The sequence below is a fragment of the Sarcophilus harrisii genome, chromosome 2 (genome assembly GCF_902635505.1).
Source record: "Sarcophilus harrisii chromosome 2, mSarHar1.11, whole genome shotgun sequence".
Classification (NCBI taxonomy): Eukaryota; Metazoa; Chordata; class Mammalia; order Dasyuromorphia; family Dasyuridae; genus Sarcophilus; species Sarcophilus harrisii.
In genome coordinates, this window is record NC_045427.1 from 303,346,413 (window position 1) to 303,490,591 (window position 144,179).

General features: G+C 38.0%; 1 protein-coding gene across 1 annotated transcript; it reads right to left on the reverse strand.

Annotated features, from left to right (window-relative positions):
* Positions 1–20,838: 20,838 nt before the first annotated feature.
* Positions 20,839–85,436, reverse strand: ESRRB (estrogen related receptor beta). Its single transcript, XM_012547859.2, has 6 exons — positions 85,031–85,436; positions 68,692–68,808; positions 51,173–51,283; positions 49,568–49,729; positions 31,077–31,346; positions 20,839–21,279 (listed from the first exon to the last, which is right to left on the reverse strand). Exons 1-6 carry the CDS (start codon positions 85,422–85,424, stop codon positions 21,035–21,037), a joined length of 1,299 nt encoding a protein of 432 aa, XP_012403313.1. The 5' UTR covers positions 85,425–85,436; the 3' UTR covers positions 20,839–21,034.
* Positions 85,437–144,179: the final 58,743 nt, after the last annotated feature.

A 144,179-nucleotide genomic window follows, 5' to 3' on the forward strand; every position in this document is an offset into this window, starting at 1 on the left:
CTCTGACAGCATGAAGGATGCCTCGTTTTGTTCCTTGTGCTGTTATCATTTATCATCCTCTTGTTAAGCTGGAACCCTCCACCTGCTCCCCTTCCCCCACCCTCTGTGCCCCTCTGGCCACTGAGTTACCTTGTTCTTGCCTCTCTTCTTCTCTGAGGAAAAGAACTCTTTAGGTTCATCTCTGAAACTGACTTTGGGACTTCCAGCTAGAATGGGAAAATGAAAGGTCATAGTGCAGCTCAAAAGTCCTACCAAAAATTCAGCAAATATCTAAAACCAGCTTCAAAAGGACCAGTGAAAAAGAACCACTCCCATTCTCCAAAGAGAAATATATACCCCCATCCAAGCCAAAGATGCACAAAAATCCTGGTGGTAGGGAGCAGAAGCCTGTAGAGGGTCAAGTTAGGGAGTCAATGGCACAGTTAAGTGCATTAGTGATATAAGAAAGGATACTTTTGGAAGAGAGGACCTCTAGGAGATCTGACAACCTGGATGGAAGGAGAAAAGCAGAGAGAAGAAGGAATATAGGGCCTGCAAATGGAAATGAAACTTGCTCCCTCCAGACAAGGACACTTGAAGCTGGATCCATGTCCTGGCATAGTACTTCAAAAGAGAGAGACAGAGATCTCTGTGCAAGCAGACAGAGAAAGATCTTGTAATCCTCAGTGAACCGGGGTGTTGTGTCAGGGTATAAAGCCAATTCAGCATCCAAGTGCCAAAATCAGGCAGATAGAAAGAGACCTGCCCAGTATGATCTCCCACATTCCATTGGGGCCTATAGCTGTAAACCAACCTCAAAATCTCCCCTCATCCCAAAGAAAAAGAAACCTATACCCCATATCTAGGCTAGAACTGCACAAAAATGCAAGATGTAAAGAGTAGGAGATGGTAGAGGGACTCTACTGGGAAGGGATGGAATCAACTCCAAATTAAGAATTTTGAAAAGAAGGAAAAAGAGACCAACTGAGAGCTGAACATGATGTAGACAGTCAAGAGTTTGAGGCAGAAAGTAGGGACTGAGCAGAATATAGGGCCTAACACGAGCCAGCCTTCCTGGATCATCAGTAGCATCTAGATTACAGAAGGGAGAGATTCAGATAAAGCCTACCGTATTGACCCAGAAGGTCTGGCGAGAACACAGAATCCCACTCCAAGAGCTAAGACTAAAAATAGGAGTAAATAGGAGAAAATACCAAAAACAATGATGAAATATTACTGACAAAGGAAGCCCAAGAGATAAACTTAAAGAAGACAACCTCACAACTGCAAGCAGAATCTCAGAAAGGGGAAAAAACCTTGGCCAAAAGATCTAGAACAGTGATTGAAAGAAAGGAAGCAAGAGGAAAAAATGAGATGAGAGTCTGAGAGAAAAAAAAATGAAAGGAGATTAAATAGTTTAGAACAGAAAGTAAAAAATTTGCCCAAGTATTGGATTTTGAAATAAAGAAGGGAGCAAGCACAATTCAAGGACTCTAAAAAAGAAAAAGAAATAATGAAACAGAGTCAAAAGTCTGCAAAATAGAATAAAATATTAATAACAACTGATCTGGAAAATGGATCAATGAGAGATATTTTTAAAATAAAAGTTTTATTATTTTAAAACTTTTTTATCTATGTCTTCTGTAACTTTCAGCACCAGTTTATCCCAGTCATCTCAAATAATCCCTTGTCCCTTCCAAAAACCTATTCTATGTAATAAATAGCATTTTTAGGAAGAACAATCAGCTAAACTGACTGATACATTGAAAAAGCTTCCACCTTCACAAATCGGTAGATTGAGGATATTCTCAATGAGAGATAAAGAATAGTATAGTATAGTATAGTATAGTATAGTATAGTATAGTATAGTATGAACATAACTTTTAATGCATTGGGAAAACAAAAATCATGTGACTTGCTTTATTGTGGTATTCCCTTTATTGCAATTATCTGGAACTGAAGCTTCAATGTCTCCAAAGTATTCTAATAGAAAGAAAAACATTCTATGAGCTACCAGAAAGAAAGATTTCAAATATCAAGGAGTCATATCCAGATTGCACAAAATTTGGTAATAACTATTACAAAGGAGAGAAAATCTTGGAATATAATATTCCAAAAGGCAAAAGATAAAGTCTTACAATAAAGAATAATTTATGTTATAAACCTAAGTATGTTTTTAAAAGGAGGTAGTTTATTTTAATTAGAATATAGGACTTTTAAGCATTCTTGATTTTAAAAAGCAAAAGTGAGTAGAAATATTGAAATATAAACACAGTAGTCAAAAGAAATCTGGAAAGTTAAATACATTTGAGCAATTGTAAGAGATAAAATGGGGCAGCTGGATGACACAAGGAATCTGGACCTAAAAAGACTCATTTCCCATAGTTCAAATTCAGCTTCAGATATTTATGAGCTGTGTGACCCTAGACAAGTCACTTAACCCAATTTGCCTCAGTTTTTTATCTGTAAAATGAAAGGGAGAGGGAAATTGCAAGCAATCCAGTATCTTTGTAAAACAAAACAAGACAAAACAAAAAAAAAAAAAACAAATGGGATTATTCAGAGTTAGACATGATTGAAGACAACTAAAAAGAGGCTAAATAATAATGAACCCTTTATATATCAGACTAGATTAAATTTAAAACTGTTATGCAGGGCTGGTTCAATATTATGAAAATTAGCACTACCATAGAACTGAAGAAAAATTATTTTAATCTCTTTAATTGACCTAAAACTGAGGAAAACTGGGGAATTTTAAAAAACCAAGGTTGAAAAATTGAGGAAACTACTTGAGGTATTATAGTCAGAGAAGAACTATATCATAACAAATAATGAGAATTTATACTTAGATAACCTGAGTTTAAATTCCACCTCTATCACTTACTGCCTGTGTGACTTTGAGTGAGCTACCTAAGCTCTCTGGATCTCAGTTTCCTCATCTGTAAAATTGTGAGGTTGCATTGATGGTCTCTAAGGCCCTTTCAGTTCTAAATCTATTATTCAGAAAAATAGAGAAAGCATCTGGTCCTATAAGACATATTCTAGAAATCTGAATACCAACTTTCTAGGGCTATTGTAGGGATGGGAGGGCATCTAGTACAATAGCTATTGAAATAGTGCTTCAAAGTTGTCTCAGTGGAGTTGGTCTCATGTAGTATTGATGCTGGGCAGCTAGGTGGTGCAGTGGATAGAGCACTGGTCTTGGAGTCAGGAAGACTCATCTTTTTGAGTTTAAATCTGACCTCAGATAATTATTAGCTGTGTAACTTTGGGCAAATCATTTAACTCTATTTGCCTCAGTTTCCTCATATGTAAAATGAGCTTGAGAAGGAAATGACAAACCATTCCAATACCTTTGCCAAGAAAACTCCAAATGACTGAAGAGTTAGACTTAAATGAACAACAAAGTATTGAGCTTGCTATATAACAATTCCTACATTATAACATGAATGAACAAGTTACTTAAGGTATTTTAAAGTTATAGTGCGCCATCTCATTGTCCCATTGAAGTCATTCCCATCAATCATTTCCCCTCAAAAAAAGTTAAATTAAATTCACAAAACATTTATTAAGCACCTTCAATATACAGGGACTATATTAGGTTCTATGGATACAAAGATAGGAACAAAATAGCTCCTGCCCTTTAAAAGCTTACATTCTAATAATCTAAATAGGGCAGGCCTTGTGTATAAGGTTTATCTGAGCTAAGTTTTGAGAGAAACTAAAGATTCTAAGATGTAGAGTGTGAGGATTCAGTATCTTGCAAAATTAGCAGTCATTGGAGATGCTGTACCATATGAGAGGAACAAAGAGAAGGCTAGTTTGGCTGGAAAGCAGGAGGAGGAAAGAGAAGTAATATATAACAATGCTAGAAGGATAAATTTAGGACAGTTTATTAATAGCTTTAAAAGTCAAGGAGTTTATAATTTATACTAAAGATAATAGAGAGTCCCTGGAGTTTATTAAATAAAGGAGTGATATGGTAAAATTATACGTAAGAACAACCATTTTGGCAGCTTTTGTGGAGGATAGATTGGCGTGGGAGAGAAACAAGTCAGGGAGACCGATTAGACTACTGGTAAGAAATGATAGGAGCTCAACTAAGCTGGTGACTATATAAGGAGTGAAAAGAGCAGTATGAGAGATGTAAAACTAGAAAAGGCAAGATTTGACAACTTATTGGATATATATATGTAATGGAGAGAGACAAACGAGAGATGCAAAAAGAGAGAAAGAGACAGAGACAGAGAGATGGGCGAGAGAGATTCAGATACAAAGAGAGAAAACAAGAGAGATAGAGACAGAGACAGAGAGATACACAGAGAAAGACAGAAGCAGAGAAGGACAGAGATAGAGGGGAGAAGGGAGGGAAGAAGAAGAAAGAGAGGCAGACAGACAGAGACAGAGATACAGAAATAAAGACAAAGACAGAGACAATAAGTTCATAATTCCAAAGTTATAAATCATGAACACTAGAAGAATGATGCTACCCTCAACAGAAATAATAAAGTTCAGTAGAGGAAAGATTTTGAGAGGAAAAACAATGAGTTTTGTTTTGGACTTTTTGAGTTTGAGATATCTATGAGAACATCAAGTTTGAAATGTCCAATTGGCTGAAAACTAGAAAGTTGTTTTTTCCCTTTGTCTTCTAGCCTAATTATGAAGAAGGTAAGTTTTAAAGCTTTTTCTCATTTTTCTTTTACCATAAGGAAGAAACTGATTTGCATCCCAAGATTCAATATAAGTATAAAGTCTGTGACAAACCACAGTTGGCACTGCCAGTTAATGCCAATGGTGCCAGAATCCAACCTGACAATGATGTCTGAATGATTCCTATGTATTGTGCTCATTGATATATTGCTTGACTTGTAACACAAAGTTTATTTTTGTATATCTCTGGAAAGGTTGATTATGGTTTGTTTAGTGAGGTAGACGGAATTGTAACTAGAGTGAAGCAAAAAACCAGAGCTCCAGAAACCTAGAGGATATGTATACTACTTTCTCATAACAATTGTCAACCTTGCAGGAATTGTTAACTTTTGTGCCCCTCCCTTACTACCCCATAGAACAATCACTCTCAGGGAAGGGAGGAATATCTCCTCTTGATGATCCTAAATAACTATGATCCCCTCCCCAATTCAATTTCCTTTGCCATAGTGCCTCTCTATTATTTTTCCCCATGAATGTTTTTAGGTTCCTTGAAATCTAGCTCATGAACAGTAGGTCCTTTAGTTTAGAGTCAACTCACTCATAATGCAGAAAGAAATGTTACAAAGTTGCCTCTGGAGAAGACTTTGTTAAAAAGAAAATGAAAAGATCATAGATCTGAGACTGGATCTTGCTCAACTATTCCATTTTACAGTTGAGTAAATTGAGTCTCTGAAAAGGGAAACGATTTGGCTATGGTCACACTGCACATTAGTGCCAGATCTGAATCTCCACCCTACATCTTCTGACTCCCAGGTAAGTGAGCTTTTCATCACATCACACTGCTTCCTTTTGGGGAATTTCTGATCTAGTTGGGAAGACAAGAAACAGTGAGAAGATGATATAAGAACATAGAGCACCAAGGCTGAATTTGTGGAATTGTAAGTGCCACAATTCTCACCACTCTGTGGAATTGTGATTTACTGTCCCAGGATTGGGCAACACCATACGATTTTGAACTCAAGTCAAATACTGATTCAAATCCTGAAATTTTAGATTTTGAAGGGTCCTTCTTCATTTTATAGAGGAAATAAAGCCCTACATAGATTTAGTGAGTAGCCTAAGATGGTAGGAATCAGAGGGGAAGGCTTCAAGCCTGTCTTCTCTGCCCCCCAAATGAGGTCCTTCCATCATCATGATGCCATATGTCTCCAGAAGCAAGAAGCATAGAACATCCTTAAGGGAGTTCACTCCTGGGCTGGATCTCTGAGATCTATGTAAATACTCTAAGTGGAGCTGACCTTACTTGTTGGGCATGTGTATAAACCTGCCCTTTGCCTGGGACTCTGGGTTTCCTCCAACCCTTTTATCAATCTTCTTTTCAAAAAGCTCTCCTATCACCCAGCCTGTCCTTGTTCTGGCTGCCCTGGGTGACTGGCACACATCTGAGAAGTGACTTACAGGGGGCCTTTTCTTCCTGGGCCTGCATTTGCATCCAGTGATTGATGCTGATATGTCATCTAAACACCTCTGCATTTTGCATTTTAAACAAAGCAATTGCAAGAAAAAGGCAGGCTACAGGGAAATTGGAAAGTTTCCTATAGGCTTAGAGGAACCATCACTCTCATCCCCTTGTCTTATGCCCAACCCCTCTCCTCTCTCTGCATAGGTCAGAGTATCAACTCCATAGGATTTTAGAGTTAGAGATCACCTGGCTCAATTCCCTCATTTTCTAGCTGAAGAAACTGAAGGGTAAAAAAAGGAAGTGATTTGCTCAAAATCTACTTATACCTGAACATGAGATGGGTCACATTGGGTCTGGCCCAGTTGTCCAGCTCTGTCTGGAACAGGGACACTGAGGCATGTGTCTGATGCTCGAGCAAAGACACTGCCTGTGTGATGGTAGCTCATATTGATACAACTAACAAAATAATTTCCTTTTAACAGCCCCATGAGGAAGATAGTCTATCCCCTTTCTCAAATGAGGAAATCACATTTTGGAGAAAGGAGATGATCTGAACACAGTTCAATAGTGTCAGAGGCAGGACACTGGGCCAAATCTCACTCCGTTTTCTTTTTTTTAAATGTATTTTATTTGGAAAAAAAACAGAGTAAGAAAAACAGAAAAGGAATACAAAACAAAATAAAGTGTAGAGAGCCATAGACAGTGGGGGAACTCTCAGTAATGTATAAGACCCTTCAGCAGAGGGAACCTGCTGACAATGTCTGGTACTGCTCCCCATCTCCCCTTCGGGGCATCTCACCCTTACTGAGAAGTCAGTATCAGGGTGACCACCTGTGTTCTACTTGAAGCAAAGATACTTGCAGTAAAGAGGTATTTACATGTCAACAGCAGGATGCTTATAGTTAGCACTTGCTCAGTGTGGTGATGTAATGGTTTTATAGTTGGCACATGCTCAGTGGTATAATTGTACTAAGGTATTTAGGGGCTGAGAGGACTTGAAATAAACGGACTCCATCTTTGACCATTCTCGTGAGTCCCTGTCTCATCACTCCTCCACTAAGACCAAGGATTCAGGCTGATCCCGAGGTCCTCCAGAGAGCTAGTCCCAGTGGTATATTTTGGCATCCCAGTGTGGGGGCTCTAGAAAGTATAGTACTTTTTGATACCCCCAAAACGCTTTTGAGGGGTCTAGAAAGCATAGTATATTTTGATATCCCCAAAATGCTTTTGAGGGGTCTAGAAAGCATAGTACATTTTGATACCCCCAAAATGCTTTTGAGGGGTCTAGAAAGCCTAGTACATTTTGATACTCCCAAAATGCTTTTGAGGGGTCTAGAAAGCATGGTATATTTTGGTACCCCCAAAATGATTTGGGAGGACCTAGAAAGCACACTACAATAAAGCAAAACAAAAGAGAACATTGTCATATGCCCAGCTCAGAGCTCACTCAATTTTCAGTGTTCTTTTCACCATATCACATGGAACAAAGTGCTTGACAAACTAAACTGCTATATAAAGAGAATTGCTAGGAAAAAAAAAAGAATACCAAAAATGATAAAAATATTTTCATGAGCAAATATAAAGTCCCCTTTGAAAGCCTTCCACAACTTGAACCTTTTCTACCGTTCTAATTTTGTAGTCTACTCCCCTCCATCTACTCTGTGGTCCAGAGGACACTGGAGTCCTTGCCATTCCTCCTACAAGATATTCTATCTTCTGGCTCTCTAGTTTTTCACTGGTTGCCATGACTAAGATGCTCTCCTTCATCACCTTTGTCTCCTAGTTTCCCTGGCTTCTTTCAAGTCTCAGCTAAAATTCTCACTTTTTGCAAGAACTCTTTCCAGATTAAACCTTTCCTGATTGACAAGAAAATTTTCCCCCTCAATGCTAGTGCCTTTCTTCAAGTATTATCTATAGTTTATAATGTATGTACGTATACATGCAATTATGCATATGTATATAGGTATGCAATGTATGCATGCTATATACAGACAGGTAATACATACATATACAATGAGTTCACCCACATATGTGTACAATGCATATATGTGTGCACAATGAAATAAGAATCCTATCTACTATATTATATGCATGTATAACATAATTATATATACATACATTAGAGAAGGTGATGGCAAATCATTCCACTATCTTTGCCAAGAAAAACCCATGGGTAATACTGGCATGCTATGTTCCATAGGGTCATGGAGAGTATGAACAAACTGAATGAAGAAAAGTTTTTTTTTTAATCTGTGTGTGTGTATACACAATTATTTGTATGTTATTTCCCCATTAGACTATAAGCTAAGAGCAAAGATTGATTTCACCTATAAAGAAAGGTTTCACCTTTCTTTATATTACCAGGCTTTAATATAGTATTCAGGACATAGCATATACTTAATAAATGCTAGTTTATTTCACCTGATGACTTAATAAAAATAATTTTCACTTCTGAATCACATAGAACATGAGTTTGATTTGAATGAGGAGGCAGTAGGAATATCTTGGATTCCAGGTGGCTCTAGTTTTAGGAAATTATATATATATATATATATATATATATATATATATATATATATATATATATATATATGTTTAATTTCAGTGTTTAGCCAGAGTCAGGTCAAAAAGGAAATTTGTTAAAATTGTATTTGTGGGGTTGGCTTGTTTTCAAAGTCTTTGATTTCTTTGCCTTTTATGTGTGTAAAACAATTCAGTTTATTAAGAAATAACTAAGGATCAGCTTTGTGAAAGATGAAAAGATTTTTTAAAAGTATACAAGTTCTGCCCTCAAGGAGTTTATAAGGGATAGGATGGTCAGTGATGTTGAAAGGTACAAAGATATCAAATAGAATGAGGGTTGAAAAAAATATCATTGGATAAAGCAGTTAAACCTACAATAAAAACTTTATGAAGAATTTTAGCAGAGTGTAGTCTGAAACCAGGCTGCAAAGGATTGACAAGTAAATGGGTGGTGAAAAAGAGGAAACAGGGACTGCATAGTTCTTTATAAAAGTTTAGCAGTGGATGCGTAGTGAGATTTTAGCCTATCGAGGCTGCAGGATCAAGGGAAGATTTTTATTTTGGGAGTTTTTATGGATGAGGAAGACTTGTACAAGTTTGTAAGATGAAGAGAAGGAGTGTATAGTTATGGACAAACTAGAAGATAGATAACGAATGATCACTGGGGCAAAATCCAGAAGGAGATGGAAAGGAACGCAATTAAAAGCATAAGTAGGGGAATTAGTCTTGATAAAGAGAAATCCATTTCATCTTTGATAATGACACAAAGGAGAAAAGGTTGAGTGAGATATATACTAGAGAGACTTTGGAGTATGGATAAAATTTGGCAAGATAGTATAGTAGTGTTTCAGTCTTCTTAGTAATAAAAGAGAGGAGGTGATCAGCTGAAGGAGTAGAATTGGGGGCAGGTGAAGTTAGAAGTTTGAGGAAAAAAAAGTGTTTTGATTTGGAAGAGCCAGAGTAGGGAGTGTGATAGGTCTAGATATGCAACTAGTAATTTTGGTGGCTAGGGAAGACAACAGGAAAATAAATTTTATAATCCATGACATAAAAATTGTATAAAAAATAAGACATAAGTATTTTGGGGAGAGAAAATTGTTTATTCTAGTGATTTCTATACTGTTGAAGTAGTACATGTGTTAAATTTTTGTAACTGCTAAACTTTGGTGCCCAGAAATAAAGCCCTGGAAATCCCATCTAGCTAATGCTCTGGATAAGTACTCAGATAGAAATGAATAAAAGGATTTCTCTTCCATGGTGATTGAGCAACAGAACTCAGATAATGTTAATTTGCAGTGAACCTTGAGCTTCAGCAGTTCAGGAATAGAAAAATGGCTGGTGGGAATGACCCAGGAAAGTAGAATGCAGAAAATTGCTCCCATCTATGACAAGAATTGTCTGTGACTGTAGTCACTTATACTTTCTACAGAAAAATGGGGAAGAGAATTGAGATGGGTGGGTAAGATGCTGTTGAACAGTTTATAGAAGGGAAATGATATGAATAAAAGTTAAGTGATTTGTCCAAGGTGGCAGAGCTGACAAGTATCTAAGATAGGATATAAATTCAAGTCTTGCTGTCTCTAAGTCCAGGACTATACCCTTATGCCAGCTAGCAGATAATAGCCAAATGAGTCAAATACTATTTAGTTGGAATTGAAATAGTATAAATGAGACAATACTGAACATTATGGTGCTACAGGCTAGAACCAAAAGTAGAGCCAGGGGCTCCTAGAGTTGCTAGCCAATACTAACCAATTCTAAAAAACAGTTGAACTGTAATGAATTGAAATAAATGATTTCAATTCTAGAGACATTACTAAGGAAACCCACTTGTATGTACTGTCAAATGTGGTTGTTAGGTCATTTGACTTAATATTGTTGTTGTTGTTGTTGTAAGCTATGATCAATATAGGGGATAGAAGTAGTGATTATGGGGAAACACATAAAATACAGGGATACTTTTGGTGCAAAATATTAAAGATTACAAGATATCTTTCTACAGCACTGGATGAGGAGTCAAGAGACCTCTGTTTTAGTTTCAACCTTCCCATTAATGAGCTGAGGGATTTTGAGCAAATGGGTTTTATTTTCTTCATCTACAAAAAGAGATGCTTGGATAGGAAGGTCTTGAATGTCTCTTCTAGCTCTAAATTTTATGACAAATACAGAAATCATTTGCCCTCCATAGGCATCAATAAAATGAAATCATTGGAGTAAATGTTTCAAAGGTCTGGAGGATAGTATTATTTCAAGATTCTAATCTCCTGAATTTCAGAATCTTCTTCCTATTTTTCTGGCATCTTAACAAGAAGCTTTCTTCTGTAAATGATGGGTTACTTCTCTATTCCAATAAGACCAGAAGAGATAGTGAAGGACTTACAATTCTTCTCACAAAAAACTAGACAAGCATAAAACACTGCTGTCCCTTCCTGTAAGTGACTCACTAGTGAAAGAGGGAGAGAGGTATCTGGTGGGTACTGATTTTCTTTTGCTGACTAATGGGGCATGTCCAGGTAGGGTGAGAGGGGTTGTAAAAGTTGTCACGCTAAAAGAAATTTAAGGTCACTTTAATTCTGAATACATACAGCTTTGAGTATGTTGAAGGGAGTGTGATTAAAATGTCCTCCATTTTCTGAAGATAGGTTAGGACAAGGAAAAAAAAGAGACTTAACCCAAAATAGCAGAGGACTAAGGAAACACCCATAAGGTGAGATTAATGGGTTATTAAGAAAGACTTTGCTCCCAGTTCCATAACTTACTACAGGATCAAGTTTCTGTCCCCCTCTCTGTACTATGACAGTTCCCTGATCTATCAGGGAACTATGCAAGGATAGTTACATGAATAATGGTGAGAATCTTTTAACTTGATTAAATGAGCAAAAATCTATTAGTGTTTAGTTTATAACAGTGAAATTTACAACAGTAGCCCACAACCTCAAATAGAAGAATATCCTAATTTCATATTTATCTTTAGAATGCACTTTACTATGCCCAAAGAACTATAAAACTGCAAATAGTCTCTTATTCAGCAGTGTCACTACTGGATCTGTATCCCAGAAAGATCATAAAAAGGGGGAAGCACACCCACATGGACAAAAATGTTTTTAGCAGCTTTTTTTTGTAGTGGCAAGGAATGTTCACATTGAATGGATGCCCATTGGTTGGGGAATGGCTGAATAAGTTATTGTATATAAAGATATTGACAAATTATTGTTCTATAAGAAAAGATGAACAGGCTGATTTCAGAAAAGCTTGGAAAGATTTATATGAACCGATTCTGAGTGAAGTGAGAACACTGTACACAGTAACAACAAGATTATGTATGATCAATTACAATAGATTAACTCTGTTCAAGCAATACAGTAATCCAAGGTAACTCTCATAGACTTGGGATAGAAAATGCTTTCTGCATATAGATAGAGAACTGTGGAGCCTGAATGCAGATTGAAGCATTCTATTTTCACCTTTTTATTTATTTCCTTTTTCTTTCTCATGATTTTTTTTCCTTTTGTTCTGATTGCATGTATATAAACTATATCAGGTGGTTTGCTCTCTTGGGAAGGAGGGAATTAAGAGAGGGAGGGAGAAAAAAATTTGGAACTCAAAATCTTACAAAAATGAATGTTGAAAACTATCTTTACATATAATTAGAAAAATAAAAAAATTTTATGGAAATTTTAAAAAAGAATGCATTATAATTTTGAAACATAGTTACTTTCCCAATTCTATTTTATTTAAATTATTACTTTTTATCCCTAAGTAGAGATCAGGACAAAAGCCATAGGCAGGTAAAGAGAAGTAAGGGCTGGATGATTTAGGTACAGTGACAAGTATGTTAGTATTTGGGATAGTAGTACAGAGGATGATGGATATTGTAAGAAAATAAAGTGTCAATAATTTCAACTCAACAAATATTTATTCACACCATATTATATATCATACCAGGTACCATAGATTTGAAGTTGGAAGATGTGAGTTCAAATCCTACTCCTTTCCCTTCCTTGAATAAATCACTTAAACTCTCTGGGTCTCAGTTTTCTCATCTATAAATTGAGAAGTTTGGACTAGAAAATCTCTAAAATACCTTCTACCTTCAAACTGAGACAACTAAATGGTGTTAAGACCTAAGATTAAATTTAGCCTTAGACACATACTAGCTGTGTGACTCCAGGCAAGCCACTTCACCTCTGTCCATGGAGATAATAATAGTACCTCTATTGCGAAGATAAGTTGATATTTATAAAGTACTTTGCAAACCTTAAAGTACAATAAAAATATTTTTTATTATGTTTGGTCATTTTTCAGTCATGTCTGACTCTTCATGACCTCCTTTGGGGTTTTCTTGGCAAAGATACTGGATTGGTTTGCAATCTTTTCTCCAGTTTATTTTTCAGATGAGAAAATTGAGGCAAACGATTAAATGACTTACTCAGGGTCACACAACTATCCTCTGAGATCAGATTTGAACTCAAGTCCTCTTGACTCCAGGTCCATTGCTTTATCCTTTGTGTACCTAGTATATAAATGCTAACCAGTCTGATGGTGATGATGATGAAATCTGTGATCCTATGAGGGACAGCTAGAAGATTGGACCTCAAGTCAGCAAGATCTAAATTAAAATTCAGCTTCAGGTATTAGTTAGCTGTATAACCCTGTGCAAGTCACTTAACCCTGTTTGCCTCAGTTTCCTCAACTGTAAAATGACTTGGCAAAAAAATTGGCAAAGTACTCCCATATTTCTGCCAAAAAAAAAAAAAAACCCTAAATGAGAGCACAAAGAATCAGAGTGAAATGACTGAACAAAATATATGATCCTATGAAACTAGGTGATATGACATGGTCAAAAGAAGCATGTGGCAGGGATATGGAAAGACTTTAGAGATTATATAGTACAGTTTTCTCACTGTATAGGTGAGGAAACTGAGATCAAGCTGTTTTGCCCTAGGTCACATAGGCAATAAGTAGCAAAATCAGGATTTATAAGTGGCCCACTAACTCCAAATTCAATGCTTTCCCTACCACAACACACTTTCTTGTCCTCAAGGAACTTTTCTTAATTTTCAAGAATTAATTAGCTGGCAATATCCGAAAGGTCTAACTTTGCCTCCTCAAATATCGTCCTCTGCCCTCGCTCCCAGATATATACAATATAGGCTGAAAATTCTGGAGGGAGCATCTGTGTATGTGAGGGGGAGAGGAAGAGTGGAGAAGGGAAGAGGGAGAGAGAATGGGGGAAAAGAATATATCTGTCATTGTCTATTCCAAAGCCCAAAAGGCTTTGTCTTTTTAGATCATCTGTTATCTGTGACCATTAGTTATGTCAATACTTCAAGGGTCTGTGATTTCATCAATGTCACTATCTGGTCCCTTTGTCATTAACAACTTAATAGACAATTTCAAAAGTTTCTGTGATCAAAAAAAAATCATTACCTGATATCCAATCTTCTGCTGATGAGCCTCTGTAATTTTGTAGGCTGGTCCTCAGACAACAGACAAATGTCACCAAGCCAAACTCAAACATTTCATAAGATTTAGAGCTAGAAGGGACATGAAGATAATCTAGCCTAAACTCCTATATTTGTAGATAGGGAAACTGAGGCCTGGAAGGGGACCTGCTCGAGATTATGCAGTTATAAAAGCAACATTTTTATTATGATTAGGCTGATTTCAAGACAAGCGTTCTTTTCACTAAACTACACTGTCAACTCCATAGAAAGAGTCATACCTTGCACTCCTCACTGGCGTGCTCTTTAGTCAATTGGTTGCTGTTTTTCTATCATTTCATTTGTGTCTGAATCTTCATGACCCATTTTGGGGTTTTCTTGACAAAGATGTTAGAGTGGTTTGCAATTTCCTTATGTAGCTCATTTTACAGATGAGGAAACTGAGGCAAACAGGGTTAAGTGACTTGCCCAGGGTCACACAGCTAATGTGTCTGAGACCAGATTTGAACTTAAAAAGATGAGTCTTCTTCATTCCAAGCTCAATGCTCTATTTACTGGGCCACCTAACTGCCCAATCAATCCATTAGTAAGCATTTGTTAAGCTTCTACTAGGTGTTAGACTCTATACTCAGCAATGGGGATACAAAAAAAGGCAAAAAATAGTCCCTGCCCTTAAGGAGCTTACATTCTAGTCATGGAGTCAAGAGAGTCTTCTCCACAGCCCAATCAGGAATCAGAAGAGAGTTTCAGCAGAGGGAAGCCTTTCCTCACCATTCTCCAAATAATGTCACAAAATGTTGCTTCTCAGATAGTCTCCTCACACCCACATTTTGAGAACATTGTTCCCAACTTATACTCCTTTAGCCTTTACTGTTCAATAAAACACTGACAAGAATTCTCGTTGAAATTTGGAGATTTTAACACACCTTGGAGCTGGGTCTTCTTTATGTCATGGACTGTCTTGGCAATTTGATAAACCTATAGATGGATCCCTTCTCAGACTAATGGTTAAATGCATAAAATAAAATTAATAGAATCACAGAGGGAATTATGCTGAAATAATTATCAAATCAATTTTTTTTAAGTTCAAGAACCAAGTTAAGAACCCTTAACTCTTTGAATCTTTATGAGGATCTTCTCAATAATAGCATGGCAAACATGACAATTCAGTCTGCCTGAAATGGCACTAGAAAGATAAGCAAGGTGGGTGTGAGGGATGGGAAAGAACTTTCCATATACCTTTTATGATTTGTTGAATGTAGGGCTGAGCAGTCTTGTGACATTTTATGTATAAGGAGTTATTCAGGAAAACATAAACAGACAGTTGAGAGAAATGAGGGATGCTACAACATTGGGATGGTGTCTTTAAGTCTGAGAAACCCATTAAGCCAAAAAAAAAGTGATTTTTTTTCAGTGTTTGTTTGATTGGTTCTTTTGATCCCCACCATTCCCTTCCATGAAGATGGGTTCTTAGATTTTCTGAGCTTCCCTATTTTTAAGGGTCAATGCTGCAGGTTGCCTCCTTGCTTCTCCCAAACTTCCATTGAAAGCTAAATGAGACTCCCTGTACAAGAGTCTATTTCCCTAGGGACAGCAGCTCAGATGAAAATGTTAGAGTCTAGCAGGAAAGGAAGGGGACCTTCAACAGGGAGGAAAGTTTGGGAAGTCCAACTTCATTTGCCCTAGGGAACTACTGAGAGAATTACCTGTCCAATTTAAAATCACCAGCATGGCCTGTGACACCTTGGTCTGGGAGTGAGTGCTCTGCTGTACTCCACGGGATGATCCTTACATCTTGTTCTTATATCTCCCTCTCCCTGATGTGGTGTTTGGCTACAAAGGGCAGTGTGTAGAAAGCAGGGGAGCCTCTTAGGGCCAGGAAAGTGAACACAAATAATAATAAAACTCTACATCCCTAAGGTTCCTCTGGGAAGAGAGAGGATTCAAGAAAGCCCAGCAAATACTATTTTCTCCAGAGTTGGATTTTTACATTTTATTTCTTGGTTTGTTCAAAATGACCTGTACCACAAGAATACAATTGATTAGAGTGTGTATTTCTTCTTTACAGATTTTTTTTTTAGGAGCAGCTATTTTTGTATAACCTTTAGGCTAAGTCTTTTCTGGGGGGTATGTCAGTGCCCCTGAGTCTATCTTCCCGTCTTTCCATCTCTTGTCCCTTGGGTATCCAATATCCCATCCCAAACCCCTGATCCCCATCCCCAACATTTTAACCAGCCTCAGATATCAGCCAAAGGCTATAGAAAGTGGAACCACTCCTACTTCTTCCATTAGAGATGGATCAGCTAACCATTTACCAAAAGTTTTTCCATTGTCAGTTATAACTTTTGGTTTCTGGACAAGTTCTGGATATATCTAAGAGGGAAAATCTCTTGATCCTTATCTCTCTCCAATAGTAATGAAAAGGGGGGATAGCACAGAAGCACAGGTTCTACAATAATCTTGTTTGGGACAATGATCCCATAATTCTGAGATGCAATGTCCTTCCTGCATCCGAGAGTGGGACAAAGTTCAGTTTGGTCTAAAAGGTCCATCCCCTAAGATATTTTTTAACCTGAATTGAGTTGACTCCCATTGACTTGGCTCTGGCAGCCAAGGATGTCTCTTCCCATATTCGATCATCAGCAGATAGCAGGAATTGTTTCTGAATCTCTGGGGGAAGAGATGGTTTTTATACTAGATTGGCCAATGGGTGCTTTGTGGGCATGCTGGAAGTGTCACCATGAAGAAGACCCATAGCCTAATTTTCACTTCTGATGAAATGGGGACCATATCCCCAACGTCATCTACTTTTCCCCTAAAAGTTTTGTCAGAAATCACAAATTCCCATAAAACCAATTCCAATTTGTCCTTTGTGAAGTTCCTTTAGTTCAAACTCTACAGGACATTGGGAACTCTAAGGATATATTTTGTGGGATATTTTTACACTAGGTTTGGTTTCTTAGTTATATTACCCAGATCCCAGTTTTGTGCCTTAATATTCATTATTTAGGGATGAAACATTTTATAACATATAAGTATATATAAAGATTATATGTTTTACATATATATATATTAAGAAAGAGTTATTCAGAAGCAATACGTGCCTAATTTAGGTTTTTCCCTAAATTTTATATAGATAGGTATCTATATCTATGGAGAGAGATAAAGAAGAGAGAGAGAGAGAGAGAGAGAGAGAGAGAGAGAGAGAGAGAGAGAGAGAGAGAGAGAGTGTATGTTATTGCTTTGGATGCTTATGACTATATAGATTAAGATTAATGGGTGAGTAATTGTTGCTGAGAGTGAAGAGCAATGTATGGGTTTGGGACCCAATGTTTCTACTGATTTGCCATATGACTCTAGAGTCTCCCCAAACCTCAGTTTCCCTGCAGATATACTATAGGGCCAAATTGCTTTCTGTAGAAATTACCTTGTGATTTTGGATGAAATAGTCTATATGAACACAAAGTACCAATAGTCACTATGTTGCTGCTGCCGACTCACCTATCAAGGAACTCTGGTTTTCTATAGGAGCTTGGGCCTCAAAGAATGTCAGAAGCCCTATTAGGGGTGTGATGGTATTGGAATCTGTTGAGGTGAAGAGACAGAGTGGGTACTGAAGGGGAGAGAAATTCCTGTAACTGCTTCCTATTGAAAAATTATTCAGGACCAGGGTAGAAGGAATGTGTGGTTTCTAGTGGTGGGACCAGGAGGATTCTTGAATTCTTGTCCACTTCTACCCTTGCCTTGTGGTTTGTCAAATGAGAAAAGGATGCAGGGTTTGCAGAATGATAGGGGATTGGGTAGTAAGGGTGGAAGTGTGAGGATGACTGGTATTGGTTCCTATACAGGTGTATGGAATAGTATTTCTTTCTTTGTTCCCTTAGCAAAAAGTGCCCTGCCTTATAAGATACAGTTTGTATTGTTACAAATGTCTCCTCTAGTCCCTCATTCCTTTGGTGAACACATGCAGGACTTCTGTAGGATCATAAGAGTCCTTTTTTTTCCCAGAAATGACTAGGCAGGACTCGTGAACAGCTGAATTACTTATCAGTTGGCCCCTTAGCTAGCTGCAGAGATATGTGAGTTTGGTTGTGACTCCTAACGTTTAGGGGTGATATGTACTGGAGGGCTTAGAGGACTTCCTCAAATCCCCACTCCCACTTCTAGGACTACTTAATTCTTTCATGTTACCCAGTCAGAGAGACTCAAGAGAGTCAGTGGATTTACAAGTACAACCTCAGCTCACACCCCCCCATGCCCAAAGGAGTCTTTAGGGGACCTCAGAGCATCCTTTATTTCCCCTTTTTTTTTTTTGTCTTGAGAAGAGAGCTGCTATGAATGTTTTTTTGTACATATAGGTCATTTTCCTTTTTTTTCCCCGTTTTTTTTTTCCTGAATCTTTTTTGTTATTCAGGCCTAGTAATGGTGTTGTTAGGTCAAAAGAGATGCATGAATTTGCAGCCCTGTAGGCACAGATCTTTTGATAATTTTTCAATTGGGGCATGGCTCTTTATATATATATATATATATATATATATATATATATATATATAGTTGATATGACCCAAACAAGTTGAGTGGTCTGGACCCAAGTATTGTTCCTTCTAGGACTGAGCCAGAGGGCAAAGAAAATTATAATACAGCTTCAAGAGGAGTGGTTGGGGAAGCCCAACAGTTTCTGATTCCTCCATCAGGTGATGCTACATGGACTCCCCAGCTAGAGACACAAACCAGAGAGCACTGACACATCTGGGGGGTTTTAAAACCCAGGATGGAAAGTGACAGATTCTCTGAGGTTGAAAGTGCATTTCTTCTGTTGGATTAGTATGGATGCTGAAAGTGGGGTGAAGGGATGGACAGGGCCGTGTAGCTTAGAATAAGGAAAACAACCTTGAGCTTTGCTTTCTGACAATGTTTCAGACGTTTTCTCACTCCCCGTGGGCAGTTGAGTCTGTTGGTATGAATTAAATACATAAATGACCTATGATTTCATCTAACTGGAAATTCTCAATGTGAGATCTGGCTAAAACCTAGTAGGTAAACCCTATGGATCTGCCTGATGCCCATAAAGGGTAAATAACTTGTTCAGAGTCAAGGAAACTAGTAAGCATGAGAGTTAACATTCAACCCAGATCTTCAGAACTCTGACCCTTTTACCATGCTGACTCTATTGAATTAAATGCCCCTTTGTAAAATCTTTATAATGAATTTCTTTGGGAAATGAGTGGGATAGGGTCACAGTTAACTATCATTCTGAGCTACTGTGTGGATAAGTGAAATCCAGAGACTATTAGCCTCCATCAGCCACTTTCACTCTTTTGCTCCCAGCTACCAACGTCTGTGACCAGACCAGCTGGCCAGGACCCAGACAAGCTAGCTTCAGTGTTCTTTCCCTCTCTCTTATGCTATGGATGTGGCTGATGAATGTGATGGAGGGAGAAGAGAAAGGGAGGGCACCAAGGAGGCTGACCCCAAGAGGCACCAGGGAGGCTGACCTCAAGAGGCAGGAGGTAGACTGTCTAAATACCAGGCTTCTCTTCTAGCTAGATTATTAGCCCCTTAGTCATTAGTAATTGAGTGAGCATTCGGAATGATCTCCCCTTTATCAGATCTTTTTTTTGTCCCTAATAGCTGAGGAGCAAAAGAAAGGATGAAAGATTCTGGTGTGATCTGAAATGCATAAATCTCTCCAAGGGGAAGAGACTCAACCTTGCATTTCAGAGGGTCTACGGATTAGACCCAGAACTCAGAATCCCTCCAGAATAGAGCAAATTCCTCTTCCTTTTCACTCAGATTCACCATAATTCTGATCCCTAAAACTAACCCGGAGCAAGTTCTACAGGTGCTGTGCAGTAGTTATATGCTGGAAACACTTTCTGGATTTTGCATTTCTGCAAAATTTTCTCTTCAGATACCCTGCTTCCCTTCTCCATATACCAGTTTGTTTTTCATATTTAAATGTTCCCTTTGGTTTCTATGATGGTCACATAACCTTAGCTGGATAACCACCCCAGCCAAATAAGTTGAAGTAAGGTTGTATGTAGCCAAGGAGAAATTCTGAAGAAAGTGAGAAGGAAATTTTAAGTTGGAAAAGAACGTGATGAAGGTATCTGGTTCCTGTGGAGGGAATCACCTGGAAGGATACAGATAGGCTAGAGAGCATATTAGCATTGGCTGTGGCTCCTTTATCAATGGGGGCTCTGGTATTGAACTCTGGGGGAGCTTGACCGGGAATGTGGGCAGGTGACTCTCACCTTCCATGCCAGCAGAGAATTGCTGCTAGGTGGGCGAGAAGAGATGACAGCCTGGGACAGAGGTGAAAAAAGGACTCAAAGCCCAGAGAAATTAGAAGACCGGTTTGTTATGAGCCTCTCTGGTGGAGGTCTGACCCTCCTGGCACTGCCCCTGCTGACAATACAGAGATCCCTGATTGGACCAAACTTCTCCTCTCTTTTAAATCCCTCTGGTTCCTCCTTCCCCTGCCTCAATCCTATTGGATAAAATCCTTGTCTTCTTCCCTACCTCATCTCATAACTGGCACATCCATGGGCAATGGAAGGACAAGGCAAGTGAGGTAGGAACTGGGCAATATATGATTGGGGATGCTAGTTGCAATGCTTCCTCTGGGGATCTCCTGTCTCCTCCCAGGAATAGGCCTTAGGGCTGCCCACCAAGAAGGAAGAAGCACAACCAAAAAGAAAAAAACAAAACAGAACAGATCACCAATGAGCCGAAGAGCCCCTCTTCCACCCCAGCCCGCCCCCTCCCACCCCCCATATCCCCACTCCCCATTGTACATGTGATTCTGCATACAGACAGATGGACAGATGGTAAATGACTTCTTCCGGTTTTGCTCTTAGCCATAATAAATGATTGGAAGGTAAAAGCCAGTGGCCACGGGATTGATTTTTCCCTCCCTCCCCACGGCTGTCTGTGGGCTGGAGTCTCTGTTTGCTAGGAGTGGGCGCCAGGGCCGTCAGACCTTTGCCTCCAGCATTTCTAGGAAGAGTTTGTGCATGGGCACCTTGCCCTGCAGTTTGATGCTGTAGAAGTGCTGGACGGCCTTGGCGGCTGTTTGCCGCAGCAGGGGCAAGGTCAGCAGCAGCTTGCCCGCCCTTCGAGGCTCCTCATGGCGCTGGCTCAGCTCGTAGTCCTGAAGGGCCTCGTGAAGCAGGTCCTGGAGCTTCTGCACGGCTTCCATGTCTTCTATGTGCATGGAGTCTGGGGAGAAAGAAAATGCCAGCCAGCAACATGGGGGTGAGGTCAAATTCCGTTACCTTCCCATTATAGCACCTGTCCCTTTCAGTGAGCTCTACCATCCTGTGAGCATGGGGCTATGGAATTTCTATGGCTAACATACGGTGCGACCACAACATCTCAACTCTCTCCCTTGGGGCTTTGATTTGGGGGAGTAAGAAATTAAATGGGAATTTGGGGCAAGTTTTGCAGAAGCCACAGATGACAGAGAAAAAGTCATCTCAGAAACTCAGAAATGCATAGTATGTGTATATATATATATGTATATGTATATGTATATATAATATTGTATAATAGCAACATATTTTATCTTTTAATACCAGAATAATTCCAACTTCTTCTTAGAAGGGACAAAACTTTTTACTCAGATTTTCTAGATTGTGGGAGTGCCCAGTTCCTGCAATGCAAAGGGATAATTGTACCTACATTCCCTTTATTCTCCACCCCTAGAGTTACTCACATAATCACTCATTAAGGCACAGGTAGAACTGACATTTGGCACCTCTGTATCCTCTTCACAGAATGTAGGTAAGCTCTTAGGGCTTAGGGACTTTTTGGAGGTTTGTCTTTGTGTCTCTAGTCTTAGCAGAGTTCTTTGTACACAGTAGAAAATGAATAAATGCCTGTTCATTTGAGTTGTCCCTGATTTCTCTCCTGCTTTGTAAATATTTTGTGAATGACTGCTTTTCTGTACCTCTAACCATCATATGGCTTATGCCTCTTGAAGCAGCTAGGTGGTGCAGTGGATAGAACTTTGGATCTGGAGTGAGGAACAGTCTCAGATTCCAGTGGAATAAATCTTGGCAAGTCACTTGACCTCTATCTGCCTCAGTTTCCTCATCTGTAAGATGGGGATAATAGCCACCTCCCAAAGTGTTACAATAAAATGGTTGTTAAAATGCTTTGGTACTATATTAATGCTAGCTATTATATTTTTATTATTATTATATTATATATTATATATATAATACTATATAATATTATTTTAATTTATTGAAATGCTAACAAAACTCCCATGTGTTCTGAGCATGTGTTATTATAGATTATGTTATTACAGATATTTATAATACATGTTATATTTATATAATTGCAATAATTATGTAATTACAATAATCTTTTAGAACACATGTGCAGAAGCTCATTAGCACTTAGCTAACATTTATTAAGGGCCTTCTGTATATAAAGTACAGCACTAGGGTCTATGAATATGAAGACAAAAATGAAATAATGAAATGTAAGCTCCCCCAAAGTCTTTACAATCTATGAGAGGAAATATCATGTAGATATGTAAAATGCACAAATATATTTGCAGATACATACACAGAAAAACACATACACATCACAAGTGGTATGGAAGGCAAGAAGGTCATATAAGATATTCAGAGCCATCTCCTGTCATCCTGATCTATACCTGGCTATTGCATCCAGATGGCTCTAGAGGGAAAAATGAGGCTGGTGACGTTATACAGTCCTCTCTAACTTATATTTAATTCACTTGTCATGGTATCACCTCCCTGATGTCATTCATGTTCCTCTTCGAGAATGAAGGATAAACAACAATATAGATAGTGAATGAAACTAGAATCAAATTGATTCTTCGTGATGTTCCTTTGGTACTTCACAAGGAGTATAACATTCTGGCAAGACAAAACAAGGCAGGCAAAGTCTGTTGCCAAAATATCTCATCAAACATTAGTCAAAGCCAACTGTAGCTGGTGTTGGGATTATTGGGTGTTTTGAATTATCTAATTGTGGAAGGAAAGAAGGAAACAAGCATTTGTTAAGCATTTACTTTGTGCTGAGCACTGTGCAAAGTGCTTTACAAATATTATTGTGGCAGAGAAACCTGTATGTAGGGAATAACCTGACCTATAGGCTGAGCCAAACTTTGGAGAAAGGGATCAGGGAACTGTGGGGAAGGAAACAGCTCATCAGCATATTATTTCTCCTTCTTTGACCCTGTAGAACCTTCAATTTGCCTTACATCATGCCTGTACTAGTATTCTTCAGAGACTCTCTTAGTGAGGTAAGAGCAAAGAAATTGTTTTTAGTCAAGGGGGCAGAAAAAGATATGCAGGAGTGTTTGAGTTTTTCTTTTTGAAGTATAGAAATTTCCTTTTTAAAAAAATTCACAGCTTGTCAGATCTTATGTTGTGTATGAAAATTTGTGTTGTCAATGTGTATTTTTAAAATATTTACTTTAGTTTCTGAGGAAATGAAATAATCTTGTAAAACTAATGTCCTAGGCTTATGCCTTTCAAAAACCCACTAGATGGTAAGTTTCTTAAGAGAGAAACTGTGTCTTATTCATCTTTAGTCTCCACAGCATTGAGTACAACACTTTCCAGGTAGTGGGTACCTAATTAATACTTGTTGAATGAATGAATGAATATCCCAACATCTTCAACTTTTTATCCCCATCCAGTACAAATGTACTAGAGAACATGACACTGAAACTTCCTGAAGTTGAATTACTGGAGCACACTAAGAGAAGGGAAAGGAAAATCAGAATACCTCACACCCTCACTTAGAGAACTCTGAAAAAGAAAAAATAAGGAACAATTTCTAGGTAGATTCAAATAAAAATATAACCAAAGAATTCAATAAAGTGGATATGTTCAAAGCAAAGCAGACAGGACAGTATACAGTGTCTTTGAGTATATGACAGTTGAAAGAACTGGGAATTTTTTCACCTAGAAAAGAAAAAATTGAAGTGGGACATGATCCCTATTTTCAAGTATTTGAAGGGCAATTTGTGGGGAAGAAGGATCTTCTTGATCTGACCTTTTTGGCTATAGAAGGAGAAATTAAGAACAATGGATAGTAATTGTAGGGAAGAAGATTTAGGCTTGGTGGAAGCAAAGATCTTTTAGAAATGGGAAGTGTGAAAAGTAGAATAAGCTACTCAGGAAACACAGTCTCCCCTTCTCTACTCTCTACCATTTGAAACTTTTATTTTTATTATTTTTTTTATTTTTTCCTGAGGGGCCAAGTTACTTGCCCAAGGTCACACAGCTAGGAAGTATTAAGTGTCTGAGGCCAGATTTGAATTCAGGTCCTCCTGACTTCAGGGCTGGTGCTCTATCCACTGCACCACCTGGCTGCCCCCGTACCATTTGAAACTTTTAAGCAGAAGCTGGATGACCATTGATCAGATATGTTATAGAGAGAAACAATCAATTTTTTTCAGGTATGAATTAAAACAGCTGGTCTCTGGGAGTCCCTTCCTACTCTGAGGTTCTATGGGATTCTGCATGATTTACCAAGCCTTCTCTCTGACCCAGAAGTTTATTATTAACCTAAACTTCTGCCTCTAAATTTTTTTTTTGCAAGGGGAGGGAGTTAGCTAGTGAATCCCATGATAGCTTTGTATTCTTAGACTCTTGTCTTGTGTCTTATTTTCCCAAAGGATGGCAGAATCCATGATGCATCTGGCCTGGTAACAATGCCACATTCTAGGGTGAGTGTTACTGGCACCATTGCCCTTGCTAGAAAAGAGCAGCTCAGGTGTAATGATGTTCAGCAACCAGTGAGGGCTCAGACTCTGTCCTGTGTTAGATCAAGTACATCCTTTCTTTCTTGCTCGGTTGGCAGGTTATAAAGAAATCTCCCCTGCACCTGACCACAGTCTATTTGGAACAGAGCCAGCAAGTGGTCATGCAGAACCATGTCTCATCCCCCAGATTCCCAACTGCTGTCTGCTGTTCTTTTTCCCATCCTTACTCTCCCTACCCCCCATAAAGGAGAATGAAATTGGCAGCTGTCTTAAAAAAAAACTTTGCAGGATTAATTTCTTTGCAATCCATCAGCAAGTCTGTATTGATGGCATTGATAAACTGTTAATTACAAAATCAATGACTATGAATTTTTACTGCTGTCAGGGAACTTTGGGACTGCAGTGGTACAGGGCGAATAGAGGCCAGTGGAGTTCCCAGGGGATCCTTGGCCACAATAGCCATCATGGAACCCGGTGCTCTCTTGTACCGGCATCTCAGCTCCTAAAGAAACAAGCCCCAAATACCTGATTTGTTCTTCCCTGTTACTTCTAATTCCATATTTCCCTCATTGTTTTCTACTGCTACTACCACTAGTAGTGCAGGCCCTTATTATCTCTTTAGCAGTTTGTCCTGATCTTTCATTCTGCCTTGAGGCCCTTTGTACCCCAAATATACTGTGGAGAAATGTATCTTCCTAAAGTAAAGTTCTAATAATATCACTCCTTTTCTGAAGTCTTTAATGACTCCCCTTGCAAAAATCCAAACTTAAGACTTTATAATTTAGCACCAATCTGTCTTTTCAACTCTCATCACTTCTCTCCACATATACCCTAAATTCCAACCAAACTGGCTATTTATTGTTTTAATTCTTTTTTTTTTCTGAGGCAATTGGGGTTAAGTGACTTGTCCAGGGTCATCACACAGCTAGGAAGTGTTAAAGCATCTGAGATCAGATTTGAACTCAGGTCCTTCTGATTTCAGGGCTGGTGCCCTCTCTATTGCACCACCTTGCTGCCTCCTAATTCTTCCTTTCTTTTATTTTTCATGTGTTTTTATTTTGAACTTAACAAACACAAAATAAAATGGGCATTTCCATATACACAGTAGAATGGAAAAAGGATTGCACAATTGAGTACTCATCACCCCTTGAACATACTTATTCTCTGTCATGCCTCTATAGGTCTTTACTTTTTCTAATTCTTCATCTTGAATGCCCTCCTGATCCACCAGTATATTTTGAAATCCTAACAATCCAGCCCAGCTCTAACATTACTACAGCTATGAAGCCTTTTCTAGTTTTCCTTCCGATCCCCCCATGCACTGTAAACTAAAAATTGTGCTCTCATCTCCCATCAGCCCTCTTAATTCAATCAATCAAATATTTATTAAAAACTGACCGTGTGCAAGGTGCTATGTTAGGTGTTGCAGATACAAAGATTAAAAAAAAAGTGGGGAACTACACTCAAGGAGATTATACACAAGTAGGGAGAGATGGAATGTGTGTGTGTGTGTGTGTGTGTGTGTGTATGTGTATGTGTAGGGGGAAATGAAGAAAACAACAATAACAAAAAGAAGAACAAGAAGGAGAAGGAGGAGAAGAAAAGAAGAAGAAGAAAGAGGAAGAGGAGGATGAGGAGGAAGGGAGAGGAGGAGAGGAAGAGGAAGGCAGGGAGGGGAGAAAAGAAAAAAGGAAGGAAGGAGAGGAGAAAAGAGAAAGGGAAGGAGCGAGTGAGAGCAGGAAAGAGGGGAGAGAAAGATATCTATGGAAACATAAGGTAATGGGAGGAGGAAAAGAGAAATAAGAAAAGGGGGTGCAATATATCCATAGATAAGGGAATACAAGGTAATTTGAGAGGAAAAGAGAAGTAACATCTAAAAGGGGGGAAGGAAGAGACACCTGAGATAAGTCCTGAAGATAAGGTCTCATTGTGGTTGAGATGGGAAGGGAATGCATTCCAGGAATGGGGGGACAGCTTTCATAACTGCTCAGAGTCAGAGATGAAATGACAAGTTCAGAGAACAGCTATTTGTCTTGTGTGACTGGTGGGTAGAGTTCATGCAGAACAGTAATATGAGATCAAGCTGGAAAGTTAAATTGGAGCTATACCACAGTGTGCCTTAGACATCAGACACAGTGTCTAGCACTTGACATTTTGCCCAACACACAGCAGGTAGTTAATAAATGTTTGTTTAGTGCAACATGAATATTTGTTGAATCCCTAAAGACAATAGGGAATCACTGAAGGATTTTGAGCAAGTGGTTGGTAGATCTATGTTTTATAAAGATTACTTTGGCAGAAGCCAAAGTAGCATTGTAAAGGGGAGAGATTGGAGGGAGGTAGATGAGTTAGGAAGCTATTAAAATAATCTAGTCAAGAGATGACGAGGACTGAAGATCTGAACTAGGGCGAGGACCATGGGAGAGAAAAAAAATGTATAGATGCTAAAAATCTTATAGAAATAGAGTTAACAGAACTTGGCTACTCTTTGGCTGAGGTAGTGAGGAAGAGCAAAGAATAGAAGATGACTCAAAGGAAACAGGGAATAGGAAAGGAGAAGAGAGAAAAGGAAAAGAAAGGAAATAAGCATTTATTAAGCACCTGCTTTGTACTAGGCACTATGCTAAGCATTTCAGAAATATTATTTTATTTGGTCCTGGGTGACTGAGAAGGTGGTTGTAACATCAAGTTGATAGATTATTTGGCAACATGTTTGAGATGTATATTCAAATGGATAAATCCTGCAGGCAATTGGCAATACTGGGCTTGAATACAAAAGAAAAAAATTAGAGCTGTTTTTATAAATTTGAAAGTCATTTGTGTAGAGATGGTAACTAAACTCATTGAAACTGATGAGATCACTAAGTGAAAATATAGAGCGAGAATAGAGCCCTGAAAGAAGCTTAAAGCCAGTCAGGCTTAAGAGAAAAAGAAAATGCTAAGTCAGGAGACTAAAAGGAGAGTTTAGATAGTCAAGCAAAGCAGAAGGGAGCAGTATCATAGAAGTCAAGAGGATCTAGTTTATCAAGGAGTAGAGTTGGGTCAGCAGTATCAAAAGTTGCAGGGGTCAGGAATGATGAGTGCTGAAAAAAAGAGTCTTTGGCCCTGGCAATTAAAAGATACTGATGACCTTGGAGAAAACAGTTTCAGAGCAGAGCCCTTATTATAAAGGGTAAAAAATGAGTGAAGAGTGAATTAGTTGGTAAGAGCAGACATCTCTTTCTAGGAATGTGACTATGAAAGGGATGGCAAAATTGAACAAGGATGGGAGAAGAGCTGAGGATATTTGTAGGGAGTGAGGAAAGTACAAAAGAAAAGCTAAAGATGATACAGACTGGGATGAGATGGTTCCTGAAAAAGAAACCAGAAGAAAGGAAGAGGAGAGGATGAAAGTCACAATAACCTTGAGAAGAAGAATCCCCTTTTTCTCAGAGAATAAAATGGGAAAGGGAAGGAAACAAGCATTTATTAAGTGACAACTGTATATTTGGCACTATGCTATAAATAATTTCTCATCTGAGCCTTATCACAATTCTAGGAGGCAAATACTATTATTATTCCCATTTTTACAGTAATGGAAACTGAGGCAGACAAAAAATAAGTGCTCAGGACCACACAGGTAAGTGTCTACTTCCAGATTTGAACTAGATTCCTTTTGACTCCAGATCCCTCAATCTAATTATTAAGCTATAGGAATCCAAGATAGATGGCCTTGATTTTTTACTAAAGTGGTTGATAAGAACATCTGATGAAAGAGAGAGGCCTGGGAGAGATCCAGGTAGCTTGAAGAAAGATGTTTGTAAAATATTTTTTAGGAATTGTAATAGAAGAAGCCAACCTTGGATCAACAAAATAATTACAATGCAACAATGTGAGCCAGTTGAGATTACATAACATGAATAACTTTAAACCTCTTCCATTGCATTTTTCATTCATTCATTCAACAAACATTATTAAGCATATAACTATGCACAGAGCTCTACACTGGATCTTGGGGAAGATACAAATTTTAAAGCAGACATAATCTCTGTTCTCAGGGAAATTAATTGAGTAGTCTCCCATTCTACTTTGTATCATGGCTATTTGTTCACATATCACAAAGTAGGGGATAGAAAAAAAATACATCTGAATTCAGTGCTGGTTTAGAATAAAATTTGAAGCCATTTCTGTTAGAAAAGTGGCTTTTAGTGGTGCAGTGGATAGAGAATCAGCCCTGAAATCAGGAAGACCCGAGTTCAAACGTGGTCTCAGACACTTAACACCTCCTGGCTATGTGACCCTGGCCAAGTTACTTAACTACAATTGCCTCAGAAAAAAAAAAAAAAAAAAAAAGAAAAGAAAAGAAAGAAAGAAAAAAGAAAGTGGATTTTCCACCTCATTTGTTTCTTTCCACTTAAGTCAGGCTCTTAACATGACTATGTTTGCATCAGATACTTGTGAAATAGAAGCTAAGATTATATTCCAAAGAAATACTAAAGAAGGGAAAGGGCCCTGTATGTGCCAGAATGTTTGTGGTAGCCCTGTTTGTAAGGGCTAGAAACTGGAAAATGAATGGATGCCCATCAATTGGAGAATGGTTGGGTAAATTGTGGTATATGAATGTTACGGAATATTCTTGTTCTGTGAGAAATGACCAGCAGGATGACTACAGAGAGGCTTGGAGAGAATTACATGAACTGATGCTGAGTGAAATGAGCAGAACCAGGGGATCATTATATACCTCAACAACGATACTGTATGAGGATGTATTCTGATGGAAGTGAATATCTTCAACAAAGAGAAGATCTAATTCTAGTTCCAATTGATCAATGATGGACAGAAGCAGCTACACCCAGAGAAGGAACACTGGGAAATGAATGTAGTATTTGCATTTTTGTTTTTCTTCCCAGGTTATTTCTACCTTCTGAATCCAATTCTTCCTGTGCAACAAGAGAACTGTTCGGTTCTGCACACATATGTTGTATCTAGGATATAGTATAATATATTTAACATGTATAAGACTGCCTGCCATCTAGGGGAGGGGGTGGAGGGGGGGAAGGGAAAAATCGGAACAGAAGCAAGGGATAATGTTGTAAAAAAAATTACCCATGCATATGTACTGTTAATAAAAAATTATAATTATTAAAAAAAAAACAAAGAGCTTGAAGTTAACATTTAGAACAATAAAAATATAATTAGCTTTTAAAAAAAAAAGAAAAAAAATAGAACCTAAGAATGACAATTGTCCAAAACCAAGTCGGGTCATCTCTGGAATAGCTCTTTATAATTTGGGGCCCTCAAGGAAAGGTATGGGATGACATGATGAAATAGAATCTCTTGTTGGAAATAAACTGATGATAAATGAAGAGATTAAGAGACCAAAAAGATGTTTAGATAGGTAAGCAAAGCAGAAAGAGGCAGTATTATAGAAGTCAGGAGGATAGTTAATCAAGGAGTAAGGTTTGGTCAATGGTACTAAAAGTTTGATAGAGATAAGGAAGGATATTTTAGAAGGGCTCCTTGCTCAGGGATGAGTTAGAGGAGATGTTCTCTGAGACTTCCTTTCAACTCAGATAATGTGATCTGTGTCTTTTAACTGCAAGTTGACTTGCCCACAATGCCCACTACCCTCCTGGCAGCAATATCATTCCTCTTTCCACTTTCCTTTGTCTAGCTTTCTGCTTCAATATTCTCAGGAAATGAAATGTAAAGTTGTTTTAATGCTACACTAAGCAAAATAATTAGGATGGTAAATCTACTCCCTATCAAAAAGTCCCATGCAATCTAGTACATAGTGTAATATGGATAGCTATTTCTAAACTGGGTGCCAGAAGGTCTGGGTTCTAGTCTGGGCTCTGCCACTTACTAGCTATGTGGGAAAAATCAGTTCGTTTTCCTAAGTCTCCTTTTTCATATATAAAATAAGAATGCTAATAATGATGTTTATTATATCTATCTCACAGGATTGCTGGAAGAAAGGTACCCTGCAAATTATCAAGTGCTAGATCAAGGAGCTATATCCCTCCTCCTTAGTTGAAATCATAGGAACTTGACTATATGCTACCATTGTGCCTCCATAGCCTTTGCTAGTTAGTTCCACTCCTTCTCTTCTCTTGGCTTCAGTCATTGTTAATAGCCTAGACTGTCTAGTTCTCTCAGAAACTCAAGATTCCAGGATCCATGAGCTCTGTTCTGAACTCTAAGTTGATGCTATTGCTCATCACCTCCACTTTCCCCTGCCCAAGGGTCTCCCTGGTACAAATGCAAATGCAGCCTAGACCATTACCTGAGTTGGCAAGGGCGAGGGCCTTGAGGGTCACAAATTCTTCTTTCTCTACCTTGAGTTTCTTGTACCTGCGCACCAACTGCAGGATGGCCAAGTAGAGTTCTAGCAGTCCTGTGAGGCGGGAGTGCTCCTCGTCCATGATGTAGTCCTCAGCATATACCAATTTGTCATCATAAGGTAAGGAGCGGTATACAATGCCCAGGATGAGGATCTCCATCCAGGCACTCTGCAGCAGGCTCATCTGGTCTCCCAGGGAGAGGTTTGAGAACCCTGGTTTAGAAGAACAAGAAAGCCAAAACACAAAATCCTCGTCAAATTAAGGTAAGGGAGAGAAGCATCTGCCCAGTGGTCTCTAAGGTAGCTAATGCTTTTCCAGGAAGGTAAGGGGGAGGGTGGCACCAGCCAACCACCAAACAGCTGACTATGGTGTAAAAAGTAGTAGTAATGGATACGGTGCAAAATCAGAAGCAATGAATAGGCAGAAATGGCAAAGACAAATTAGACTTGATTAGGGGGGAAATGTTCTAACAATTAGAGCTATCCAAAAGTGGAATGGGCTGACTTGGGAGAAAGGTCTTTTTTCATTGATTATGTTGTAGAAAAGATTTTTGTTCAGGTACAGGATGGGCTAGAGGGTCATTGAAGCCCAGTTCTACCTCCAAAATTCTGTATGAATCTGTATGAGTAAGGAAACCTGAGTTTAAATGTCAGCTCTGCCAACTAGTGGCTGTTGGTCATTTTGCCTCTTCAGTTTCTCTATCTGTAAAATAGGGATGATAAGGAATAAGAGGCAGCATGATATAGTAACAAATACACTGAATTTGTAGTGAGAGAGCCTAGGGGTTTGAATTCTTTCTTTGCACATATTAATCCCAGGGAAATTATAACCTTGTTAGACCTCCACTTTTTATATGATAAATGAAGAGGTTCGACTACATGATTAAGCTCTTCTAGCTCAAAACCTTTAAGTCTAAGACCCATCTCTACCTTACTCTGGATTTGAACTTAGAAAGATAAATCTTCCCCACTCCAAACCTAATATTTTATCTACTATACCACCCAGCTGCTCTGTACTTAGAATATCCCCTCTTATAGGTCTCTTTGAATCCCTAGCTTAGGCTCCTTTGAATATTAGCCTTGACAAGATAAAATTAGGAAGAGAAAGTATGGAGCCAAAACATTTCATAAAACATCGGCCAAAACCAAATATGATGGATATTGGTATTCTTTGATAATCTATGGATTGTCTTGCATAATCCACACTGGTGCTTTCTCCTGTTAACTCCTCTCTCTCCCCTACCCCATAATTTAATAATAATAGTAGCCAGCATTTTTATCGTGCTTTACAAATATTTTATATCACTTTACAAATGCTATATTTTTTGATCCTCACAAAAACCCTGAGAGATAGATGCTATTTTGATCTTCATTTTACAGATATAGAAACTGGACGGGTTGAACTGCTTGTCCAGAGTCATATAAGTATCTCAGATCTTGTCCACCCAAGGTCAGTGGTCCATCTATTGTACCACTCAAGAGCCCCAAAGTACTGTCCACAGCAAATGCCAATTAGATACAAACAGACCTCATGTGTCCTTTAGTTGCTCCTACAGAAGTTAAATTTTGGACTTCACAGGGGTATTTGCAGACCTTTTCTTTTCAAGTATCTCTGGCTCTTCCCCTTATCTATTTTTATCCTATACCTTCCCATGCCCTCTACCCTAGCCTGCCAATAGCCCTCTTCTATAAATGGATTTTTTTCTATAAATGTACTTTTCTTTTTCCACTTTCCTTCTCAAAAGGGAGAATGATAGTGCTTGAAAGGATCTTAGAAGCCATTTAGTCCAACCACTTTTACTTGAAAGATGAAGAAACTGAGGCCCTTAGAAATTAACCAACTTGACAAAGCAATCATTTTGGATCATACAGGAATCAATCCTAGTTCTTTCAACTTTGCCATAGCTCTTTCCACCATACCACTCTGCTTCCTAACATTCCTTTGCTCAACTTTATTCAGAGCTCCTTGTAGCAGAGACCCATACTCAGGAAATGAATTATATAGACTCCCCACCATCCTCCTTGTGTGAGCATTTTTGTGCCCACAGCTGGGTCTGCAGAGTCGACATCTTCAATGATCATTTGATGTTCCTTGTTATCAAGTCAACAATTAACAAAAGAGCTGGTGATTGCTATATTGACTGGCCATGCATTGAGTTTTGATATATGTGTTATCTCAGCCAAAGATGCAGTAGCAAAGAGAGGGGCAGGTGATGATGTATTTTATCACAATGCTGTTAGTGTGAGAGGATGTGTGCGTGCTATAGTTGCCAGGGGAGGTGGGAGACGATAATGGAGAATCCAGGGATGGACATCCAATTTTCCTTATCAGGCCACTGAAGAGGAGAAAGGCCTCAGGCTACATTAATTAACAGATACCAATCAGCAGGCACATGAGTGTGTGTATTGGAATATGTTGGATTGGGGATAGGGGTGGGGGGGGCAGGGTTAGAAGGCAGACAGGCGGAAGGAAGAGAAAAAAGGAGAAGGAGGCACAAGGGAGAGGAATCAATAGACCATTGAGTTGAGGAAGTGGTAAAAGGAGGGAGAAAGAATATGGTCAGAGTAAAATAGGGGCCAACACCTTTGGAAGTAGAAGAAAATGCCAAGCAAAGTCTTATTGGTGTAATCAGGAAAATAAACCAGAAAGATTTTAGATAGCATGAATTCTGTCTAATGGCCATTGACTTCCCAGTTGAGAGGGCATTCCTGTGGAACTTGACCCCATATTAAGGACAGGACCTTGGAAATAATACAGTTCAAAATAAACTTAAACAAGTACATGGACTAAGTTTTAAGGTCACTGGCTTCTGCAAACTGTGCAGTGTGTGTGTGTGTGTGTGTGTGTGTGTGTGTGTGTAGTGTGAAGTAAGGGTTGTCCTGCTTTTAGGGAAATAGGTAATTCTATAGAAATTTATATTGCATTGCAATTATGTGCCTACCAGGTATAGTAAAAAGTATGAAGAGAATCAAATTAGCCTGAGTATTACTATTATTAATAGGTGGATTAGGTATCTGATTTCTCTTTCTCCCAGGTTATTTTTGAAAGTGGCCAACCTCTTTCCACATCCTTCCAAACCAAATTCTATGCCCATATGCATATCCATTGAAGTGGCTTTTGGATGCAATGGTGACCTCCCCTCTCCTCTCTGTGCTCCTTGAAAGAAATGATCCACGCAAAAAGGGAGAGCCAGTGAAAAAGGATAATATGAAGTGGAAGAGAGAAATCTTCACCAATGTCAAAAGTGAGAACAGGACATAGAAATGCAGGAGAAAAAGAAGAAATTATCTGAATCATTGGAATGATTGATAAGATCCCTAAGTGGGGTGGAGCTCAGCATAAAAAAGTAGATTTGTATCTTTTGAATAAGAAAAGGCATTTTATGCACCATAGAATTATAACAGGAATTTATAGGTGTCAGCAAGCACAAGAAAATCAGATAGTGGTGCGAGGAAGAAAATATGTGCCATGTTGGCTAGGGAATATTAGACCTCTTGGTCTTCTAGACCCTCTAGAGAGAGGGTCCTCTCATGTAACCCATACTGGACCTGGAATCCTTTTTACAACATCTCAAAAAATGGTTGTCTAGTCGGCTCTAAAGCAGCTAGTGGTGCCATGGACAGAGTGCTAGGTCTGGAGTCCAGAAGACTCATCTTCCTGCATTCAAATCCAGCTTCAGACAATTACTAGCTGAGTGACTCTGAGCAAGTCACTTAATTCTGTTTGCCTCAGTTTCCTCATGTCTAAAATGAGCTAAAAAAGTAAATGGCCAACTATTACAGTAATTTGCCAAGAAAACCTCAACTGCAATCACAAAGAATCATATGACTGAAAAAAGAACTGAACAAGAAGCCTCCTCTTTTCAAGGTACCTTATTATACTTTTTGGACAATTCAAATCATTAGTAAATTTTTCTTTGCATCAGTGTAAATATGCCTTGATATAATATCCACCCATTGCTCCTAGTTTTAACCTACAGGACTAAGTAATTCTACTTAGTGTCTCAGAGAAAGATGTGGTCCTTCTCCTTGCTAAAGCCAACATTTCTACTTGTGCTTGATCCTAGCTATTTCTATCATCTCTGGAAGATTAACCCTTCAAATGGGTGTCAAAGAGAGGTGTCCCTTCTCTTTCTTCACTACTTTAAATTAAAAACAAAGATTTTAGAATAGAAAAGAGAATTTGGGAACATACTACTAAAGAGTAGTATGGCTCTGCAGATCAGATCAGGTCAAGATAGTTTTGCTGATCTCTTGGTCAGTTGTTGACAACTATGGAGAATACTTTTTACTGGAGATTTGCGAAAATGGGCAAAAGAGGGGAATTCAGAAAAATTTCCAGATATAATTGCTAAGTTATACATTACAATCAACATCTCTTATAGCATGAACAGCAGTAGAATTGACCATTAAAGGAAAAAAAACAACTGGGAAGATTAACAAAGATATTCTAATGTTGAGAGCTTGGATAATGACGTGTACTTTAGTAGCAGCTCTTTGCTATTGAAACAACTAGCAACAAAAGTGATAGAAATATTATTGTACTTTTTAAAATGATGATGAAATAGATGATTTCAAAAACACATGGATGTATTTAATTGAACTGATGTTGAATGAAGTGAGCAGAGCCAGAGTGATTTATAGTATAAAAGCAATATCAGGAAAATGAACAATTTTGAGTACTTTTATAAACTGATGAAGATTGAAATGAGCAGAACCAGGAAAATAAGTTATAAGATAATAATAGTGTTAAAACACACTGTAAAATGAAAGCTGTAAGAACTAAGAACTAAGAACAAGACAATAACCATTCACGATTCCAAATGATCAATGATAAAACTATCTATTATAGAAAGGCAATGGATTTTGAGTGCAGAATGATACAAGTGTTTGTATATACATATTTAATATGCACACAAATATATTTTATTTGTATATGACTATTCAAATAAATATTATATACACATATATAAAACACACACATATGCAGATACCATTGTTGCTATTGTTGTTTTTCAGTCATATCAGACTCTTCATGATCCTATGAATCATCGTGCCCCAATGCCCTTCATGTGATTTTCTTGGCAAATGATATGGGAATGGTTTTCCACTTCCTTCTCCAATAGAGTAAGGCAAACAGAGGCTAAGTGATTTGTCCAGAGTCATATAGTTAGCAAATATCTGAAGCCAGATTTTAGCTCATCTTCTTGACTCCAGACCCAATGCTCTGTCTTTGAGTCCCCTGGCTGCTTCCATTATAAATGCATACATATAAATACAGCAATTGAGGGAATTTGTTTTGCTTGAATATTCATATTTGTTACAATTTTTTTCTTTCTTTTTTTAATTGGGGTAGAAAGTGGGAAAGAGAGGAAATAAATTTCTGTTAATATTTTTTTTAAAGCGAGAAGGGCAGTACTATAGACATAAAATTTGCTTATATTTTCATTTGGGATCACTGAAATATTATTTTATCTGCTTTATTTTGTTAAAAAAAAAAAAAGGGACTTCTAAAAAAGAGAGTAATCTGTAAATGTCTGTAACATCAAAATAAAACATCAATAAAACTTAAAAAAAAAAAAATCCTCTAGCCAGCAGTTGTAATTGCTGAGTTACTCTTTTTGATGTTTAAGGAATCAAAACAAATAAGGTGTCACTGGGATGGAGATGGGGAAATGAGACCTTTACTTTTTAAGAGGAAAAAGATAGAATCCAGAGATTATATCTAGAGAGCTAGACATAAACCTCCTGCAAAATTCTCAGAAAAATGAACAGGGGCAAGATTTGTCAGACCTTCAAAAAGGAAGCAATGGTCACCATGAACATGGAGGGGTTCACTAGGAACAAGTCAAATCATACAAAATTCATTTCCACTTTTGACAGGTTTTCTAGATCAAGGAAATATTGTTCATCCTTCATTTCTGAAAAGGACCAACCAAATCATGAGTTTTGACTTGTAATGAATTAAAGTGAGACAGAACTGTGCAAAGTCATCAGCCTCACTGTCAACTCCAGAGTCACCAGAGTCCAATGGCAAGACAAGAGTCAAGACCAAATCAGGGATGTACCATAGACTTGGTGTATCTGAATTTGAGCAATGCATTTGATGACTTCTCATAAAATTCTGGTGGACTTGAGTGGCTTTAGAGCTGATCAACCCAAGAGAGATCTGATTTCCAACAACATTGGCCATGTTCTATTGAATATTTTATCAATGACTTAGATAAAGCCCTGGATACTTATTAAATTTGCAGATGACACATAGATTGGAGGGCCAGCTGACATCCTGGATGACACATTCAGAATTCAGAAAAGATCATGATTCACTAGAATTATGGCTATGCCTGGTAAGGTGAAATTTAATAGGGAAAAATGTAAAGTTATACATTGGCTTTTTAATATCAACAACACAATTGCAAGATGAGAGAGATATGATTAGATAGTAGTGCATGTGGGGAAAAAAAGAATTGGGGATTTAATGGACAATAAAACTCAAAGCCTTCACTTAGGTTGCTTGGAATAAAGAACCATGGTAGAAAGAGAGAGGGAAATTCTCCTTGATTAAGTTCATTTCTAGCCACTAAATTTTAGGAGGGATATACTTGAAGGATTCTTTAGTTTCTCAACCTCAATAAGTTGGGCCTTTACCTTTGCTTTCCTTCCAAATCTATTCTACTTCTTGGCGTAGTGGATGGATTGAATTCAAGAATATCTGGAGTTGAATTCTGCCTTAGATCACTGGATGACCCTGGGTAAGTCACTTAACCTCTTAAATTAGCTTCTTCCTTTTCACAGGATTGTTGTAAGTTAAGTGTTTTGTGAACTTCAAAGCTCTATATAAATTCTAGTTATGATTACTTCACTATTCTAGTTTTAGTTATGATTCTAGTTATGATTATTTCACTATTCTCACTGATGGCATTGCTATTTACTAAGGTAACCATATTCAAATGGTTTGTTATCTTTAGCTCTTCCTTTTCTTTACTTATGTCAAATTTTAACATATCTCATCAATTCTGGCACAGCTAGGTGGCACAAATAGCTATTTGTCTATAGCTATTATAAAAGCCCAAGAGGCAATGGAGTGAAGGAGGATGACATGGATATTTTGTTGTTCAGTTGCATCCAACTCTTTGTGATCCTTTTTGGAGGTTTTCTTGGCAAAAATACTAGAAAGGTGTACCCTTTCCTTCTCCATTTCATTTAACAATTGAAGAAACTGGAGCAAACAGGTGTAGTGACTTGCCAAGGGTCACATAGCTTAAAAGTGTCTGGATTTGAACTCGGGAAGATGACTATATAAATTATTACAGAACAAATCTCAGGCCATCAGCAGTCGATTTGACCTGTCTTGTCACTGTATTCTGATGACTGGAAGAGAGAGTAAAGCTACTTTCTTTGCACAAGTTTTATCTCAGTTAAGTCCAATTCACTTATAAACCAAGACATAACCCTCCTGATGTTGCCAGTAATCTTCAAGAACGAAGAATAAACAACAATAACAAGTCTCACTGTGTCTTATTTTCCATCTAATTTATCCATCGACCACTGCTAGAGCAATTTATACTCACCTTACTCCTTTGCTTAAAATCCCTCAATAGTTTCTTATTGCATATTGAGTAATGCTCAGATTCATTTGTTTGGAGGCTGATTCCACAAAGTGCCATAATTTTGCCTTTCTAACTTGTTTCTCTCCCCTTACTCCATGTTTCAATTAAGCTGGATGACCTACTACCTGCCATATATGCCTATTATTTTCCTTTTTATATACTTTCACTCATGCTATTCTTTATTTCAAAAATGTCCTTTCATGTCTTCTCATTGCTAAATCCATCCCTCAGGGCCAAACTTTTCTTGGAATGCCCTTTCTCTCTTGAGATTTATGCAACTCTGAAGTCCTTACAATAAAACAACATTATCAGTGTTTATGTATTATATACCATAAGAGTAGGATCTAAATCTAGTATCCTACCCAATACCTAGCTCAGTGTTTGTCACACACATACTATTCCATGTTTACTGAATTGAAGTCACTAGCTGGAATGTATGCATAAAAGGATGACCAGGATGATGAGGTTATTCAAAGCCATGTTCTGTGAGCAAGATGAGCTGGAGGAATCAAAGATGTGTCGGAGGAAAGAAAACTTTGAAGAGGATACATTTGAAAAGATTATTGTCTTCAAATATTTGAAAGGTCCACATGGGAGTTATAGAGATATTACTTGTGCTAATTACAAATTAGATACCTGTGATAGCTAAATACTTTATAATTCTTAAATGCTGTATGTAAGATTATTGTTATTACTATCATCAGGAGGTACATAGTGAGCTCACCTATTACTGGAGATATTCAAAGGTTAGATGATTTTGGTTTAGAGATTCTGTTTAATGGATTCATGCTTCAGGTAGAAGTTCAACAAGTGATTTTTTTAAGGTTCCTTTGAGCTCTGAGATTAAACAAATCTACTAAGTTCTCAATAATAATAATAATGGGGCAGCTAGGTGGTGCAGAGGATAGGGCATCAGCCCTGAAGTCAGGAGGACCCGAGTTCAAATATGACTTCAGATGCTTAATATTTCCTAGCTGTGTTATCCTAAGCAAGTTACTTAAGCCCAATTGTCTCAGCAAAATAATAATTCCTTAATAATAAAAATGGTAATTATGACTTTTATTTGTATAATGTTTTATGTGATAATAATACTAGACATTAATAAAAGTCAATAAGAATTATTAAGTGCCTACTATGTGCCAGGCAATCAGCAAGTATTTATTAAGTACCTACTATACGTCAGGCAATGTGTCAAGCATGGAGGATACAATAAAAAAACAAAAGTGTCTTAAGATATTCATATTTTAAAAATTAATAATATTTTAAAAATTCATTTAATGTTTCAGAGGATAATAGCAATCAACATTAATTAATCAATAAGCATTTATTAAGTACCTACTTTGTGCCTAAGTACTTACCATAGTTTTGGTGACACAAATTTCAATATAGAACTTAGATTTCCAAAGTGCCTTGCATATTCAGGTGGGTGCTATTATTATCTCCATTTTACAGATTGGAGTCATCAGTATTAAAAGGACTTTTTTAGGTTAACTCAGCTTAGTGTTTATAAATTGCTTTCACATGCATTATTTCATTGATGTTTAAAGCAAAACTGAGATAGGTAGGCAGGTAGTATTATTCACATTATGACTTTTATCTAGGCTTAAATTCTATGTAGTTAGTAGTATAGGAGGTAGAGATCTGGACTGGGAGATAGAATGAACCTAAATTCAAATTCTACCTCAGATATTTCCTACCTGTGTTGTGCCACAGCTCTCCTGACCCAGTTTCCCTAATTGTCCTATTTAGTTAACTCTGCCTCAGGCTATAACCATTCCCTCTTAATGTTTGATAGGATAAAGGTCTTACATCTTAGACCTTAGGCTATGCTCATTCCCTCTTAATGTTTGATGGGATAAAGGTCTTTATCCATTTTAGACAACATTAAAATATCAGGAGCCTCTCTGGTACCTCCTTCCATTATGTCATCCTCATCCTAGGTTCCTTCCTTCATTAGATCAGTGCCATCCAGGTACCTCCCCCATTATGTCATTGTTCTTGTCACAGAGGTCCTCAAACTTTTAAAATAGGGGGACAGTTCACTGTCCCTCAGAGGGCCGGACTATAGTAAAAACAAAAATTTTGTTTTGTGGACCTTTAAATAAAGAAACTTCATAGCTCTGGGTGAGGGTGATAATCGTCCTCAGCTGCCACATCTGGCCCACGGGCCGTAATTTGAGGATCCCTGTATCCGATATTCGCGGCTGGTTTCTTTGAGACGATAGTCTCATTCAGTCTTGGGACCAAAACATGGATCCATTTGGTCCTAGTAAATCTCTCCATTTAATAAACTATTCAATTGTTCTCTAATCTCTATCTTGCTCAGTTTCTCCAGTATTATACCTGTGTGATCTTGGGAAAGTCAATCTCTCAGCTTCAGTTTCCTTATCTGTAAAAATAGGCTAGATGATAATAATAGCACTTATTTCTAATATGGGCACTATAATAATATTCTGCATGCAGACCAAATCAGGTTTAAATATAACTGGGAAGTATTTAACAAAATAAATAAAAATACACTACAACACAGATAATGTTAACTTGTAGTTTTCTAAGTTAATATTGAACCGCCTGGGATCCTTTTTAATTGATTTTGACACTACTGCTTTATGTAAAGCTTATAATGCTACGTAAATATAAATTAGTATTATTTAATTTCCTTCCCTATAAAATTAGGATCCTTCAACTCAAGGTCCTACGGGAACATTTAGGTCATTTTTGGTTCTAAAATTTTTGATCATACTTTTTCCTTTTTTTTCTTGGGGAAAATCAGGCTTAAGTGACTTGCTCAGGTTCACACAGCTAGTATTTGAGGTAGAATTTGAGTTCAGATGTTCCTGATTCAAGGCTGGGATTAAGTGATTTGGCCCAGGGTCCCTTGCTAATAGGTCTCTGAAGCCACATTTGAATATTTATTGAATTCAGTCAGACCTGCTGACTCCAAGTTAGGTGCTCTATCCACTGTACCTCTTAGCTGCCCTTTTGGTCTTACTTCCAACCACAATAAGGTTTCTCCCAATAAAAGCTTGATGAATTTAAAGGTCTGAATTACACTCATGGCTGGTCACTTTCCCTAATAGAGTTTCAGAATTCCTCTAGTTGGAGAGCAGACCCCCCCCCCCACCCCCCCTCCAATGAAGTATATCTACTTTCTCCTAGGACAGGAGTTCATCACTTTTGCCAGTCTTTCCCCCTTTGGGATGGAATGGGCTCTTGAATCCCAGGCCCACTCAGGGAGTCCTCTAGTCTAGGAGATAGGTAGAAAGCTTCCCTCACTGCTCTTCCTTTTCAGATCCATACAGGTCTCCGGAAAGTTGCTTTATCGGCACTGTCTAAAGAAGTGACATTCAAGCTCTTTTTCTCCCTCTCCAAGTGCTTTGGCGGTATGAGCTCCCAGAATTTAAAAAAAAAAAAAAAAACATAATTTGTGGCAAGTAGAGTTCATAATCTGTTAATTTATTATCGTTTCTGTCGTCCTGGAGGGCCATTAGCAGAGGTAATAAAGGGAGATGTAATTATAGGATCTGAGGCCACTCCAGACACAGCTGCTGTCACTCGGCTCCCCATATTTCATCATCTGCTGGTGCTCTTGTCTTCCTGGGGAGAAAGAGACAGTGGCTACCCTGGGAGGAGAACCATCTCCCAGAGCCTCCCTTGTCAGGAAGGAGGCCCTCCAGGTGGTCCCTCCCAAACCGCATGCAAATAGCAGGAGTGATAGATGCAGGGGTGGTAGGGAGGTGGGGCGGCACAGAGAGTGACGAGAGAGAAGGAGAGACCTCCCTGCAAAGGGAAGGCCTCCAAGCTACTTGGGGAGGATATTGAGCTAATAATGTTTGTTGAATGCAATTAATCAAGTAATTCCCATTCTTGGTAGTAAGTGTGGGATCTCCATTTAATCTTCCCGCCCCACCTGAAAAGAAAGTCCTTTAAAGATTCAGATTTTTTTGCCTGGGAGGGTGGGAAGTAAAATACAATGCAAAATCACATGTTTAGGGGCAGACCTGGCCCTTAATTAAGTGGTAATGATACTGTTAATTCATGGAGGGCCTGTCTCTAAGGGGCTATCCCTTTTGCACAGGCAGGATTTCGTTCAGTACTAATGTCTGGTTTATTTCTTGGTGTCAGACTTTGCAATTTATACTTGTGAATGGGGTCCTGTGTCCTTAGAAATTGGGGAGCAGGAGGGGAATGATAACTGAGAATTTGTTCCCCCTTTCACTTCAGACATGGTGTCTTCATTGTCCCTTGAACCCACCTTTGTTCACTGTGTTTTCTACTTGGACCCTTTTCCCCTCTCTCCTTTGTTGGTCAATATTTTATCTATCAGTGAAAATTGAGTTTCTCTCCTTACTCTTTCCATGAAATCCTCATGATTTAACCTAGCTCATAGAGCCCTTTCACTCTCTGCACCTCTCTAATATTTCTTGTCTGCATATCACTCAATTGGCAATAAATCACATCTTGCCTCATTAGCTATCTTTTCATGTGTGTATATGTGTGGGTATGTGTGTGTGTTGGGGAGGAGGTGGTTGTTTCCAAACTAGACCCTCAAGAGCTGCTTGGGTGCCATGTATGACTTTCTTCCCCTTCCCTCGACTGCAACTAACACAGAACCTTGCACATGTTCAGAGTTTAATGAATATTTATTGATGGATTAGGTAATGGGTCCCAGGCCCCTCCTGCCTGGTCTGTCCCTAAACAACCTAAGGAATTCTGTTCTCTATCTCTCTAGGAAAAAAATCTTTCAACCTGAGGAATCCCAGCATGTACTACAGGGGTATAAGAAGCTTGCTAAGTTGGGAGTGTGAATATTTGTTAAACAATTATATTATTCTATTGAAATGTATTATTTTATTTTTATATGTTTTTTTTACAATATATTTTTATGTAGTTTTATGAAATCAAGATTTTGCAATTTATCTTTTCTGAACTTTACAGACTGAGTGGAGACTCAATAGTCATATACATGCATCACATTTCTCAACAAAAATACAGCCCTAATGTGTTTGTGTGGCAAACTCAAATTAATTTGCTTTTAAAGTCAATAAATGGGTATGAGAAGGTTACTGAAAATCTCAAAGAGTAGATTGAAAAAGGTTGGTAATTCATGGTCAGAGAAGGAGGACAAATAAAACAAGGCTGTCTGTGGGCCCACCCCTACACAGAGCACTCTGTCTTGCTTCTCCTCAGAGATTGATGGACAGTCATATTCAGCTGGGTTTTGTCATTGATTCCAACTGTGTTAAGTCAGTTCATTCAGAAACATTTGGTGTAAGCTTGTCTTCAGAGGGAATTGAAGAAAAGTACCACTCTCTTATCTTTTCAAAGATGGAACATCATAGATGTGGAGAGTCACCTACTGAGTTAAAGCTTAAAATTTCATTGAGATTTTTTGGGACACTGAATACTCTCTGATATGGTTGATGCATTGATTGGTTTTGCTGAATTGCTTTTTTTTCTCTTCTTTCTTTTAAAAAACTCAGTTAAAGGAATGATTGCCCAGGTAGGGAAGGGTAGGACATATTCATAAAGGAATAAATGAAATTAAAATGAATGAAATTAAAAGATGAAATAATGAAGTAATAAATAAAATGATAAAAGCACTTATTAGGTGTTTATTCTGTGCCAAGCACTGTGCTAAGAGCTGGATATACAAATAGAAAAACAAAAACAAAAAGCCAACCACAATTCTTCCCTCGAGTTAGGAGAGATAAAACAAATAAGAAAGTTCAATCATATGTGGAAGAAAAGTGAAGATAACCATTGAAATACAAACAAATGAACTTTTGGACTGAATCTGTGATTAACATTAAAACTTTCTGGTGAGAACTTTCTGCTCTCAAAGAGTTATCTGGCAACTGACAGGTTAAATAATTTACTCAGGATTAAACAGCCAATATGTGTGTCAGAGATGGGACTTGTTCCAGGTCTACCTGGGTTGGAGTCTGGTTCTCTAACCATTATGCTATAATCCTCTCAAAAATAAAAGATGAAAAAATTAAGCACATTGGACAGTGGTACTTACTATTAAGATAGGGTTTACCTATAGTAGTCTGAACTTAAGCTAATTAATTGTATCTATACCCTTTTAAATAATAACAGACATAAAAATACTTTAAAGTTTGCTAAGTATTTTATCTACATTATCTTATTTGGGGATTTAAACCTAATACTAGGTCCAATATCCTCTATGTCCATCTCAGACACTTACTAGTTTTGTGAACTTGGGCCTGTCTCAATTTTTTTGATTGGAAAATGGAGATAATAATAGTGTGTACTTCACAGGTTGTTATGTGGATCAAATGAAGTTATATTTGTAAAAGTGTTTAGGATAGTCCCTGGCATACAGTTAGTACTATATAAATGCTTATTCTCTTCCCTTTCTCATTTGCCCTTAAATTAAAACCCTGAGAACTCAGCACACAAACATATTTAGAACAGAAGCAAGTTAATATTGGGGGAAAATTTTTTTCTAATAGTTAGAATAACAACAATAATAATCAATTAATGGCAATAGTAACAGCTCACATTTATATAGCTCTTTAAGATTTATAATATATCTATTGTACCACTTAGTTTTCTCAAGTACAATATGATTCAGAGAAGGGGGAGAGGTCAGTCTTTCAATAGGACAGCAAAAAGAGCAGCTGGGTTCTGTTTTGTTTTACGTACTATCAGGAGGCAAAGTAATAGTGTATAGAGAGAGCTCTGGGTCTGAAGCCAGGTATCTGAATTTAAATCTGACCTCAGATACTTCCTGGCTATGTGGACAAGTCACTTAACTACCATTTGTCTCAGTTTCTTCATCTACAAAATGGAGATGATAATAGAACTTCCCAGAGCTGTTGCAGTGATCAAATGATTCAATAATTCTAAAGTACTTATAGGTACCTGGCATACAGAGTAACATTACATAAATACTAGCTATTATTATTGTTATCATTATTAATTTACTCCTCTGTAGCTTAGTCCTAGAAAACATGTGTTGAGTATTGAGAGTAACTTACCCTTACTTCACTATGAATAATTATTATAATAGCCCACCTTTGATATCATTTATAAGAGACAATGTGGTACAGTGATTAAAGAGCCAGATGTCAATTTAGGACAATCTGGATTCAAGTCCTGCCTCTGGATAGTTTCTGACTGTGTGACCCTGGGCAAGATATTTGATTTAATTCTCTAGGAAAGTTTTTAAGTCTGTCAGTTGCAGAAGCATGCAGTTGTGCATTGCACAGAAGGAGTTTCTTTACCTGGGAATTCCTATGGCATCACAGGTTCAGTCCCTAAACCATGGTTTCCAATGTGTTTTATGCCTAGATTATCACCTAATTTGATCCTCACATCAATCCAGTGAAAAGTTATGTGCAAATATTATGGTTTCCATTTCAGAAAAGTGACATGTAATAGGGCAGGACAGATCAAGACATTTCCCCAGAAGGCTCTTCAGCCATAGGCTATACAGGTTACTCTAAGAGATTCAGGTATTAGAGGAAAGCTCCTATTTTGAGTCAAAACAGTTTAAAACCATGTATCTCAGCCCCAGTTCAGTGATCCCAACCCAAAACCACATAGATGCTAAGTAGCCGAGAAAGGATTCAAACTTAAGTCCATAGCAGTAAATTAGTTTCAAGGAATCCACAGAAGGACAAGAAGAATCTGGGAAGACCATCCTTCTGAAGGAGACCACAGCAGCAGGAGGGTGGGCTGCAATGCAAAGAAGCTCAAGAAGAGAGAGAAAGGCGGTGACAGTCGTGACACCACGGGGCACTCAGCAGTTGTCAATACACAGTCCTTTCACCCTTCCCCCATGCTGACCACCCATGAGCTTCAGATTTAATATGCAAACTGGGAAGATTGTATTGGATCTTTAGCTGGGTTAGTGGAGCAATCCAGGCTGAGGTATCTTTAGCAGCAGCCTAACCCCACCATTGGTGCTGAACCAGCAACAGGCAGCTTCGAAATACACTGAGTATATAATCCTCGCTGGACTGACCTCCTTAGGAGAGGGTATACCCGCATTAACTGCCTGCAAACACATGCATGCTGCAGTGGAATAAACATGCATGGCTTTCTATACTAAAAGGCTTGGGGAAAGGAGGAAAGGAGAAGTGAGTCTGTAAGGTTTAGAAAGCTTTTCTGAAGTTGGCCATGTCAGCTCCCCAAATCCAAAGAATCGAGGAGATTCGCAATATGAAATCCCAAACAATCAGTCTACTGGGCTAAATAATAATCATTTCTACTTTTATCTTTTTTTATCCTTTCTAAATGCCAAAGTTTGGGTCTCACCTTCTCCCCACTAACTAGCTCCCATGGTTCAAGCATGACAGAAGGAAGATATTGTAATAAGAGTGTTAGATCTTCCTACAAACTATGTGACGTTTTTAAAATTAACAATTTAGGTTATTGGTCTAATTTGTAAGATTTTTGTGACAAGAGGTGAATTTTTTTTTCTTGCAGATGATAAGGCCTATCATGCAGATTCTAGAAAGATAAAGCATAGCCTAGTAGATTAAGCTTGAATGTGGAATCAGGAAGGTCTGTGTTTGAATGCAACCCAGGTTATATACTAACTGTGTAAGTCACTTAACCTCTTTGAAACTCAGTTTCCTCGTCTGTGAAATGGGAATTAAAATAATACCTACCTCAAGGAGACTGTTATGAGGATAAGAAAGGATAATAAATAAGAAGTGTTTCACAAAATTTAGCATAGCATAGAAACATCAGCTAATAATAGGTCAGAGTTTATCTGACACTCCCCCCCCCCTTTTATTTAATTCTCACCAAGTCTGAGGTATGCAAGTGGGTATACAGTGATCTCCAATTTTGATAAACATGCTTTTAAAATAAAAGCCTTTGACATCATGTTTTTATCAGGGCCATGACTAAAGTTACTGAAGTTTTTAAACACAGAGGCTGTATGAAGGTCAGCATGGAGGAATATGCATATGGCTAGAGATATATCAAATCAAGTCACACTGGCTGCTTCTGGCAGAGATGACTGAAGGGGGCTGGGCTCTTTGCATATAGGCTACATGGTTTCCCTGCAATGTTAAAACCAGAAACTCCCAGAAAGTCACAGAGCCCCAGTAAAGTAAGAAGACCAACCCCTGCCCAATCCTGGTTGATTCAAGGCAGAAAATACTCAAGTTCAGAATGGGAATCCCACCCCAACACCACACCCTCCCTGCCCTCAGCCTATGTCCCTCACAATCCTATTCTTTTTGTTTGCTCTCCCCTTCAACCAAAACTTAGATAACAATAAATGGCCCACTTGAGGCAGGAGGGGATCCTGCCCCACCCCCCAGCACCTAATCCACCAACAAAATCAGAGAGCTCTGACTGTGACTTTTGAAGATAGGGTATACAGATCTCTAGAAATTAGGACAGTCAGAATAAGAAAACATACCTCTGCCCTTTCTTTCTTGACAGCAGAATGGCAAGGGAGCCTGTGACTCGCTAAATCTGTAGTTTTCCACTGCTCCCAGCTGGGAGAGAGTGGTTAGGAAATCCTATACTTTTGGCTCTCTGGGGTTAAGGGACCTGTTCTCTGAATGCTTTCTGCTGAATATAAGGTAATTAAAAACACCACCTAAGGTGGTGGTGATATCATTTCTCTGTGTATATCAACTGCTTCCGAGACTCATAGCACTTCTACTGCCTCTGCCACTAACTCTCACCTTGGGCAGGGAGGTCACCTCACCTTGATGAACCTCAGTTTCTTTCTTTGTACAATAGGAGTTTAATATTTCTATTACCTATGTCAGAGTTGTTGTAAAAAAAGTATTTTCTAAACTCTTCTATAAATATGAATTACCATTGTTAATATTTTGTTTTGTTTTGCACTGGATCTATGTTTTCATCTTTATAAGAGAACTCCTAATGTCCCAGTGTGGAAACTATTTCTAGAGATCTAGATTGACAACTCCTTGTGATTTCTACTCTTAGAAAATGTCTGGCTTCACTAAGAGTTTAAATGACTTACCTAATGTCATATAACTATTTTATGTCAGAGAAAGAACTTGAAACTGGGTCGCTCTGACTTTAAGATTGTTCCTCTTTATACCATTCAAGGGCCTCAGCTTTCTCATTTGTAAAATGAAGCTATTGGTTCTGATGGTCAACTAGATGGTATAGTGGTAGAGGTGCTAGGCTTGGAGTCAGAAATTTTCATCTTTCTGAGTTCAAATCTGGCCTCAGACTTATAATAACTGTGTGACCCTAAGCAAGTCACTGAACCATGTTTGCCTCAATTTCCTCATCTGTAAAATGAGCTGGAGAAGGAAATGGCAAGACACTCTAGTATATTTGCCAAGAAAACCCCAAATGGGGTCACAAAATGGGGAAATCTAACTGAAAATAACTGAACAACAAAGTTTCCCAAAGATCTAAACTAATGCTCCTATATTTCTGACTGTAACACTTTTATTATTGTTATTCATAAAAATTATTGTTATTGTTCATAAATATTGATCTATGATCAAAAAATATTTACTACTCACCTACTATGTAACATGTAGCAGGAATAAAAGAACAAACAATGAAACAATCTTTGCTTAGACGATATTTATGTTTAAATTTCTTTCGGCCAGCAAAATAAGAGGAAAAGACAAGGAAAAAGTCTTGTTTAAGATTGTCTTGCCCAAAGTTGCCCCCAGGCTATCTGTTTTAAACTTAAAAAGGCCTGAATTTGGATTTTCTCCTACACTCTCCCATGAATAGGAACAGGAGTACCAACCTTGATATCTGAGGTTTTTTATCAGCATTTCCTATATCTGGCCCAAGGAATTCTCTATCCACATTTATTCCATGGAAATGACTTACCTGGAATGTGCTTGGCCCAACCAATGATGACCACGAGCTCCCTGTCTGCCAGGTCACAGAGGGTGGTCAGGGCTTTGATGTCACTCTCGGGCATGGTAGGGTCAGGCATGGCATAGATCTTCTCCGGCTCAGCCACCAAGAGATGGGAGACTATCTTAGTCACTGCAAGGGCCAAAGAGGGAAATGTGAGCACCTGGGAAGAAAGACAAAGAGTGCCTGGGGCATGCAGGAAGCAGACAGAGTAGGAGGAGCCAGAGGGCTTCAGCCTGGACATTAGCAACACCTCAGCATCCACAGGAGTGCCATTTGTATGGACTCTGTGCTTTGGATTTCAGCATCTCTTGTGGGTGCCCTGATGGAGGGTTCTGATAGGGTTTAAGAGCCGGCATCAACTACTATTCACGGTAGATTCCTTTCTCTAAGACTCAATATAGACAGCATTAAATGTCAAGTGATGTTTTTAGTTGCATTGGTTAGAGAGACCTTTGTTCAGTCATTATTCAGTTATGTTAGACTCTTCATGACCCCATTTGAGGTTTTGTAGGCAAATATACTGCAATAATTTACCATTTTCTTTTCAAGTTCTTTTTACAGATGAGGAAACTGAGGCAAACATGGTAAAGTGACTTACCCAGGTTCACAAACTGATAAGTATCTGAAGCCCAAGTTAACTCAGGTCTTCTGACTCCAGGCTGGGTCCTCTCTCTAGCCAGACCCCTTATACTAGAAAGACCTTTGCTACTCGTTCTAGGGATAAAAAGTAGATGTAACATTCTAAGAAAGAGACCTGGGGCAAGACCTTCATGACTATAGACCATGACTTTGGTAGAGATGGTACATATAATCCTTTGCCTCTTCTCTAAATTCAATATTGTTGTTTATCCTTCATTGTTGAAGAGGATCCTGACTTCAGGAAGGAAATGTCTGGTCTTGCAAGTAAATTAGATTTAAGTGAGACAAAGCTATGTGAAGTCACCAGGTTTGCTTTCTCCTCCAGAACCATCTAGATCCAGTAATAGGATACAGATTAGGATGACTGGAAATGGCCCTAGAAGCAGTAGCCTTTTAAAGTTAAGGTCTTTCCCAAGTCTATTTATTTGAAGCAATATCCATTCAGTGATTAAGATTAGGCAAAAAATGAGGCAAGTATGAATTCATGAAGACTAACTTATAGAATAAGGGAGTATCTTATGGGTGCTAGGATCCAATGGTTGTGCTGCTACAGTCATGAATAAGTATATTAAATAAAATAAATTAAATTAAAATGCCTTAATATTATAAAGTTCTATATAAAAGTAAGGTTGCATTTCCTTGTTTGGCTTCTATCTCAATTCTCAAATGAAGTAAATTGAAGTAGCTGATCTTTAAATCCCATTCCAGTTCTAAAATAATTACAAATTTTCTTAAAATGAAGCATCCTTTGTAACTCTTCAAGCACTCTATAAGTGGGAGTCATCAATATTCAATCACTCCCCCACCCCCCCACCCCCATCCCAGGCAGTGTCTTGGAAAAGAACATCAGTTTCAGAGGAAGCCACAGGGTACAGGTCAGGGAAGCAGAATGGATGCTGGGACAGGGGGACACCACGTGTGGCTAGTACTTACAGGGTTTTTTAGCTGGAGGAGGAATCTGTAAGCTCAGGTAAGTGCTGCTTTCTGAGTCCAGCCTTCGCTTGTATTTCTGGCGACCTCCTCGAACTCTGTCAAGGCGAACCCCTGTCCAGGAAACAAGGGAAGTGGAGAGAAAAATCCTAGATGTTTACTGGCCACTAATCTCTGAACTGGGCTTCTGAATTTCAACGTCAAGCAATTCCTTTATGAGATCTATTTCAAGAGAAGTTGGGAGTGAGGTAGCAGTGGTAGGAGTCTAAAAAGTACTGGGAACAGATATTTATAGTGAACCTCTACTGGGTCTGTTCTCCATTCAAACACTAATTCAATATCAGTATCCCAAGAGTAAAATATCAGTATTCCAACACTTTAATCAACACCTTTCTGAGATCAATCTATAGCAGACATTAACCCTGTGGCTCCCTATTAGCTTCACAATTAATCAAATAATAAACATTTATGAACGAGCTACTGTGCCAGGCTCTATGCTAAGAGATGGAAATACAAAAAGAGGCAAAAAACAATTCTTGTCACCAAACAAGAGACAAGATACAAACATATATAAGCAAAGAAAACTGTACAGGATAAATAGGAAATAATTAACAGAGGGAAGGCACTAGAATTTAGAATGGTTAGGGCAGGCTTCCTGTAGAAGGGAAGACTTTAGTTGGGACTTAAAAGGAAGTCAGGAGGTCAGTAGTTAGGAGCAGAGAAGGGAGTGAATTCTGGGAATGGGAGAGAGCCAGAAAAAAAAAAAAAAAGTCGGGAATTGAGAGATGGAGAGCCAAATTCAGATAAAAAACTCCTATTTGGCATTTAAAGCTGTTCTTATGAAGAGGTAGGGGGTCCTGGCTCCACCCTATCTTTCCAATGGTCTTGCATTTTGTTCCACTCCATGAACTCTGTATTCCAGCCACATTGACCTACCTGCTTCTACTCACACACAGCACTCACTTTATTTCCCTATTCTGGCTGTGCTCCAGCTGGAATATTCTGCCTCCTTCCCTTTGCCGCTTCATTTTAAGATTCAGCTCACAGTCCACCTTCAAAAGTTCTTGTTTGGTGTTTCCAACCATTTAGTGCCTTCCCTTTGGAGAACTTTTCTTTGCATATGTGTTGTATGTACCCAGTTGTTTATTTCCTCTCTCTCCCATTAGAATCTCACCTCTTTGTGATAAAAAATAATTTTTACCTTTCTTTATATGATCCTTGGTTATGTAGTGCCTGATCCATAGAATGTGCTAAATAAATGCCTGCTAAGTATGATAGCTAGTACTTACACAGTAAATTAAGATTTGCCAACAGAGACAGAGACAGAGACAGACAGAGGCAGAGACAGAGAGAAGAGACAGAGACACCAAGACCGACACAGACAGAAACAGAGAAAAGAAACAGAGACAGACATAGACACAGAGACACACTGAAACTAATTTAATCCTCACAGCAACCCTATACAGTAGATGCTATTAATATTTTCATTTTAGTGATGAAGAAATTTCAATTAAAAGAACTGTGACTTGTCCAAGGTGATTTAAGTGACTTGAAGTTGGATTCAAATCCAGATCTTTCTGACTCCAAGTCTGGCTGTTATCCACAACATAAACAAGTTCTCTTCAGAGGGACTCTAAGCACTGAATGCAATTCCCCAGGGCAAAGGGAGAAATATAAAGTAAAAGGATGGTTTCACTTAGGTGTGCATAGATAATCTTCGCTAATGGTCCCCTCTAATTTAGAATGTTAAATTCCTTAGTGGGGAATGCCCCCTTCCCCTCTTCTTCCCCCGACCCCCTCCCCGCCCCACCTCCGTGGGAGAGGAAGAGAGCTGTTCCATTTCAATAGCTCCTTCTACAGGTAATAGGGTAAATTGTCGAAACTCTAGAGCTAACCGGGTCATTCCACATGCAAGGAAATCTAGATTTGGACACGGGGCAAATCCCTATTTCACAAAGGTCTCATCTAAAAGAACCTTTCTTGGCTTACAGGTGAACTAACAGCTTGGCGCCCAGCTTATGTGCCTTGGAAGGTGATGACTGCTGCTGACGTTGAAAGGAGCTGAACCAGGACTTTCCATAAGCTTAAGAGTTAGAGACCTAGTATTTAGACTGTGTAATCTCTACCTGTTAGCACACTGAAGGATTAAAGGACTATGAAAATCCTAACCAATTCTCTCCCTTCCCAGGGTAGGACCAACACCCATGTGCAGTGTGATACTCCAGGATCAAATTCCCACGGTTTATGTCCCAGAAGGTGGGCAGAAAAGAAACACACTAAAGCACAATGTGTCTAGGATAGTACCATCAACTTCATGTTTGTGAATAGTAACAAGTGTAGCCATAACTGTAACCTCAATTTGTTCAACCTGCTAAGATTCATGGGAGTGCTGCAAATAGAACCAATCACTTACTACCAGTAAGAGAGTTCCTGTCCCTCTTCTCAATGTTTTTCTATGACTGCTTCCCTCATTCATTAACAAATTCTTTTTTTTAGAAGGTAATTTTCCCAAATAGATGAAAAGATAGTTTTCAACATTCATCTTTGCAAAACAAATTCTTTTAAACCAGAAAGTCTGTATAAGAATTTTTTCTCTAATAAAGTCAATTTACAGGAAGAGGGATCTTTGATGCCCAGAAAACAAGTCGTAAATGAGAATAACTAATAACAATAAAATGTTTACAATTAGCATTTATTAAGCACTTTCAGCTTTACAAAGCACTTTACATGTTATCTCATTTGAACTTCACAACAACACTGAGAGGTAGATGCTGCTATCGATCCTATTTTACAGAGGTGCACAGAGACTGAAAGAGATTAGATGCCTTGTCTAGAGTCACATAGCTAGTAAGTGTTTGAAGTAGAATTTGAATTTAGTTCTTTCTGATTTCTGGTCTAGCACTCCATCTGCCTTATCACTTCACATATGGCACTTCTAAAAGAGTTAGCAGCTAGGTGCTCCAGAATATAGAATGCCAGACCTAAAGTCAGGAACACCTGAGTTCAAATTTGGCTTCAGACAATGGGAAAATTGCTTAATTTGTTTGCCTCAGTTTCTCCATCTGTAAAATAATAGCAACCCGTACTTCTCAAGGTTGTTGTGAAGATTGGAGGAAATCATAATTACAAAGCTCTCGGCATTGACCTGGCACATAGTAAAAACTATATAAACTAGTTGCTGCTGCTGTTGTTGTTGCTGTTGTTATACGACTGCCTTCTCTGACGGTTGCTGAGCAATCTGGTATCGCCAAAGTGCATTGGACTTGGTATCAGAGAGAGTCTAATCTGGATGTCTATCTTTGCCACCTGCTACCCATGTGACCACGTACAAGATATTCTTTTTTTCTAGATCTCATTTTCTCCTTTGTATAATGAAGGGATTCAACTAGAAAGCTTCTTCCAGTTCTGGATCATAACCATCTTTTTATTCTTTCCTCTTATAACTTTAGGGTAAACGTATGTAAAACTATGAAGAAAATAAACAAGTATAGTTGCCCCTGAAGAGAGTCTTAATATATTTCATGACCATAAAATATTTGATTTAAAGTTTGTCAGGAAGGTAGGAATGAAACCCAGAGATCTGGGCTTGTCTCTGATAATTATTGTTAGTTTTATTAATGATGTTAGTAAATACACAGATAGCTTACTTGTCAAATTTGCAGACAACAAATTTGAGAGATAGAGCAGAATTTAATGAGAAAATTTAAGAGGGCTAAATATAACGTTTATATATTCTTTATTTTTTATTTTAATTCCAGTTAAAGAAATCAGCCTCACAAAGACAAGATATGCAAAGGATGGCTAGATTTCAATTTGTCTGAAAAAAGATTTGGGGTTTTTGGTGAACTTCAAATATGAGTTGACAGTGTTATATGAAAAATCAGTCAACAAGTACTAATTAAGGACCTATTATGTGCTTGGCACTATGATAAGTGCTGTAGATACAAAGTGCTTCAAGGATCTCATAATCTAATGGGGGAGACAACATGGAAACAATTATATTCAAATAAAATAAATGCAAGATAAATTGAGGGTGGGGCAGATTTCTCATAGGGAAGGCATTAAAATTAAGTAGGTCTGGGAAAGGCTTCTTGTAGAATGTGGTATGTTAGTTGAGAACCAAAGGAAGTCAAGGAGTAGAAATGAGAAGGGAGAGAATGCCAGGCATGGGAGACAGACAGTGAAAATACTTAGAATCCAGAGATCAAGTATTGTGTACAAGGATAGAATTACTAGATTGTAAAGTAGTTTGGGAGAGTGTAAGGTGTCAGAAGATTAGAAAGATAGAGAAGACCTGTGTTATGAAGAATTTTAAAATCCAAATAGAAGATATTATGTTTGATCTTGATAATAATAGGATGTTAAGGGGCAGATCAATTCTTGAGAGTCTCCACAGCTGTGGATCACAGCATCTGAAGGAGTTGTAGGACAGCCTTTGCTGACACAGGTGTTGCCGACTGAGAATGAAATAAATTGTAGGCAGAGGGAAGAGAAGGGAGGTCAAATAACACAATGGCCTCTCATTCAGAGAGATCAGAGAACGTTATCTGCCTCTCAGTCTCCTTTTATCATCCTCTCACCACAAGGAGATTCATTCTGCAGGTCTGGGTTGGATCTCCAACAGCCACTATCAGGTGGCTCCTGTATATTCCAATAGCTCTTGTGGATTACAACAATAAGGAGCCATGGGAGTTTATGGAGCAGTCAGATTTGTATTTTAGGAAAATGAATTTGACTGTTGAGTAGTAGATAGATTGTAGTGAGTAGAAACTTGAAGAGAAAAAATAGGCTATAGTATGGGGGATAAAGTCCTACACTAAAGTGGTAGTAATGTCAGAGGAGAGAACCAAGTTATAATTGTACAAACAACAAGAATTGACCACTGGTTGGATATGGGGGGTAAAAGAGCATGAGGGATTGAGGATGACACCTAGGTTGCCAGCCTGGGTGACTAGGAGAATTGTGATGTCATTGACAATAATAGAGAAGTTGGGGGGGGGGGAGAGTTTGTTGAGGGGGGAGGGAAGAGAAGAAGATAATGAGTTTGATCTGAGACATATTGAGTTTATGATGTCTATGGTACACCTGGTTCAAGATGTCTAAAAAGAAGTTGGAAGGGCAGCTAGATGGCACAGTGGATCAGAGCCCTGGCTCTGGAGTCAGGAGGCCCTGAGTTCAAATTCGGCCTCAGACACTTGACACTTCCTAGCTGTGTAAGCCCAATTGCCTCATAAAAATAAATAAATAAAAGACAGTTGGAGATGTGAGACTGGAGGACAGAAAAGAAATTAGATCTGGACAAGTGGATCTGAGAGACATCTGCAAGTTCCAACATGGGGAAGCCCTTTAGCAAGAGGCTGTCCCCATAATAAATACAATTTGCAGGGGACCTTGCCTAGAATGCCCTTGGTACCTCATCAGCTTACCTAGGCATCTTTCAGGGACTAGTTTGAGTCCTTCAATCTCCTCTGACTACCTAACTCTAAACTCAGAGAGCACAGTGTGTATCTGTGCCTCATTCTTTTATGTTCCGTGTTTCTTCTCCACAGCATTTACTAGCTTAGCCCTTCTTTTTCCTCCAGATGGCCTCTGGGATTTTAATAGAAGGAGAAAGGGGAAAAAAAGTCTAGTGTGTTCTTTGGAAGGTAGGAGGCTCCTTTAAAGGCAGCTGGATTGGACATTCCCTGGGGGCACCTTCAGTTTCTGTGATGTGCAGTCAGGGAAAAGAAAGGGAGGGAGGGATGGGGGAAGGAGGAGGATTGGCTTTCTGTTTTCCCTAGAGTGACTCAGAGAAGACTATAGTACACTTGCAAAGGACACAGAAGGAAAATGGCTACACAGGTTGTCTAGAAGTATTTGGGATCCTCAATCAGATTATGGGAAGGAAAAAGCTTCTTTGCATTACTGAAGATAAGAGAGCCACAAGTAGATTCCTTTTTTTTTTTTAACCACCCGACCCCAAAGACTAGGACAATACCCCATCCCTGCTCATTTAAGGCCTTAGCAGATTAATTTTACCCGTATCCCTTCTTTCCCATCCCTGATTGACATTCCTGAAGACAATGAAAATCAAAGAACTACAGAGCTGTCAGAGATATTAGAGGTTATTTACTATTGCCCTTCCCCCCCCCCAAAAAAAAAAAAAAATCACTGGAAATAGCTCAGGACCTGAACAAACAACAGAGAAGCCCATCTTAGCATTGGTGTCGGGGACAAGATGAGAGCCTCCATTTGACACATCCACTTTCTTTGTAAAAATCTATGCATTTATAGCCTGTGAGGATTCTGATTTGATCAGAATTAACATTCTTAGGAGCAGAGATCTCAACTAATAAGTCATCCGGTCCAACCCATGTTTCATAACTATACTTTCAAGGTCAAAATTACTATGAACCTGGGGCCGTTTAAATCTGTTTGATCAGGCCACAAACCTAGGGTTACACAGATGAGCTTCAAGAAGGTTAAGAGACTTTTGCCCGAGGTCATAGATATCAGAGGCAAGAATCAAACTCAAGTCCTCTGATTTCAGAGGCAGCATTTTACCATCTGTACCATGAAACTCCTCATGCAAGGGACCAAAGATGAACTTGGACCTTTGGGGTCTGCCTTAGTTTCTCACTCATATAACCTTGTTTATTCTGACTCAGGACCAATATCCTCCCAAATAGGTTTTATGCCAGTGAGCAAATAATCCCAACCTAAACTTGGGCACAGAACAAGGGAGCAAAGAGCACTCCTCTCAAGGTCATCTTTCTCCAATTCTCTAGATAGAGATTTTTACCTTCGACCAAAAGTCTCCCTTTTATCCTCATCAGGGGGTCCCTAGTAGGGAGGCACCCAGGTTGACTAATCCCATCCACCCCATCTTTGCCTTGAGCACTATTATGAGACCAGCCACGAGTTTCTTGGGAAGGGGAATCCTGCCAGCCTGGGCCTCTGCAGTACATGCTGATTTGCTGATCTTTCCAAAACCTTTCCATCAGGCCACGTCAGAGAAATGCAGGCATGTCTGCCTGGCGAGTTCTGGATCAGATGTCCACTTGCTCCCTTGATAACATCAGGCTTCTGACTTTTTTTTCTTAATGGAGGTAAAATAATTCCTGCTTCCCCTGACATCCTCCCCCTTCCCACTTCTTTCATTCTTTTTTTTTTTTCTTTCCCACAGCTGGACTAGATCCCAGTCTTTTGGAAGTAAAAATAGCAAAGTGTGCTGAGGAGGGGGCTGGGGAAAGAAAGGGAGAGCAAGTTTAAGTTTCTTTCTTTTATTCTCAGACCTAAAAATAATTTGTGATAGCTTGTGAAGCACAGCCCTAGATGGTGGGCACTGGGGGCCTCTCCCAGTGGCAGCTGTCAGATTGAGTTATAGGACTCACATCACTTCATATTGGAGCTGATCAAAAGCTAATGAATTGGTAGGAATTGAGCTAAACCCCTCACCAGTCAGGAAGCTTGAAATGTCCCAATCATCATGCTTACTGCTCTCTTCCCTTGCAACCTCCTAAAAGTGTCTGCCTTATCTGCCTGAGGAAAACCATATTCAAGATAATCATAGATAGGAATGAGGGTCAGCAATAGGTGGCTTTTTTCCTTAAGGGAATCTCTCTTCTCAAACACAGCACTTGACCAGAAATCTGTGTCCTCCCAATAACTGGCCACCAAACTGCCTTCATCCTCTCCCATTCAAAAGTGTCTTCTGAAAGTACCACCTGCCTGGAAATTTATTCTCTGAGACGAATAGGAATGTTGTCCCTCCTCCCCAATAAAGATAAGGCTTGTTGAGTCATAAGTACTTGCTTCTTCCTCTAAACAAATGCTGGGAAAGAAATAGCACAAAAAGTCAGGATCGCTATTGCTGCTTTAAACAGAAACTTCCCCAGAGCACAAACCATACCTGGTGACAGATGCTTTTTTGATTCATGTTTGTTACAGATTCCACCATCTCCAGTGGGATCCCAGAAGCCATCTGGTCCAAACTGGACCTGACCAGGGATAACTTTGACAACACACACAAACCTTCCATGATGGGGAACCGTACCATTCTGCTTTTGGACAGTTTCTAATCCTCTCGTTTTCAACCTTCCTCCACACTCTTTCCTTTGTGGGTCAGCCCACATAAGGTCCCTAATATGCTAAAGATGTGGGGTAACTTCAAGTTTATTTTATATTTGCATATATAAAAATATATGTAAATATTTATTTGTTACCACATATCGAAATAAATTCAACGCCCACACACCATGATTATAGCTGTCATTCTTCCAACCTCTTTCCTAGTTTTGTCAGGGTTTTCTTGTGAGCTGTAAGAACACCTGCCTGCCTTAGATGTGAGAGTTATTTTTATTTGTCTCCTTTGTCCTGGCAATGTAATCTAATGTCAGCTGGGAGGGGAGAATGACACAAATCTAACCTCTTGACAACATTGAGGCTTCAAAGAGGAAAAATTCATTGATCAATATAGATAAAGAAGTAGACTGTTATTTAGGGACTAATGTCTGCTACTCAGCAGGTTGAGCAAATAATGTTGTTGAATGTTGATGATGATGATGATGATGATGATGATGATGACATTTTTCTAATGCTTCAGGTTTGCAAAGAACTTTATATTCAGTATCTCAAATAGAATATTGAATGTGAAGTCAGGAATTTATGTCTTGCCTTGGACACTTATGAATTGTGTGATTCTGAGCAAGATACCTAACTTCTCTCTGCCTCAGTTGCCTCATCTATAAAATGGAGATAACAATAAAATTTAGAGTGTTTGTGGGGTTCAAAGAAGGTAATATATGTGAAGTACTCTATGACCTTAAAGCAATATAAAAATATTAGCTATTATCTCCACAAAAAATTCTTGTGACATAATTGCTATTGCTATCCCTTTTTTATAGATGAGGAAAATGACTATGAGAGCAGTTATGATTTGCCCAGTGTCACACAACTCAGAAGCATCTGAGGAAAGATATTAGGTGTAAGTCAGACTTTAGATACAAGCATCATAGGCATGAGGTTAATAGACAGAGTATGAGCTATGAATAAAGTCAACAGGTCTTTCTATTGATATTTTGTCTCTAATAAGCATATTCATTCTTTAGGCCAAATATATACTGTTTCCATGCTGATCTCTTCCCTTTTCTTGTTGTTATTCAGTTGTTTCAATTGTGTTTAACTCTTCATGATCCCATTTGGGACTTTCCTGGCAAAGATACTGGAGAGGTTTCCATTTCCTTCTCCAACCCATTTTACAGATGAGGAAACTGAAGCAATAGGGTGAAGTGATTTGCTCAGGGTTACAGAGTTAGTAAGAAGGGCTTTATCTGTCCTACCAACTCGTTGCCTGACAAAAGTGACTGCCATTTCCAAAGCCCCTGATTTCTAGGCACCAAACATTAAAAGCTCACAGTTCCTCATAATACATGTTCAGCTCAGTCTGTAATTCTCCCAAAACAAGTGAAAGGCTTGGCAAGTAGGAGAGGAAATCAATTTACTGCATTTTTCAGTTATTACTCTCCCATCACAGGCAAATGTGAGTGAATGGTCCAGAGTTCAGAGATGTTAAGAAGTTTTGCGTTCTTAAAACCTGATGTTTTGGGGGATAAAGGGAGGGGGAGGAAGGACGCTGACATCAGAGTTTCTCAACTATACTTCTATACTGTCCTCTGAAGTGCAGGAAAGTTGGTTTGTTTCCGAATATGAGGATACTTGAGGAAAGAAAAAGAATTTTTAAAAGTGAATCGTCTCTGATTCTCTTTCTTCATTTGGATGCCCAGAAAAGTGATATTTCTGGCACGGGCTAGAGGCAGAATACTCTATAAATACAAAACCATTAAATCTCATGCAGTCAGGAACCCGATCAGGGCTGCCTTTTAATTTCCTGACATGAGCTGGCCACTAACCCAATTACCCAGAATCCCCGGAGGAGTCCTCATCCTTCCCAGCAAGCACAAAGAGGGAGTGAGAGCATATTGCATGGATGTCAGCCCAGCTTTGGCTGAAATCAAATATCTTTTAGAAAACACATGGGTAAAACTGGAGGAGGGGAGAAGAGATGAAGAGGAGAAGGAAAGGGAGCAAAAAGGGTTTCAGTGAGAGTTATAAGGCCAATTTGCTCCATGGACACCCCAAACTGGCCCCTTGACTTAGGAACCATCCTGGAAAATTCTTGGTGAATAGTGTTCCTATTCTTTTATTCCTAGGTACAGGGTCCCTGTATATGCTATAAGCACCCAGAAAGAGAATTCTGGTTTCCAAAGCCAATTTTAAAAAATCTCTACCAACTCTTTCTTCATAGTCTGTCCTTATTCTTAGGATCAGGAAAGAAAGAGATAGTATTTGGGACAGGGTTTTTGCTTTATTCTCCCAAGAACACACACACATGCACTGGAATGAAGCACTTTATTCTTCTCCTTGGCTACTTTCTTCTAACTTTGGACCCTCTGGGGAAGGGGGGGAATCCTTGCTCCTTCCTTTAGAATTAAATTCCAGAACAATGATAGAAAAAGTAATTCACACAATTATTAGAGGCAACTAGATGACAAAGCAGAGAGGGCACTGGGCTTAGAGTCAAAAGACATGAATTCAAATTCTATTTCAGACACTTACTAGCTATATGACTCTGGGCAAGGCACTTAATCTCTATTTGCCTCATTTTCCAGTTGCAAAATGGGGATAATAATAGCACCCATTTTCAGTATTCCAGTAAAGCATAGGAGATAATATTTGTAAAGGGCCTGGTACCTAGAAGGTACATAATAAATGTTTGTTCCCTTTCCCTTTCAGCTTACAAAGCATAATAGATATTCAGTTGCATGTGCAATCATCTTTTTAAAAAAATTATGGAAATGTTTATTTTATTTCATAAATTAAAAATAAAATAAATATTTTAAAAAGCATTAACAAAGCATTTACCTTAAAATAATCTCATGAAAGAGATGCAGATGAAATCCTAAGTGACAAACAAGGACCAGGGAAGTAAATCAACTGGCTTAAGATCACACTGCTAACTAGTGATGGCAACAGGATTTGAACCCTGGTCTTCTTGTCCCAGTAGATAAAGGCCTGGCATCAGAAAAACTCATTTTCCTGAATTCAAATCTGGCCTCAGACACTTTCTGTGTGACCCTAAAAAAGTCATTTAACTCTGTTTGCTTCAGTTTCCTATGAGATGGAGAAGGAAATGGCAAACCGTTCCACTATCTTTGCCAAGAAAACCCCAAATGGGGTCACAAAAGTCATACATGATTGAAAAATTACTCAATAACAAAGAGTTCAAAAATATAAGATTTTTGACCTTTTCTTCATGATCACTGAGAATCAAGGATTGAGAAATATTAATTCTGACAGGGACTGAAACATGTTAAGTAATTTACTGTGGGTCACCCAGCTGGCTTGTCTGAGGCATCATACCAACCTAGGTCTACTTGATGCCAGATCCAATCCCATGTCCACTATATCCTTCTTCCCCTTTATTCACAAAAGGGGAGGGGAAATGAATATAAATGCCTAGAACTGTTTGATGAATTGCTATGGAAAACCCTGCAATACAGATAAATGTAGTCTGAATGTTGTGAGAGAGAAAGAGAGCAAACAGATCAAGAGTGAGACTGAGAGAGAGAAAACAGAGATACAGAGAGAGACAAACATATACATGAACTCATCAGAAAAATGCAGCAGAAAAATCGGAAAATTATCATATGCTTCTTCATCCTCAAACAGTTCCAGATTCATTCCCATCCCTTAAAATATAAACTGGGAGGTGTCTTTTTTTTTTTTTTTTTTTTTTTTGTACAGAGAATATTATTGGAGTTCTTTGAAATTATCTAGTCTAATGTTTTCTTTCTCTTTTTCTTTAATGCTGAGGCAATTGGGGTTAACTGACTTGCCCAGAGTCACATAGCTAGCAGGTGTTAAGCGTGTGACACTGAATTTGAACTCAGGTCCTCCTGACTTCAGGGCTGGTGCTCTATCCGCTGGTGCTCTATCCACTGGGCCACCTAGCTGCCCCTAATGTTTTCTTTTTTTTACAGAGAGGTAAACAGAGGCTCTGAGAAGTAGACTTGTTTGTGGTTACTAAGGAGCAAAATTCAGCTCTGATCCTAGACACTGCATCAAGTTTCCTCCTTCTATACTCCAGGTTTCCTGATATCTGCTCTATAGTCATTTTCGATCTTTGAAAATTCACAGTCATGGGTCTTCAAAGGCAAGAACCCTCCAGGGATAAACTTTGGAAAGGCTTGGGTCTTTGGGGAAGATTGAATGGTTTTCCCTTTTAGTGACAGCTTGGGGAAGGGAGGGAAGTTAGTCATAGAACTGCTCCCAGAGGGCATCACTGCTGCCAGCAGAGGGGAGAAGGAGGCACCCAAACAAAGCCGGGAGCAGTAGCTGTTGCCAAAAGCCCCCTATCTGTCAAGGACCCAGCGTAGGGAATGAGGCACACAATTCCAAAGGAGACAGCTCCCTGAGGGTCTTCAGATCCCAGGATTTCTCTGCCAGTCAGCTGGGGCTCAGACAGCCAGTGAGGAAATAGACTGAACCAAGATGCTCTGTTCTGTCAACCATTGAGGAACCTTTGTGTCTTTTCCTCTCTGGATTTGGAGATGCCAGTGCTGAGGTCTCTGGTGACTGTCTTTTTGTTTCCTCTTTCAGGATGAGCTATTCTAAGTGAAAAAAGTTTCTTAGGGTCATAGGTAGAACTCTAATGCTCTTCTTCATGGAGAAACAGTCCAAGCTATGTAACTGACCCTGGAGAGACCTTTTTCTATCTCTCTTGAAAGACTTTTCTCTAGCAGGCAATGTTCATTTTTTTTCCCTGAGCAGACCTGGATCTATAGGCATTACCAAGTCTTACCTGTCTCCAGGTTTAGAAGCCTAAGGTTTCAACACCCCAAAATCCTCTCTGCCTATCCTTGGGGCTGACTTAAAAACAAAATGATGGTAGATAAGGAATCTTAGGACAACTGAGTAGTATTTTGTTTTTCCAAATACACATAAAGATAGTTTTCAATATTCATTTCTGCAGGATTTTGTCTTCCAAATTTTTTCTCTCTTCCTCCCCCACTTCCTCCCTCCTCAACACAGCAAGAAATCTGATATAAATTAAACATGGTTTTAGGCCAAGTGGGCTCAAGCCCACTTAATTGTTCTAAATTCTGAAGCCTCCTCTCCAAGAGACTGAATTTCTCCTAAGTTGTCTCCCACTTCCCTCCATCCATCCTTTCACTCCCCTCCCCCAGATACATAGCATTGATCACTATTCTTTTAAATAAAGTGGCCCAGCCGGATATCTGAGCTGTTGCCTATTGATTGTGAGCTCAACAACCTTCCTCCCTTTCCTTTGTGCATCTCTATCCTCTTCCACCACTACCCCCCTTCCTTTTCCCTTACTGCAGGGCCTTTATAAAACTCCCCTTCTCTCTTCCCAGCACCAGGTCTTATTGAGAATCCATCTTCAACATGTCATGAACCTCCAGGGATTTTTAGGGGGAAGTCTCCTTTCTCTGTTCCATGCTCTTTCATTCTTTCTTATTCTCATATCAATCCTTCTCCCTCATACTCTTACTGTTCCACATTTCCAAACTCATCCTCCCTCATTCATACATCCTCCCCTCTTTAACTCTCATCCACACCCACTTCCCTCATTTGCAGGAGACCAAAAATCAGTCGATCCTGACTCTAATTTTGTCTCTGTATTGAAGAACTATTTGTGTTAAAATCACCTCTCTAGTACATAGCTTCCTCATAGGTAAAGCAAAAACATTAATTCTCCTTGATGCTCACTGCCATTACTTCTAGCTCTAAAGTTCTAATCACTATCCTCCCAAAAATCTTTTTAATCTTTTTTGTGTCCTAGAGCAATATGGCAAAACCTTGGGATCCCTTCTAAAAATAATAATCATATTCATAATTGAAAGAAATGCCATATTTCATTTAGAGGTAAGTAAAAGTAAAAACATATTTTTTTCTCACAGAAATTTTTGGAAATTTCTGTTTCCCTGAAATCTGTGCAGGGACTCAAGGGGGTATCTATGAATCCCACATTAAGAACTCCTTTTCTAGGATTATGGTAAGGATCAATTGGCAAGTATTCGGAAGTTCTTTGGAAGAATTATACATGCATTTTGATCATAATTGTGTGTGTGTGTGTGTATTTTAATGGCAGCTAAGTGGGGCAGGGAATAGAGCATTTAGCCTGGAGTCAGAAGACTCTTCTTTCTGAGTTCAAATGTGGCCTCAGACATTTCCTAGCTGTGTGACCCTGGGCAAGTCATTTCACTTTATTTGCCTTAGTTTCCTTATCTGTAAAATCAGGTGGAGAAGAAAACCCCAAATGAGATCACAAAGAGTTGGACACAACTGAGATAGATAGTTTTGGTCTTTTGGTTTGCTTTTATAACCAACAGGAAAAGATTAGATCTATCCAGTAGAGTGACCTGAACAAGTTATTTAATTTCTTTGGCCCCAAATTCCCAAATCTATAATATAAAAATGACCAGATCAACTCATTAATCTCTGTATGGTTTAGTTCATTTTTTCTGGACAGATCTCTGATTTTACCTTAAGAGAATATTCCATATTACTGTTCTGTAAGAAATGACCAACAGGATGATTTCAGAAAGGCCTGGAGTGACTTACACGAACTGATGCTGAGTGAAATGAGCAGGACCAGGAGATCATTATATACTTCAACAACAATACTATATGATGACCAGTTCTGATGGACCAGGCCATCCTCAGCAACGAGATCAACCAAATCATTTCTAATGGAGCAGTAATGAACTGAACTAGCTATGCCCAGAAAAAGAACTCTGGGAGATGACTAAAAACCATTACATTGAATTCCCAATCCCTATATTCATGCCCACCTGCATTTTTTATTTCCTTCACAAGCTAATTGTACAATATTTCAGAGTCTGATTCTTTTTGTACAGCAAAATAACGTTTTGGTCATGTATACTTATTGTGTATCTAAGTTATATTTTAATATATTTAACATCTACTGGTCATCCTGCCATCTAGGGGAGGGGGTGGGGGGGTAAGAGGTGAAAAATTGGAACAAGAGGTTTGGCAATTGTTAATGCTGTAGTTACCCATGTATATAGCCTGTAAATAAAAGGCTATTAAATTAAAAAAAAAGAGAGAATATTCCAGATGAGAAATATCAGTATAAATTGAGATGAGTCCTTTTTTTAAGCCACTTATAATCCTAGAGAATTGGCTGGGCCACGGGAAATTTAAATGATTTGCTTAGAGTCACACAGGTAGCGCAGGTCAACCAGGCAGTTGTCTTTCTGGCTCCAGTTCTCTATGTAGATAAACTGTCTCCAAGATGTGTGATGAAAAAATGAAATAATGGATGTGAAAGCCTGCTAAAAGTAAAGGTATCAAAAAAAAAAAAAAAAAAAAAGAAAGTAAAGGTATCATGCAGGTACTATGTCATTATAGCTATATAGAAGAGTTGGATGGTGCAGTGGTTAGCTTACTGGACCTGGAGACAGGAAGACCCAAGTTCACATGAATCTTCAACTCCCCCCACTTCCCATACACATACACACACATCATAAGCTGGGGAGCTTCAGGTGATGAGAAGAGATTTCCACGGTTTCTGCTTTAAATCATTACTTTTAAGCAAGCAGGAAAGATTATGACAGAATCTGGGTAATAGGAGAATCTGAAATAATCTCATTTCCCTCTCTTCTTTTTTTCCTCTTTTCACCCTCACCATTTCTCTCTAAACTGTGAGATAAACTTCATTTTTCCCTCAAATTGCAAATCAATATGGAATAAATTCTTAATTCCAACAGCGACTTTTCTTTCCCCTTCTTCACAGCCCCTAAACACACATACACATTTAGAAGGAGAAGACAAAGGAATGACCTTGGTAACCTTTGTGGCTTCAGAACTCTCTTGATCTCAAGAGGTTAAGATGAGGCAACTATACAAGGATACATAGCATGACATAGTAGGTAGCATTCAAGTCTTATTCCTTCTCTCCCCTCTTCTTCACCTCCCCCTAGCCTATACGTATTCCATTTTTTTCTCATTTCAGAGGGAATCTGAAACATGAAGCTTTGAAGTAAATCCATAAGAATGTATTTAATTATCATTGAATTCCCAGTGGTTTACTTTGAGTGGAGAAAGAAGGGGGGGGGGGAGGAAGAAAGGAAGGAAGGAAAGAAGGAAGAAAAGAAAGAAAGGAAAAAGAAAGAAAGAAAGAAAGAAAGAAAGAAAGAAAGAAAGAAAGAAAGAAAGAAAGAAAGAAAGAAAGAAAGAAAGAAGAAAGGAAGGAAGGAAGGAAGGAAGGAAGGAAGGAAAGAAAGAAAAAAGAAAGAAAAAGAGAGAGCGAGACCCAGCACCATTCAAGGAACTTGAGCAAACCAACAAGAGAAGTTGTGAGTAAGATAGAAACAAAAGAGAAAAGAATAATAATAATAATAATAAAAGAAAAGTAGAAAAACAAATAAGGATAGAAAGGGAAAAGAGAGAAGAAAGGAGGAAGTATAAAAGGATAGATGGGAGAAAAAGGAGCCAGGAGAGCAAAGAGGAAAAGTAGCAACATCTTGGATCAGAAACAGCCAAATGTGACAATCCATCTCCTCTGGGATGATCATTTTTCCCCCCTGGGCTGTCATAGTAAAAGGACCATACTTATCATTCCTTGGTTTAAAGTTTTAGTCTTTAATTTGACCATGAGATGGAGGATGTGAAGGGAAAAAGAATAATGCAACAAGGAGACATTGGATGATTGCTTATGGAATTGATTTAGAAAGGAAAGAATTTTGGACGTCATCTGAATCCAATCTCTTCATGTTATTGATGAGAATAGAAAAAGAGAGTGGACCTGCAGTTCTATTGATGTAGGGAATTCTCAGATAAGAAAGTTCCTTCTAGCATTTCAGTTTGGAATTTTCTCTATGGAGGGGTTAGATGATTTGCAAAGGGATCATCCAAGCAGTCATGAGTCATACAGACAGGACTAGAGACCAGGACTTCCTGGATCTCTCTATCCATTATATATCTCTCACAGATGAGGAAATTGAGGCCCACAGAGGTTAATAGCAGACCTCATATTAGAATCCAGGTCTTGTGATATCTGGTGTTATTTCTACCCTAATGCAGAGCCTAATCATTTAAAGAGAGAAGGGAAGAGGAGAAAGAGAATAGAAGTGGAGGGGAGCTAGATACTATCTAGTCCCAATATTGGTCAGGACTCTGAAGAACAACATATTGACCTTCAGTCAAGATCTTTAAACTAAATATTTCTAATATCACCTCTCTGCCTGGAAAAAGGAGAGAAGCCCCTGAATTGTTGGCAGGGATTATCAAGGATATTTGATGGCAGATGCTGCTTTAAACCTAGATGAGTAATTTAGAAGTTCTTGTGAGGTAAATGCTACAGTGAGAAGAAATCCAAAAAGCTGGGGACAGTGACTTCGCTGGGCCAGAAAACTTGGAAATTGTAGAGAGATAACAGACTCACCAGACAGAAAGCTCCACCCCACCCCCACCTACCATTTCCCCTAGCCTCTTACCTTCCTTCAGCATCCCCACTTTGAGACATTTCATGAAGCGACATGCCTGGCAGGATTTACGCCTCCGTTTTGTGATTTCACATTCATTTGTGGCCGGGCAGCTGTATTCAATGTTCCCTGCAACCAGATACAGAAAGGGTCACTCCTGGAGGGCATCTCAAGGCACAGAATGGAGCCTGTCTTGTCCTTATCTGTCTATCCATCCAGAGGGGGTAAGAGTGGAAGGAACAACAAGGGCTCAAGCTGGTAGCTTTCTGCAGCAGTTTTTCTTAAACATTCCCTCAAGATTTCATCACACCTCAGTAACCCTAGAGCCATCAGTGAGCTGGAGAATCAAAACTTATTAAAAATTCCTTTATTAAAGGGAATGGTTTCCCTTTTCAATAACAGAATTAGGAACATTTCCTTACAGCCAAAATCATCTTGGGGTGGGGGGTCTACAGCTGTAGACAAACAGCCTTTGTCGGTTTCAGTTCCAAGGTCCTAGCTCTTTTAGGGAAGTCCCTGAGGGTCTGAACCCATGAAAAACTTAAGTCTGGATTTCCCTAGTTCTTGGTAAACTGCCTATTAAGGTAAACCTTCCCTACCGCTCCAGGGCAGTTCTGAAAAAAAGAAATGGAGTACTAAGGACCAAGGAATTAAGTTCCTTGAAACTACCTCCCTGGAATTCCCTGAACTAGCATAGCCTTGTGAGGTGTCTATTTCCTCTGACGAAAGATCATGCTATCTAAATTCTTGTTTGTTGTTGATCAGTTATTTCAATTGTGTCCAATTCTTCATAACCTTATTTGGGATATTTTTTGTAGAAGATACTCGAGTGGTTGGTTTATCATTTCCTTCTCCAGCTCATTTTACAGATGAGGGAACTGAGGTAAACAAGATTAAGAGACTTGCACAGAGTCACACAGCATTAGTAAATGCATGAAGCCAGATTTGAACTCATTTGAAGATAAGTTTGCCTGATCCTTAAGCCTTTGTTTTATCCACTACATGACCTAGCTGCCCACCCTGAGGTGACTAATCTCTGGGAATTCAGTTTCCTATCTCTACCGGGAGCATTTGTCCTCAAATCCTAAATCACTCTTGGAGGCCAGACTTAGCTTAACTCATAGCAAAGAGAAAAACAATCCAACCAACTCTCAATTATCCATGAGTCACTTTCTCCACAATAAAAGTAAACTAATTTCAACAAGAAAAGAAGCTAAGTATAATTAAGAAAGTAAAACCAGATGATGTATTCTAAAGGCAAATATAAATGCTCTGGGGAGATTCCATCACCTTAGAGTCACTTGCTATAAAATTAGAGAGCCTCAGAGCTAAATTGGACCTCAGAGATCATCTAGGACAGGGGTCCATAAACTTTTAAAAAGATAAATCAATATATTTTCCAATATAATCGGGTGCCTTGCTAATCCTGCATATTTTATTTTATGTATTTAAAACATTATTCTGAGAAAGGGTCCATAGATTTCATCAGTTGCTACAAGGGTCCAAAAAAGATTCAGAACTTTTGATCTAGTCCAATGATTCCCATTTGAAAGTTAGAGACAATGGGGTTCATCCTAAAATTCACTAGCACTTTAAGCAATAAATAATGAAATACTCTTATGAATAGCATATTAAATTACTCTGGGAATTCACAACACATTTTTATTGAAAGGGGTTCAAGAAATAAAAACTTTTGGGAAACATTGATCTTAGCTCAAACTATTCCTAAACAAAAATCCCCTGTACAATAACTTTGACACATGAGCATCTAGCCTCTCCCTGAAAACTTCCACTAATGAGGAATTCATTCGTTTACAAGGTAGCTTATTCTATTTTGCAGAATTTTTGTTGGTCCCTGTTTCCATTCATATTTACCTCTTCATCCCTACCAATACTCATTAGCACATCTTACTGAGATAGGATTATGTAGCAATAAAATTAAGAAAATGTCCAAATTAGGATCTGCAGTACAGAGAGATCCTGAGATCTAACATAACTACAAAGTACAGTTATCCCTTTTACATCATTGGGGCTAGAGATGTGGTACCCCCTCCCCAAATCTTCAAAATCCACATAAAAATTTTGACCCTCCCTTCACAAGCAGAGAAGTTTGAATTATTATGTTATTAAAAGATAAAATATATAGATATTATATAATACTATCCATATGCCATTATGCATTTCTAAACTTTTTCTATGATATCTTTTGGCTTCTGCAAAACTCCCCCCAAATTCCCATTTAATTTCTTACACAGATCTGTGATATATTGAAATCATTATGGAGAAAGTCATGGTGCAGAAGGGAAAACTGTACTCTAAATGACTTTGAATGAAGGTTGTTCAACTACCCTTGGTTCCACATTGAACTCCTTGTGCATAGAATCATATAATTAATCCACAAGCTTTTATCTCTTCATCTTTGGCAGTTGCATCAGTTCTTTTTGGGAAACTGACACCCAGAAGGATGAAGGACTTGCCTTAGTTTACAGGGGAAGCTAGAGGCAGAGTCAAGATTAGGACCAAGGCTCTTTCTCTTTCTTTTTCTTTTTCTGTGACTTTTCATTTTGTCACAGAGTTCATGAGTGCGTAACCAGGCAAGGCAGCAAAATTCTCTTTCTTTCTGGCAGGTGATACTTAGATGCATGACCACGTTCAAGTCATTTAGTATCACTCGTCATTTATAAAATCAAAATAATATGTAATAAGACATCTATGTGGTGTAATGGGTTGTACACTAACTTTAGAGGTTTACCTCAAACATTTAATCAGTGTGTGACCCTGGAAAAATAATTTAACCTCTCTCAGGCTCAGTTTCCTCATCTGTGTAATGGGGTTTACTTGCCTCACAGAGTTGTTGTAAGAAATAAATGAGGTAATATATGAAAAGCATTTTGTAACCACAATTAAATTCTAGTAGTAATGGGAGGATGAGAAAGAGATGGGTAACAGCAGCTAGGTGATAAAGTGAATAGAATTCAGGAAGAACTAAGTTCAAAATCCCATCTTAGACATAACTCTCTGCTCTGTGTGCCTTAATTTCCTCATCTGTAAAATAGAGACTTTAATAGCCCCTTCTTTCCAGAAATGTAGTAAGGATCAAATGAGTAATATTTGCAAAGCAAATGCCAGTTATAATATTAGTAGCATCAGCCACTTTATAAGACTATAGTGAGACTCAAATGAGATAATGTATGTGAAGTATTAAGTAAATGTCAGCTATTCTTAACGGCACTTATATTGTCTTGTGGTATCTCTTGGTGTGGTTACCTAATTCTTGTATTATTAAGGAAGTGGTACAACAAAAAGGTCTGGGTGTTGGGGGACTGGGATCTACTCCTGGCACTGCTGTCACTATGGACATTGCTGAAACAATGTGTTTGCCAGCTGCAGATGAAACCAGAACCAACCATCGAAGACTATCGATGGCTGGAGCAGAATCTGTTGGTCAAAATTCTCACCATCACTAAAGAATCATGGAATCCCAGAATCTTAGAATTAAGAGGGACCTCGGAGATCATTTGGATCAACCCCAACCCAAATTCTGAATACCACATACAATCATTTGGTCAGATACTAGGAACAGGGAGTTCACTATCATCCAATTTCATTACGAAATAGCTCTAGTGGTTAGGAAGTTTTTACTTAAGGTAAGTGAAAATCTGCCTCTCTGCAAATTCCAAATGCTGTTTCTAGTTCTTCTCTCTGGGGCTGAATGTAATCTTTTGACCCTTTCAATAAGTATTCTCTCCTATGGGCTTGATACACTCAATTCTTTCAATATTCACAAGTCATGATTTTGAATTCACTTACAATTATTATTATTATTTTTTTTTTTTGCACTTTGCTCTAGATGTGTTCCAGTTATCAAGAAGTGAACAGAATATTCCAGATGTGGCCTGATAGGGGGAAAAATACTTACTTGGACTTCACTTTTTTCTCATTCTAAGTATGAAGCTTCTATTGATTAGAACCCATTAGTTTCCCTGGGTCCAACCTCCTGAGAGCAGGTGGAAAGAGGGTCTGTAGTAACCACCTAAGTTCTTAGCCCTTTATGGTTCAGACTGGGACTGGGGGTGGGGGTAGGGGAAAGGGAAGGTCCTGATTTTATTTGTTTATTTATTTATTTATGTCCCTTTCAATTTGTTTTATGGGCCTGGCGGCTGGCTGCCAGCAAAGCCGGCTGGTAGCTTTGTCTTGTAATTTCGGTAAGTGCCCCATGATAAAGTGATGAGATTACCTCATCACAATTCCAGCAGTCTCTCAGGGGCAGGCGGTCACACATCCTGCTCCATATCCCTGTATGCTAAGAAAGGGGGTGACTGGGGAGAGCTCCAGGTCTGGGAGTAAGGCTGTGGGAAGTGCTGATAGGGGGGTCGGGTTCAAAGCTTTCAGAGGTCCTTGCATAGATTACATACATTCATGTGCAGGCAATGGCTCCATTTCAACAGTTACCTGAGCATATATAAACCAGACTGAGCAAAACAGCTAAATATTTTCTAGCTGTGACATGTAGGGGAAGTGGTACCTAGTTTGAGACTTTTTTTTTTATATCAAAAACTCAAGAGTCCCATGAATTGGGATCTACCATTGACTTCACCTCAAAACTGGGGTGAGGTGGGAAGGCAAAGAACCAGGCTTGGGTTTATATGTTAATAGCCTCAAATATAACAGGAATTCATTCTTTAAAAAAATGAACTTTTGGGCCTTTTCTTATTGTAGCGAGGATCATCCCATGTAATATGGATAAGATTGGGTTTATGCCCTATTTCCCCTTGTTGTAATGTAGCTAAATTGGATTATTCATCTTTCATCTTTAATTTCCCACCTCTGTGGATTTTTTAACACCACATTCTATTCCTGATATACCTTTCATTCACTTCTTGCTATATTTGGAGTCAGAGGCCACAGGTTGATGTCCTGACTCTACTACTTAAACAACTGTGTGACCTAAGTCACTCAGATTCCTCAACTGTAAAAATTAGATTAGATTGCAACTAAAGCCCTTCTAGTTATCAATCTATGATCCTTTTAACCTCTTTCATGATGCTCCCAATAAAAATATTCTCTCTGTTATAAATAGTCACAATACTTTTTGAGTCCTCTTTTATTTGATAATTATCTTATTATCCCTGCTTCCTTGTAAACTCCTTAAAGACAGGAACTCTGTGTTATGCCCCCGAGGAAGCTAGGTGGTACAGTAGATAGGGTGCCCAATCTGGAGTCAGAAAGACTCCATCATAGGAAGACTTATCTTCCTGAGTTCAAATCTGACTTCAGACACTTCCTAGCTGTGTGACCCTGAAAAAGTCTTTTAACTCTGCTTGCTCAGTTTCCTCATCTATAAAATGAGCTGGAGAAGGAAATGGAAAATCTTCCCATCTTTGCCAAGAAAACTCCAAATGGGACCACAGCGAGTCAGAGGGAAAAGGACTTAACAGTAACTAATAGTGTCTCAAACTTTGTAGCTGCTAAATAAACTTTTGAATGAATGGATTGATGGCTGAGCTTTCATGAAGATATGACACACTTCATGAGATACTCAGATTGCCTGTCATCCTGAACTAAACTATGAAGATTTTTCTCTTCAAGGATTATCTTCAACAGCTATCAATGAACACACACAGGACCACAGCCTGTTTTAGATGCAATGAATTGTGGGAACAGAAAGGGGAGTCTGTGATCTCAGAGATAGGATAGGCAAATCTCAAAACTGTTATAAGAGCCAAAGAGTTAAAGAAATTTGCAGGTGTCCTGACAGGTTCAGGACAGGATCAGGTTGGGGGTGGAGAGCAAATTTTGGGTAGCAGCTGGCACAGGCACAAGAATGGGCCTCTCTAGTTTTAAAAATAACCTTGCTATTGTCAGTGTTATCATTTAGAAATGTATAGTCTCAGTATTATTCCCATTTTATCTCAAGAAATAGTCCTACGTTAATGCTCTATTGTAGTGTGGAGGTGACCGTGGATTGCCAAAGGTTATATCAACTGAGAAAAAGTTTGGGCAAGTTCTACTATGCTGAGAAGGTTTTGAGCAACAGACTGTGCTTTCCAAGGACCAAGCTACCTACATTTTTCAAATCTCACTAGTAAATGACATTTTAGTGATGCTTTGACCAAAACAACCCATAAAGAATCAAAAAACCCTAAAAAACCCTGAACTGCCCATAGGCCTGCATGCTGAATTTCTTCTGTGGTGATCATGCCCAGTGGTAAAAAGATGATGGGGACAGGAGTAAGTATTAAGAATCACACAATTTTTAATTTAATTAATTATGGGACAGCTAGGTGACTCAGTGGATATAGTGCTAAGGCTGAATTCACCTTCCTGAGTTCAAATCTGGGCCGACACTGGCTGTGTGACACTGGGCAAGTCAGAACCCTGTTTGCCTCAGTTTCTGTAAAATGAGCTGGAGAAGGAAATAGAAAACCACTTTAATGTCTTTGCTGAGAAAAACCCAAATGGGGCAGGAAGAGTAAGACATGACTGAAAACGACTCAATAATCGCAACAAAAACCACTAATTTAGCTGCTGGCACTCTAAATGTGAGATCCTGGTTCAAGGACTAATGAATAGACACTCCTACAAGAAAAGAACATATTCATCGTGACATTATCACTATATTCATGATGATAGCATTTTCTATAGTTCATTAAAGTTTGCAAAACATTGTACAAATATTATCTTGTTTTATCCTTACAATAGTCAGGGGAAGTAGATGCTATTTTATAGATGAGTAAATGGAAAGACACAAATTAAGTGACTTGCCCATGGTCACACAGATGTATCTGAGGTCAGATTTGAACTAAGGTCTACTTGATTAGAGATTTAGTACTCTATTCACCACATGACCCAACTATCTTTCAGCAGCTATAAATAAAAGTTCAAAAAAACGAAGTTGTAATTCAAGGGACAGGTGGCTCAGAGGTTCCTGAAGAATAAGACAGTTGGAAAAGTTCATTGCATTCAAAAGCAACAGATCCATTTCAATTATAGTCCTCCCATTGTTCTTATTATAGATGATAATGGGTTGATTGAATCAAATATTGCAGAGTCCCCTAAATGACATCTATTTATCACTCAGTGAAGTTCACTTTAACTATACACACTGGAAAATCCAAGCCAATGAAGAATGGCTATATGCACTTCAATGGACCCAGAATGCTTGCCCCTTGATGCATACAACTGAGTCCCATTTAGTGTAAATAATGAATTCCCTGAAGTGGTCACGTTATTCCAATACATATGGCATATTTCAGTGTCTGACATATAGTAGGCACTTAATAAATGCTTTTCTAAAAATGGCTGCAATCAGGAATTGCTAGAAATTCATAGAAGTCAGTGAACCATTCATTCATAAGTTCATTCATTCATTCAGTCAGCTTTTTATTCATTCATTCACTCATTCATTCATAGTGTATATAAATCATTCATTCATTCATCCCTTAGTTCCCTGTCATTCAATGATTCATTCATCCAGCTAAGTATTAATTAGCATAATTTTCAGTTGTACCAGTCAGCCAGGCAACAAACAATTGTTGAGCACTCAAGATTTTTACAGCCTGACGCTGTACACCTAATCCTAGGTACTACTCTTCTTTCTTCCCTACTAAGTACCTAAGTAGGATAGGTACATGAGGTATTCTGTAAAGTGCTGGATTTGGAGTTAGGAAGATCTGAATTCAAATATTGCCTCAAACACTTTACTAACTGTGTAACCCTAGAAAAGTCACTTAGCTCTTTTCCCTCTTCCCTTTGCCCCCTCCCCTCTCTCTCTCTTTCTTTCTCTCTCTCTCTTTCTCTCCCCCCCATCTTTGTCTTATTCCTGCTTCCTCATCTATAAAATGGTAATATTAATAACATCTATGTCCCAAGTCTGTTCTGAATACTGAGATAATATGTGTAAGATACTTTAAAAACCTTAAAGTGTTATATGAATGTTAGTCGTCATTATTATTATAATGAGTTGATTAATATGTTCTAATACTAGAGGAGTATATTCTCTACCATTGGTGTGTGGACAAGGAAGAATCTCACAGGTAGCATGAAAATGCTAGTTTTTATTATAACTATAATTATTACATTTTCTTTCCTTCTTCAATTTAATCTTTCCCCTCCTTTACTCCAGCCCTGAGTCTTATCACTTCTATGGGCTCCTTGCCCTTTCCTCCTTTCTAGAAAGGCCTGATCCTTTGTAGGGTCTACAGACCTAACTAAACCAGTTTCTAAGAGGGTTTACCAGAGATCAGTCAAAATAACTTGTTTAAGTCCAGCTTTAGAACAGCTAGGGGACACAGTGGATAGAGTGCCAAGCCTAAAGTTAGGAAAACTCATCTTCCTGAGTTCAAAGCTGGTAGTATGATCTTGGGCAAGTCACTTTACCCTGTTTGCCTCAGTTTCCTTATCTGTAAAATGAGGTAAATGAGGTGGAGAAAGAAATGGCAAACTACTCCAGTATCCTTACCAGGAAAGCATCAAATGAAATCATGAAGAGTTGGACATGATTGAAAGTGACTGAACAACAAAAATCCAGCTTTGGGATGGGAAGAAGGCATTAATTAACAATCATTGGGGTATATCTGCAAAAGCAATGATCATGAGCATTCTAAGAAATTTCCTTGGGAAACAAATTACTTCTTCAACCAATTTCATTTTTTTTTTTGTTTCAAATACCAATAGTAGATAGATAGTCAAATTTCTATTCTCTCATCCCAACTCCTCGATTTTTATTAAAAAAAAAACAAAAACAAAAAAAAACACCAAAGAACTAAAAACAAAAACAGAAGTTAAATGGAGAAGAGGGAAAGGAAACATGCACATTATAAAAACTATTTGTTGTTCAATCGTGTCTGATTCTTTATATCCCTGTGGACCATAAGACATCTATATTTTAATGAGGTTTTCTTAGCAAAGATACTGGAGTGGTTTGTCATTTCCTTCTCCAGCTAATTTTACAGATGAGGAAACTGAGGCAAACAGAGTTAAATGAGTTACCCAGGATCACACAGTTAATAAGTGTCTGAGGAAATGGACATCATCTGTGAAATGGACATCATAATAGTATCTACCTCACAAGGTGGTTGTAAAGCATATAGTAGGTATTATATAAATACTTATTATCTACCTTTTGTAGGTTACTTACTACCTGAGTAACTAGACAAGTAACCTAGATTCTCTGGTCTCAGCCAACTGTACGGCAAAATTAGCAAGTTAGAGCAGATAACCTCTGAAGTCCCTACTAGCTCTAAATCTATGAAATTAGTGATGTATTCTTTAAAAAATTACTTCTCATTTTGGGGACTCAATTTTCTCATTCATAAAATGAGGGATTAGGCTAGACCAGGAGTTCTTAACCTGAGATCTATGAATTAGTTTTTAAAAAAACTATTTTGATAACTATATTTCAATATAATTAATTGTGAGACTGACAAGTGGGATAATTAATAATAATTATAATAGCATTTAGATATCGTTTTCAGGTTGTAAAGTGTCTTACAAGTTTTAGATTTTTTTTTTTTTTTAAGTCTAAGAATCCATGGATTTTCTAGCTCCAACATTCTATATTTGTGACCTCCTCTTGGTTAAACCCACCAAGGTTGAGAGCTATCTGGGACAGAGTGTATGTTTATACATCCAGCCCTTGGGGAAGCCAGGAGGGGACCCTCGGCATTGAAGTGACTCTTGGATTACAGCATTTCCCAAAGAGATCAAGAAAAGCAGATGGAAATCAGCTCCAACAATCCCATCCGCTCCTGGTGCCAGACACCACCCTTGTGCCGCTCTATGTCTGCCTGTTTTGGAAAGGTTTTATCTCTAAATGCCCATGTGTGTCATTGAACTCATCTCCCCTTGGATCAGTCAATGTTTTCCAGGACAAAAGGCCTTGGAAGCAATCCAGAACAACTTGGATCTAGACAAGTACCAGCCAAGCAGACCCCATTTCTGATAACTGATCAATCACCTCCTGCCATTGCTTCTCCTTGAGGGAATATTCTTTCCAGTCTCATATTTGGGCCCAAAATGAAAAACAAAAGCATTTTGAAGGTTTTCCCTCAGTCTTCCTCCCTCCCACCATAATCCTGGACACCCTTTGCTTTCTCTGTAAATAAAAGATATTGGAGCCATAATTAACTGCTATGTGAGCTGATAGTCTACCAATTCCATGCATGTCTGCTCAGTACATGCTGCAGGATCCCCCAAAGTAACTCCCTTAGGGAGAAGAGCCCCATGCCATATCAAAGCTTCATCTAATGCTATACTCTCCCTCCCTAAGAGAGGAAAGAAAGCTAAATTCCACGTAGGCAGGCTTGCATTAGCATTGTTAGACCAAGCTCTAAACTGAAGACATAGAATCATAAAATGTCAAAGCATGAAAAGAGCTAAGAGGGCATGTAATATAACCCCCCTCATTCAGGATGAACATCTACACCTTGGAAATTGGAAAATGCTACAATCAAGACTTGATTTATTGTGTTGTTGTCTAGACTCAAGAAAAAGTGATGGAGAAAATGTTAGTAATGCAAATTTAACTTAAAAATGTGGTGTGAGCAATTTTGTTTTTCTAAGCCTGTTCTTAAACATTTATCAATAATCCACAGGGCAGAGACATGACAAAGTGGATGGGCCTGAATTCAAGACTCATCTTCCTGAATTCAAATCTGGTTTCAGATACTTTGTGTGACCCTGGGCAAGTCACTTAACCCTGTTTACCTTAGTTTACTCATCTGTACAATGAGTTCGAGATACTGGAGTAAACCACTCCAGTATTTTTGCCAAGAAAATGGGTTCACAAAAAGTAGAACATGATCAAAACAACTGAATAATAGTACACCATTGATTATACTGTATTTCTGAACAAAGCCCCACCTTTCTTCCCTCTTCCTCATTTCTAAAGCTGAAAAGAACCTTTAAATTTGATTGATACAAAGGGGATCTCCAGGAGTCATTTTCTCAAAAGATTTTATCTCTAGGTCTAATTCTTACTTGTATATGGACATTTAATTCAACAGACATTTATAAAATACTACTATGCATACGATACTACTGATATTTTCCATGCTTTACTAATATATGTCCATTTTGTTTCCTGTTTCCTTGACAATGTTCAATACACATGAACACAACAGATTATTATCCCTTTAGTAAAAACTTATAAAATAAATCCTTGAAATATTAACAAAGCCATATCTTACATCTGTTTTTCTAATTTTTTTATGAGATGTTACTGTGATGTTACTCCTTGTAAAGCAAAAAAATATAATCCTCTGATTTTTCTTTTATAAACACTCACATTTCTGAATTATGTATTTCTTAAAGACTTACAGATGTATTCCAGATTTCAGATACATTACCACCACTCCCAACTAGATTTGACTGTCAGTCAGCATGTGTTAAGTACTTCCTATTTGCCCAGTACTATGCTAAGCATTGGAAATACAAAGAAAGGCAAAAAAAACAAAACAAAACAAAAAAAAACATGGTTCATGCTCTCAAAGAGTTCAAATTCTACTGGAAGAGACAATAAGTCTCTCCCAAGTACATATAAGATATACACAGTATAATTGAAGATAATTCTGGAGAAAAAAAAAACTAATGGGAGGGAGGGGAAGGGGGAAGAAAAGAGATAAAGAAAGAGAATACAAAGTAGAGTAGAGAAAGGAGAACAAGGAGGGAGAGAGGGAGAGACAGACAGACAGACAGACAGAGACAGAGAGAGAAAGAGAGAGGGAGGAAGAAAGAGAGGGAGGTAAAGAGAAAAGGAGGGAGGGGAAGAGGGAAGGAGAGAGAAAGGGAGGGAGAGAGAAAGAGAAGGAGAGAGGTAAAGAGAGGGAGGGAGATAAAGAGAGAGATAGAGGGAGGAAAGGAGAGACAGAGAGAGAGAGAGAGACAGAGACAGAGACAGAAACAGAGAGAGGGAGAGAGAAGAGAATGGGATGGGTGAAAGAGAGGAGAAGAATGAAAGAGAAGAAAGGAGGGAAGGAAAAGGACAGACAGAGACAGAGAGGAAGAGAGGGAGAGGGAGGGAGGGAGAAGGAAGAAGGGGAGAGAGAGAACACTAGAAAGACCTCTAGAAGAAAGTAAGATCTGAGTTAAGTCTTGAAAGAAGCCAAAAAAGTCCCTGAAAGTAGAGGAGGAAACGGGGAACAGTCAATGCACAGGTATGGATGAAGATATGATGTTATTTGGGAGGAACAGGAAATATCAATGGATCTTAGGTAGGAGAAGGAGGTAGAAGGAGACTAAAGGCAGGAAGAAGTCAAGGACTTTATATTTGAGCCTGGAGGCAATAAGGAGCCATTTGAATGAAGCAATGACTTAAGGAAAATTACTTTAGCATCTGAATAGAGGAAGTATTGAATGGGGAGAGGCAGACCCATCAGGCAGGTTTTTGCATAGTCCAGGTGTGAGGTGATAAGGTTTGCACCAATGGCAGCCATGTCAAAATTGCAAAAGGAAAATGACAAAATTTGGAAAGACAGGGGTTATGGAGAAGGAACCTGAGCATGATGAGGAGTCAAGGATAATGGTGAGATTTCAAGACTTACTTCATAGGAGGATGTTGTTGTCCTCAATAGTAATAGGAAAGTTAGAAAGAGAAGCACAACCCCAGAGAGATGAAACCAACTTTCTAAGGTCACACTTGAAGAACACTACAAAAGATGCTTCCTTTCTTTTTTTGTCTAATATCTCTACATTCTTTAAAAGTGTGATGATCCAAATAAGACACAATCGTCTCCCATAGATTTGATGAATGTGATGCCATACAATGCAATGCAATGGGAAGGAAGGAATCCTTCCTAGCAACTGAAATTCAGGGTCCTGTAAGTACTTCCTGTAGCATGCTGGTTATTTATTACATGGTACCTGACTATTATCATCTTTGACTTGATTACTAACATCTTTGACTAATATTAAAACTCTGACCACCCAGGCTAGTCTTTGCTTTCTCCATCTTTCTCCTTCCTCAAATGGTCATGTCAAATTTCTGTTTCTTGGTTTTCATAGGAATATCTTTCTAATTTAGCAGGTATTTTGGTTTTTATTTTCTCTATTCTAGAGTTTTAATAACTCCAACCAATAAGTGTTATCTGCAGATGTAACAGACATATCCTCAATTCCTTCATCATCAAAAAGACATTGGTTAGATTAAACCTTGGGGCTGGTTTCTGAAGACCCCTCTTTTTATTGTATTTTAATTTCAACATTACAAACTAGGGTTATAGGAAAATACAAAATCCAGATGAGTTCTAGAGAAATCTGCAGGTTGTCAAATGTACCTCATCCACATATGAAGAGCCATTTAGAGAAGAGCTTCTTAACCCGAGGTCTGTGAATTTTTTTATTTTTAACATCTTTATAATTATTTCAATATAATTTAGTCAACCAATAAGCATTTATTAGGTGCCTACTCTGTGTCAAGCACTGTGCTAAGCATTTTGGGACACAAAAAATAAAATCCATGTCTTTGAGGAGCTCATAAACCAAGTGATTTTTCTTGTAATCTTATGTATTTTATTTTATACATTAGAAAAAAATCATTCTGAGACCATAAACTTCACCAGATTGTCAATGGGGTTCATAACACATATACACATACAAACATACACACAAGTTAAGAACCATTGCTTTTAAATCATTAAAAGCCATTAATGACAGTTCTAATCTGACCTAAGTAGAAGAAATTCTGTCTATTGCTTTTATGCATTCTGAAAACTTTGTTTGCAAGGCCTGAATATCTTGTGAGTATATTTTAAGGGGCTCGTTATTTATTGAACTTAATGAAAGTCGGATAAATGACATTTGCATTACTAATAGGTCTCTTTCACAGCATGTTGACACTTCTCTTGGTTATGGATGATTTTAATGGTTCTTTGAAACTGGGAAGATCCCATCTGGCCATTTGCAAGCACACACAGGTTTTTTGTGTATTTTGTACACTGCAGCAACTGTCTTCAGCTACAACCTGGCACCAATGTTTTATTTGAGGTTGGCTCTTGGAATATGTATATGATATGGGATCAGAGCAGAGACCAGAATCCAGGTCTTGGCTTTGCCATTCACTAGCTCTTTGACCTTAAGGAAAGTCACTATGTTTCAACTGTCTTACTTTCATCATCTAGAAAGTGAAAATTGGACGACATCGAGGGTTCTTAGCCTGGGGTCCACAAATCACTGAGGTCTATGCATAGATTTCAGAGGTCCCATGAACTTGGATGAGAGAACATTACATTGTTATGAAATATATTTGTTTTTCCTTTGTAACCCTATATGTTTTATTTTTATTTATTAAAAAAAAATTATTCTGAGAGGGGATCCATAGCCTTCACCAGAATGCCAAAGGAGTCCATGGTACAAAAAAAGATTAAGAACTCTTAGTAGATGATCTGTGGGGAGAATTGTGGCTCAGACACTCTCCATTTCTATATGAGTCCTATTGCCCTGTGTCTATTTAGTCAATGAAAAGCTGAAAAGATAACCAATATCAAAAACAACTTGGTCAAGAAGGGGTTTCTTGATTCTCAAAATCCAATTCTCAGTTCTGACCTGTCAAATATTGCTTTCTGTCACTATCCCAACTGTCCATCTGCATTGGCCATGGCAATATTTTATAAAGAAGAAGTCAAGATTGACTTCTAAGCAGAGATCATTATCCTATTCATGGTAGCAAATAATTATATGTATTTACAGATTCCCAAGACAGTTTGCTCTTCTTATTTGCTGATGACTGTCTGGAATTCCTCCCTCAACTCCATTTTTTTCTAAGGCTGAAATTGGGCCTACTCATATTTCTGTCAGAAAGTCTTAGATTTTAGAAAACTTGAACCAATTCTATTCAGTTAGTCAAGGGCTTTAGAAATTGTCTTTTTCCAAAACTAGCTTTAACCTTTTATACAAAAAGTAGCTCTAGAGACCAAATCTGTGATTTCACTGATACAAGGAACTCCTAGGTGAAAAAATTCTCTTTACAACTGTAGGTTACCATCTTTTCTGTAACTTAGAATTTAAGAGAATTTTCATGGCCTAAAATGACTAATCCAGAGTCATATATTCAGTATATGTCAGAGGTAGATATATGATAGAAATAATATTAAAATGAAACATATATTATTCTTATTATTTATATACATACACGAACTATGTGTTCTCAAAGACCTTTGCTTCTTGACCTTTTTTAAAAAAAAGTAAATATGTAAGTTAATCAAATATGTGAAAATGCATTTTTATTAGATAAATTAATAGAAAGATCTTCATTTCCAAAGGATTTAACATATGAGGTCTGAAAATAGCCAGCTTCCCTATGGCAATTAAAATGTGATTCAGTTTACAAAAATTCAATTTTCATGTAACATTTTCAGGAACTCATCAATTATATAAAGTGAAGACCTTGTAAATTCAATATTTCTGCCCTTTCAGGATGAATGGCAATAGAGTTTTTCCAATTACAGATCTCTTTTGCATATCTTTAAGCATTTGCTGGCATAGACATACATGCATACATATGTGTCAATAATAATGACAATCATCATATCTAACATTTTTATATAATCCTTTAAAGTTTGCAAAGTGCTTAAAATCTATCATCCCAATATCTGTCACAATCTGGATGTGTCTTTTGGCTGTACCATTAAATATGCCTGATATATATATCTATATATATGTTCCCAATATATTACATCTGGGCATACATATTCATTTTCAAGATGCCATTGTTTGAAATTAAGAATTATATAACTATTATCAAGGTTGGTGGCGAGACTTGGAATTTTAAAATTAAAGGATAATAGGATTACAGACATAATGTTCAAAGGGACCTCAAAGGTCATTTAGTCCAAGTTCCTTATTTTACAGATAAGGAAATTGAGGCCCAAGAAAGATTTAGTGACTGCAGTTGGAAAAGTAATAAATTGTAGAGCTGATATTAAAAAACGGCTGATAAAAGACTGCAAGCTCAATGGGAAGTTTAGCAGTCTTTCAGTTGTATCACACTGTTCCCTGACTCTTGCTCACCAAGATGCAATGGCTTGCCAACCCAACAACATGGAAGGAATCACAAAATCACAAAGTAAGAAGAAAACAAGAGTTTCTTTGACAAGGTCACTTGACAAGGCTTCTCCTTAAAGGCTCCCAGTAAAAAGGGATCACCTGACACAGCTGATGCTTCTTTTGATCAATTTTCATGATTGGGAGATTCTCCTGCACCTCAAAGCCAATCCTTGCCTTCCTACCACTCTCGTAGATTGCTTTTATGACCAAGCAATCTCCCTTCCCTCTGGTAGCCCTTTAGTGTTCTTGATTTCCCCAAATTCTCCATCATCCCCATTTCCCACATTTGGATACAAAGACATCACTGTACCTTGAATCGTCCTCTTGAAGAAAGCTTTGCAGGCTTCACAGGAAGCTACCCCATAGTGGTACCCAGAAGCTATGTCCCCACACACCAGGCAGAGCCGCTTGGGGATGGCATTGAGCATATACTCGCACTTGGTGGGCGAGTCTTCCATGATGGCACTGGCACAGTCGTCATAGCGCTTGCGGCAGGAGGTACCACCCAGGCCTGTGCCGTTGAACATGGGAGGTGAGTCCAGGCCATTGGGATGACCCATGGCCAGGCCATAGCCACCGCTGGCATCAGAAGAGCCGCTGGGACTGTGGTGACTGATAGCATCAATGCCGGAGGATGGGCTGGAAGGCTCTGTCTTGATAAAGGAGCCACAGCTGGAGGTGAGGTGCCGCTCTTCTGCGGACATCCTATTCAGCAGCCTGTAGAAAAAGGGCAAAAGGAGTCACCCACTAAAAAGGAGCCAGGATCTGGGTCCTGCAGAGGAATTGCAAGGGATAACTGATCATAGCTTGGGTCCCTGGCATTGGCAGAGGAGATGGGTTCTTTATGACTAGAAGGGTTGTTTGTGACTAGAGGGCAGAACCAAACAAATAGGCCCACAAAAAGATTGGCCCCATGACCTTGGGCTTATTAGCCCTCATCAAGCCCACCAGCCATTGAACACCAGCTTTAGGATAATCAGTTGTAGCCTCAGAAGGGTGTTTGGAGGCTGCCTGACATCACTAGGAGATTGATAATTCATGAACCCATGCCTTCAGTTATTTTAGACCCAAATATGTGACTGGGATTGCCGAGAAGACCACACCATAAAATCCTGCTAATGGATCAAATAAAATTATCTTATTTTAATAATATAATATAATAATATTATATTATTATATAATAATGATAATAATGATAATATATTATAATAATTATATTATATATTATATATATAATACATAATTATTATTGATAATAATAATATAATAGTGTCTGTCTAGATAACACTGTTAAATTTACAAAACACTTTTCTTGCAACAACCGTATGAAGTAGGCGATACAAATTATTATGATCCACATTTCCATTTGAGGAAATTAAGGATGAGAATGATGAAGTAACTGGCTTCAAAACTATAAATATCATAGACAGGGCATATAGATTCATATATATCAACTGAAAAAGATCTCATTTGGCTCCGAATCTATCCCCCTCATTTTTCAAATAAAAACAGGAGTTACTAAACTGTATATAAGGGTTTCTGCAGGCTGCATATTCATTTAGTTTTTTTTTTTATTCATTTAGTTTTAAAGTATAATGATATTTATGTTTTTTTTTAACAAATTATATAGATCCTAAAAAGAAAAAGAAAACAAGAAGAAAGTGAAGTAGGTAAAAGTGAAGAAGGAAGGAAGGAAGGAAGGAAGGAAGGAAGGAAGGAAGGAAGGAAGGAAGGAAGGAAGGAAGGAAGAGGGAAATAGGAGGGAGGGAGGGACAAAGAGAGGGAGGGGAAGGAAGGGAGGGTGGAAGGAATGAGAGAGGGAGGGAGGGAAAAAGGGAGGAAAGGAAGAAGGGATGGAGGAAGGGAAGGAGGGAAGGAAGGAGGAAGGAAGGAGGGAAGAAAGCAGAAAGAAAGGAAGAAAGAAGGAAGTAGGGAAGGAAGGAAGCAGGGGAGGAAGGAAGGAAGGAGGGAAGGGGGAAGAAAGAAAAAGAAAAACAGAAACCAGAAATACCAGGAAAGTTAAGTGATTTGTCAAGTATATCCAAGTACAAAGTGTCAAAGGCAAGATTTGAATTTTGAGTCAGCTAGGTGACATAGTGGATAGGATACCAGGTCTGAAAATCAGAAAGTCTTCACTTCCTGAGTTCAAATCTGGCCTAGCTGTGTGGCCTTGAAAAAGTCATTTAACATTATTTGCCTCAGTTTCCTCATCTGTAAAATGAGTTGAAGAAGGAAATGACAAAGCACTCCTGGTTTTCTGCCAAAAAACCCCAAATAAGGTCATGAAGGACTCTCATGAAGAGTCAAACAGGTGAAACGACTGAAAAACAACCTCTGACTAGAGAGTCAGTGCCCTTCATACAGTTCGGTGCTGATTCAAATGTAGGAAAACAGGTCTATACCAAGTACAATGATGGTTTCACTACAGATCTAAAGCTGCATCTTCAAGATCTTAGTTCATCAAAACAACATTTTTCTTCCTTCTTTTCTTTCTTTTTTTGAAGATAAGGTAAAGGGTGATTAAGTGACTCAGTATTATATAGCTAGTAAGTATCTGAATTCAAGTCCTACATACTCCAGAGCTGGTGTTCTATCCACTGTGCCACCTGGATGCCCTCAATATTTTTTCTAACAGTAACATTTTAGTATTAAATCCATTTTAAAAATCAGACTAGTGATTTCATTGATGTTGACAATTTTCAGTGAAGAAACTTCCTCCACCAAATCATATCAGCAATTGTTCCATAACTTATATCATCTTACAAAGTCAGGTGGGTCATGGGGACTTTAAATGGCTTAGTTCTCCAGGATTATATGAACACCATGTTTCAGAAGCAAGACTTAAACTTCAGTCTTATTGATGTCAAATTGAGCATTCTAACAACTAATCTGGGCTGCTTTTCAGGTTCATTTTATTGTCTACCAAATTGCAACCAATTATATTCTAAGTCTTTGGAAATTATTATTCATGATCACTCTAGTAACTAGAATGTTTGATTAACCTGCATTTCCTTCCCCAACTATGCTGAATAATATATACTATTATTCATATATGATTATGAACTCTGCTCCCCAAATCAGTTTCCCACTTACTTCCCAGTTATGGTAACCATTTGCTGATTCTGCACCTTTACCATATTCCTTCTGTGTGTATCAATACTCCTTTTCAAGGGCAGCGAGGTGGCACAATGTTTAAAGTGCCCATCCTGGACTCAGGAAGACTCATCTTCTAGAGTTCAAATCCAATCTTAGATACTAACTAGTTGTGTAACCCTGAACAATTCCCTTAATTCTGTTTGCCTCAGTTTTCTCATCTGTAAAATGAGCCGGAGAGAGAAATGGCAAACTGTTCCAGTTTCTTTGCTATTAAATAAAAGCCCAAATGGGATCGCAAAGAGTCAGATTCAATTGAAAAATAACTGAACAGCAGCTCCTTTTCAAGTCAACTGGTCAGGACTAGAAGGGTTGTTTGTGACTAGAGGGCAGAACCAAACCAATAGACCCACAAAAAGATTGGCCCCATGACCTTGGACTTATTAGCCTTCATCAAGCCCATTAGCCACTGAACACCAGCTTTAGGATAATCAGTTGTAGCCTAAGAAGGGTGTTTGGAGGCTGCCTGACATCACTAGGTGATTGATAATTCATGAACCCACCATGCCTTTAGTTATTTTAGACCCAATTCATTTATTTTCCTTTTTATTCTTAGATTAGATGAATCAGACTTCTTCAGTTCCTTATATATATTTTCCATCACAGACCCCAGGGAAATGCTGCACTAAGGTATAGTAATTACAGGAGTAATCTTTTCTTAGGGTCTCAAGTTTGCTGGTGAATCTGAGTCTCGATCATCTGATACCAAAGTTTGGAAACGCAGGCAGTCCTAAGAACCTTTGTGGGGACACAGTTATTCCCCAGCCAGCTTCTGTGTCTCAAAGGGCTGGCATTTCCTCATCTCCAGTGGCACATTTCTGGTACTTTTCCACCAGGTTATGTGGGTTTTTCTCTGCCTACTCCCCTATGAATGGCCTGACCTGGAGAACCTACCACACACACACACACATACACACACACTCCTCTCTCCACCATAACTTCCCTGACCATTGCTAATAGCCAGTTCCCCAATACCCAACTCAGCCTTATCTCTACCCCAGGAACTCCTTTTGCCCTAGTTTCTCACTGTGCCCTCTGAAAATTTTCCACTATTGTCCTAAAGTGAAAAGGGTACCAGATTTAGCATTAGCTCACCTGAGTTAGAATCCTGGCTCTGTCACTTATAAGAGGTGTGAATCTACATGAGTCTTCCTTCCTCTGGCCTCAGTTTCCCTATCTGTAAAATTAAAGGCTTGAACTAGACGACCTCTGATTCCCTTTAACTCTGATTTATAATCTAAGAGCCAATGAAAGCTGATCTAGGTTGGCAGCAAGGAGGAGAGGATCCTCTTCCTTTCCTTTAGCAATTGCTCTGGGAGAAACCAGCAGTAGAGATGCTGAAGAAGAGATTTGTGTTTCAGGTAGGGGCTGGACCAACCGATCCCTGAGGCCCCTTCTCACTGTGTGTACTCAGGGAATGCAAACATTTTAATATCAGCCTGAACAGAGCCTAATTAGGAAGGTAAATCTGATGGGAAAGAATTACATAATGATAATTTGGCTATTATCCACTCTTTAGGATAATCCTTACCACTGCTTCCTTTTGTTAGCTCAGGTCACTGTAAGTTGACTAGGTATGCTTTAATTTTTTTTTCATTGATGAATTAAATGGGTGTCTTCTAGATCGAAGCACCATATTTGGCAATATGGGAGATATAAAGAGGGATAAAATACTGAAATCAGACAACTTAATTCAACCTTTACTTGGTGCTATGTTTAGGTATTTAATACAATGTACTATGTACAGGGAAAAAAAACCTAAAAATTAACCCACAGGAAAAGAAATAAGTTCTATAGGAGTTATACAAATAATCCATATTGTTTTATAGCTTCAGGTATTGCTGATCAATCTTTGGAGACAATAAAATCATCCTACTGGAGAAACAAGCAGAATACCAGCAGAGCATTAAGACTTCCTTTTCACCCACATCTGTTTTGACCACTCTCTTGGGTGATATAAGGTGTGTATCCCTTCTCCCAGTCACTAGTTGATCTGGGTAAATGACCAGATGAAATTAGACCAAGACCCACCTCATGATCCCTGTAAAGGATAGCGAGGGGGGGGGGGGCAGTTGCCTCATTATCTGTCACTAATTCTTTGTCGAGCTTGGTCATAATGGGAGAAAAGGGAGAAGACAATAGTCAGAATAAACTAGCTTTTTGTAGCTTTGCCTTTATTTAAACATGCCCTCAGCAATCTTTTCTTGCTCCATCCTAAATGTTTACTCTTTGTTTTAGACCTAAGGGAAGGGCAACAGGAAACGTATTACCAGTACACCGAGCTCCCATCTTATATACAGATTTGATTCATAAGACCCTTCTTCATCCTGCACAGAAAATGCCAGACATGTTCATTGAATTCTGGTGACCTCAAGAATGAAAAGGAAACAAATTTGATCCTGCTTTCCTCGGAGTTGGCCGGGAAGCTGTGCTGCTATTTTGGTGCCCAAGTCACGGGCTTGAGGATGTTAGGGGTTGAGTGAGTGGGGAGGGGAGTCTAAGTATTTCATTCCCTTGGTGTCTCCTCTGAGGTCATTCTTTCTACTCACTTTGCCATTTTCGTAACCATTTTTTAGTCCTGCCTTTACCCCAGAGAGCCCCTTTCTGTTCCGAGATTTCTAGAATTACATATAGTGCAAAGGCTATGTAAAAGTGTGTGTGACAGCTGGGGACTTAGCCAAATTCTAGCTCCTTTGGCTGGAGTGAGCCGGCTAAGGTACCCGTTCTTAGGATCCAAGACTGCAAAGGATCTTAGAGATCTCAGAATTAATGGATTTGGAACTGCAAGGAATTTTAGAAACTATTAATCCCAACCCCTTCATTTTACCAGATGAGAAAACTGAGGTTTTAGGATTTCCTAGGGTGACAAAGGAGCAAAGATTTGAATCCGGGTCTTCCTGATTCCAAAATAAGCACTCCATCCATTATCTGATTGCTTCAGGTATAGAGCTACTTTAGATAGCTCAGTTCTTCAGGTGAAGGGGGAAAAAGACATAGAGAGGAGATATATCTATCAAGATTAAAAGGTAGGATTCAAGTAGGATTCAAGATCCAAGTAATTGGCTTAAAAATCCATTGATTTATGTTTCCTTCTATCTCTATTGGAATGTGTAGATGCAAGTTTTCTCCTATCTCTCAGGGAGATTTATGCTTATCTCAAAGTAGGGACTAGTAAATTTTTTTGCCTTGTAAGAAGGATTTAACTATTCCAATGAAGTGTAACTGAAGCATTTGACCTTGATCTTGAAGCCTCAGGAAGGTAAAGGTTTATTGAAAAGGACTTAAACTCTAGGGAATGAGAGTATTAATGATAGAGGAACAGTGGGTCAAGACCTGTTGCCAGAAGACCAAAGGAAAAGGGTTCTCAAGATACCTAAATCTTCAAAATGAGTGCTTGATTGGGCCTGGATGATGATAAGTGATTAAACAAGTAGTTTAATTTTAACAAGTAGCTTCCTGTTCCAGGAAGAACTTATGCCTTTTCCCAGATCTGTTTCTGTATTTTAGCCAGCAATTAAACTGGGTTATAGTGCTACACATGAATTATTAGGAGTGGGGATAGGAGAGGAGACAGTGGCTCCTCCAAATATGTTAAGTCACCCAAATAACTTGGAAGAAACTGAAGTGATATCATCAATATTATCATCATCATAACTACCATTTATATACCTTATTAAGGTTTGGAAAGCACAATTGCTATTATTTATTATTATTATTATTATTATCTTATTTGAATCTCACAATGGCCTTGGGATACAATTATTATCTCCATTTTACAAATGAGGAAACTGAGGCAAACAGAAGTAAGTGACTTGCACAAGGACACATAGCTAGGAAGTGTCTGAGGCAGTATTTGAATTCAGGTCTTCCTGCTTCCAAGTCTGATACCCTATCTACTGTGCCATGTAGCGGCCATCTAGAGACATGACCATCTCTGGAAAATGTTTTTGCCACCATGAAGTTAAGAGCCAAGAAGAAAACTTCTACCTTGGTCCCACTTTTTTCTCTTTCTTCTTGTTGCTACCTAATAGTTTCTCAGTTGTTATTCTCTTTTGGTGAGCTTTCTTCTTAACATTGCCAAATTTCGCAACTAAATTAATTCTATAATAATTATGGGTGATAGAATGTGATAGGGATGAGGTAGAGAGTAAATGAGAAGACATTCATAAGAGATGAAAGTTAAAGGGACTGGATTGAAACCAGTGGTCAAGGAGCACCCTTTTTGCTGCATCCAGAAATTCTTTCAGCGTCTCTGAGGTGGTGGTGGGAGGCAAGGCTAGGAAAGGGAGGAGGAGGGGACTGGTTTTGAACTGCTGTCCTCACTCTGGGGAGAAGTGGGTCATATCAGGTCCATTGTGCATTCCTGGCTGGAATCCAGTTCCAAAATGGATCAATGAAAATTGACTCTTTTTGGGGGGAGGGACTCGAGGCCACAGTCAGAGCTGCCTTTTGTAAAAGCAATATTCTGTGGCCTAAACCCCCAGAGGTATTGTTTTCCTTTTGATCCATCTTGTAACTAGATCTGAGCTACATATTGATAGACCTGCCCTGACCTAGATTTTTACCAACATCCTAACCAACACTGCCTCCCCTCCAGTCCCCCCATGCCGACCCCATTCCAGTATCACCCCTCTGGACACCTAAAAAGAGATCTTCTTAGGATAAAGCATTTTACCACCATGTTCTGGCAAGATTCTTAGAACAAGTACTAGGAATGAGTACTTTAGAGGTTTTGTTGGGGGTGGGAGCAGGAGAAAATACAAGCATCTCAATGTGAAACTGAATTATAGGATCTATTCTGTCTTGTTCCATAGGTTCAGAATTCTGCTCTCAATTTTAGTGCCCCGCCCATCATTATATTTAATTTACCTCATCTATCTGTGGGTGCAGATATACCCATATATACATAATATGTATATGCACCTATAATATATGTGTATATAAATTTTTGTGTAGGCAATTCACATATACATATATCTGTATATACAGTTCATTTCTATGTACATGTATGTTTACATAATATATGTATAAAGATACACCCATATATGTACATTTTGTACTATGTATGTATCTATAATATATGTGTATATAAATGTCTAGATCCATTCATATATACATGTATGCACATTTTGTAACTATATATGTATGTGTATATAATAAATGTGTATGTGTGTATATAGGAGTGTAGATACACTTATATACACATATATGTATATGTACATTTTGTACCTATGGCTGGAATCCTATATGTGTGTGCATGTGTATATGTGTTCTATATATGTGTATTATATATGTAGAATATGCTTTACATACATAGTTTGCATGTTATTTCTCCCATTAGATCATAAGCTCCTTGAGATCAGGAACTTTTTGCCATTTTTTGATGGAGGCAGCTAAGTGGCTCAGTGCATAGAGCACTAAGCCTGGAGTCAGGAAGACCTGAGTTTAAAGACATTTATTTTCTTCTCTGACACTTACTAGCTATGTGACTCTAGCAAATCACTTCACCTCTGTTTGCTATAAACCATCTTGTTGTTGATAAGGAGCATCAGGCATACTCTTTGACCAACAGTTTCAATACAATCTCTCTAACTTTCCTCTTTTATCATTTTCTCCTTGTGCACCGTCTACCTCATCACTATCATTCCTACATCATCTACCTCACATGCTATCACCCATAATAACTGCAGAATTAATTTAATTGTGAAATTTGATAATGTTAAGAGCTCACCCAAATAGAAATGGTAATCCACTCCAGTATCTTTGCCAAGAAAATCCCATGGACGGTATTGGTGTACCATGGTCCATGAGGTCACAGAGAGTTAGATACGACCGAACAACTCAACAACAACAACAATGTGTATTTATTGCAAACTTCAAGAACAAAGGACAAAAATAAGTATTATCACTGGTGTTCCTATTATTGATAGTGTTGTTTGTACTTCAGTAATTTATTTCATTATGAGAAAACTTTTTTCATTTTGTAGCTTTCCTCACCCAACTAATATACATAGTACAGACCTTGTTGTTCTTATTATCGTTCTATTTATTGTTTCTATTGTTATTTAGTCATGTCTGGCTCTTTATGATCCCATTTGGAGTTTTCTTGGTAAAGATACTAAAGTAGCTTGCCATTTCTTTCTCCAGCTCATTTGATAGATGAGGGAACTAAGGCAAACAGGATTAAGTGACAGCTGATAGGTACCTGAGGCCAGATTTGAACTCATGAAGATGACTCTTCCTGACTCCAGGTCCTGGACTCCAGAGTCCAGCATTTTATCCATTGTACCACCTATCAGTCTCATAAACATACCAGTATGGTAGAAACATACAGAGAAGTTGGAAAGGACCTAGATTATCATCTAGTCCAGTATCTTTCAAACTACATTTTATGAAACATTGAGTTCCAAATGAAATTCTAGATCTTTTGAATCATTTTAATACCAATGATATTTTCCCCTTTAAAGTATTAAATATGAAAATACATTTGTATGAAAATACTTTTTTTCAGTTCTTTATCTCTTACTGGAAAGAATTTCATACCTGAAGAGTCAGCTAGATAGTATCACTCTATCCACTAATAGAATGATGGATTTAAGGACAGGATAGACTTGAATTCAAATCCTACTTCAGAGGTTAGCTGGTTGTGTGATCCCGGCTAAGTCATTTAAGTTCTTTGTGGTTCAGTTTCCTCCCCTGTAAAATGGGGATAATAATAGCATCTATTTTCCATGGCTGTTTTGAGTATCAAATTTTATAACATAGGTAAAAGTGCTCTGCAAACCTCAGAGTGATATTTTAATAATAATGCTAGCTATCCATCATCATCATTTGTAATGGGCTGAGGTTTGAGCTGATGCACTGAGGTCCCAAGTACATGAGGCTAGATAGTAATTGGGCTATACTCTATTAATATACATGATTGGATTAAGAATGGTCCCTGCCCACTCTCCTTGCAAGTCCTGATGTGTTGTATAGGAAATGACGATTTTGGTGGGTGGAGGCAGAGAGGGAAGAAGACAAGCTGGGGGAGACTGGGCTGAGTTCGAGACTCCGAGCTGCTGGTTGTGTGGCTGCTGGTCGAGCTAGCTTCTTGACTCAGCTGCACACATTGCTATCGCCGATTCTCTTCCACCTCCGATCCTTCTTCACTGAGAATAAAGACTGACGATTTTCCCCTAACCTGAATTCCTGTCTCGTGCTGATCTTAAAATACACAATCTTAACAATCATTATTAAAGATAATCAAGAAATTTTGCATTCAAATCACGCCCCTGACATATACATGGTTTATGACTTCTGGACAAGTCATTTGACTCTTCATGCTCCAGGTAATTCTCTAAGACTAGAAGGTTCCCTCACTAGGAATTTCCCAGTGAAATCATAGGTCCAAGTTTTTAAAAAAATAAGTCTCTGATGTCCCCCTTCCCAAGTTATATTTATGGATTTCATGAACATAGTTCAAGCTCCAAACTGTTCCAGGGCAAATTAGTTTGGAAACTGCTGGTTTAAGTTAATGCTTTCATTTTTACAGATGAAGAAATTGAAACCAATTGACTAGAAATGACTAGAATAAGATCACATAGCCAGTGTGACAGAGCAGGTGTCCTGACTTCCAGTCTAGGCTATTTGGAGATAAAAAGAATCAGAAAATATGCTTGATATAAACATAAAGCCAATAGGTTGTGTCTGAAGCATTCCATGACTTTTTTAGCTCTCACAAGGTTTGACTTTATTGTGTCTCCTCAGAAGCTGTTGCTGTCTATTGTGTCCCTCCCCACTCCTCCACCCTCTTTCAGGGACCCCTCTATGACCCTTTGTTGAAAAATGACCCCAAAGCAAACACAATGCTCTGGAATGTGAGGCTGCCTGTTCAGTGCCCACTGGAGCTGGGGAGAAATCTGTAATTAAGTGTCGTGTAGTTAGGAAGATTAGTCAAAACCAGGCTGATCCCGGACAACTGATTGAAATCTCGTTCCACACAAATTACAGCGTGGAAAATAATGATGGGTAATTAGTGCTTTTCAATCAGGGTTTTTTATCCATGACTTTCTTGGAAGCATCAATCAGGATGAGCAGGGACAGAAGCAAGTGCATAGAAGAACGAGAAACAGCATGGCGCTCAGGGGCCCTGCTGAACTGGGGAGAAAAAACAGACTGAAACTGGTGAAAATTTGGGCCTAGCACTGCATAAACAATCATGGGGCTGGGCTAAGTCATTAAAGCATAGGAGCTGCTGCCCAAAGAAGGAAGGAAGAAAGGAAGGAAGGAAGGGAGGGAGGGAGGGAAGGAGGGAAGGAAAGAAGGAAGGAAAGAAGGAGAGAAGGAAGGAAGGAAGGAAGGAAGGAAGGAAGGAAGGAAGGAAGGAAGGAAGGAAGGAAGGAAGGAAAGAAGGAGAGAGAGGAAGGAGAGAGGGAGGGAGAGAGAAAGGAAGGGAGGGAGAGAGGGAGGGAAGGAAGGAAAAAGAGGGAGGGAGGAAAGAAGGAAGGAAACAGCCATTTTAAAGTGCATACTATGTGCCAAATATTGTGCTAACCATTTTATAAATATTATCTCTTTTGAAATCCACAATAGCCCTAGGAGGTAAGTGCTATTATTATCTCATTTTACAGTTGATAAAATTGAGGCTGAGAGCTTAAATGACCTGCCCAGAGTCACAGAATTTAATGTCTGGAGTAACTTTTGAACTCAGATCTTTCTAATTCCAGAATCACACAGTTAGTTAGCATTATAGGCCAGATTTTAATTACCAGGCCAGAGCTATGTCCAAATATACTACCTAATAGCCTCTGAATCTTCCAAAATTTCATTTTCAAAAATATTAGGATACAACCACAAATAGCTCTAGTTTCCATTCAAATCCTGTTAGGGATCTATATGTTTAGATTTACTTAAACTCTTTTGTTGTTCAGTCTTATCTGACTACTTGACTCCATGGACTATACCATCTCTGAGGGATTTTTGGCAATGCTAGAAATAGAGTATTTTGTCATTTCTTTCGCCAATGGATTAAGGCAAACAAAGATTAAACTTTTTAGTCAGGGTCATGCAGCTAATTAATATCTGAAGCTGGATTTGAATTCAGGTCTTTCTGACTCCAGATCCAATGCTCTATCCATTCAACTACCTTGCAACTTTCTGGGCAAATAGAGGTTAGTTACAAGGTAACTGTAAGTGTTACAGTTACCCAAGGTAACTGTCTAAGTTACCCAAGGTAAGTGTCTAGGATCACATTTGAATTTAGGTCTTCCTTAAATAGTTTTAAAATCTATTTTTATAGCAAGCCATACCAAAAAGTAAACAGACAGAAGATTGGATTAGGAGTAGAAGCCCTCAGTTTGCTGTGAACAAATTACTTCACCCCTATATTACAAGGATTGTAAAGGAAATATGGGTAGGGAATAATTTCCCTCCAGTTCAGTATCTCATGGGTTAGGGAAAGGACAAAATTTGGAATTCACCTCTTATTGCTCTCTTCCTCCAAGCTAGAGGGATACCAGGAAAAAAGAAAAGAAGCTCTCAGAGGAACAAGCCAGGTTTAATGTGGTTCATCTTCATGCAAAAACCAAAGCTTTCCTTCCCTTCTCTTCCTAGTTAGACATTTCTAGGGGACCAAGATTATTTTCTCCAAAGAATTCCCTAAAGATCTTCCTAAAATCCAGCTCTTACCATTTCAATCCTCTTCTCAATAAACTCTAGTGGGTCCTTATTGCCTTCAGGATCAAAATAAAAGTCATCTGTTTGGCTTTTAAATCCTCTCATAACCTAGCTCCTGCCTACTTGTCCAGTCTTCATATGTTTTTCTCTTCCATGTACATTAAGATGCAGCTATACTGGCCTTATTATTTCTCCTATATGACCCCCCCCCCCATCTTTCAACATGGTGCTCTTTCATTGGCTATCATTTATGGCTTCCCACTGTTGACTGTCTCCAATTTATCCTGAATATATCATGTTAATACTTAATTGTCTGCACGATGTCTTTCCCCTTGAACTGTGAGCTCCTTAGGAGAAGGGACAATATTTTGCCTTTCTTGGTACACCAAACATTTGCCACATTACATGATACAAAATAAACAATTAATAAACACTTGTTGACTGACAACTTGCAGGTATCAACTTTTCCTTCTCTAAAACTTCTCAACCTAAATCTAAAGGGTCCAAATTGAACTAGATGATAAAGCCTCACAATTTTTATATTTGTTTATCAGAAATCCACAAAATTTTTTGGCAACTAAGATCAGACAAGCAAAAATGGGTTTGAAGGAACAATTCATTGATAGCACTGACCCAAGGAAGTGAGGCCTTGTCTAGAAAAAGAGAAAGAGCTGCCAGAAAGTGCCATAGAGTAAATATGGGTTAAGTCTGACCACTCCTGTCTTTGATCTCCACACTTTCTCTCCCCACCACAAGTCATTGCCAGCTTTCGTTTTGGGAACTCCAGTCTCATTTTGTCTGGTGGATAAAGATGGATTCTCTTTGTCAAGTCGGGGCGCTGCTTGGCCATGACCTCTAACCTGACTCTATAGGAATTTAGCAGGGGTCCTTAGTCAGGTGAAATCTGTAGGGAACCAAGAGACAAACTAGTTTGTCTTGCAAGTAATTAGTTGTATAATCTAGGAGCAGATTATCATTCACAACTGTCTGCTCACTCTTTCAATATTAAGAAACACAGGAGAAACTTGCCCAGATTGCTTTGGGGATGCCAGAGGGAAGTACATATGGAGAGAAAATATCAAAAGAATTAATAATTAGGTGAAAGAAGAGTCACTGGAGAATGTTCTAAAGGGAGGTCTAAGAGCCTCAGATTAGTCACATTTTTGACCTAAGGAGAGATCTAGGGCCTTACTAGTAACATTCAAATTTTATAACTCCTAGAAGAAGTGCCAAATAACAAGAGGCTTGCAAGAAGCTCTGCTCCCCGCCCCTCTTGAAATATGAACTACTTTGACGCTAGAAGAAATTGACTGTACCTCAGTAATTCTGACAACTCAGCCAAGTGTCAATTCTAGCTTCATCCCTTACCACTACTATGTAGTTTTTTGAACTTGTATGGGTGGACCAGCATCTCTCTAAAACTGAAGGGTCAGGAACTCTGGAGCCAAGGAGAGAAGGAAGGAGTCATAGAGACAAGGGAGTCCCAGATCAGGGAAGCACACAGCATTTCTGTGGAGGCAACATCACTTAGCTAAACATTTTCCCTATTACTTCAGGGAAAGAGGAAGATTTATAGACCTAAGTCACTTCCTTTCTTATGAGAATAGAAACTAACCCAGAGAATGGACAAAAAGATCTCTTTGGACAGGGTGACATGAAATTAGGAGTGTACCTTAACTGGTAAGATTATTATCAAACCTGCTGCATTTGTTGGCCCACAGTATTTCATTAAGAGGCACAGTCTTTTCCCCAAAGACCTGTGATCCAAACATTTTAGCAGTCTTTTGGCTAACTAGTGGAAAGAAGGTCACTATAGATGGCAATTCTACAATTATCTCTCAGATAAACTAGCAGATAAGAAAGAGAGTAATCAAATCTACTTGGCTTGGCAGGTCTTGAGTGATTTCAATTGTGCAGTATTCGAAAACATGCACGAGTTTAAGCAGTTTGAGCACTTTCTGTTACCTTTAGGTCAGCTAATCAGACAAATTAATCCTTTTTAATAGGTTATCCTCTGGGATAGTGCCCTCTCCCCATCATCCATGCATATTCCCATTTAAATAATACTATATAGACCTTTCTACCTTCATGTTCTTTCTCTGCCAAGGTAGATCTGGCCTTCAGAGCAATGGTAATTTACCTCCCATGGATATTAACTTTAGTGGACTACCAGATATATATTTGTTGGAATAAATGTTTACCCTTGCAAAGCAGAGGGAAAAGATAGAAAGGAGGGAAATACAATAGTGAGAGTATCATTTTAGCTTGTTTTATTTTTCATATGCATGGAGACTGAGGATATTGCCCCCCAGACAGAGAATTGCCATTTGGGGAGTAATAAAGCTACCCATCCCACAGGAAAACAAAGTACAAGCTAGTCAATAGTCACACCAAATCAGTCTCTCTGTCCTCAAAGAAAGAAGAATGAATAGGCTAGGTTGTGGTTTTCTATTTTCCAAAGGTAAAAGTAAAGTTTTAAATACTTGTTCTCTCTTTCCTTATTCATCTTCATCTTCCCTTTTTCTCTTCCATTATTAAGACCTCTGATTCTAATATTTTTCTTCCTATAGGGCTTTCTTAAGGAGAAGGAGACAGTTTTACAGAAAATAGGACTTTGAGTAAAGAAGACTGTAAGTGTATGGAAAGAAAGAAAGGGCATTTTGAAAAATTGGATATAAAATAAGCCTGAGTTTGTAGAATTCTCGTTTAATTCTGGTGTCAGGGGACAAAGCCTAGAATGCATTAAAGGACTGTCTGAAAATGCTGCAAAAGATGCATTGTATGTTACTGCATGGATGGGGGCTATAATTTGACTTGCATTATATCCAAATCTTTCTTTCTTTTAGAGAATTTAGATTTTTTTTCCCCTTTGGCTTCAGAGGGAAGAATTATGGGGAAGTGGCAAACAGGCATATTTGAACTCAATATTAAGAAAACTTCCTAAGAATTCGAGCTGTCCCAAAGTATAACAAACTACCTAGAGAAATAGTAGGTTTCCAAACTTTTGGTTTAAGAACTCACTATTTGACAAAAATTGCTGGGCAAAAAACTAAGCATTGACCCACACTTAACAGTCTATATCTAATACTCTATAAGGTCAAAATGAGTTCATGATTTAGAAATAAAGTTATAATATAACCAAATTAGATAGACTACCTCTCAAATCTGTGGAGAAGGAAGGAATTTATACCCAAAGAAGAACTAGAGTACATTATGAAATGTAAAATGGATACTTTTGATTATATTAAAATAAAAATTTTTGTACCAACAAAACCAATGCTGACAAGATTAGAAAGAAAACAGAAAACTGGGGGGGGGGGTTATATCCAAAGATTCTGATGGCCTCATTTCTAAAATATATAGAGAATTGACTCAAATTTGTGAGAATACAAGCTATTCTCCAATTACTAAATGGTCAAAAATAGGAACACACAACTTTCAGATGAAGAAATTAAAACCATTTGTAGTCATATGAAAAAAATGCTCTTAATCATTGATCAGAGAAATGCAAATTAAGACAACTTTGAGGTACCACTATACAGATTGGCTATGATGATAGAAAAAAAGATAATGATAGACGCTGGAGGGAATGTGGGAAAACTGAGAAACTAATACATTGTTGGTGGAGTTGTGAACTGATCCAACCATCTTGGAGACCAATTTGGAATTATGCCCAAAGGGTTCAAACTCAGCATACTGAGCCTGTATCCCAAAGAGATTATTCAAAAGGTAAAGGACCCATATGTGCAAGAATCTTTTTGTAGTGACAAGGAACTGGAAACTGAGTGAATGTCCATCAGTTGAGGAATGGCTGAATAAGTTAAAACCACATGAATATAAGGCAATATTATTGTTCTATAAGAAATAAATTAGCAAGATGATTTCAGAAAAGCCTGGAGACATTTATATAAACTGATGCTAAGTGAAGTGACTAGAACCAAGAGTTGCACATAGTAACAACAAAATTATGTGATGATCAACTGTGATGGACTTGGTTCTTTCCAACAATGAGGTCTTTCAGGCCAATTCCAATAGATTTATGATGGAGAGGGCCATCTGCAACCAGAAAAGGACTGTTGGGACTGAATATGGATCATAACATAATATTTTTACCTTTTTTGTTGTTGTTTGCTTGCTTTTTGTTTTCTTCTCTTTTTTTTCTTGTGCAGCATGACAAGTGTGGAAATATGTATAGAAAAACTGTACACGTTTAGCATATAATGGATTACTTGCTGGTTAGAGGAGGGAATAGAGAGAAGGGAGGAATAAAAATTTGGAACACAAGGTTTTGCAAGGGTGAATGTTGAAAACTATCTTTGCTTGTATTTTGAAAATAAAAAGCTATTATTTAAGAGAGAGAGAGAGAGAGAGAGAGAGAGAGAGAGAGAGAGAGAGAGAGAGAGAATAGTTTCCCCACTTTGGAAGTCTTTAAGCAGGGTCTGAATGATTGATTAGGTGGTGGGAATGTTATGGATGCGTGAGGGTTCCTATTGAATACAGGTTTAACTAAAGATCGCTAAGGTCCCTTTCATCTCTCAGATTCTGTGATTGTATGAATAGACAATTGTTCCTTCCACATTTCAACTTTCCCCATCACAGTTTCAATATATCTTGGCTCAGCACAAGAAACTAAATGGGATTTTTAGAGAGAGATTTTGCAGAAGCTGTAGACAACATATGAAGGCCCAACAGATGACACAAAAAAGTTTAGAAATTCAGAAATGCATAAAATACATGTATAATATTGTTCAAAATCAATGGACTTTTTTCTGGTGTGAAGGGAGGGTCAATATATTTTATGAGGATTTGCTAGATTGTGGAGACACTGTGTAGAAGGGAATGTAGAAGGGAAAACTACAATGGAATTTTATTGGTTTGCTTTTCTATGAATTTACACAACAGAAACTTAAAAGTCCAAACCACAAACCATATGATTACATCCACCATTACTACCCCCAACACTCTTAATTAATAGGGGATAAAATGTCAATGAGGAAGTGGAGTGCTTTCTACTGTACCTCCCCAGTCTTAGCTCTTTTCCCCAGAGTAATTTGGAAAGAGGGTTGAGTCAACACTTTGAGGACTTCAGTGTCAGTTTCACTTTCTGACTTGATTCTTCAATCTTCTTGATAATGAACATGGTAGGTAGGTGATAGAGAGATAAGGTAACTCAGGTGGACAGTCACCTGGGAAGGAAGGGGTAGGAAGTAAACTATAGCTGAATCTAATACTCACATCTATAGAGAGCTCATCTCTAAGGAGAGATGAAAGGGCTTAGGGGACTGGTGGAATTTGAGAAAAAAAAAACCTGATTAGTCAAATAGAGAGCCCACTGAATAGGTATTTAGGTGCCTAAATGTGAAGGAGACAACCGGAATTGGTGAAATTGAGAAACTGCACATACATAAGAGAATTGCCAATTCCCCATTTACCAATTCTTAATCCTAATTTCCTAACTTTCTCCTCTATAAAAGGAAAATGTTGGACTAAATGGTAGTCAAGGTTGCTTCTAATTTTCTAGGCTTCTATCCAACTCAGAATGGCATAGTTTTCCATAGCTCCTGCCCAGGTCCCACTGTACTGTTCCCCATCCAAGATCCCATCCCCTATGGGAGCTTTGTAGACATTAAAGTAGAAAAGGACTTTAGAGAAGCATGAGCATATGACCAAGTTTTCATCTTTGATATAATGGAGATTCCTTTGTTATATGAGTTGGACTAGATGGTAAGTAAAGTCCTTTCCAATTCTGAGATTCTGTGTTTATAAGGGGTTTATTATAAGGCGTATTTATTAGATTCACTTTTCTATCAGGTTAACGGTTTTCTATGAATTCTTCTGAGGTACAATAGAAACCTCAAAGTCTAATAGAAACCATTCAACTATCTGGATCCCTTCTTCCCACTTTCCTTCCCCCATAAAGTAAAAGCTAGTGAGAGTTTTCTACTGTCTTAGTCCTTTCCCTAGAGTCATTTGGAAAGACAGCTAAGTCAGATCCCTGAATACTTCAATGTCAGTTTCATTTTGGGTCCTTTATTTTCAGTCCTAATGGACAGGGTAGGTAGGTTCTGAGGGTCTAGTTCAGTGGTTCATAAATTTTTTTTTTATATATCCTCATTTCCTTTGGCAGACTGGGGAAATCCATGGACCCCCCTTCTCATGTTTATGCTTATTAAATCTATAAAATAAAATATATAGGATTAAAAAGACCAATTATATTGAAATCTATTTACCAAAATGTTTTTTTAAGAAAATGCATAAATTCAGGAAACCCATAAACCAAAGCCTGGCTTTCCATTCTACAGAGGAAGAAACTGAGGCACAAATCTACTTGCCCAAGATCACCCAAGTAATAAGTACAGAGCTAGATTCAAATTCAGGTCCTCATGCCAAATTGGATTCACTTTGCACCCCATCCTACCGCCCTTATCCCACCATCCCCTCCCCGCATCTCTCTCACCACACAGTCACAACGAACAAATGCCTTTTGTCAGAGAAGAGTCTCCTTGATCCTCCTCCTAGTCTGGGGAGTCAGAGCTCTCCATCCTGCTTACCCTTGGAAATGCTGTCACTTATTATCACACTGACTTCTCCAGATGGGGCATTTTGGCTATTGATCTGATAAATAAACAGCCTGCTTGCTCGATCAAAATGTTATTTTGCATTTCAATTACTGCTCACTAATGCAACCTTCATCTCGCCAAGAGAGCTGCTGGCAATGACACCCGACCTGGCACCGGCATCGGAGCAGATTCGGCAGGACCCGTCGCAAGGACCTAACAGGATTACCACATTCCATTAGCTGGGCTGGAGAAGAGGGAGACTGGAGATGGACAGACAAGCCTCGACCCGTGGGGGCACAGACGTGAATGGAAAGAACAAGCCTTGGGGCACAAATGGTAGGAGTGAGACAAGCTCCAGGTTGAGGAAATAGGGATAGACTGAAGTGACTTGCCAGGACAGCCAAATCGATTAGAACATTGAGAGTCGCCTCTTTCTGATGAAGTGTATTCTACCGCTCAGCTTGTGGAGAAACTCAGCCTGTCTAGTCTGTTTCAGAACCCAGAAGTTCTCCCCTAAAATTTTCAGTGACGCATGATTGACTCTGTTACCATTCGGCTATGTGACTTTCGAGTTGAATCTTTTAACTTCTCTGAAACTCATTTTCCTCATCCGTAAAATGGGTTAAGAATATCTACTCTTGGGGCAGCTGAAGTCAGGAGGACCTGAGTTCGAATCTGCTCTCAAACACTTAACACTTCCGAGCTGTGTGGGCTAGTTACTTAATCCCAATTGCCTCAGGGGGGAAAAAAGAATATCTACTGTTTCTACTTCAAAAAAATTGTATGGCATGAATTTTGGTTTTACCCAGACCTGGGTTTTCACAACTGTGGGGAGACTTCCAGTGTGGAAAATCCCTTCACTGATGCAGATGAAAAATTTGTCTGGAATCTATATAACAACCCCTTCCTGAGCACACTGAGAGGTTATGTAATTAACCCATACCAGAATGGACCAAAGGCAGGTTTTGGGGGGAAAAAAACTCTTATTGATTCTTTGGTCAATCCTCAATCCAATCAGCCATACTGCTTCTCTATAGGCATATAAAATCTTTGAAAAAACAAGTTAAAAAAACTATGCACATAAACAATTGTATTATAATTTTATAATTTACATGTTATAATTGATATATTATTTAAAGATATATTTTATATACACACGGACATATATAATTTAAAGTCAGAGAATATTGAGACTTCAAGTATTTTTCCATTTCTCTTTCTTATTATGACTGGATAGAAGAAGTAGTATATATAATACAAAGGATTTTGGGAAATATGAATAATCAGGATGAGAAGAAACAATTCCAACCTTTTCACTATAGCTTGAAATGAAGAGAGAAAATTCTGGACATTTTGAAGGCTACAGCTGATCAAAACCCACTGGTCTTAGATTTTAGGTTTATGTCCTGCAGTGCAACAATTCAAGATAGTAGAGAGAATGTCCAAGAAAGAAATCAAAAACTTTTGAAGCATCAAAAATTAAACTCAGAGGAAAAAAAGACAAGAAAAGAAAATAGGCCTAGAGATCTGGAGTTTAAGAGCTGGTAGAAATTAGACTAATTTGAGACAACTATATATTGGTCCTGGACAATAGGGGAGTAATTTTCTAAAGGAAAACTAGAAGAATTATCCCAAATTTGATATTTTTTGGACCATAACAGCCCTTTTTAATCACCAACCTGTTATTCACTCTCTCCTCACCACTCTTTCATCTAACTTCTCCAAACATTGGATCTGGGATACATTTTTTCTCTGATTTCAGATTTCACAATGAAAAAAATCTCCATAGTCTAGTGTTGAGTCATCATCTAATGGAAGAAAGCACTGGGATACTCATTTAAGATTGAGTGATTGATTTGGGTTCTGCTCTCAGTTCTACCACAGACAATATGTCCTTTGGAAAGTCATTCAATCTAATATTCATTCGACCTCACCATTGACAAAATGGAAACAAGTCTGCCTATATCCAGAATAGTCAGTCAGTCAACAAACATTCATTAAGTCCCTATTGTGTGCCAGGCAATGTTCTAAGCATTGGTAAGAGTGCTACCATTCGTTTCTAAATTTCTAAACCAAGAAATGAAAAAACTCAGCCTGCCCTCAAAGAGTAGTAGTTAGAAAGAAAGAGCATGTTAAGGAGTCAGAGAACCTATTTGAATACTAGATCCATTCTTTACTACCTTGTTCACTTCTTCATCTGTGAATAAGGACTGTGAAACTATGATCAATACAGAGACCAATCATGACTTCAGAAAACCAATGATGGATGAAACATGTTTCCCTCCTGTTGGCAGAGAGATGATGAACTAGATGTATAGAATGAGACAAAAATTTTAGACTTGGAAAGCACAGGGCAATTAGGTAGTGTAGTGATGAAGGGCTAGTGCTGAAGTCAAACACTTAACTAGTTACCAGGGTCTGTAAAAGTCATTTAACATTATTTATTTCAATTTCCTCTTCTGTAAAATGAGCCAGAGAAGGAAATGGCAAACTACTCTTGAATTTTTTCCAAAAAAATTTTTGTCATAGAAAAGTGGCATATGACTAAAAAAATCTGAACTACAACATATTTGTTAAAAGGGGGCATTTTTTTCTTGTGTGAGAAGGAGTGAGTGTTAGATCCTGATAGAAATGGAAAAAGAAAAAAATGAAAGAAAAAATCATCAACAAAATACTTAGAAAGCAAAAATTTCAGAAGTGGCTACAAACAGGGTGATTTTGTTACTATACTGAATTTAAAATATACTTTAAAACCTATACATAACTAGACCATGACTTCTTTTTTGTTCTTTGTAATCAAAATATTCATGTTTGCTGGTAATTATTCAATTAAAAATAAAATAAAGTGATTGATTTGAAGACCTCTAAAATCTTTTTTAAGATAGCTAGGAGGATGATAAAGATGAGTGAAGCTGCACACAAGACAGTATTCTGACTCTTAAATGAAGATGTGATATTAATGCTAAGCATAAATAAGTGATATAATAGAGTGGAATGAGTGCTGAATTTGTAGTTACAGGAAATGAATTTGAGTCTAGATTCTAGCATTTATATTGATGTGATCTTGGATAAGTCATTTCACATTTTAGGATCTCAATTTCATCATCTAAAAATGGTGGCATTGGACTAGCTGATCTCTAATTGTAGTGGTACAACTATGCCCTTGTGATGGTTATCATCATCATCATCATCATCATCATCAAGGACTATTGTCATCTTGAAATAATGTTCCTCTCTATCTAATAACATCTTTTTGCATGTGCAGTTTTCTCCTTTCTGCCCACAGTAAACTACTAATGGGAACTCCAAGGTTAAAAATAAAGTTGACCAATGAAAAATCCACATTACACAAATGAAGCACTCACATCTCACTGGAGTGAGATCAATATGATGTATAAAGACAGAGAATCCATAATTCCCTAGCCTCCAACCTCAATCTACAGACGTAACCAAACCATGCTCTCTGTCCTAATGCTAACTCCATTCAACCTGCTTTGGGGCATCTACTTGCCTACTTCATCTCTCTAACATAAAGCCCAGACAGACTCCAAGCTTCATGTTGTATCATTTCAGTGACAGAAGATGAGGAATGAAATTGTAAAACTAGGCAGCAGAAAACTTGGTTTCTCTGTCCAGTTTTACCATCAACTATCATGTCTCTTTGGCTAAATCCCAAATCTCTTTGGACATTAGTTTCCTTACATGTGAACTGGGACCTCAAAGATCTCTTTCAGTTCTATGATACCTTGAGCTAATCAGCTTTTTCAATCCTATTTCCTTGTTCTAGTCATTTAACCACATCTCTTCTAGCTTCAAACCAATACTTTGAAGTATTCTTATACTGGATCACACAAGGTATTAAAAAGAATAATATATTAACTCATTTTTATGTAACCACTTAAAGGTTTTCAAATGTTTCCATATGTTATAGCATATATAAAAATGTATATTTTCATAATTATTTGAATATTATTGATTTCCTTTAAAATCTCATGTTTTATTTTATGCATTTAAAAAATGTTATTCTAAGAAAATATCCATAAATTTCATCAGATTGTCTATTATTCAAAAAAGATTAGGAATTCCTGACTTATGATATAGATAATATAGGTAATATGATTGTTATTGACCCCATTGGACAGATAATGAAAATGAATCGTTTATAAATGAAGTGAATTGTCCAATGTCATCCAGCTAATAAACAGCAAAATCGGGGTTTGGCTCAGGCATTATGTCAAATTATATTCATTCAACAATAGTCAATAATTACAATTACATAATTAATATGTCAAAGATCTATTTTGTCCATGTGGGCTCTTCTTTCAGCAAAATAGCTCACAATTCTACCACAAGTTTATAGCTTAGTCTTTAAGAACTTGTATGACCAATACAATAATAACCAATAATAACCAATTATAACCAATAATAAACCAATAATAACCAATAATAAAACAGCTGACATTTACATAGTTTGATATAAATTTGATTTATTCATTTGATCCTCATAACAACCCTAGGAAATAGAGGTTTTTCTAATCATCCCATTTTACACATGAGGAAACTAAGGCAAATGTAAAGTGACCTGTCCAAAGTCATACAGTTAATAGGTCTTTGATATTGCATTTGAGCTTATTCAGTCAGGTCCAACTCTTTGTTACCCCTTTTGGGGTTTTCTTGGCAGAAATACTGGAATGGTTTGCTATTTCCTTCTCTAGCTCATATTATAGCTGAAGAAACTGAGGCAAACAGGGTTTTAAGTGATTTGCCCAGAATCACACAGCTAGGAAATATCTGAGGTCAGATTTGAACTCAGAAAGATGAATCTTCCTGATTCAAGACTCAGAGTTTGATCCACTGTTTCACTTAGTCTCAATTGAATAAAGGGCTTGTTAAATCCAAGTCTAATGTTCTATCTGCCATGCGACCTAGCTTTATGCTCCGATCAACATTCCAAATTTTGTTAGGCTGGTCTTTAGATAAGACATGGTAGGTTGCTGGTCCTACAAGAGAAGCTTTTCTAGCCTCAGAGAACCTGCTTATGCCTTCAAATATCAAAGACTGACTTTACACCTCAGTGAAGCATCAAAATACTTCAGCACAAAGATTGCAATTACCACAATATCAACTTATCAAATAAGAACATGAAAAGAAAAAAATAGAGCACTGTCTCTTATCATCAATATCTGAAAAGGACCTTAGAAACTATCTTATTACAGGACCATAGATTCCCAACAGAAAGAGATCTTAGATGCCATCCAGTCCAACTCCCCTCATTTTACAGATGAGGAAATTTGTGACTCCATTTCCAAAGAGATGAGGTCACTTGCCCGAGGTCACAGATAGTAAATCACATCAATCAACCACTAAGTATTTATCAAGCATCAGTTATTTATACAAGAATACATAGATCCTTTATGGGGGGATACAAAGTATAGACTGCCTTTAAAGGGTTCATAATTCAGAAGCATACAAAAAAAAAAAAGAAAGAAAGAAAAGAATTCACCAAACAGTCCATGAATTGTGCCAAATGAGCAACACTGACAATAACTGCTGAAGGAAGATAATATGTGAACTCAGTTGCTTTCCAAGGTACTAGATTCCCCATTACTGAAAATATTCAAGCAAAAAGGAAATAATTCCACATGGCTTCTGGGGAGACTTCTACATGAAAGGTGAGGCTGGTCTTTATTATTTCTAATGTCTCTTCCAACTCTCAGTTTCTATGTTTCTATGAGTTCAGGAGCGAAGGATTGATATCACTTTGGGCTGAGGTCATCAGGGGTGGCTCCATGGAAACAGCAGTATTTTCTGTAAATCTACCAAATTTATCTTCCAGCAACCCAATTTGAGGGGATGAGACTGCTTAAAGACATAATTATCTGAGTCTCAAACAGCCCTTGAAAACGAGATCACATTTCAAAAGGGAAATCTAATGAGCATGGTCTAATGTAAAAAGTAGGGAGCTAGGAGTCAGGGAACAAGGTTGGCCAAGACCCATAAATTTTGGGGATAATGCTATCGGATAATGGATGCAAATTTTAAACATGGCATAAATGCAAGACATTAGCAATGGCATTTATGTGTCATATCTTAAAATATACGAAAAACTACTTTCAGTTTTCTAGATCCGAGGCAGTAGCAATAGAGAGAGATATATCTTGGGGCACCAAGCATACTGTGGAATCCTTCTCAAAACCTAGAACATTATTAACCTTCTCCAGTTTCTGAAATCCTGAGGATCTTCCCCTCCCAGATCCATTTATTCATTTGGATCTTTTTTTCTGGACTAGGTGAAAGAGGAGATTCTTTGCTTCAATTGCTACCTAGCTTTAATCACTGAATCGGTGCAATCTCAGTCAAACTGAGACCTGTTGAAGACCTTAGCTAAAAAAGGCCAAGGTCTCCCATTTCACTCAGGGCCATCTCCAGTCATCTTGATCTCCAAAGATGATTCTGGAGGGGAAATTGAGAAAAGTGATCTTGGACATCCCTCCTTTACTTAAATCGAATTCACTTGCAAATCATGGCCATCACCTCCTGGATGTCTTGGCCATCTTTGAGACAAAGGACAAACAACAACCAACAACAATAACAATAATCTCTACTCAATCATCAACTAGAGAAGGTGTTCCAGGAATAGACTATTAGCTGATAGTGGCAAGGAGGCCCCTGCTCACAATGATAATTCCCCAAGAGATAATTTTTATGATTCCAGATTTCTGATAGAAACACCAAAAAGGGGAATGAGGGTGGGACAGAAAGATGTGTCTGGACAATAGGTTATTTATGGAAAATCCAATTTGTCAAAAACATTTAATAAATACTTCCCATGTGCCAGGTACCTTACTAAGCTGAGAGAGATGGGGATACAAAGAAGGGCAAAAAGTCGTCCCTGCTCTCAGTGACCTAATAAAGGGAGAAGACAACATGTAAACAACTGTGTGCAATCACATATACTAAGGTATATAGATGGCATAAAGTGGATATAGTAAGCAGAGGGAAGGCACTAAATTTAAGGGGGATTATTAGGAAAGGCTTTCTGTAGAAGGTGGGATTTTTGTTGGATATTGAAAGATGCTGGGAAGATAAGAAGTGACAAATCATAGAACACAACAATAACAAAAATCTTAGGTGAGTCATCTTACCCTTCTTTTTGATTATTTTAATTTAATTTTTTTTTTTTTTTTTTTTTGTGAGGCAATCTGTGTTAAGTGGCTCACCCAGGGTCACATAGCCAGCAAATGTCAAGTTTCTGAAATTGAATTTGAACTCAGATTCTCCTGATTCCAGGGCCAGTGTGCTGCCCCTTCCTCTAATTTTTCTGAGAGAAATGGGATTATGAAGAGTCAAATATAACTGAAATAAAAGAACAACAACAGCATTTGCATATTATTTATTATGTGTCAGGCACTGTGCTAATATGATTTTCACAACAACTTGTGAGTTAGATGTTATTATGATCTCAATTTTGCAGGTGAGAAAAGTCAGGCAAATAGAAATTAGATGATCTGCCTGAGGTTATATAGCTAATAAAAGGCAGAGCCAAGACATGAACTCAGGTCTTCTCAAGCCTTATCACTCAACCATGCTAGCTGACATTAGTAAAGTGCCTTTGCAAACCTTTGTTGTCCAAAGGATTATTATTATATGTAAGTTTATAGAAATTTTTAAAAAACAAGAAAATGATAATATTTTATCCTATCTATCAGTGTTGTTGTTGTTTTTTATCCATTAGGGCATATCACAGTGGTACACTGCTCTAGGGTGGAGCATCACTTGAGCTCAATACTCATCTGCCATTCAAATAAACCCTGCAAACTACAACCATGGGATGGACTACATTTGGGAAATTGTCACTTATTACCATTAAAAGACAGCGTGGTGAAGAGAGGAACAAGCATTGTTTTTCTGGAATTCAAGGACATGCATTCAAATTGAATTTCTTTTGACTTGGGGCACATCACTTGGGTTCTTTGAGCTGAGCTTTCCTCCTCTCTGAAATAAGGTGTTGAATTAAAAGGTTTCCGAGATTCCTTCTAGCTCTAAGTCGAAGGGAGAACATTTGGTATAAAAATCCATATTTTTAATATGGATGTTATCCCACTGACTGTGTAAGGTTGAGAATCTTGGAAAACCCAATCTCTGAAGAATTAAATTTATAGGTGGCCTTTTAGGGCAGTAGGAAGGGACAAATAGTGGAATATTTTATCAGTGACTTAAAGTGCCTAATACCAATGGCTGACACATAAAAAGCACTATATAAAACATTAACGCAGTTAGATTGTCAAATTGATAGAATATTGAGCTTGGAGTCCATGCTCTTCTTGAGTCCAAATCTGGCCTCAGACACTAGTTGTGTGACTGTAGGCAAGTCTTTTAATTCTGTTTGCCTCAGTTTCCTCATCCGTAAAATGAGCTGGAGAGCAACAACAATAATAACAATTCTTATTATTATCTCATTTGATCTTTACAACATCTCTGAGAAATAGATGCTATTATTATTATTCCCATTCTATAGATGAGGCAGACAAAAGCGATTCCAAGGATCACAAAAGTTGAGTATAGGAAATGGCATTAAAAAAATTATCACCCAGAAAATATATAATTGGAAAAGGATTTTGACAGGAGGTGATAGATGAGACTAAGGGATCATTATCCTAGTGTCCCACTTGTCTTCAAATACTGTAGAAAGAATTAGAGAAAGATCCCTGGTCACTAAATAGATCTTCTGTGGAAGGACTATGAGAAAACATGGATAAGAATTTCAAGCTCTTTAGATTTCCCCCACAAATAGAACCAATTTGCAGCTCAGAGCAAAGTGAACTGATGAAAAACCAAGATTTGGGGCAGCTCAGGGGTCCTCCTGATACAACTCCACAAGATCTGAAGAAAGATCCTAGAGGGGGTTTAACCTATCTGAAGTGCAAATACCTTGGGCTAGCTCTACAGAAACACCAAGTGGGGATCCCTGGGGCTAATTGGGTGTGGCTGGAGCCTGGGAAGGAATCACAGACACTTTCACCTCCGTAACTGTTTGTTAAGTGGGCTTTAAGTCCCAGAAGACAAAGTGAACCTCTGCTGACTGAGAATGCCAAAGCCAGCTGTGCTGTTGAGACATGGCCCTGGGCTAGGATCTAGTCCCTGGTGAGTGCAGTAGCAGTGGAACAAGGGCACTGTTGGCTGTGGGCACTTGCAGGAGGGTGGAACTCTTGGTTTGGGATTCCTGATCATAGTGGAGAGCTGAAGGGAAGCTTGAGGCATCATCCCTCCTCACCCCACTAGTAGAGATGCTTACACTAATACCTCTTATTTAAAAAAAAAAAAATGAACCGGCAAAAAAGAAAGAACCTCACCAATGAAACATATTATGGGAACAGGGAAGACTCCTCTTCAGAGGAGGACACTTTAGTTTAAAAAAAAAAAAAAAAAAAAAGCTTCTACCCTCAAAGAGTAACATGAAATGGCTCCCTGCCCAGAGAGAATTTATAGAAGAACTCAAAAAAGAATTCAAAAGTCAAATGAGAGAGAAAAACTAAAGAAAAAAATTAAAATTATCCCCAGAAAAACAAGATTTTGAAAAAAAAAAAAAGTTAACCAATTAGAAAAGGAAATACAGTCTCAAGATGAAAATTAATTCTTTGAAAATTAAAACTGGGCAAGGGAAGCCAGTGAAGCTATGACAGACCAAGAAAAAATAAAACAGATTATAAAGAATGAGAAATAGAATAGAGTGTGAACCATTTCATAAGAAAAACAACATATCTGGAGAACAGATCAAGAAGAGATAAAATAATTGGATAACCAGAAAGTTGTGACCAAAAAGAGAACCTTGACACAATAATATAGGAAATAATACTAGAAAATCGTCTAGGAGCAATAGAACATAAAGGGAAAGTAGAAATAGAAAAAAAAAATCCGCCAATCATTACCTCAAAGAGATTCTTTGTGGAAAATACTTAGGAATATTATTGCCAAATTTTGAAACCCCCAGATCAAAGAGAAAATTTTGCAAGAAACAAGAAAAAAAAAACAATTAAAATATGCTGGAATTACAATTAAAATTGTACAAGACTTAGCAGCAGCTACAATAAAAGACCATAGGTCTTGGAATCATATCTACAAACAAACAAAGGAACTAGGCCTGCAATCAAAAATATCATATTTAGCAAAATTATCTATAATTTTCAATGAGAAAAAACAGACATTCAATAAACTTGTAGAATTTCAGGACTTTCTATAAACCAAACCCAAACTTAACAAAAAATTTAACATATCAGCCAATATCAAGAAGAAATTTTAAGGAACTCAACATGGAGAAACTGTTTAAATATAGACAATGTGTTTTTTTTTTTAACATGAGAAATGTCTACTTTATGTTTAAGATTTATATCAACAATGGGGTAAGCTCAAAAAAAAAAAGATTGATGGAGTAAAAATAAAAATAGTATTCGTGTAAGTGCAGAGGAAGAACAGACATAGAGGCATTAGAGGGGGGAGGAGGACTCATAGTTCTGAAAACCTACTCACATTAATAAGTTCAATGGGCCACTCTACACATACACCACAAAGAGTATAGCACCCTTCGAAATCTATAAAGAAATAAAGAGAGAGAAACAGGTAGATGAGGAAACAAAGAGTAGGGAAGAAGACAAGGGAGGGATCTCTGGGTAATGAATTATTTTCACTGACAAAAATAAGAATTACTAATCTATGATTGAATAAATAGGTGAATTATGGAAAAGCACATATTAAGCCCTTAGTGTATGCCAAACATTTTGCTAAACATTGGGAAATGACTCCATTGTCCTCTGTGAAGAAGCAGGAGAACCAGTTGCTTAGCAATCTGACTGGGAGGTGAATTACATTGTGCTTTCTTCTGATCTGGGGCATTTATTCATGAAATCATACTGTGTCACAATTAGAAAGAACTTAAGAATTAATCTAGTCTACCCATGAGTAAATTGAAGCCCCTTTTATAATTGTGGACAGAGGAAAAGAATATTAATTCTGGAATCATAAGTCCTGAGTTCAACTCCTACCTTACTCATATTACCTGTGTGACCAGCAGACAAGTCATTCAGTCTCTTTGGGTCTCACCTTCTTCATCTATAAAATGAATGGATTGAACTGAAATGATTTTTTTTTTCCCTAAGGTGCCTTCTAGTTCTAGATTTATGATCCTAGTCCAACCCACATGTGAAGAAGATGCCCTCTCATAATTACATGACCACAGACAATTGATTCAGCATTTCAAAATTTCAATTTTCTTATTTCTAAAATGAGAAGGTTATACTAGATGTTTTCAAAGGTTTTTTCCTGCTCTAAATTCTATGAGCTAGTCGATTTTTTTTTTTTTTACAAAATTTCTTCATTAGCTTTGAGATCATCTAATCCTTATATTATAGATATAGAAACTAAAATCCAGAGACACGAAGTGATCTTCCCAAGAGCACCAGAGTTAGGACTAAAACCTAGGTATCCTAATTCTCAGGTTATTATTACATTTGGCCTTTCCTCTCTGAGGATGAGAGGAAAGGAGAATAGGGTTGCAGAGGAGGCTATCCAATCAGCATTTATTCTAATCAATCAACTCGATTCAATCTAGAATGCCCCCCCCAAAGGTAATAAACAAAAGCAGCAGCAGAAAGTAATTATTAATAATCAAGTAAAATTGGATTATTCCCCTGCACTGCAGTGCTGACTGCATAGGAGGATAAAAAAGTGAGAAAGTCCATTGGAGCACAAGAGACTGAACAGAATGTACCAACCTCAGCAGCAGCACACCATATCCTGTGGAGGGCTGGGGGGAGGAGCAGAGTATGGAATGGGGAAAAAAATCACAAACCTTCTGGGGACATCTCTGACAGAGGACAGCCCTCCCAGGATGCTGAGGAGGCAGGCTCTATGCAGATAGATGGATGAGTCCAGTTCTAGCTTTTAGATTATCTCACAAAGAAGGCAGAACCCAGTGCCCAAGAGGAAAATTTTGAAGGTAGTAGAACCTTAGGTATTAGTTCATTTTCTTGCCCCAAAGAATCTTGACCCTGGAGACAGCTCTGAAATCCAGATTCAGAAATCCTAAGATACCATTTCTAAATTAGGATGTAATAATTCTTTCAAAAAAAAGAATAAAAGTCAGTTGTATAAGCTCTACTTTCCTTTTTTTTCAATCAGGTTTCTGTAAAGTAAGGTCTGGAGCAGGGAAGTGGTACAAAGGCTAGAGCACTGGGTCTGAATCAGAAAGACTGATCTTGCCTAGATACTTACTAGCTGACTAATACTGGGCAAATCACTCAACAATGTTTGTCTCAGCTTATTCATTTGTAAAGTGAGCTGCAGAAGGAAATGGCAAACCAGTAGCTGAGTCTATTCTGAGCAAGTCACTTAACCCTGTTTGCCTCAGTTTCCTCATCTGTTAAATGCGCTGGAGAAGGAAATGGTAAACCACTCCAGTGTCTTTGCCACGAAAACCCCAGATAGAGTCATGAAGAGTTAGACATGACTGAAATGATTAAACAACAACAACAAAAAAAGAGATTCCTTATCGTTGCAACATTTTCTTTCTGAAAATCATTGGTTCAAAAATTTAAACAGACCTTAGAGATCATCTGTTCCAACTCCTTCATTCAATGAAGAATCTATAGCTTTTGGAGATTAATTGATCTTCCTAAGATCTTACAAGCAATAAACATCAGAGGCAAGATTTGAATCTGGATCCCCTGGCTCCATATCTTTCTACTGAGAAAACAGAGTTAGAACAAGTGCAGGTGTTGGATATAATTCTACTGTGGGGTCTTGGTAATGGAATTGGAGGGAAGGATTATATGGAAGGAGACACCAAATGGAATAAAATGGGGAAATGAAGATTAATCTCTCTGTCCATACTGGTATGATTTGACCCACATATGCAGCTCATGTGTTCCTGGTGGAATGAGGCTTCCATAAGATTTGTGACAGAAGAGCTGGATTTGGGGAGAAGAGATTAAACCTTGGAAACTTGAGTAGCTTAAACACCATTACATGTGTCATACTATTCACTTACCCAACATGTTGAGGTTGTTCAGTTATTTTAATCATGTTCAACTCCTTGTGACCCCATTTGGGGTTTTCTTGGCAAAGATACTGGAGTGGTTTGCCATTTCCTTTTTCAGCTCATTTTCCAGAAGAGGAAACTGAGGCAAACAGGGTTAAGTGACTTGCCCAGTGTCATACAGGTAACAAATGTCTGAGGCCAGATTTGAATTCAGGGCTTTTTGATTCCAGGTCTAATGCTCTATACCACCTAGCTGCCCCACATAGGGAGGAGACAAATATCATTCTCTCCCATATGAAGAAATGGAGAAATAATCTGACCCTAAGGTTCCTTATGGTAGGAACTTTTAATATAGTCAAATACAATTTCTATCCCTGTGTTTTGGATATTATCATCAGTTTACCTGGTCTTTGTAGCCATTCTTTAGAGAGTTAGTCTAGTTTTTAGAGTAATTAGTCTACACTAATTACACACTTCTTTTATTATAGCTTTTTATTAACAAAATATATGCATGGGTAATTTTTCAACACTGACCTTTGCAAACACTTTGGTCTGAAATTTTCCCCTCCTTCCCTTCATGCTTCCCCTAGATATCAGGCAGTGCCATACATGTTAAACATTACACACTTTTTTTAAAATGAGAAAAAATATATGTAAATATATATGTGACTTTTGAGAATCAGGTGGATAAAATTCTCCTTCACTTTTCCCAAACCCAGCATTAACCCCAAGTCTATGATCAATTACCACTTACATTTCAAAGTCAGAAGCCCACAATGAACATTTTTAAATTCCATCTCAGAAGTTATCTTATTATTGAGAAGCAATAAGCAAAAAATGAGGATAAGGAATACGTGTCCTATTTGTAGGTTGGATTCATGTCCTTTGTCAGTGACTTGTGTATCACACACACACACTCACACTCACACACACACACACACACACACACACAAGAATTCCATCCACATGATTCTCAGGAGGGCACAATGGAGGGGATGTGGAAAGTCCCTCAGGTCCCGTGGTACATGAAGGGTAGGTGTTTAAGTAACCCTTTGTAGAGGGCCTACCCAATGAATTTGTCTTATCTATAAGTTGATTAAAATATGGCAGGGTAGAAGGATTTGCAGTGAGAAGACCCGGCTTCAAAACTTTTCTCTGCCATTTTCTAACTCAATGACTTTGGGGCCCCAATTTTCTTATCTATAAAATAAGAGGTTGGACTAGAGGACTCCGAAGGTCCCCCTAGCTCAAAATCTATACTCCTAAGGTTTTGTCTAAAAGCTGATTGTCTTGGATTGGATGGAATGAAAAGATGGATAACACTTTGATAAGGGGGAAAATGAGTTTGGAGAAGTGCCAAAATAAAACGAAACAAAAGTGTATCCAACTGTTCTATAGTCTCAAGTATTTTCCTTGCATCAGAAACAGTCATGTTTTCTCCCTTTCCTAAGAAGGCCTCTGAGGCCAGCAATTAAGTTTTCACTCTTACCTGTTTTCTTATTAACTCTAACAATAATAAATACCTAGGACTTAGGCTGAATTCACAATCACTTCTCTGTGTAGTCAACCTGCCTACCACCTCCCCTTACTAATTCCTTCCTTAAAATGGGCCTCCCGAACTCGTTTGGCTAATGTATTCTCAAACCATATTAGGGGCTCTGACTCTCCAGGAAGTTCTACAAAGCCACTTGCCACGATGCACTGAATTAAAGATAACATCTTGGACTCAAATCAGATTAGAGCCCCCCTCCACATGCCCACCACATGCAAAAGCCCACTTTCTAATCAATTTTACAAAAGGCCTTCTGCAAAGATACACTAATGGTATTGAGCTGAGATCTTTAAACTAAGTCTGCAAGAAGTCGGGGGAGATAAAACACATTCTGTATTAAGTAAGAAGTGAGCCTGTCGCCATGTCCTTCCCCTCAATGAGAGAGAGGCATGAGGAGGGAGGGAAGGGGGATGGTAGCAGAGACTCTATTTTTTGAAAAGCCGATGTCCTCCTTGCCCCCAAGAACAATGTGCTACTCTTTCACTTCAAAATTCCAAATTTTATTGCATTTTTTCATTCCTCTATCTCTTTTCCATATTTGTCAGTGAGATTGCACCAGAGGTTATATGGGTATGTGCCCATTGGTCTGTGGTGGAACTTGGTGATTTTCCTTGGAGGAGAATGGGAGGGGGAGAGAAAGTATCAGTGGTCTCCTGCCCTGGAAGCTGTCTGGATTCATAGGGATTTCCCCAAAGGAATGACATATGAAGGTCATTTAGTCCCAAATTTCATCACTGCATCTCTGGCCTTCCTATTTTTCTTTAGATAGCCACTATTTTCCTAGCCCAGTCCCCTACAGCTCCCCCTCCCCACAGAAAACTTTTTCCCCTGTAAGCTCAGGATGGAAGTTTCACAAGAGTCATCATAGCACCCAAATGACTAGAGAAGCTCCTAGCTTTCCAGCCATACATGGGGTCAGATTTAGAAGCTCCAGCCAATCTCGAGTTACTTGCCCCCTTGTCAGCTCCCTGACTCACTCAAGCCAAATCCTGAAAGCCCATTATCCTGAGGATCTGTAATTTTCAGTTAGTCTCTGGCCTGAGGGGGGCTAAGCAGTCTTAGTCTCCAAATCTTTCCCAAGGTCCATGGCAGAGAAGAACTCTGTACCTCAAATTATACTCCCCTGAAACATCTCTCAGTGGGCTTCTGCTAGACCCCATAGCTTTGTCTCAATGCTCAGAAATTAAAAACTGAAAACGGACGGAATGCCACAGTGCTTTAGCCTCTTGTTGGTAGGATATAAGGCATACTCTATAAGCAGTAACTCGCACTAAGAAGTAGTTTCTCTTCCTTTGGTTAATAGAAAACAATGGAGAAGGTAGGGAAAATTGGGGACCTTTTTTTGTAATGCAGCCTTCTAAAGGAGAAGAATTGGAGGATGAAAGACATAACAGAGATTGTGTACTGTAAGTCAGGTCCAAATGGCCTCCATGAGGTAGGCTGTCAGAGATCAGAATATGTCACAGCTTCAGAACAAATGCTGAAACAAAATGAGTGGGTGGCCCCTAACACTTTTGATGTGGCCTTTTGTACAAGGGACAATACTTTAAATGTACCCACTTCCTAAGGCCACCCAGGGACTTAGACATAACTCCAGGACCCGATCCAAAAATGATTTAAAGGACAAAGTCAGCTGCTGTTCATCCCAGAAGCAGTGAGGGTCTATAGGGGGTTAAAGCCCAATCAGCGAGTTCGATTCTGATTCTGGCCACAGGCTGAGAACCTTCGTAATCTAGGCTTGTCTCTTGAACCACAAAATAGGAGGATAAGGGCTTTGGCCTCCCATGCTAAGTCCTGAATTTGCTTTTGACTATTTATCTCTGCTTCCCTCTCATGTTACAGAACTCTGCTAATGCTTCACAAAGACCGTTTTCCCCCGGGCTCTATCCCAAGATGTTAAGGTAGCAACAAAGGAGAGAAATGGAAAGAGTTCTAAAAGCATCCCTTAGCACCTGGGAGCCCAGCTTCCCCTGGCAGCTCTGGCTCCTTCGGGGGTGTTCAGAGACATCCGGAGCAGTGCTAAGAGGTAAGGGGGTAAGGTTCAGACCAGTTCACAGAATCACCCTGCACCCAGAGTAGCGGTTCTGTAGCCAGGTACATTCCCTACGCACAGATTTACACACATACCCCCCGCCCCCCCCCCAAAAAAAAAGTAGCTTAGTAGAAATTTGAATTTGGCCCCATTACCCCTTCCAGCTCTAACCTACCATCCTATGTCTGGAATGTTACCATCTAACTTCCACCCTATAGAATCCCTAGTTTCTTCCAATGTGTGACTCCTATACCTCTTACATGAAGCTTCTCTGACCCCTCAATTATTAGCACTATTACCCCATTAGAATGTGAACACCTTGAGAACAGGGCCAGTTTTGCTTTTCTTTGTGTTCTAATCGCTTTGCATAGTACCTGGAACCTAGTAGGCATTTAATAAATGCTTATTTCCTGACTACTTGGAACAAAGGTAAACTGTCTTAAAGCTATTTTGTCTTTGAATCCAGAGCCTTATGCATAGTTGATGCTTAAGAAATAGTCATTAAGTACATTAAATAAATAAAATGGAGCTGAGTCTCATATGTTCTTTCTGGAGATTAAATTCTCTGTCCTTCCTGTGGGACCTAGAGTCCAGTGGGCTTCAGCCTGCTCCTAGAACTCAGTTATCCACATTGTATTGTATCACCACTCACTTACACAGTGTTCTGAGGATGGGGAATCAGTACTAAGCTGGAGAAGTGTGCTGTGATAATCTATCGATCAAGAAAGAAGATGGTACCCTATTGGTTCAAGGGAAAGGGTCTTCCAGAAATGAGTCACTTAAGAAAGAGAGAAACCATAGAATGGAACTGAAACATCCAAGGCAAGAGTCCCAAGTCAATGCTAGAAAAGACTGTTACTCTTAGTACATCAATAATCATTTATTAAGCGCCTACTCCTGCTTTTGAATTGCGGTACTGGAGAAGACTTTTGAGAAGCCCTTGAACAGCAAGGAGATAAAATCAGTCAATACTTAAAGAAATTAATTCAGGCTTTTCACTGGAAAGACAAATACTGAAGCTAAGGCGTAAATATTTTAGCCACATAATAAAAAGACAGGACTCTTTGGCAAAGACCCTGATGTTGGGAAAAATTGAAGGTAAAAGGAGAAATGGATGGCAGAGGATGAGATGAATAGATGATGCCATGAAAGCAATAAACATGGACAAAATTCAAGAGATAGTGAGGATAGAAAGGCCTGGCATCCATGGGATTGAGAAGAGTTGGACCCAACTGAGTGACAGTGAAGGATATAAAGAAAAGAAGGATACAGTCCCTGCCCTAGAGGAGCTCACAATCTAATAAGGGAGTATTCTGTCTTCATGGAGATGGGCAGAGGGGGTCAGATTGAAGAAAAATGTCCTATTTCTTTAGACATTTCTTGAGAAGCCAGTAAAAGGGGTTTTTAAGAAGCAAAAGGCTAAATCCAAAAAGATTTTTTTGTCTATATAACCTAGAACTTGACACTTGCCAATTCACTTGTTTCTTTAAGATCCCCATCTTGTTTGTTAATGTAAGATTCTACTCAGATCCCATATACCACATACTTGAATTTAAGTAAAATCTTACCTAATCAGTTTTGTTGATTTAAAAAAAGCTAATAGGAATGGAGCAAGTAAGAAGCTTAAAGCAAAAATCTGAAAAACTAAATGCTGATTAGGTGTACAACTCAGAGCAAATCACTTAAGCTCTTTGTGCCTCAGTTTACTCATCTGTAAAATAAATTGAAGGGCTAATCTCACTCAGGCACCTTCTAGTTCTCAATCTATAATTCTATGATATATATTCTCTTCATCCAACCCCTTGTTAAATCAATTATTAATTATAGCCTGATGTCTAGTATGGGACTTACACCAATTCTGTCAATGCTTAAAGCATTTTGGAAATTCCGCTTTTAGATTTGCCTTTACAATGAGTTTAAAAATTACACACACACACACACACACACACACACACATCTTAAAAATAGCTTAAAAGAGTTAAAAGAAAATTGAATTTGCAGTCCCTGCCATTTAATTTTCATATGATTTTGGAAAAGTCACTTGAACCTTCATACATGGGACAACTGTTTCTCTGTCTCTCTTTGTCTCTCTCTCATTTCCTGTCTCTCTCTTATTTTCTTTGTTTTTTTTTTCTCTCTGTCCCTCATTCTCTCTCTCTTACTCATTCTAATTCTCTTTCTGTCTCTTATTCTCTTTTTCTTTTTCTTTTATTTTCTCTTTCTCTCATTTCCCCCTCTTATTCTCGCTTGTTTTTTCTCCCTCTCTTCTCTCTTTTTCTCTCATTGTTTCTTTTTCTCTCTCTGACTCATTCTCTCTGTCTCTGTGTGTGTGTCTCTCTTTCACACACACACTAAGTATGCGCACACACACTTATTTGCATATAAAACCAGATTTCATCTTTTACCCTGGAGGTACATTTTGTGTTTCTGTTCTTATTTTTTAAATGTTGTGACCCAGTTGGCCTCTTACCTTATTCATTGGAGTAGGCTCCAAATTTCTTTCAGTGGTTTCCAAAAATCAAATTCCTCTTCAAAGAACAAAGATTTACCAAAATTGATATTAACTGCAGGTTTCTCAAAAGAGTTCCAAAAAATGCAATGGCAATGATAACCCTGACCGAAATTAAATATGTAGCTTTCCAAGATAACTACTTAGAAGGTAACAGTGATCATTTAGATGCACAAGTCCTGGTATTTTTGTAAATATTTTAAATGCTTGATATTGTTTTCTTTTAACTCAACCATACTACTTTTTAGTCTTACTTTATTCATGAAATAAGGACTGGACCTATCATTTCATTGGTATAAGGAAGTCCCAGATGAGAAAACTTCTGTAAAGCAGGTTGGTACCTTCTCTGTAATTCTGATCTCTGCTTAGAGAACTAAAACTTTGAGTGATTTGGCTACAATCAGTCATCCAGTATGTGACAAAGATAGGATCAATTTATATTTCTTATTTATTGCATACATCCATTTATACATATGTGTGTGTGTGTGCACGTATGTGTAACAACTTGGTGGTTCAGTGGATAAAGCGTCAGCCCTGGAAACACGAGGACTTCAGTTCAAATCTGGCCTCACATGTTTCCTAGCTGTGTCATCAAGTCATTTATGCAAGTTATTTAACCTTGTTTGCCTCAGTTATTAATCTATAAAATTACCTGGAGAGTGAAATGACAAACCACTCAAGTATCTTTGCCAAGAAAACCTCTAAAAGGTCATGAAGATTGGGAAATGACTGAAAAATTACAACTGAACAATAATATACAATATGTCTGCTTCCTAGATCTGCATATATGATGTACCTTTATCTTACATCATAAAACAGGTTTCAACTCCTACAGGAGTCACTCCTATTCCTCTCAATTACTAGCATTTTCTCTCTTTTAAATTACTGTGAATAAATTTTGTTTTTACTTCTGTTTCCATGTTGTTTTGCCTCAGTAGAATGTAAACTGCTCTAAGGCAGAGACTATTTTGTATCCCCAGTGCCTTGTGCATTGTTGAATTCAATTGAATTGATTATGACATGCACATAAGTATATGCAAATCTGTTGAGTATAGCCCAGTGTCTGACAAGGATCCCCAAAGGAGGTATTTTTGCAAGTCCTCATGACAAGCTGATAAACAGACAAGTATGGTACCATTCATTCAGTAGGCACCTGGTAAATATTGACTGCTGACAATACACAGAAACACATTCAAGATTATTTTCTTAGAAATCTATACTGCAAGGTACAGCATGATACCATTGTTCAATTAATGAATGACCAGGCAGACATTGAGGGACATTCAGATTTCACCAGGTTACACCAAATATTGACCCAGGAGATTCTGCTCCAGTCATTAAGATGTCTGATTTTTAGTCCTAACTTTTACTTTGTAGTTTTCAGAGTCCTGAGAGGTTCTTATGTCAGGGATGGGGCAGGGAGGATCTACTTGCAATGACCAAAATGGGACATTGGAGCTCAAGCATTTCAAGCAAATGCAATACCCTCTTGGGCAAAATATTTCCTGCCCTCAGGGAGCTTACATTCTTAATTTAAGGCATACACAAGTATAAACAAAGCACATGGTTATCTTGGTGGGAAAGGAGGATGGAATGGGGAAAGAAAGAGACAGTATAAGTTGAAGAGGGTGAGGAAGAAAGGTTCCAACTGTATCTAGAAGGAAAGCAGAGATTCCACAAAGCAGAGATGAGGAGTAAGTCTATTCCCTAAGGCAGCTAAAGTAGCACAGTAGATAGAAAACTGGACCTAGAGTCAAAAAGATCTGACTTCAAATATGACTTCAAATACTTACTAGCTGTATGACTTTGAGCAACTCATTTAATTGCTGTCTGCCTTGGTTTCCTCAAGTACAAAACAGGGGTAACAATAGAAGCTGCCTCCCAAGGCTGATGTAAGAAATAAATGAAATATGTAGAACACTTATTACATTGCCTAGCATGCAGTTGACACTTAATAAATGCTTTTTTATCTAGACATGTTAAAAAGCCAATGAAAATACACAGAAATGGAAAATGTGCATCATGCATGAAGAACAGCAAGAAGGCCAGTTTGTTTAGATTATAGAGTGTACAGAGGGAAATAAGGTATGAAAAGACTAGATAGAAAAGAACCAGACTGTCAAAAAATTTTAAATGACAAATAATGCTTTCTATTTGATCCTAGAATTAATAGAGAGCCACTGGAGTTTATTGAGTGATATGGTCAAACCTATAACTTTAGGAAAATCACTTTGGCAGCCATGAATCAGGTCAAGACTTGAGGCAGAAGAATTATTATTCAGAGGCTATTGCAATAGTTCAGAAAAGAACTAGAGCTTGAACTAGGATGGGGTAATCCTTAAATTCCTTTCCATTTCTAAGTTCTATGAGACAAAGAAATATTTGTTGAATTGATTTCTTTTTCTTCTCCATCAAAACTATCTCAATAAGTCCCTAAGTCAAGGTGGATTTCCTAGATATTTAACTACAAAATACAGTATATGTTTTATGTATTATGTATTATGATCAGCTGGAATATAGGTGGTGACATACATTTTCTTTTATTTTTAATGTATAAGATAAAATAAATATTTTCATAACATAGTATAATAAAAAGATGATTGCACATGAAAATGCAAATCTATTGTGTATAATTTGCTATTCTTTTAAAATATACAACATGTAAATTTCTTTTTTCTCTTTTCTATCCCCTAGAGAAAGATATCATTAGACACAAATTGCTGTGTGTATATATATATATATATATATATAGTATATATGTATATGCAAACATATATGTATGTATATATGTGTAAAATTATTCTCTACATATTTCCATTTGTTAATTCTATCTTCATATAGATAGCATCTTTCTTTATATATCCTTTATAGTTAATATAGATATTTATAATATCAAAATATTTTATTCACTCAAAGTCATTCTTAAAACAATATTACTTCTTAACAAATATGAAAATGTATTTAGAAGATTTGCCCATGTTTAACCCATATCGGATTGTTTGCTGTCCTGGGGAGAGGAGAGGGAGAAAAATTTGGAACATAAGGTTTTATAAGGATAAATGTTGAAAACTATATTTGCATGTATTTGGAAAATTAAAAAAAATATATTGCTGTTACCCACATACAATTTTCTCTTGGTTCTGCTTATTTTACTCTTTATTATTATGTGCAGGTCTTTCCATGTTTTTCTAAGATCACTGAGCTCATCATTTCTTATAACACAATTGTATTCCATCCAATCATATCCCACAACTTGTTCAGAAAAAAAATACTTTCAATTGGTAATGTTTTAAGGGCTTTTGATATGGCATTTGTGAAGGTAACTAGAAAGAAACAATCAACAATTAGTAGCAGCTTTCTCTCTATTGCCCAGAGGAAATGAGAATGATTTCCTCAGAGAAACCAAAGAATCTCACTAGTAGAAAGGAAGATCTCAGAGGTCAGCTATAGAGCCTAAGTTTAAATTTACTCCACCCAGTGTTGAAGGCACCATGACTTAGTAGAAAGACTGATGGAATTGGAATCAACTGACCTGGGTCCAAACCCTGACAGTCACTTGCTCCCTACGTGAACCTTTTCAAGTCCCCTTCAATTCTCTGGACTGCAGTGTCTTCATCTGTAAAGTGAGGTCATTTTCTAGCTTTATGAATCTAGCTTTCTAGAATCTATGATTCTAGCATAAAATTTCACTCAATTCCTTCTTGAAGACCTTCAGTACCAAGGAGCTTATTAGTTGTAAGTGGCCCATTCTGATTTGTAAAAGTTCTTATAAAGAAAAATCTTCTCATGATGAGATAAAATGTTTATTTATGACTTCTGGGCAGTTGAGTGGGGCAACAGATAGAGTGCCAATCAGGAAGATTTATCATTCTGAGTTCAAATCTAGCCTCAGACACTTATAGTTATCCTGGGCAAATCATTTCACCTTGTCTTCTTCAGTTTCCTCATCTGAAAAATGAGCTGAAGAAGGAAATAGCAAACCACTAGCTGTGGCACCCTGGGCAACTCACTTCACTCTGTCTGCCTCAGTTTCCTTTTTTTGTAAAATGAGCTAGAGAAGGAAAAGTATCCTTGCCCAAGTATCTTTGCCAAGAAAATTCCAAATGGTGTCACCAAGATCACGATAAAAACAAAAAACTGAACAACAACATGGCCTCTACCCGTTGATTCTAATTCTACCCCCTCAAATAGGTCTGTCTACAGAGGTAACCCAATCCTGATCCAAATATATCCAAGTTACAAAGAAATCTTCTAGGACCAAAAGACTAGTGGAGAAACATTAAAGGTGACTTCCACTATGAATGGCAGTCCTGATCTGAATCACATTAATTTTTTCTTTTCCCCTCGAGGTTGGAAGTTTTGTGCTTTTCCTCCAAAACATTTGTCCCAACTCTCACAATTCATCCCAAGTGAATAGTATTGACTGTGCCCAGCACGAACCATGGCTTGGGCCCAGAGATCAAGATGAAGGGTAAGAGGAACCTTTCTTACCCAGACATGAGTCTGGCAACGCAGAGCAGGAGACATGAGCTCAGTGTAAACTCCAGAGGGACTTTGTGGATGGAGAAGAGGCAACCACATTGTTACTATCTGCGGTGCTCAGAACCAATCATGAAAAGAAATCTTATATCTCTGGGACCTAAAATCGGCTTCCTGCCTGCTGAACAAAATGAAAGAGGAGAACTCCATGTAGGCAGAATAGAATTGCTGGGATGGACTGACATATGATCCAATCACGTTCCTTCTCAGCTTAGATTGCCGGCTGTAATATTTGTTTTCCCTGATTTTCTGGGGGTACAGATTCTCTAGCTGGTCCTTCTGCAGGGTTCAGGGAAGATGCTTCTCCTAGAAGAGCCTCCAGGGTCCTCCCAGCCTTGTTCTTGACAGCTTGCCATCTTTCTTATTGCAAATCTCACAAACTCTCTAAAGAGCAATTTTTTTTGGATCTTTCTAAGAAGAGAAAATGTCAGGGGGGCTGTGACCAAATGAAAGAGTATGTAAGGATTTGATTCTAGGGTCCCTACAATTAGGTTAATTTTCAAGAGCAAATAATATGCATTGCCATTGGATCGTATGTTTGCTGTCTCCACTAATTGGTGACACTGACTAGGTCCTGATCATTTGGCCTTTCCGTCTTGTTCACAGCTAAAGACAGGATCAGGGTTCTTCTAGGGAATTGTCAATTTTTGACAGTAAGAAACATATTTGGGGCTTGTGAATGCAATCCTCATCTGCCATCAATTTCCTAAATTTTCTTTGTTACCAATCTGGATTCTCACAAAGAATGCTAAAGAACATTTAATCAGCTGGTCCCGGGGCTCTGGGCTGTAACTAAAAAGCAGAACTTTTCTTTATTTTTCTTTTTAACAAAACCTCCAGAACTTACACACTTATCCAAATGGACATCATTACATAGTGCAATGTCCCAGCATTTCCAAAGGTTCCCAAATCCCCAAATTTCCCAAAAGAGAGATTGAAAAAAAGGGGGGAGAGGAAGCTGGAGAGAAATGAACAGACTTCTAAGGTGATGGCATTGAAAACAACAACATTCATTTGGACACATTGATTCTAGCATTTTTGTTAAAAAAAAAATATTGTTCATTACTTTTAGGCTGTCCCTTGAACGTTCTTCATGGACTTGTGAGATGTTTTTATTGTCTCCATCAGCAAAAGGGAATATGGAACAAACCAAAGCCTTGACTAATCATTTTGGAACTGGAATAAGCATCACAAAGTGTACAAGGTAAAGTAGAAAATGAGGTAAGATAGGAGCTCAACTCCCCTGGAAGAAATCTAATATGTCTGTGTTTTTAACTAATTTTTTTGACTAATCATTGTTTCTAACTCTATGCTATGGTCTCATATCCTCTATATTTCAGTGTTTTGGGTCAAGGCCTTGGACTTTGTTACTACTATGAAACAAAAAGGCAAAGGGAAAATCTAATCATGGTCAAATATTCACTGTCCAACCTCAAGAAAACTCTCTGAGGTCCTATATGAAAAAGATTAACAGTAATTTCTCCTCTCTACCCATTTTGTTATAATGGCAAACCACTCCAGTATCTTTAGCAAAAAAACAAACAAACCCAAATGGGGTTATAGAGTTGGACATGATTAAAATGATTTAATAACAAGCATATCTCAACCAAGTTTCCTTTTTTTTTTTTTAAATTGAGAACTAGGTAAAATATTTTGAGATCTCTAGAAGAAACATCATAGCTCAAGTCATCCTATAGTCATCCCTTCCTAGTTCTGACCTGACCCTGACTCATCCTTGTCTCTGCTTCTCATCTCCTGGTATAGGCCATCAGCCCCATAAACCCTGTTCTACTACCATCCACTATTCCTATATGTCCACCATTTACATCTCATCCCAACACCCACATTTGCCCACCAGGATCTGTCAAATAAAATTTAACCTTTATTCTAGACAAGTAAAAATGACATGGTTTAAGGATTATGTTTTCTCTTAAGGATCAAAATCAATAGTGAAATAATATTCTCAGCCTACCAAAAAAGAGTGGAGGAGAAAGAATGAATTATTTCCAATAAGGTGGAGAAAATATACAGGTGAATCTACTTGTCTACCCCAAAGAAATATAACAACCAACCTTTTGTAAATTGAATCCTATTTTAAATATGGTAAGGCAGCTTATTAAAGGAATATTACATTGTGCTTTTCAGCATTTTGAAGAATACCTCTATAAAATCAATCAATAAATAAGCTTTTGTCTAGTACCTACTATGTGTCAGGCATGGTGCTAAATTCTAGAGACACAGAGAAATGTAAAAAACATTTCTTGCCCTCCAGAAGCTCATAATCTAATTGTGAACAAAAGCATGAAAAGAGGTTGTGTGTGTGAGTGGATGGGTGATAAATTAGAGATAATATCAAAGGGAAGGCATTAACACCAAGATAAATAAGGAAATGTTTCTGGCAGAAGGTCAATAATCTCAATTTGAATTTTGCTATGTTTGAATTTTCATATTTGGGATTTTCTGAAAGCAGGATATATTTGTGTTCTTTTTAACAAGTATATATAACTATAAAGAATGAGTTTTGGGGGGAACATAAAAGATGTAGAGATATAAGTTGTTCCAAGGATTCAAAGTAGTTTTAAGCTTTACTAACTTAAATATATTTATATAATTCTACACACACACATACACACATGTATATATATATATGCCCAATATATATATACAAAATCTTAATATGTACTCTATATGTGTGTACATACATACATATATAAAATGCATATTATATATAAATAAAATCTTAACATACTTTATATATATATAAATGCACATATGTACAGATATGCATACACACTCACAGACTATAACATACCCATACACACATATATATATATACAGAGAAAGAGAGAGAGAGAGAGAGACATGCACTTGAATGACTTAACTAATATAATAATATACTGGGAAACCCAATAAAGATGCTAGTAAACCATCTCCCCCTATTTTTCTTTCTTTCAGAAAGAAGAACCATATGGGACCATCACCTACCTCTTTCCTCATTGCATTACCATGGCATAGAGGTGACCCAAGGTTTCAAACTATGAGAACAGAGGCACATAATGTCCTTCTTACCAAGTTAGAAAGGTTCTGAGTAGGTACTTAAGAACAGATTATGTCTTTCATTGAGGAATCAGCCTGGTTAACTGTCAAGAGACTCATCGTCGGGGGCTGTTCACTTGGCATGAATGTTATTCAAGCATGGAGGGTTTATGATCTATATTGAAAGCAAAAATAACCATACCGATAAAATCACCACATTTTAAAGCATCTAGACATAGAAACATAGTAAATAATAGATCTGGAGGAAGAGGTAGTGCAAGTTTGAACTCACAGGATGGAATAGTGGTTAGGATACTGGATTTACAGTCAAGATCAGGGTTCAAATCTGCCTCTCACTCGTAAGTATGTGTGTGACTCCAGACAAATCATTTAACTCCTTTGTACCTCAAGCAAGAATCTGGGACTTATATACTAAATCACTGACAACTGAGAGCTGCTACTTGCATTAGTGGAGGGTGTTCCCCTCCCTCCCAAGGAAACAAAACTTTTATAGTAAAAGGAGAGATCAAAGTACCCAGATTAATCAAAAGTCTGCTCTTTTACTAACCTCACCTGCAAGAATTATCTCTGCATGTGCTCTGTCCCCTATCTAGAATTTAACACTCAGCTCAAGTACATAATTTTATGTCTTTGCTGGCCCTCATATCTATTAGTTCTAAGGCAGCTAAGTAGCACAGTATTTGATAAAGGAGAAACCTGAATTTGAATCCTTCTTCAGATAAAAGCTGGCTGTGTAACTCTGGACAAGTCATTTAACCCGCCTCAAGATTGCTCATCTGTAAAATGCTCTTATTTCCCAGGATTGTCATGGGAATCCAACAAAATACCATATGTAAATCATTTTGTAAACTTTTTAAGTCATTATAAATGCTAGCTGTTATTATTATAATGATGTCCTTTAATTTTTATTTAATATTTTTATTTTTGCCAGCTACGTGCAAAACAATTTTTTTTTACTTTTGTTTTTAAAACTTTGAGTTCCAGATTCTCTCCCTTCCTCTCCACCCTTCCCCTATTGAGAAGGCACATGTGAAGTTAGGTAAAACATTTCCATAAACGTCATGTTGCAAAATAAAACATAGATCTTCCTCCCCTTCCCAAAAAAAAAAAAAAACTCAAGAAAAATAAAGTTTACAAAAAAGTCTGCTTTGATTTGTATTCAGACACAAGCAGTTCTTTCTCTGGGTATGGATATCATTTTTCAAATACTCTTTTTTAAACACCAGAGCTCTTAGTGCCTCCTGCCCCCCACCTCCAAATCTTATCTTATACTATTTATTTATACTCCTTTATACCATTTATTTTTATTTCATTTTATGCCATTTATTTTATTTTAAACTTAGATTAAGAAGCAGCATGATATATAGAGAAAGATGTGACCTTTAAAGGCAGACCCAGGTGTGTAAAAGACCTTTGATTATGTCATCACTATATGATCCTAGATAAGTCATTTAGCTTCTTAATGTTCTAGGCAATTCTCTAAAACTATACACTGCTGATCAAGTTCCAACACAGTATTATAGGAGAATTCTCCATCCTGTATCAAAAAAAAATCTAAAGTTTAACCCCTAACCTTATGTTTCATTTCTCTATAAAAGTATATGTTGTCTCCCCCATGGGCCATTCATTTTTGTCATTGTAGCCTGGTGCTTAACACAGTCCCTGGCATGTGGTAGGTAGGTAATAAATGCTTGTTGGTTCGTTGATCTTTATAGCTGGCAACCTTAACATTTTCCTCACTCAGAAAATTGGTTCTGTAACTCAAGACTAGTTTCTTCAGGTCAGGGTCAGACCATCCCAGAGGGTAAAAGGTCATTTGTTCATTATTCTGTGAGGTCCTTCATGCTTTCAGTGTTTTTAGGGTGGAAAGAGCAGAAAGAAGGAAAGGAAGGTGAAAAGAAATTCTGGTCCAGTATCACCAGCTGGTCCAATGTCACAAGAACTGCTCAGCTGACAGGATGGAGACCTTCAAACCCTGAGGACTCCATGGATGTTTTCTTTGTAACTAAATAGAGCTGATATCCAGCTCTGTCTGCTCTGCAAGCTTATTCTCAAGATCCTACACTGAGTATGTGGCTGCACAGACTGCCTCCAAAGGCATGTGCCTTCCTGTGACCTTGAATCCCCCAGATCCCACCAAAGGGGTAGCAATGAGCAATGTCGGCTGACTCTCCTTTTTGAGCTACCCCCAAGCTAGGGAATTCGAGTCAACATTCACACAAAGACAGAGAGTCTTTTCCCAGGGTCTCAGGTCCACTACGGAGAAGAACCCAGAGCTGCCCTGCACCAGGATGATTAAGTACAGAAAGGAAAAGAATGAAGAAGATGAACAGTCATTCCTATATGGGAATATGGCTCCTGGGGAGCCAGGGTCCCCAGGTAGAGACATCAGCACATCCTTCAGACTGGTTCCTTCAGGAACAAAGGACGAAAAGCACCAGGGTGAGAAGAACTCAAGGGTTTGATTTGTTTTGGGGAAGGGGGGGGGTCAGGAATTGTTTGTTTTTCAATTCAGGGTAGCAGTTGTCACCAGGAAGCAAATCCTTTAGATTCAGAACCATAGCATTCAAGGTTGTGACAGTATTGTAGTGAGGTAATGGTGCTGAGGACTCCAGAGGAAACGGTAGAACTAGAAACAGGAAGAGTCATTTAATACTTAGTGACCTTGGATAAGTCACCTAACCTCAGGTTCCTGGTTTATAAAATGAGAGTTAGACTAGATGGCTTCTAAAGCGCCTTCCAGCACAGAGGGAGAGGGAGAAAGACAAGGAGAGTGACAGAGACAGAGACAGGGTGGAGGGGGAGAGACAGATAGAAACAGAGAGACACAGAGAGAGACAGAGACAGGGTGGAGGGGGAAATAGACAGAAACAGAAAGAGAGAGACAGAAACAGAGATAGAGACAGACAGACAGAAACAGAGAGACACAGAGAGAGACAGAAACAGGATGGAGGGGGAGAGACAGACAGAAACAGAAAGAGAGAGAGACACACACACAGAGACAGACAGAGAGGAAAAGAAGGAGGAAGAAGGAAGAAAGAGACAGACAGACAGACATTAAATGACACATAGATAAATAGATAAATAGCTAGGTGGCACAGTGGAAAAAGCCCAGACCTCGGATCCTTACTAGCTACGTGATCCTGGGCAAGTCACTTCACCCTGTTTGCCTCGGTTTCCTCATATGCAAAAACGAGTTGGAGAAAGAAATGGTAAAGTCTCCCAGTATCTTTGCCAAGAAAATCTAAAAGGAATTGTGAGGAGTCAGACATGACTGTACAACAGATGACAGTTAGAAAGACACATAAAAGAGACAGATAGGGCAACACACACACACACACACACACACACACACACGACAAAACATTTCTTAAGCACTTAAGCACTCAGGCTTATAATGTTTCACTATTGTGATACAAAGATGATCCTCAACTCTCACGAAGCTAACATCCTAAGAGAGCAAGAGTTCTTATCCTGGGGTTTGTGAACTTTTTTGTTTTGGTTTTAATTTTAAAAAACAGTATTTCAATAGAATTGGCTTCCTTTGTAATCCTATATGCTTTACATTTTATGCCTTTAAAAACTTTATTCTGAGGAGGGAGGTAATGAACTTTACCAGAAAATAAGGCCAAATACCCCTATGATGAGGAAAACAAAACAGAATGGGCAAGGCTATTGGCAAAGAAATGAAGAAATCCAGAAAGTGAGTTGAGCCCCTGGGAGTAAAGTGAACCCGCCTGGAGCCCCTCATAAAATTTCAGTCCTGTCCAGAGACTCACCAATCAAGGGAGCAGGTCTCAGGGCAGAGGTATCTCAAGGGGAGGCAGGGCTGCTGGCGAAGAGGTGGAGGGCGGGAGAGGTCCTGAGCTCGGAGTGAATCCTCTGCAGGTGTTGCTGTTAAGCTTCTCCTAATGTAGTTCTTTGGGGAGAGCCTGTGTCACAGATTGCTCTAGCAAGCTAACACTTCCTGAATGGAGCTGGGACCGAGGCTTGGTCACTTCAGCTGCCAAATTGCTCTGAGGCAGAGAAATAGAGTGCACCTCCAAATGTTTGCTCACTGATCTCTTCAACTTTTAGTCAAACCCTATTCCTCCTCTTTTCCAAGTATCCTCAAGAACAGCTTTCCCCACCTCCCCATGGGAGATCATTCTCACAGATCAGCATCATCCCCAACTGCCACAAACCAGCACTTGTCCCAGAAGGCATTGGAATACCTTCCCTAATGTTTTTAAACCTGTCTCTATTGTTTCTTCATGTTAATATACAATTGATTGATTGATTGATTTAGCTAAGGCATTTGGGGTTATGTGACTTGCCCAGGGTCACACAGCCAGGAAGTGTTAAGTGTCTGAAGTCAAATTTGAACTCGGGGTCCTCCTGACTTCAGGGCTCATATTCTATCCACTGAACCACCTAGCTGCCCCATGATTTATTTTTTAATATATTTTTTGTTTTTGCTGAGGTAATTGGAGTTAAGTAACTTATTCAGGATCCCATTGTTAGTAAGTCTCCGAGACTGAATTTGAACTTGGGTCCTCTTGACTCCAGGACTGGTACCCTATCTATTGTGCCACTCAGCTACCTCAATTTTTTTTGATGCACTCTTTTTTTTAAGCCATTGGAGTTAAGTGACTTGCCCAGAGTCTCATGACTAGCATGAGTACTCAGGTCCTCCTTACGTCAGGCTATTTTTTTAAAAATAAAAATGGGATTTAATCATTCCATTTTACTAACATTTTTCATGGGCCTATATTCCATAGATTGGAATTCCATAGAATTGGAAGTCTCAGAAATCATTTAAATAACTAATTCCCATTTATAGGACACTTCACGGTTTGTAAAAGTTCTTTCATTGAAATCTAATACTTACCCAAGCCAAGTCAGGAATGAACTTTATCAAAGAATAACCATCCAGCTTCTGCTTGAAAACTACCAGTGATAGAGAACTCACTATCACAACTCCAAATCCCCAAGAGATAGCCCATTACATATAAGGACAACTGTCATGATTACAAAATTTTTCCTTTTGAGGACTAAAATCTGTCTTCCTGTAATTTCCACCCCTTATTCTTAATTCTACCCTCTGAATTTAGGCAGAAAACACCTAGGCTTATGGGAATTGTGTTGCAAAACACATAAAATGTTGTGTCTGAAATCGAGAAAATCTGAGTTCAAATAGGCTGCAGTTCATTTAGCTATGAATGTAGACAAGTCACTTAACTGGTCTGCCTCATTTTCCTCAACTATTATTAGGAATAATAATAGCAACTGCCTTTTGGGATATGGACCAAATGAAATATTTGTAAAGCATTATTTATAAAGTGCCTAACAAAAATAGGAGCTGACAAATGATTGTTTCATTCTTCTCCCCTTCTCTTCTTTCATATAATATCCCTTCAACTAACTAAAAACAGCTATTATGCTGTTGCCAAATATCCTCTTATTTATACTAAATATCCCCAATCTATGTGTCCTCATTCTCCAAGTCCACCTCTTTTAGATGAGGGCTCTAGTTTATGATTATTCTAAAATATGGCAGCCAGACTGATAATAATACTCTATACATGTTCTGACCAAGGCAATGTTTACTACCTAATCTACTCTGGGATTTTCTGTTGTTCAGGTTTTAGTCATGTCCTATTGTTTAGGACTCCATTTAAGGCAAAGAGACTGGAACAGTTTGCCCATTTCTTTCTCCAGTTCATTTGCCAAGTTTTCCTCCATCTTGTACTTGTTGAGCTTTAAAAAAAAACCCAAATGTAAAGCTTTAGATATTGGTATTTGTGTTTGATAAATGCCGCCCCCCATCCCCATTCACTTATTTAACATTATCTTAAGGAGCTCATAGAGTTGTAAGAGAGAGAAAAAAAATCTTCTAGACTGTAGTGTCCTTTAGGGCAAGAATTACATCTGTTATTTTAAAAATTCTTCCCAATACTGCTTATTAAGGTACCTTACTCATTGAAAGTACTTCACAAACCCTGTCTGGAAATTCAGTTGTGATTAGACTCCTTTTAAGTATCTATGAAGACAGACCTGCCTGAGCCTGAAAAATAATGGGTGCTCAAAAATATTGCTTTATTAATTAATGAATGCCATTTTCTAATAATAATAATTATCATAATAACAAAAATTGCTAAAGACAATAACCGTAGGGCCTTTCACGTAGCAGATACTTAATTATTTTTAAATTTAAAATTATATAACACTTGAAGAGTTACACGGAACTTGTCCCATAACAACCTTGTGGTATAAATAATGAGAGTAGTATAAGCTCATACCACAATTATGTTATTGTTAATATTAAATTAAAATAAAAATTTTAAATTAAAATAAAATCAAAATTAAAATTAAAAAAATAAAATAAAAATAAAAAATTGTTAAATTTTCAGGTATTTACACTTCAAAAATCAGCAGATGTTACAAATCATGATTTGACTTGTTGTTTTGTTTATTGTCCAAACTAGGCCAATGTTGGAGAAAATATTAATAATGCAAATTAAATTTAAAAGCATGCCATTTTTTTCTTCAGAAAGCTGATTGTTAAATATTTATCAATGTATCCCTATCCCATTTACAAGGGGGAGAATGAAGATGAGGGATTGACTTTATTATGCAAGATATATGTAAAGAACTTTGTGACTTTAGAGTGTTTATAAATTTGAACTATTATTGGTGTTGGGGCTCATCATTAATATTACATACTTTCTTTCATAATGTAGTTATTAGCAAAGTTTAATGCTATCCAGGAGTGGGAACATAAGAAGGAAGAAATGGTAGTTGCAGAAGAGGATGGAGATGAGATGCTGAAATCTACCTTTGAAGCTATAATTGCTAAAAGAAAACTTGCACCATCCCAATGTTTCAAGGACTCTTTCCCCAGGCTTCTTAGACTCACTTTTCACTAGCAGCAAATATATTTGGTTAGACTACCCAGGATACCCACAGAAATCACTTGCTCAATCTAGCAATCCTGGTGCTGACCTTGAACAGACTGTGTGTCATCTGGCAGAGACAGGAAGTTGGCGGAGTTATTAAAGACCCAAGAGGACCAAGGTGTTCACTTCTGGTGGAACTTTTGACATGTTACTCTGATCTGTCTGACATCGTGCTGGTTTTTTTGGATTATAGGACAGTGAGCTCCCTAAGGATACACACACATACATAAGGACCAGATCTAGGCATTGCACTGCACTTTATGCATAGCTTAGCAATCAGGCAGCCATAAATAAAAATTTTAAGAAATAGATAAGACTGATCATTAGTAATCAACCCATCAATAATCTGAAGTACTTATAGCAAGTTCTTTTTAATTCTCTTCGTCCTGAGTTTTGCTTAGTTATTCAGAGCAAAAAGCCCAATAGTAAAACTTTCAATTCAACACTTTCCCTCCCTCTATTACAAAAGGAAACTCATTGAACTCTGAATATTTCCTGGAATTCATCCCCTCAGCACATAGTAGGAACTAACTTGTTGATTAACTGAAAAAGATTTTGTTTCCTTTGATCTTGTATAAATGATGATACTAAAAGATAGTTTGTAACAGTTTAAGAATCATCTTTTTCAAATAAGTATCTTTTCCTCTCTAAAGAGCCCAATGTGATCTGACTCAAAACTTCTTTGTCCTCTCTCTGGGTCACAAAACTCAGAAGGAAAATACAAATACACACACATACACACAAATACACATATACACACTAATATTCTCTTTTGGTTACCAAATCACATCTTCAATCACAGCTGTCTTAGGAATCTTTGTTTTCTTTTTTTATTTGTTTTAATTTTTCATACATGGATAGCCACAAAAGTATCTAAACACTCTAGCGGGTAGCCTAGAAATCATACCTCCTGGGTTCTGTTCCCAGCTTTGACTTGAGTTTGCTAGATGATTTTAATAACTCATTTCAAAAAGTTTGTGCTGCATCTTTACTTCCTGTAGAGGCTTCCTGGAGTGTGGCTCTCCTCCAAATACCAGAACCTTCAGAAGGGTCTTAGTCTATCTAGTCCAATCTTCTCATTTTAAAAAAATGGGAAAATTAAGGTTCAAGATAAATGAGAAAAGAGAAAATTATTATGAAAAACAATGATCAAAATTATATTATAAAAGGTCAAGTGACTTTTCCAAAGTCACACAATTAGTTTTGGGCAGAGCTGAAACAAAGAGCCCTTGTCTCAGCTTCTAGGTGAGTGCTTTTATCCAATACACAACACTGTCTTCTTAACATCTCAAATTCAGAAGAGATTATTGCTTAGAATACTTGATTTACCTTAAAATTTGCCTTTTTTAAAATTTGGTTTAAAGCAGTAATTCTTAAACATTTTGTTCTCAGGACCCCTTAACCCTCTTAAAAATTATTGAGGACCCCACAAAGCTTTAGTTTATATAGATTCTAGTTATTGATATTTATCATAAGTTAAATTTAGTAAAAATTTAAAACATTTAATTAACTTAAACAATAATAACTCCATTAAATAATATTTATATAAATAACATTTTAATGAAAAATAAAATATATTTCCTGAAACAAAAAATAATGACAAGAGTATTATTGTTAAAGACAGCTAGATTCTCATATCTGCTTCTGCATTCAATCTGTTGTGATATATTGTTTTGATTAACCTTTATAAAGAAAATCTGGCCTCATATAGATACATAGTAGGAATGAGGTGGAATCCTTTAATAAGCAATAATGTCCTAGTCTTATTATGAAAATAGTTCTTAATTTTTCTCCTACCCCGAAAGGATGTTAAGATCCCTAATGGGTCTATAGACCACAATTTGAGAACCAGTACCTATCTATACAATGAGTAGGGGAAAAAAAGCAATAAGATGCAACTAGGTGGTGCAGTGACTAGAGTGCTGGCTAGAGAGTCAGGAGACCTCATTTCAAATCTGTCCTCAGATATTTACTAACTGTGTGATCCTGGGTAAATTACTTAACTCCAATTGCTTTCCCCCTCCCACAAAAAAATGGGACAAGAGGCATGGATAAATTAGGAGATTGAACTAGGTAATTCCTGAAGTCCTTCCTAGCTTTAAAATTCTGTGACTGCCTATGACTCAATTTTCCTAAAGAAAATTCCCTGGAACCTAGAATCTAATAGATTGACATAGTACCAACTTAATATGTAGGCTCTTTATAGTTTTCTTTCAATATATGCATTTTCTCAGAATATTGGCTGACTAGCCTGTATTCAGGGATTATCATTATGTTTTTGTTCGAAAATAAAAGAGACAAATGGAGAGACCAGGAGAAATAAGAAGAGAGAAAATTACTATGAGAAACAAAAATAGGAAGTGATATTGAAAGAGATAAAAGAACACATGTGTGTATACAAATCTGTAGATACATGTGAATACATATATTCATGTAGACATGTGTATGCATATATGTGTGTATATATATAAACACACATATATAAACATATATATAAACTCATGAACAGTCTGGACTTCATGTACCATGGACAAGAGGAGTTTTGTTTTCACTTGAATGGGAGATAGTGGTATTTGGAATACCTAGTAAAGCAAGTTGGATAAGTTTTCCCACTGAAAAATACCTCACACCAATAAAAATTCATAAAAGATCACAAAATATAGGAATAACTTTTGTTAGAGGTACTAAAAGAACACATGCACACTGATATATAGTTTATGGAACTACAAATTGGTTCAATCATTCTGGAAAGTAATTCAGAATTATGCTTTTTTTAAAAGTGACTAAAATATCCATTCTTTTTGACCCAGAAATCCCCCCTGCTAGATATAAGCTAAGTCCCAATTAGTGGAAATAATGACTCCCCCGAAGTGGTCACATGTATTCAAATTTACACTATCAGAATTTATAATTATGTAAAATATGGATCATTGGTTCCAGTCCAATGGAAATATGCAATATGAATTCAAATAATGCCACCACTTCAGGAGAGACATTTATTTGCACTAATCAGGACCTAGCTGTATAGCCCAAAGAAGTTAAAGACAGAAAGATCCTTTATACCTTGCAATATTCTTGGAACACTTTTTTACGGTAGCAAAGAACTGAAAACAAAATGGATGCCTATCAATTAGGAAAGGGTTTAACAAATTGTGGTACATGAATATAAAGCAATATTACTTTACTTTAAAAAATGATGGCCATAAAGAATTCAGAGAAGCACGGACTTAAATGAAACGATACACAGTGAAAACCAGGAAAACATTCAATGACTCCAATGCTATGAATGAGAACACCAACAATCAAAAAAATCCATCAAAACTGCAATCTACATAATTAAAATGATCAAGCTTAAGGCTTCAGAAAAGAAATGAAAAAAAATTAGATTTCATTGCCTTCACTGGAAAGGTGGAAAGACTGGGGATGTAGAATATATACCTTAGAATTGGAGCAATGTATTAATTTTGATGAACTCTTTTATTCACTGTATATTTATTGTTACATGGAATGGGTAAAGAAGTAGGGAGGAATATCTCTGGAAAAGGTGATATAAAACAAAAGATAGCAAAAGAAAAAAAGAGCATAGACAAAGGTGGGTTGTAGGATGCTACATATACTGCCAGATGTGTTGTGTGTTCATTAGTTTTACTAAACTGCTTTGTTTTGCTTTTTTTTTTTTTTTTTGCTTTGTTTTTCTTTTTAAATCTTTGTTACAAAGGAAGGATCACTGGAAAGGGAAAAGGTAGAGAGACATATATCAAAAAAAATGTGACATTTAAATAAAAGACATTAATAATAACGGGGGTGGGGGGGAGGAGTATCTTAACCACTTTTCTTCCAGCACTTATTCCTGGATTCTCCAATTTACTTTTTTATTATCCTCCTGACTGTCTTACAGAACTAAACCTTATTAGCAGTCTACTCAATTTTTCAGGAAATCCCATATTTATTTATTGTTCTTTATGTTCACAACCCAGTAGCTATCAATGCCTGGCTGGTATTAGATAATAAAAAGCAAGCAAGTTTTCTAGTCTGGTTTCCATATTCTTTATAAGAATATGGTTTTCTTTATATTCTTTATAAGAATAAGCTTATCATTTTGTGATAATCTTGTGGTAAAGAGTATGAGCATCCATCTCCTTTGGAAGTCTTTTGACACAAAGGATCTATTGGATGAAGCCAGAGAGACCATTTGACCAAGCCAGCAAGATTTCTACTGTACCATTTCAAAATGAGATTTACCTCTCAGGAATTAATATAATCTTTACTCTGAGGACTATCCAGGGACAGTGAGAATAGACTGGCTTCCAATGACATTCTTCTATCCCAAAGGTAAGTTATCCTTCTGATACTATCTTTCATATTGTTGTTCTTCATTTTTTGAGAGAGAATCATGGGTAATAATTTGCACATGAATTGGATTTAAGTGAAGTAGAAGCACAAAATTGTCAGTCTCACTCTCTTTTGGTCATTTATGTCCAATAACTAGACAAAAGTCACAACAATTGATGACAGCTCAGGAAGCAGTAGATGATCTTGATGTTTGTCCAAGCTCTAAGTGTTTCACAGTGCATTCTTCAATTGCCTTCATGAAAACTAGAACAAATTATTGTCATCTGCTTATTCCACCAGGCTAAGTCTTCATGTGGTTGGGGTAGATAGCCCCCTAACTCACCTATAGGTTTGAGACTTGTTGGTTACCCTCAACTTAGTTCAGCCTACCTTCTTTCATATACAAGATTAAGTATGCACAGGCAATCTTAAGGTCATTGATTTAAAGTCAGAATGAACCTGAGAATTCATTTGGTCTAGCTCATTCATTTTAAAGATGAGAACACTGAGGCCTGATCATATGACTTGCAAAGTCACAAAAGTAATCAGCATCCAAATCCAGATTTAATCCAGGTCTCCTGACTTCAATGTCATGGTTCTCTCCATTGTATCAGGTTGCCTCAAAAGGATTCAAGGTGCAGAGTGAGAAATACATTTTTAGATATGAACCATGTGGGCATTTATTTTGCCTAAATACACATATTAGTTACAAAGATTTTTTTTCTCTTAAATTGGAGCTGGATGGGAGAAAAAGAAATAAATGATTTTATATTTGAAAAAAATAAAATAATTTTTTTAAAGGAAGAAATTACTAATCTCACATATATATATCAAGAAATCCTACAAAAACAATCCTATCTTCTTAAGTACCACAGGAAATACCAACAAGACCCTTGCTCATTAACACTAAATACACATACTTTTCAGCAATTAATATTTAGTAGCACCCCTCTCCAATAATAAAGTGTACATTGAGGTCAAACACAAGTACTCCCTATCAGTGTAAAACAGTCTATGTATTTGCAAAGGACCATTTACTCCAAGGGCATTTAATAACTGTCCGCAAGAATTGAGCCTCAAGTCATAAAACAAGGGATAGTAATCGTGTTCTCTTTGCACCTCACTCATCCTTGGCACAAATAGGTAGGTATCCATTCTCCCTGCATAGACAGGAGAAGAAACCAACTGCTGAAGGTAATCAAGTGCATCCTTGATGGCTCATCCCATGGTGGCTGCTGCAGAGAGTTACCCTGGATAGAACTATATCCTGAGTCCAGAAGGGAAATTAATATAGCAGAGCTGCTTTTTAGACAGTATCTACACCCACTAAGCCTTTTCAGGGACTGATTTGGATTAGACAGTGCTGCTCTGCAAAGATCACAGCAGCCAAAGAGAACAAGTGAATTCTGAGTTGGTCCAAGGAAACAAACCCAAGAACTCCCCAAAAGCCAGCCACAAGAATTTAGATATTCTAAGTTAATACCAAATGAATGGACTTCTGGGATAGTTTCTTAAATTTCCTGGGTCTGCCCCATCCCTGACCCAATCCTTTAAAGTAGTTTCCGGATCAGAAAGAAGGATATATACAAATATATCCTAAGAAATAAGGATATATCCAAAATGCAGCAAGAATGTATAATAGTTCAATACCTACAAGTCAGTCAACAACCTTATTATATGTCAAACCTCATTCTAAATTCTTAGGATAAGAAGAAAAGCAAAAACACAGTCCCTGTCCTCAAGGAGCTTCCATACTAATGGAATTTATTATCCATGTTCATCATATTCTCAAGGCAGATAACAACTACATATAACTTTGACATTTAGAGAGGAAGTAATTAAGATTCACTAAGGTGCCCGTAATCATTTACTCTCTAAATCTCATAAGGAAAATTAAAAACTCAGATTTTTCTCATTCTAAATACTGTACTATCTTCATTAGGCCAAGGTGTGTTTTATTTGGTACATTATATTCAGTGAAGGCCACTTCTCATCTTTCATCTCAAAACAAAACAAAATCCTCACTGAATACCCTTCAGAGATGTCATACTCAAATTCTATAAATGAGTGAGTGAGTGAGCCTTGAATCACATTAAT

What these genes read in the sequence shown, in the direction of transcription:
- ESRRB (XM_012547859.2), bottom strand. Translation starts at nt 85,424, where the DNA reads ATGTCCGCAGAAGAGCGGCACCTCACCTCCAGCTGTGGCTCCTTTATC. An exon ending in TCCTCCAGCTAAAAAACCCT is followed by an intron (nt 49,730 to 51,172) that starts GTAAGTACTAGC and finishes TGGCCCTTGCAG; the next exon opens with TGACTAAGATAGTCTCCCAT. An exon ending in TTGGGCCAAGCACATTCCAG is followed by an intron (nt 31,347 to 49,567) that starts GTAAGTCATTTC and finishes CTTCTAAACCAG; the next exon opens with GGTTCTCAAACCTCTCCCTG.